This window comes from Centrocercus urophasianus, unplaced genomic scaffold, assembly GCF_019232065.1.
Source record: "Centrocercus urophasianus isolate 14NV4802_14NV808 unplaced genomic scaffold, USGS_Curo_1.0 seq_23, whole genome shotgun sequence".
NCBI lineage: Eukaryota > Metazoa > Chordata > Aves > Galliformes > Phasianidae > Centrocercus > Centrocercus urophasianus.
In genome coordinates this window covers 12,571,999-12,716,177 of record NW_024884789.1, presented here as the reverse complement: position 1 = coordinate 12,716,177, position 144,179 = coordinate 12,571,999, and the positions used below count along the sequence as shown (strand labels likewise).

Genomic DNA, 144,179 nt, shown 5'->3' with positions numbered 1-144,179 from the left:
CAGAGCACGCCTGTCAAGGACATCTGACTTCGTACCTATTGTATTACTTGACACAGTAATAGGGGTCAGTGTTTTCAGTTTTCAGTTTCTGGCAGGATCCCCAAAGTAATTTTCAATTAAAAGATTAAATGCTGGTACCTGTCAAATGTGAAGACATATGATGCTGTAACAATATGAAATAGCTTCCTTACAATTAAATTAATTTCATCAGGTATTTAAGTAGGGGTTACAAATATTATGCCTTTGGGTAACTTGACTAAATACCTAAATGAAGTGTAATCATTTTCTATCTTTCTACTGTGCCTCAAGCGGAATGCCAGCCTGGCTTTCAAGTCCTTTCAATTGAATGATTCAAGTGCACATAGGCCCAACAAAGTTTTGTTTCCATTGCTAACCTGTTTTTGTTGAATTAGTAAAAAAATAAAAATAAAAAAAAATAAAAATCAACAACTTCCTTTTTCTACCAAAATCATGGCTTCCCCAACCCCACCTCCCTTCCCCCCCAAACACGGTTAGTTTTTGCTATAAATGAAGAAATAACAATGATCCCATATCATCACACAAAGAAACAGAGATTGTCTACCTTGTAAAACCCTCCTCTAATCAAAATATTAATTAGCAGAATTATGTTTCTTTTATAGTTCATACACAAATGTCGGGGAAATAGACCAGACCTGAACCAAAAAAAACCACAGCACTGATACTGGGGGACCTGAAGGCTCAAGTGTTACAGCAACTATGAGAACACCACCTTCATACTCCTCTAGACATGACTGGACCTCCAAGTCTTACATCTAATTTGATGTAATGGAAATTATAAAAATATATCAGTACATTTAGCAGTTTTGAAGTGGTCTAAACCTGTGGCTAAGGCTCTGGGCTGGATTCTGAGATGAATTAAAAAGATATTAAGTTTCCCTGGATCTAGTGCTTTTGCTAGCACTTAAACTCTACATTTTTGTTTCCCCAGGTGTAAAAAGGACAATGATGATGCTTACGCTAATTTGAAACGTGCTTAGACATTTCTCAATATAAAGCATTTAACTTTGAATTCATTTTCAAGTCTGTTAAGTAGAATAACATTCTCAAATGCTGCTCCCAATGCTTTAGGAGGTCAACACAAAGATGCTATGCCTGGATCATTATTTGAAGTGCTGCAGGATTTAAAAAAATTGTGTGATTAAAACTTTGACTCAGCAAAGTCTTACAAAAGCACTCAACATAAGCGATGGGATTATCTTGAGTGTAAAATTAAGCATATACATGACTTGTATGTTTAAATGCAGAAGTTCAGCTTCGCTGCAAGAACCACACTGCACACAGAAACAAAGCAAGAGTAAATCTTTATTTTCCCTTGCAGACATAGGTACAAGCACCCTGCACCCTAGCCTCGTAACTTGTCCTCCATTCATCAGACTGTGTTTATTTTTGCTGTAGGTGATGTGATTAGGAGAACTTAGGGAATGAAAACTTTTTAATCAAGTAAAGATCTCTAGAAGGAAAAAAAAAAAAAAAAAAAAGAGGGCCTGTTCCACCTTTCAAAACACAAGGCCAAGAGTTACATATACGCATTTAGAGATTAATTTCATTTAGTTGAGGTTATAATTAAGAAAAGGAAGTATTTCTTCATGTAGCCTGCGAAACCTGCTGCCACAGAGCTGCTGAAATAAATTATGTTTTGGTAGTAACAGAAACAAAACCAAATATACCACCATTAATAATCTATGGATTTAAGCAGATTGTAACTATCAGATCACAGAACCTAATGAGTAAATCAGAGATAAGTTAGTTTAGCTGATGCACTGCACTAATCTCACTCCCAGATAAACCACTGCAGAATTGTGTTGTTCTGTACCCGTCTACCACCAGGATAAGGATAACAAGGTTTTCTACCAGACGATTCAACAGCAATCCTGTCCTACAGTACCAAGCAGAAACACCAATTCAGAAATTAGTCTCTGGCTACGAGGAATCGACACTCCAGCCTCACGCTGTATGATCAGAGTGCAATAAAACCTAACAGTCAAGCAGAACAAGTCACATTCAGAAACCAAAAAGACTAGGATTCATCAGTTGAGAGAGAAAATCAAGGAGAAATACAATCGGTATTCCCAGAAGAAAAAAAAAAGATTTGAAAAAATGAACATACACTAAAGAAACATTATTTGACATATAACTAAAACTTAAAAGAGTCGCACAGAAGTCAGACTACTTGGGTTTCATGAACGCAAAGCAGGACGCTAGAGGAGAGGAGCGTAGATATGCTGGAAAGCATTAACCTGCACTGTGTATAGATTAGGAATACGAAAGTAAAAGAGCAATATTTCTTCATGTAGCTTGGACGACCTGAACATGTTTATCTGGAGTAACGTGTACTGGTATGAATGCAGTGTTTTTTCAAAATTTAGAATTTGTCCCAAGTACAGAAGTCACACAAAATAAAAGCTTCACATGGAAAACAATTACTGTGTCAAAAAACACACAAAGTTTGGAATTGTGGGCTCTACGAGACTTCAGGAGACAGCATTAAGAAAAACACCATCCTTCCTGTGAGTAATTAGCATAGAAGTTCCCTGAACAAAAGCCCTTCATTCAAGAGAAGCTCTCCCAAAACCACAAGGAAATATATCTTAAGTAATGCACCTAATATTTTTCAGGATATATCACAGACACAGCTGCACAAACGTTAGCATATGAAAAAAAGAATTTTAGCCAATTAGCACACAAATCACCATTTACAAACCCCTTTGGTGTCTTTTTTGTTTCAGTCAGAACTCAAATTTCAATTGTAGCTATTCTGGGATATTTATTTTATGGTAATCCACTTTTCAAAAGTTTGAATCTACATTACTTTCACTGAAATAGATGCTTCTAAAATGAAACATCTGGCTGAAAGAAGAAGAGTTTTGGCATTGCTGGGCTTTAAAAATCCTACATATATGAACCTATAGCGACATGTAGATCAAAAGGAGAGAACAAGGAGAAAAGCTGTCACGCACTTAATCCTGCCAGCAGAACAATTGGTTTTCTTCCGAAATGGAAGCATGACAGCAGCTTTTAGAGGATTTCAGAGGTGCAACTCATCTTAACCAGAAAATACAAACCACTGATTGGTGTCCATATAGATTTCCACACAGCATATTTATTTTCATACACTGCTGCAATCCGTTTTATGAATGGGCAATACTTATGACAGACTCCCCTTTGAGGGCTGTTATTCCGATCAGACCACAAGCACATTGACAATTTTATCAACTGGATTTTGGCTGCAGTTAAGAAAATCCTTTTAAAATGAAAACAAGAGTATTCTGATTTCAAGACACCTTCCTTTCCTGGGTGTTCAGAGAGGGAAGTGTGGAGGGAAGGACTTCAGCAAAGGTATTTTTGAGGAAGGTTGAAGTATAAATGAAGTCCATGAAATATTTTTCTTTATTTAGGAAGCTAAAATGCCTGGCTGATCTAAATGCATTAAGTGGAATGGATACATTCTTTGTAATGTTAATTGGTTACAAATGAACATTAAGAACAATAAATGGTAACAAGCACACAGAAACATGGAAAATAATGAAAAATTGACCCTCTGCACACTTCTTTTAGCTAGTCTTTCAGAAGGATGATGACAGATGGAGATTTAATGCCCCTGCTTCCAAAACCATAAGGATCTGTTAAACTCTGTGGCCTTCCAGAAAGTGCACTTGTCCTGCAGCATTACCATTTGATCTACTGCAGTGAAAATATCTTAATACATTGCAAATTTTCAAAATCAACATCTCATGCAGTTCCCACACACTTGTGAAAACACTGCCATTTAAGCACTATACAAAGCTAACAAATTATAATGCTTCTCCATAGGACTTTACCATCAGCTTATCCACAGAAAAATGCACTGTACTGCTTATTGATAAGCTGATCCGGTTCCCCAGTAAATCCAGTTCATCCTTCTTAGTCCATCTTGCTATGCTTCCAGCAGAGCCTGGCTCTTCAGTTATTTAGAAATCTACCATTGCAGATCAAATTTCCTCACAGCTAGTTTGCATCCATTTATTTGCATTAATTGCAGTCTTTTAAACAGCACTGTTTTTCTGATACTTTCTCCCATGGATATATTTATAAGTCATATCATCTCAGATTTCATTTTGCTAGGATAAATAAATCATCGCTGATGTAGTTTCTTGCAGCTAATCTTATCATTCCCATGATCCTGGTAACTCTTCTGTGGATTTATTGCATCTTTTTCAACAAGGACAGCTGGAGTTGTACAGAGTATTCAGATACAGCTTTACTACACCCTGCGAGGTACAAATGTTACTTTTTCAAGTAGGGGTACGTGGTCAATCTCAAATCCCATTTGCCCTTATGTACCTGGGTAGTGCTACCAGGCATGCTGAGATCAGCCAGTATAATCATATTTGTCTCTTCTTCTGTTGGTCTCAAACAATGTTCCCAGTTTGCATCAGAAATTGTCAGTGATCTCGAAGTGCCTGACCTCACATTTCATTGTATTAACTTCCAGCCTGTTTCTATTATTCCAAACCTAGAGGTTACCTACCTCTTACTGCAAGATATCCTTGCATTTTCTGCATTAGGGATGGGTCCCAACTGCATATCATGAAATTTTCTCAAGATTTGCTGACTTTCTGTGCCTAAGTCATTAATAACAGAATAAAACACATCCAGTGCCTGGACTGATCATCCAGGAACTTCACTTCCTTCCTGCCCAGTACATCCCCCCTTTCAGCAGAGTCCACTCTCATCTCTCCTGCTGTGTTGGTACAAATCCCCACCTTCTGTGGTCTAACCAGAAACCCCTTACTACTCTCTCACAAGTGCTTTGCTGCAAAACATCTAGAATGGATTAACTCTTTCTAGACAAACTGCTATTTTTACAATAATACCTGGAAAACTCGCATCATATGTTGTCCCTTTTTTTTTCCTCCAACGCCTTCCACCTTTACTGTTGGTTATCTCACATAGAGAGCACATTTTATTCAGAAAAAGAATAAAGAACACTAGGTAATAATTTTCTGCCATAGGTTATAAGGAAATCAGAAGATAAATATCCCGTGAAAGAGATTTGAACAGCTTGTGAAATATAGATATTTGTACAAGAGTTGCTCTGAACGTAGCACCTCCTACTTTATCATGGTGGCCCAGCACATTAGAAGATACTGGTGGTACAGCAGAAGAGGGTAAACCTTCCCACCACTATTCCTTTACATTTTGTTGCTGTATGACAGATGGCAGCAGAGGGGCAGTCTGACAAAATAGTGTCTGACATGGAAGCATGGATGAAGCAAAGGGGTGGAATTGAATTCTTGTGAAAGGATAATAAAAAAAATGCACCCACTGACATTCATTGATGTTTGCTTAATGTTTACAGAGCCCCACCAGAGGATGTGAGCACAGTGAAGTGGTGCATTTCTACATTGGTAACAGCAGGTCACCTCTGCTGGTGCAGAGTGTTTTGTAGCTGAGAATCACTCTGCCAAAAGGTATTACTGTGCTCTTTGTAACATGACAGAAAGCGCAGCAATGACAGCAGAGCAGCAAAATCCCAGGCTGCAGCAAGTGACTACTTTTTCAAATGCAACAGCTGTGGGCACAGAGACAAAGGAAAGAACCTGCTTGCCTTTGGAAGGCCACACAGATCTCCAGTGAGATACCCTCACCTTCACTGCCAACCCTTAAATGAGGTCTGGGAAGGGGTGGATCCTGGCTCCACTCCTTCTAGTCACTCAGTGCATTACATTGCATGCACCTGAGCTCTCATGGGTTGACCCGACCTTCCCACCAGGTGCTCAATCACTGGTTTAAGCCATGACTTAGCATTTTCACCATAGTATCTTTTTGCAATTTCCATGAAAGTAAATGAGGCGTTATTTTCAGAGTGAGCTGTGTATGTCTATTAAACACAACAATCCAGCACAATATACTCGTTCTCTGCCAATTTCCAAACTTTGAGAGTGCCTATATCCAACCTTGCAAGGAAAGGCCTCTGTTGGTACTTGACTGAAGGGATATTTGGTCTAGGTCTGTAAAACGCGGAGTGAAACACCAAATCCAGTTAATTCGTGTCATGGTCTCCAATTATATCATTCACACTGCTGAACAAAACTCAGGCTCTTTCATCAGTAAATAGGAAATATCCCTTAGAAATTAATGGAATGCATTTCCTTACTTGATTCATCCACCCACACTAAATTCCAGAAGTCCATACAATCCTATTTTACCATGCTTCTCAGTAATTCATTCAGCTCCCTACTGAAATGAACTCAGGCCCACATCCCTCTTACACAGCACAGAAAGCATTTCATCCTCTTAACTTCTACATTACTTGAAGCTGTGCGATAACAAAACATAAATAACTAGAGGTGAATTGACAAAGATGAAGATCAATTTTACAGGGAACCTTAGCACTTAGGTGCACTCAAGTGAAGCGTCTCTTGTCCAACACAAACTCTGTGTCAACAGTAAACTTGCAAGAGCTCTGTAGGGCGTGTTGGATTAAACTCAGCCAAAAATGTTTCCTCCTTAAGCATAAAACAAAGGCATAGCCCCCAGAAGGAGGTTGTGGGTGGAAGAGAGATGAGAGCTGAATTACTTTTCTCCCAAAATGAAGGAACTGTTTTGGCTTTTTCTTTGCTGAGGTCATTTTGTGTCTGCATAGATAATAACAAATACACTGTAATCACTGTGGATGTGTGAGGCAAACCAAGCTATTTGGGCTCTTACAGAAAGCAACACTAGGAAAATAAGCCAGCAACTTTCTGAGTGTGTCATACGCCCAGCTAAAACAATCTTAAGTTCAATTTCCCTTATTCATCTGCTCTTTCAGATTCTTTAAAAAAAAAAAAAAAAAAAAAAAAAAGAAAGAAAAAACACAACCACAGATGACGTTAAACACTTATGGTGTGGGTAGCTATATAATGTACCCACCTTGCAGAACTTCAGGAGCACTCAGACTGGTTACAACACTGACAGAAGAAATCCAACCCTGATTCTCATACACCTGTTAGTTCTCTTCCTGCTCGCCTTTCTGTCATAAATTCATATTCCAAACACAGCACCACTAGCCAGATGCTACTGATTTTGTGCTGTGCTTACAAATGCAATAAAATAATTAGAGGGTTTCCCCACATCAGCCACCACAGAAATGAACCTTGTGTTTTGTTTTGCCTGAAAGAAAAAGCTCCCAGTGTGGCACCCTAATTTGGATATCTATTGACCCATGTTAGCAAGCTGTGTCTACCTTTAAGATCCCAGCTACTTCCTCTGCATTGGTTAAACTTCTAGGAGCTTAGAAGAGCTTCATCAGGAAAAGGCCATGGTTCAGAACGGTAGAAAATAATACCAGGATATTTCTATAACTGGACCTTGAAAATCAATTCACTCAGATACATCACCTTATGAATACTGCGATCTGCTGGAGGATTTTTCTAACTCTCAATAAATTAACTGCTTTACCTTAATCAATGCCCTTCCCACCACAGCAAGAAATTACTGGAAGTTACTCATGGTGTTACTTCAGTATTAAACTCCCACTCGTCTGCAGCTTTATCATACCAGCCTGTTTTGGAGCCCCTACAAGAATTACAAAGACCTCACACCATTTTATAGCCTGCTTTTTACCACTTGGACTGCACATTAATTTCAATCGACTAACATAAATGAAAAAGATACAGAATGTTGCTTTCTGTTTATAAGTTTGTCAGAGGACTCTAGATCTTTTCTAGATCTAAGCCCTGCAGAAATTAGATAAGAAAGACGACCCAAGGAACACCAGCCATTTCAGTTATGAATGCACAGCTTTTCAGTTGTCCATGAATTGAATTTGCTGTGCCCTCATAAACAGGCTCATTGAGAACTGCTGCATCTTTCACATCCAGATAAACTTTTGACTGACTTAGCAGGAAGAACTCAAAGAGTGGAACAGGTTAAAAACTTCTCTAACAATATTGGCAGCCTTAGTGAACTCCATACTCAAAGTTGATATTAAAGATATGCTTAAGAAATTACTGTTCTTATATCTTCTCTGGGGGGTGACACATCTATAAGAATATGTGTAAACAAGGCCCAGAAGTTTACTTGTTGAATGTGGCATAAATTCTTTGTTGCTAATGTTACATAGGTCAGTCCAAAAGCAATGCCTCCTATTTATTTCAATGGAAACTACAATACAAAGAGCACAATAACACTGCTCACTAGAACAAATTCTCAGCTACAAAACATTCTTCTTCAACATAGTTACAACCATCAGCTATGCATTTTTGCCAGTAATGAACAAGGGCCTGCGTGCTGCACTTGTAAATACCTGCACCAGCAGAGGTGACCCACAGCTTCACAGCTGCTATGATGGCATTGCATTGTTGCTAGGAAAGCGTTGCCCACAAAGTTTCTTGGGCCCAAAGGGATGGAAGTCAGAAGGCACCAAATCTAGACTATACTGTGGATTTGGTAGAACAATCCAGCCAAGGTTAGCAATGTGTTCCACGTCTTCAAACTGGTATGGGGCCTGGTGTTATTGTGCCACAGTAGAAAAGCGTAGAAAGGTCTTCTTCGTCCTGACTCTGGAAGTTCAAGCCTTCAGCTTAGTTAGTGTTGTGTTGTAGCAGTCAGAGCTGATGGTTTTGTCCAGGTTCCAGAAAATCACAGCTTTCCTATCCCAAAAGACAGTGCACATTACATGATAAGGGCTGCACCTGAACTTTTCCTTTAATGGGCAATTCATATGTCACTACTGCATGGACCACTGTTTTGACTGCAGCTTGTAACAGTGACATCTCATCACCAGTAATGATGCAATTCAGGAAAATGTCATCTTCAATTTCATATCAGCCTCATATCAGCTTAGTAGGTCATGTCAAACATGTATACAGGTGTTCTTCCTGTTCCTGATTGAGCATTTGTAGGATCCACCTGTTGCAAGTTTTGCAATATTCCAACATCACCACCATCATTTCCAACACACTGAAGCTGACATCCAGCTCCATACACAGTTCCCTGGTCATAATCTGTTGATTCATATGGATGAGCTGATTGAGTTGTTCTTCATTCCACAGGTGACAGCTATGCATATATTTGTAGGAGGGTTCAACGTCTACTGACGTAACACCAACATTCACCTTCATAAGCAAACATAACAAAATAGGAGGCACTGCTTTTAGAGCAGTCCTCATTCAGCCAAAGGTGTCAGCTTACTTAATAGAAAGCACTTTACCTTAGTAGCGTTACTGAAATTAACTATCACAACTGCTGCTTTAGGCCCAAATACTAACAGAAAGAGACTTTAGCGCCTGCAGACCAGACATGACCAGGACCCCTTCCTCTCTATGTTACCAAAGCCTGAGGGCACTGAAGCAGTTTAAGATGACACAGAGACAAAGAGGGAACAGCATGTACAAACATGCAGAACGCACAACATAAGACTATTCACAGCCACGTTAGCTCTACATTTATGTACTCAATTTTCATGCTAAGATAGGATGTCATTATGAGGAGCTTAGCTAGATATAGGATAGCCTTGAATTTCCCATTCTTGCTAAATGGAAGACCCAGAGCACTACAAATGCATATTTGCCTACCTATGAGATTTCACAGTGTTTAACAGTCAAAAACAATATTTTGCACAACATGGATTATGCTGTGAAGTTCCAGTTTCCCCAAAGTAGGTACTCAGCAAAATTCCCATTGACTCAAGCAGAGCCAGGACTTCCTATCAGTTCCCAAGAGGTCAGCTGTGCTGAGACTTGTGAGCTGTGTGCACCACCAACCCTTCAGCTTGTACTCACGCTTCTTGTGATCGTTTTTGCATGTGGTGGTTTTAGCTTTGTGTGCTATACAGATCAAGAAGCCACCACAACATTCTGGTTTGGTTTTTTTTATTTCATGCAATAATGAGGCACACTTTGTTTCTGTTTCCCAAGAAAAAGTGCTGCAGGGATGGAAATCAGATAAAACCTCATAATTCTTCTGGTTTCCCACCACACCACCTAGCTCTCTTTGTCATTACCCATTTGTTACAGCTCCGTTACTAAAACTTTTCCCTGCTTCAAATAAGCCTTATTTCTTCAGCTTCACATTATCAACAGTGATTAAACTGCTCTCACCTTGTTGATGAAGGTTTGGATGTTGAAGACAAGTTTAGGTTAATTAATTGCTGCCTCATAAGGACAGTGATTGACTGTGGAAAGACACCACAGTTCTCCTGCTGTTGTGCTTCTGACAGCTACCATTTCCAGTCACATTAGAAAGGGGAGAAAACTAAGATGGTGTATGTAAATGGACAGAGCCTGAGCTGCAGGAAATTCAGCACATTTGGTTTGCACAGGTTCTTGTGAACTTTTTATTCTTCAACATAAGCATTGTTGCACCCCTTGAATTTCACTCTGAGTTCCAAGTTCGAACAAGAATGCAAAAAGCTCAAATCAAAATGCACTTGAAACCAATGAATTCCTTTCGCAAAACCATGAGTGGGCTTCAAGTCACTTGAAAGATGCAAATGAAAGAATTTATGTGAAACTTACAATGGTTTTATGACTAAGTTTAGAACAAAACCTGAAACTAGGCAAGTTTTGTGCGGCTCTGTAAGAAACATTTTATTCAGCAGTTCTCCTGGGTTTACTTTTGGTGCATGCGGAACAATGTGCTTTTTGCTCTTGCATAAGATGTCACAATATTCTAATATGCCAGATTATTTATTCTTTAAACCTCTGCTTAATATCATTCATCCTTCCTCTCTCTGGAGCAGAACCAGCACCAAGACTTTTGGGCAATTAACTCTTATGACAACCCCCAGAAATCTCCCCTCTTATTTAGGATGTAAAGGGTTCCTTGCTCATGCTTATGCACCATCTGCCATTACCTACAAAGAGTAAAATGCCAAGGGTGGCCTTCAGCTGTCAGCTCTGTCCCTCTGAACAGGGTGTTACAGGATGTCTCATTCAGCATTTCCAGCCACAGGAGAGGGGAGATTCTTTCAGAGCAGGGAATAGCCTTCACAGCTGCAGAACACAGGAGGCCCAGGGAACTAAGGCCAGCAGCTGTGGAAGCAAATTTGGCTGTATTGGTCCATTATTGCTGATGTACATAAGGCCTGAAAACCAGATTCAGGAAATAGTGCACATGCAGAAAGACTCATGATCTTAGTTTTCATATTTAGTTATGCAACTGTATAGTACATTAAACCTTGCTTTGAAGTTATACTCAATTGTTAGTATTAATAAAAACTTATGTCATTCCCTCCAGTGAAATTGTGTTTGAAGGGAAACTCAGACCTGCCACCACCTTCTCTTCTAGCTAAACCAGTCTACTAGCATAGTAATCATAACTTGAAGGTGTTGTCACAAGCACAAAGTTAAACCAAGTCAAACATCTTGAAAAAAGAGACATCATATGTAAAGCTGGAAACACTCACCTTTTCCTCCTACTGCAATTTAAGCGTCAACTACTTACCATCCTAAATTATCCAACATTATGATTGTGTGCCCAATTCCATGCTAAAAGATCATCTTCCAGAAGATATTTATGGGAGAACTAATGAATAAACCCTAACGTTGTATGCTCAGCACCATGCTGTTCAAGTACTTGTGGTTCTGTAATGATGCACAGTTCTGAAGATGGAAGATTTCCTGTCACCCTGCTGCTGAATTGCTCAAGTTTTTTTTTTTTATAATCACATTAATTATTTGCACACAACTTTGCATACAATTCCTGTAACACAGAAGAAACTCTCAACTAATTTCACATATAAACATGTTTAGCTCGTTACCCTCTGATATGCTCAGATATTTAGCAGCAACACACAACCCTGGAAAGAACTTGGCAGACATTTTCCTCAATCCTTTTACACAGACACTAGGTATGATCTTTCAATTTGCTTTCAGTTTGGGGTAAGTGGTAAAGATTAACTCTACAAATGTAACATTCTGTCAAGCATTCAGAATTCCCTCTTTCATATCATGCACAGAAAGCAAAAAAAACAAACAAACAAACAAAAAAAAACCACCAAGAAACAGACTTGCTCAGCAGTTGAAAAGCAGTGGCAAAAAAAAAAAAAAAATCCATTCAGCAAGAAGAGTCAGAGAAGTCAGGGAGGAAGTCAAAGCCACCAGCTTCCTCCTGGCCTCCTCCTTGCTGGCTAAGCAAGTAAGAAGGGAGCACAGAACAATGGTGGATGCTACACAACAGGATTACTTTGTGGTCATTTGATTTAGTTCCCAAGTGCATGTTAACAGATAACTCTCTGTAAAATTTGCTCCATGTTGCTACCACCTTGTCACCTCAAGTCACGTATGCCATGCTCAAACTGCTTCACCTATCCAGACTGAGCCTTAGACATCAGAGGTCCCATCTTGGGGCCCAAAACTCCATTGGCTCCCCCTAAAACTAATTTTTCCTTTGGCAGTGCTTGCCTGCCAGAGAGCATTTCTGAACTCACTCCAATAGAGTTAAGAGAAAAGTGCAGCTGAGAAAAGGATTGATATCAGCTGGGTGAATCAGCAAGAAGGAAAAGATCAGGGACCATTTGATAAGTATAGGAACACAAGATAGCACAGCAGGAGAGGACACCAAAAAGGGCAGATAATGGGAGGAGTGAGAATTCCAGGAAAAAGAACAAAGGAAATATTATGACACAGTGGCTCACAACCTATGGCTTGAAGGCAACACGTTGTAATATTGCTTGTAACACAGGAAATTAAAACGTTCTGAGGGGGACACGAAAATAAAAAAATTTAATGTTGCCAGCAGTGTGATACTTATTCAGTGTTGCTGTTCGCAGGTCAACACAGGTTGAGGAGAAGAGCCCATTATCTCCTTAGCTAAAAGCTGTAATTACTCCACCTGATTCCCCTCCAAAAACTTTGTTGTGGCCTCTGGTCAGACGAATTCAGCCCTGGAGATCATCAGATCTTTCTGGCTGCAGCACGTAGGTACACTGCAACCACGATAAGAGTCACAACCCATTTCCCTACCTACAGACAGCTGAATACCACATGAAGCATCTCTGCTGCTGCCTGTGCCTGAACAATCTCTAATTCCTAGCATTGCTCATGGTGGTGCTCTCACCAATGAAATTATTACAGACACGAGAAGAGATGCTCACTGCTGCTTTTCTGGCTGGCCCTGCTTCTGAGATTATGATCTTCCAGTATAATATAAAAAAAAAAAAAAAGTTGATGATTTCTGCTAGAAATCAGATGAAGGAAAAGACCCTCCTGTGAGACTCAGAAGATAACATTTCTTCATCTCTAACCAAATAAACACAAAGATGTTTATTCTCTGGTCCTCATTTCATGTACAAGATGATTTTGAAACACTTATGCTTATTTTACAACATGAGACAAAACAAATGCCCCTTACACAAAGTAATAAATAATCCTTCTCCCTGCCACACACACGCACATACAACACTATTAACAAACTTCCTTCCACATCCTTCCTTTGTGGTTGCGAACTCCTCTGGGACTGACACAACTCCCAGAAGAGCCAACAGAACATTTGCCATCACTTTCAGCCTGAATACGATTGCGCCCCTTTCTTGTAGCAGGCAGAGCAGTTAATTGAACAGAGTTGAAGATGTATTGTAGGAGACAGGAGTAAATCAAATTATATGAAAACATTCCCACGGTTTTGATTTACTTCACAGAAAGAAGCAAAATATTAGACATCTTATATTACTTCACATTTGCCTGTAGGGCAAACGTGAGGTACATGTCCAGAAAATTCTAAAAATGTAGCAATAAGCCCTTTATACTAAGTTCTACATGAGTTCTGCATCACTGAAAATATAATATTATTCTAAGATTCTGAATAACAGTCTCTAATCCTGTCTCAGAGGCCAATGGATTCCACTGGTTTAGATCAGCTATTCTTTTGTAAAACTGAAGAAGGAAAACTAATTAAAATTGTAAACAGGTCTCTCCAAGCCTTAAACTGGACAAGTTTGTAGTGTTGCTGACATCTACTGAGAGAAAGTGAAATTACACACATTAGCTAGGATAAAGGGAGACTTGGTCCTTAATTGCTTTTGTCATTTGCAGTTTTCAGCTGCATTTTACACATGCTTGCAGATTTATTTTTCTCCTTTTATCGATACTCAGTGGCTTCTTATAAGCCAACTCAATGAAGATGTTACAGGAAATTTTAAAAGGAAACATAAGGGACATTCAGAGGATAGATGTCCCCCTTACATAAATACTGCAGACATACAGTTCCAAAAACCTGACTGACCGCATTGACATACAGCACCAGTTACACCAGGATGCACAGTCTAACTCATGCTCACTGCCCTCAAGCTATGGCAGCTGAAAACAAATCCACATGGAGCAGAATATTGGATATAAGAATCCATGTTGCACAAATAATATTGAATATTTACACATCACTTGTTTCCTATAGGAAATGGGTAATCTAGCTAGGCGGCGGCAGGGATAAAGAAAGAAGTATCAATTAAGACAACGATAAGCAAAAATAATTCTGACAATCTGATCTGTGTATCTGGTCTCATATGACATATAGCAGCTACACTTCTCAGATAGTTCAGGCAAACATTTTGCTAGTATTTGATGCATTCTAAAGCACATTCATTCACCATGCAGAACAAAGATTTCATTGCCATTCTTATAACCACAGAACAATAGCCATTACCATAGAGATTTCATTCCAACAAAGTTAGCAGGAAAGATCTGCACATCTCAGTTTCAGTAACAGCAAAACTAAATTATGAAAGTAATTTAAAAAAAGGAAACAACTTATGAAGTTTAACAGTGTGGGAATGAATTGGGGCTGATAATGATTGAGTGGATTTGTGTTTCTCCACTTCCGGGCAAATTCCTCACTGCTGAAGTTACACTGAATTTACAGTATCATTAATAAAAACTAGTTTGACCAATAAATATTTGTAACAAAATCTTGTCAATAAACCAGCTTAGTTAATTTGCTTTTTGCAGCAATACAAACAACTGCAAAAGTCAAAATTAAATACTCTATAACAAGCTTTGATCTGTGAAGAATTTATTATGTGATGTCCTTACCTTGACGTGGACAGGATTTCAGTATCCGCATGGATTTTTCACTTGTTCCTGCAGATTCTGCAACAGATATAAACACAAAGTAAGATCCTTGGCTCACATAGCTGATACATAAGTCTCAGTAGTCATTCTTGATCACACAAAGCTAAATCCCAACTTTTACATGTGAATAGGTCCAGTGGATAAAGCTGACACACATCCAGCTAACACTGAATTTCTGGTTTGGGGTATTGCTCATACATTAAAAGTTGTAGCACAAAACTGTACTTCTTTAGACTTTCATGGGTACCCACAGCTTGGCATCTCTGCATTCTGATATATCAGTCCTGTGAGGACTAAGCAACTCAGCACTTACCTTTCCTGGGTCCATCAGGATTCACGCAGTCATCACTTCCACCTGATCCAGTATACATTCTCCTTGCTCATACCGACCTCTTCACAAAAAGAGGAAGCATCCACATCATTCTAAAATAGAAAAAGTTAGTTTTTACTGTTTGTCCACCACATAACCCTTCAGTGAGAGACTGAAACCTAGTCTTCCCCTTCCACTCCTCAGACATGCTAGAAACCCAGGCCATATTTGCCCTGTCCCCAGGGCTTGAGAACCTCGAGAATAGTTTCCCTAGGTGAAGTTGAGTTTACACCTGTTCAAAACAGCTTCTCTGCCTATGGTTAACGAACTCTTCAGAGACATACAAGAAACAGATGAGGGGAATAAGACCTCTGCCATGAAGGGATTAAATTCCAGCAGAATTTTACAGTCACCTAACCACCATCTGATGGCACAATTCAAAGAAATGAGTCACTTAACTTTTCTCCTGTCCAGAACCAAACTGCAGACGCAGAGTACCTGGAGGTACTTCTATACTGGCCCCCTTTTTGTTTTCTGGTGTCATTTGGTATTCGCACAGCCCCTCCAGAGGGGACTTCTCACCCATCACGTAAGCAGCCCTGGTGCTCAACTCAAGGCTGTGCATTTCACTCTGTAGTCAGATGTTTAAAAACAGTACAGTGCTCTTCACTGTAACATGTAAGCCTCTGAAAATCTTTTAATGAAATACCCTGCATGCATTCATAACAATCCCCTTTAAATGGGCATTTAGGAGGGTTAAGTTTGCAGTGAAACAAAATCCTCTGGCCTGGCACTTGGACAGAGTTCTAACAGTCTTGTATCTAAAAATACATGGATTAGAAATAGAGAGAAAGGAACAGATATATTTGAATGACTGCTCATGAACAGAAATCACTTGCTTATTCTAATATAAATCTATTTCTGATTGCCTAAAAAGAATGTTGAAACATTTGGCTTCCTAGAAATAACTTGGTTCCAAAGATGAATCTCTGAAAAGGCTCATTCTGGCTTGCACTCATTAAAAACCAAGTCACTCAGATTAATATCAACATTTTGGCAATTCTAATAACAGAGACTGCCAAAAGTACGTTGTCTATCAAATGTACACGGAAGAAAGATGTTAGAATATTAAAAACAGATGTCAGACATATCTATGAAAATACTCATGCTCCCCAAGTACTCCACAAGGCAAGAAGTACAGAAACTCATGAAAGGATGAAATTAATGCATTTCATTCAAATGCTGCCAAATGCCTTACATGTATGTAAACTTGCTTAAGATATGCATACTGAAAGATGTTAAGGAGGATTGAGTCATAATTTGATAATGGCCTTGTACATTAAAATTTGGGGCACAGCAGTTCAAGAAAATGTTAAAGGCTACTTTTTACCATTTCTTATTTAAACTGTCAAATTCTCTTCATATTCTGTTACAGAGAAAGCACGCAAGGTCTTCACATTATTGAGTATTTATTTACATTTTAATTATTATTCTACTGACAAAGTTCACAGAAAAAGCTCCTACTAGAAAAACGTCTACACAACTCACTGAAAGTACTCATCACATAAAAAGAGCTTATTGTCTAAAATACAAAAAAAAAAAAACACTCAAAACCTAAATGTCTTAAGAATTTATTTGAGCAGGCACAGAACACGCTTTCATCTTCTGCTCTAGTTACTTTCAATATTGACAACTCAAAGCAGTAAAAATGAAACAGCTTCCAAACAGAAAATCATAAGGAGCGGCAGATTTTTTTTTCCTCCTTAAGAAGCCTTGGGTTCTTTTTAATTGTCAGAAAAAGAAAAGATTTTACTTCTAGAAGAGATGTTAGAGATTTCAGGCACAGAAAAATCACCTTACAAATAACCAAAAGTGCCACATATCATAGATTCAGGGGGTAGAATATTGAAAATTAAATACAATAAAATTTTAAAAGAACTACAAAAATACAAGTTTCAACTATTGTAAAACTCCTTACATAATAACAGGCAATGACAATACTGTATTTCCTACGAGATGATATTATTGGAAGCCCACAGTCAAGAAACTTGAACAAAGTATTTTGAATTAATGACTGAAGTTTTGATTTCCTACCAAAATCACCACTTCCGTAAGAAGGGGGTGACAGCTCTATAAAATTAATCATCTGACATTCACTTGAGGAAGCAGAGCAAAACAAGACTTGCCTTGATTTTAAGCTAAAGGTTGAATGCACACTAAAATAACAAAGGTTTTCAAAGGCAAAGACCAGCTGTTTGACATTAAAAGGATGAAGGATGACACAACAGTAACATAAAAGCACTATAACGCAATACAATCACAGAATCATTAAGGTTGGAAAGATCACCAAGATCACCTCATCCAACCAGCAAGGCATGCCTGCGACCACTCCAACCACGACCTTCAGTGCCAGCCAGGCACACTGCTGGCTCGTGCTCAGCATGTCAGCTAACACCTCCCGATGCAACGTCCTAACAGGAGTGCCAGTAGCATTGTCTGTTCTTCAAAGATTTCAAAACCCTGCTCGTTTCATCTCATGGTTTAAAGCCTCACAGCTCGGCAGGGCACAGCTGCCCAGCACCAGTCCTGCTGCCACAGCAGCTGCCTCTGTGTCCAACCAGGCCCGCAACCACAACCACCCATTTTACAATCATCCCCTTACAATTAACAGATGTGAAAGCAAAGTTGGCATATATGGATGGCTGACTTTTTTTTTTTCCCTTGGAATAACCTGGTTATATCCAGTTTCCGCAGCAATTCTAAGAGTGTTTACATTGTTTTTTTTTCATTTCCCTTTTCTAATAATACAAAGCAGACGCGGTGTGCCTGATTTTCCTCAGGAGGCGGTGGGAGAGGAAGGGTGCTCCTGGCTCCTGCACGGAATGCGTTGAGGGGAGAGGAAGGGGGGCCGCAGCCGGGTTATTTATTTTGTTAATATCTTTGGACCCCAAGGGCCCCATTCTCGTCCTCCCTGGCCGATCTCCAGACTCAGGCTGTCAGCCAGGGAGAGTGTAACGTCCTCAGGCTACAGCCCATTTTCAGGTTTCTCCTCGGCTCTCCCCAGCATTTCCTTCAGCTCAGGGGAGGCTGTGTTATCACCCACCTGGCACTGTATGGCTGTGAGCTGGCCATCACCTGCCTGGGCACCCCAAGGCTCACATCACCCCGCAGTCACCGACCTAACCTTGTCACCCCAAGTCTTCCCACCCCCTCACCAGCCCTGTGAGAAATCCCTGGGCTGAGACTGGGGGCCTGAATTTCCCCCCTCAGGGGTGACTCACTGGCAATTACTCCCCTTCCGTGTTTTCCTTCTCTTCTGGCTCCTCAGGGAGGCCCAATATTTAATTACAGCTCCATGAAAGAACTAGATATTTAATTACGTGATTATGTCAGAAAGCTTAGCTTAACACAGCATCATAAATCCTCAAAAATGTGTTCATGTTGGCTTTAAGCTGAAGCAGAAATTGCAAACAGGCCAGTTGCATTCTTTAAGCAGTGGAAACAGAAGCAGCATCAGACAAGGATGCATACACTTGTATTTTTCCAGTAAAAATATCAAACCTTAAAAAAAAACTACTCAAAATTAAGCTTAGTTGCTTATCCTACTGACATAAGGGTATGTCTACCTAGAACAGTGTGGTTCATTAAATGGCTAACCTGACAGAACTTGGTGCTAATGAGACAATCTTGCCTCCAGAGCCTTGACAAGCCAGCCTGCCGGGTCCTGCCTGGTGCCACGTTACTGCCTCTAACAGCATTATACCAGGAATACACCAGCTAATCATGTATACATGCAGTTTTTCAAAGCCTAAATCAAGTTCTAAACAAGGCCATATGGGGGGGAGGGGTAAAGGGATAAACAAATAGTTTTCTCTTTACCTTAGGGTTTAGAATTATTATGAGAGCCTTGAACCAACGGCACTATAACAAAAACAGAAAAACATACAAAATGCCTTGCATGGCACAGCTGTGCAATGGGAAATTCCACTGGGACATTCCCACTGGGATAAGAACTCCAGTCAGAAGCACAAACTGGGATGCTACTGAAGTCATGGCCAAATTAGACAGCAAGCCTGGTTTTAAACATCTACTCTGCACCACGAACACACACTGATAGGCAAATGGCTGCAGTAGTTCAAACTAACCCCAGGGAGCTCAGGTTTGTTCTAACTGCTATGGAAAACTACCTCTGTCCTGGTAGGCTGTATGCCACATTGAGTTATTTCTGGTCCTTACACAGTTGGTATAAAGACTCAGAGGCAGCTCAACCAACATACTGTCTGCTCTGGCTAAATAGACAGGAGTAAAATGTGAATGCATGTGATACCCTACTTGAATTAATAATGCTGGCTAATCCAGTATTACTAATAGTGAAACCATAACCTGGGAAAACATTTCTTGCTGCAACGACAGGCTGTAAAATGGGAAGTTTGGCCTTCAGAAAGTATCCTGATTCTCTACTGGCCTCACATGGCCAGGTGGTCCTTGATCAAAGCCCACGTGTAACATATTTAAAATGCCATCTGACCCAGGGCAGCCCTGTGACATATACCACTCCTACAAACATCTTATATTACTACCACAAACATCCATCTCACTGTCCAAGCAACGAAGTATGGATTTCATATCAAATTCCATGATAAAGTGTAATCTGACTCTCACGTCAACTCTAGTCCCAATAGTAAAACTATTTACTTAGACATCAATTTAGCAGTGAACATAGGATTAAGTGTAACCTATGCTTAAGGATGAATGGCACGCTCCCCTTCCTGCCATGGCTAGAAAAGGCATTCTAGGATTTCATCCTGATGCCTCCATTGCTGTATCATAAAGCTCCCAAATACTTTTGGGGTTATCCTTTTTTATACACCGACACTCAAAAGAGAAAGCACACTGCACCTCCTGCCCTGTTCAGATACGCCAGAGAATTAGAGATCACACAGACAGGTTGCAACAGACTGAAACACAAACTGCTGCTCCCTCCAGACCTACGAAACTTTAATTCTCATCTCCGTTTGTAAAAGGTAAGAGATGCACAGTTTGGGTGACAGACTCCTATAGATCTCAGAATACGACTAAAAGCACAGTCTGATCTCTCTCTCTGGGTCAAAATAGAAGGCAGAGCTCCTTCTCTGTGGAAGATGAGTGTGATACCTCATAAGACAGTCATGACGGCTGAAATCTGAAATGTTTTGCCAATTCCCTTTATGCCAAAAGCCAAACGAAATTGATAACCCTGAGCAGCTACTGCTAAGATAGAGAACAGAGCTCCTCTGAACATCTGGCTAATATATCTGACCTGTGTTCTGTTTTGCAGGAGGATTCTGACATCCTAGTAGCAATATATGCTGTTCGTGCTCTAGGTGCATTTTTTATTTTATAAAGTGCTGTCTACAAAGTGGCAAACTGTAGCTTCACCATGCACTGATTGAATTATCTTTAAACTTTCTCAGCCTGTAATGTAGATATACAGCACAACAGTACAAAAGTCAGCTTCTAATGTATATACTTAAAGTTGTGTTATCTTTGGTTCTCTGAAACACTAAAAACCATTTAGGAAATAAAAATACCCAAACAGAGCAATGAAATAACATTTCATATGTATTTAAGTCAAGTGTCAACAGCCACTAAGAGTAAACCCATAAAATCCACTTCCTCTCTATTGTGTGTCAGTTTCAGTCAAAGGAGGGGTCAAGACGAAGTCTGAGCACTTTTGCCTCTACACAAACAAAGCACAAAAAGAATGCATAAACAGAATTTACATCTGCTACAAATAATCAGAAGTAAATTTTATTACTGTTTTCTATCTGCATTTTTCAATCTTGGGAAAAAGTAATTAATGTTTGAACACAGCTCATGACTACAGAAATTACTCAGACCACCCCAGCCCTACAGTAAGATCAGAAACCACAACTGGAGGAGGTTGATGTACTTCAGATTCAAGATCTGATTAACAGAGTTAATTTCCATTAAATTCCATAGCAGTTAAGGCAGCCAAGCCATGCTGTCAGGTTTTAATCATCAACAGAACTGAAAGCAGTGGCTGCCTTCGTAAGAGAGGAATATGCTCCAATCATGGGATTGAGCAGCACAGAAAATAACAGCCCAACCTGATTGCTCCTTTACTCAGACCATGCAGAGCTGTTCTCTGCCATCAGTTCTTAGTCCAGTGCAGTTTTACAGACCTGCAGATGAGAGCCTACCACATCCCACAGGAGATCATTAAACAGATAATTGCTCTTTTACAAGATCCTTAGCTTTATAGTCACAATCCACATTTTCCTCCTAGCTACATTCATTCATCTTTATTCCAAGTCTTCCTGAAATGCATCTTTGAGTAATAAGCTATTAAACAATTTGTCTTCTGTCTCTACACTCTTGCAACAATGAATATATTACATTGTCAGAACTATAACACCACAAATTTCCAGTGCACACTTTCAACAATAAGGTATTAGGTATTCTAATAAATACAAGGTTATAACTAGAGGAAATGAATTACCAAGTTATAGATCAGCGAGCAAAAGGTGAAACTGCTGAAGAGATGCTCTTATTAGATTATCCACCTCAAGGCTTATTTATAGCCTTCACTGTGCTTCCCTATTCATCATTTTTATGGTATGTAGAAAGAGGTACAAAGCACAAATTGCCTTTTTTTAATTAACATGGACATTTTAGATAGGCTCAGAGCAGCATAACCAGGCTAGGTTACTTTTTTTCTTCCAAAACATGAAAGCAGAAAACGTATCATATTGATCTGGTAGAGCTGTTAAAAGCATTGAATAAATTCCCTATCAGTCTATTCAGCACACTTGTCAGCTTGCCACTTCTCAATATGCTTGCCTATGATTTGCCAAGAAATACCAACAGGCTGGGGAGTAGCTCCACTGAAAATGCCCAAGGGTTTTGGCAGAGAGTGAGCTGCAGGAGCCAGCACCAAGCCTGGTCTACCTGGAGCAAAGACAACTTAGAAGGGATCAAAGAACAGCCCTCCAGTACCTACACAGAGAGCCTCAAAAAGAAGACAAAAATAAAAATTAAAAAAAGGCATAAGCTGAAATAAGAGTGGTCTTCAGGGAAAACTTTTTCCCCAAAGGACAGTCACATTCGGTTGAGCACCTTCATCTGGCCTCACAACTGAGCCTGCTTTGCACAGGATGTTGGGTATGAGTACTCAGAGGCTCTAACTAGAACTACCCTAGGAACCCAGGCTGCACTCAGGACTTAATGATTTTAACAGTTAGCATGGAAGGGACTTTTTAAATTGCACTCAAACAACTCTGCCTCTTCCAGCTCTGGAAAGGTTGATGCTGCATAAGGCCAACATCACCAGTCGCTACAGTCTCAACCTGTTGGGACAGCATAACCCAACCAGCAGCTTAACAACACTGGCAGCCATGTTACGCTAAGGCTCCTTCTAATAACATCCAGAGTAGGAAAGAGTGGGAAGGTGTTGATGTTGACAGCTTGGGCTGTGCAGAAGCATAAATTAAGCTGAAACTGGTAATGAAGATTATTCTGAAATCATTTTCTGAGGAACCCCTCAACTTGCCCAGGGTCTCTGGCAACAAAGATACCTCAATATCTCAACATCTCAAAATAAAAAGAGGAAAAAAAATGCATGAACATGGTCACTTTAACATAATGAGTAAAGAACGCCCACCAAAAAAATGTGACTTTGCAATTATAGCCTGCATTAGAAGCTTTGATAAGGAATACAGCACTTGCACAAAAACTGAATGAGCATGCACTTCCCAGCAGCTCCCTCATCACTGCTTTAATATCAGGATCAGATCTGGAGTTGCAAACACTGTTCCACTTGGTCCTATAGCTTTATTACTATCTCTTTTAGATGTTTTAGTACATATATCCATCTCTTCAATGTCTGCAAGGGATACCATATTCTTAGCACTATCATATATAGGGAAAGAATCTTCAGAAATACTTAGCTTTTAAAAAACATGTAGCATTTCTCTTCAGCAATTTAAGTGGTCTCTATAGATGGAATGAATTACAGCACACTGTCAGGATTTCCAGAAAAGGTCCTTCCACTCCAGGAAAGTTCAGTTGCATTCTGTTTAATTGCTCTTGGCAAGCTTGCACCATTGTTTTTGTACAAACAGAAGTAAATTTGCTATAAATAAAAAATGGAACTTTACATGAACGAAGAAAACATCAAATTCCCTAATCTTCAAAAGAAATTCTATCCCTGAATAATTAACTATGATATATTTATAAAACTAGAATAATTGAAAACAGGATTCTAAGTTGATTCATGTAGACTGCGCTGAAATATTTATTATTGCAAGTCCAGAAGATCTGTCTGGGTTTTGTCACTGGAAATGTCTAAACTCAGTGTCCAGATGTTTATTTAAGTTGCTCCCACATAGTTCTAATGTCAATTACCAGGGGTTATCAGAGAGCATCACTGTGTATCTTCCTTGACTAATATTCTCATTTCTTCTGCATCTTTGATGTTTTCTTTCATTAAAATTCCTGGCTCACAGCCACAAAAATCTGCTGTGCAGGCAAAAAAACCTAGTCTGCAGACATGACATATGATGATGCCCTATGTCTGTGCAAGGATAATATTTATCATCAGCTATCATTCAAGCAGTGCTATAATCAGTACAATGCCAATTTAAAGCAGCTCAAACCAATAGATGTGAAATCAATGAAGGAACACTTTTAACTGATACAAATCAATTGTGTCAGTAAATAAAATATTATTACTTGAAATGAAGACTTTATGAATCTGTGCTACCTTCTCCCCAGCCCCCCCCCCAGCCCCTTTCAGGAAAAAGCAGGGAGAAGGCCAATGATAAAGTAATTTCACACATAATTACAACTGGAATTGATGGATCTGTAGCTCTGGAAACCACAATTACACTGAGACTTTTATAGTAACCAGGAGACAATGCAGGACACTCCTAGCTGACGCAAACAGAATGAGTTTATCACACAGCTTATGAAGACTTCCTACATTCAAATATAAACTCCTGGTTTACAGCTCATTTTTATATAAATCTGTTGCCCAAACCCTGTTGGTTCATCTTGATTTGTAGGTGAGTTATCAAAGTGTTACTGTTACTATTTGTAAGAAAACAGAAGAAAAAAAAATCAATGCCAATTCAATAATTGGAAATAGAGACACAAGATGCCTGGGAAAAAAAAAAAAAAACAAAAAAAAACACCACCACCTCATGTTTTCATGCCAGAAGCCATATAAACCAGGTTCCTCCCTTGGGGAAGAATGGTTCTATTTTAATTCTCCCAGATCAGAAAAAGTGGACACCTCACAGCATTAAAGGATAATGGTCTAAATGACTTCCAACCAAAAATCTCATTGATCTTGTAATTCATATCACATCTTCCAGAGTTGGTTTGGAAGAAATGTTTCCACCTATCAGGTAATGTCCTGGCAGCTAAGTCTCCAACACGGTTGAGTCAGTCTGTTCAACTGAGACCCCCAACGAATATTGTCATCACACCTCCACTTTCAGTTGCAATTCCACATGCATAATAAGAAAATCCCATGGCTTCTGCCAAAAGCAAGTTTCTTCACACAACCACACACAGCTGGCACTGCACACAGCCTGTAGGTCACAGCCAGGTTGGGTAAGGCCCTGGGCAGCCTGATCGAGTGCCTGATTTAGTGGCTGGAAACCTTGCTTGCTGCAGATGGGCTGGAACTAAATAATCTTTGAGATCACTTCCAACCCAAGACATTCTGTAATGATTCTATGATAGAGGTGGATGAAGGGGACCATGTTACAACCAGAGCAGGCCACTTCCACTGCCATCTAACTCAGAGTAAATTAAATATACACTATGGGCAACAAATAACAATAGGGAAAACATTTTGAAAAAAAGCGAGGAAAGACACAGACAAAACTCTGCACATGAAGTTCCTATTCAGCAGAAGCATAATAAAAAATACCTCCTACAAAGTGCTCACCTTCAGAGACTCAGTAAAAGCTCAGACTGCCACTACTTGCCATGCTATTTCACTGCCTCAGTCTGATAAGTATCAACATCAATATCAGCTGTGTGGAAGTAATATGAATATGTTCATTAAGCATCACAGCTCCACTCATTTCCCTCACAACTTCAGTGAGGATGTGCCCATTGGTGCGTGATGCAGCTATGCTCCCAGTATCACAGTCAAAAGAAAAGCAGTGAGGCTGTCACAGTACAAGTTCTTCTAAATTTCCCTGTCAGAAAATCATCCTTATGCATAATGCTGGAAGACACATTTGCTCATACCTGGATGATGAAAAGTAAAATCCTTAGTTCAGCATTTCTGGCAAGTTACAAATCAATTTGCTTCCCATACACATTTCCTTGTGGTTGTTTGTGTCATTGCCTCACAGTCAGTAATTGCTTAACAACTGTTATCCACATTTCCCATGAACAGAGAGATTAAACAAAACACAGAGGCAATATCCCAGCTCAACAGAGCACTTGCATATAAATGTTCCTAGAGGAACGATGCCTTCTCTTCAGTATATGCTTTCACACTTCAACAAACCAAAGGCCCACTTAGTAAAACCTTATTAACAAAATGATCAAACAGTTGCTTTAAATAAAAGATAACGTCTCCAAAACTTTGCATACTTACATATGCAATAGCAATTACAGTATTTACAAAGGAGTCAGCGTGCATCCCACGGAAAGCCAATGTGAATAAAAGATATTTGGACTACGGTCAGCCAACATTTGCTGGCCACAATGTCACCAGTAACAAAGCACTGCAGAAATGTGAGAATAAAACACAATTATCACCTTGAGAGGGAAAAAAAGGAAACAGCCACACAGAGCAAAATAAATGTTGTTTTCACACAGCTGTCCTTTCTACTTTCCCTTTCCCTCCAAGAATCTGGGAGTTCACAACCACCCCCCCCCAAAAAAAAAAGTACAAAACCAGGAATTCTCAGAGGTGATCAGATCTCCCCCTACCCCCACCCCACACACAGAGAAAACCCGCCCAAAAAAAGAACAGAAAAGTCAAGAATTCGTTGCAATTCACCTGGCCCAGGGATACTCTACCTACAGCTCAGTCTTGAGAGGGTGCCCTCTGCAAGGCTGCTAAAGGCTGCCAGCTGGTGGTGTGTCCAGCACAGGAGCTGCCTGTGAGTTCCACACAGAAACCCCCAAACTACTGCCCAGAAGCTGCACATGGAACATGACAGCTTTTCCCGTGGCTCCCACACAAGTTTCAATCAATCCAGTCCGTAGGGTCTGGGTGTTCTCCTAGCTGCTGATGCAGTGTCCCTGTGGCACATTCAGGAACCAAAGCGCAGAGCTGTGCTTGTCACATTCTGCGTTTGCAGGCCTTATTCCCTCCATACAGGAGCCCAAACCAGACACTTGTACCTATCTCAAAGTCCACAGAAGCAGCCCACAAGCCATCAGACTAAAAACTGCTGAATTGAGTCTAATTATAAAAAACTGGGTAAGCCTCTAGACCCTTTCTAGCCTTTAACTATTCTTACACTCAAAAAAAGTTAACGCACTTTAGCACAACTGCAGCACAAATGCTGCACAACTAGCAGCATTTAGATCTTCAATTCTCCCAAAAGCTATTTTTCAAGTACTTAACGTTATCTTTTAGGCTGCTAAATCCCCTAGATCACGCTATCCACACAGCTGACAAACCAGATTCCACCTTCTCTCCCTCAGGAAAGCTTCCACCTGTGAGCAGAAATTGGCCAAGCGGTACTTCTGCAGGCAGCTGGCAATCAGGGACTCCTACCACGTCCCAGGCCACGCAAAAACCAAGGGACTGCACATGCTGCCACACAGACACCTCTCATGTGCTGCAGCTATCAGATTTGCAGCACAACATTTAAGCACTCAGTGCTACCTTCCAGACCAACACGATCGTCCAGCTTCAGGTCTTACAGATCTTATCAATTCCTCTTAGTTTTCTTTCCATTCATAACACCTGTTCCTTAACTCCATCTCCAGTGTCTTTCTTGCTAAGCAGCAAAAAAAAAAAAAATTCTCGATTTTCCCCCAGCTTTGCCTACAAACTTCACACGGCCAAAACAACACATTATTCACACGAGGAGCTTCAAAAAACACAATTTTGATTCTTTATTTTCTGCCAGGCTAACAGTTCACTCCCACAAAACAGAACAACCTCCTCAATTCCCAGCATATGTTTTGAACTGTTCCAAACTGGAAAACAGTGAAATACAGAACACCACACCTAAACAGAAACTTACACATGGCTCCATCATTCCACCACTCACCCTCTTGATCAGGGGACTCTCTTTATACCTGACTCTTTAACCACCCACGAAATCTCAGCATAGAGAATACATCCGCATTCAGAATCCAGGATGATCCCCCTACAAAAGTATACACGTTTGGCAGCAATTTATGATTTAGTTCTGCATTCATACAGCTCTCCCTCCACAATACTCCCCAGCACCGTGCTGAGCAGCTGTTAGTTGGGCAATCCACTTCACCTGTTACAGCAGCAATTTTTTTTCTTAAAGGCAAGGTTCACCCATTGGAGGGATTCACTTCAGCAATTTTCAACACGTTAAGCATTACCAAAACACAGATCAAAAGCTGTTTCTGCTTCACAGTTTAGAAAGCAAAAGTAACCCTTAAGAGCCCAAGAAAGAGAATGTAGTTTTTGTTATAATCAAAAAGCGGTCAGCAGAAGCCTACATTGAACCTAAACCAAGTTCTTCACTGTGTAGCTTTAATTCCTTTAGCACTGTGTAGAAATTGGACAGATCAGTACGATGGGAAAGGCATTACAACAAAAATTTGACAACGGAAGGTTCAGCATGACAGAAGGATACTACTAAGGAAGGAAGAAGATTACTTACCCATCTCAGAAGATTCTAAGTTCACAGGGGAAAGCTTCACCAAGAAAAAATCTCCAGAAAGACACCCTTCCCCACTGGGCACCAGCCCTTCAGTGAGACCTAAGAGAAGTGCAGCCAGGCTCCACCCCTCCCAGTCACACAGCTGAATTGCCTTCACCTGTGCTCCCAGCACTGACCGGGTCCTTTCCCAGGTGCTCAATCAGTGGGTCAGGCCTTGACTCAACAGTTACCATAGACACTGGAAAAGCCACACATGGTAGCATAACAGGGTGGAATAATGCAGTCAGGAACAAGAGGGACACAAACAGGCCTGGAAAGGTAACAAACTATGCTTCAAGGTTCACCTATGCTGGTCAGATGCTGTGTATAGAAGCACAGAAAAAGAAAACAAAACAAACCACACAATAGAGAGGTAAGGAGAAAGAGATATAAGGCCTGAAAGTGTCATACACCTGTACAATATGCAGTCTGAGCTTTGCTACAAGGGTAGCTACAGCAAAAAAACACATTCATGTCCTTGCAGACATTAGAGTGAGGTATGTAGGCGTTCAGATGCACGGCTGGTCTTTAAATCAAGTTGCAGAAAGCAAGAGGAGGCTGCAATGGCAGCAGGCTGCAAGGCATGTGGCAAAGTTAATTGCAGGCACTGGAGTATCTGATATGAACATTGGAATACATATGAAAGGGAATGGGTTGCATAGAGATGTTCTTATGAGAGTGGAGAAGGAAAAAACATACAGCTGGTGAGAAGCCAATAAATAATTGAAACAAGAAACCAGAGAGAGGAAAGGGTATGGGGAAGAGGTATCAGAGATGAGGAACAGATTACACAATTTAAAAAAATGCCACATACAAACTTAGCAGCAGTTCTGCCTGCCAAACCACATTCCCAGGGAAAGGACTGTGCCACGCGGATTATCTGAGAGCTCACAGAGCGTTAGGGAAAGAGTATCTGCCTGCTAGAAAAGTGCTATTGGTGGCATTAGCTGCTTTATGCACTCAGTAAGTGGCAGAGACTTTCAGCCCTCTTTCTCAATGTGAGCTTTTTGAATGCCTCACATCTTGGTTTCTGGCGACATGTGCAGTATGTACACACCCAGGGAAAGCCTTGCACACGCAGCTGTCCTGTATGCACTGCTGCTGGAGCATCTCAGAAGGTAGGTTATGCCAGGCTACACAAGGGATCTGAGGTTTGTTTCTTAAAGCTAAAATAAACTCACAGCAGGATTTGAATACGCTAGTCAGTAGTGGAATATCACTGAGAAACACTTCTCATTTGTGTTCTGTATATTTCAAAATTCATAATAAAAGGCAGAAAATGTTACTGTAAGGAAGATTTGTTTTTTATCTTCAAAGAACAGCTAAGTCTGTAAAATACATAGGACTTATTTTCTCCAAGAAAACCAGAGGCAATCTTTTAATTTACAGTACCAGACTATGAAAAAATAGCATTCCAAAGTTTGAAAGCACTGTACAAAAATATGGAAAAACACCAAAACCTTTAATAAAAATACTGAAGTGTTCAGATTAATTTAATCTCTTGAAGTGCTTTGCAGGAGTCTCCAAATATGAAAGAGCAGAATCCCTTAAAGCACAAACAGAATTAAGTTAGGAAAAACTTCATGTTCTTTTCTATTTACAGCACAGTGGCAGAAAGCGTTACTGGAAGCTAAGGGCATAGAAACAAGTTCTCATGATAGGAAGAAAATGATCACAAATTTATTGTAGTCATTTGGATGTGTACTGTCACCATATGGTAAAACACAGATGACCTTCATAGACCATGCCTCAATAGAGGTACCTCACATTTATACAAAGAAGAGATTTCATAAATATCGTTTCCACCCAGCAGCTCATAGGCACCTTAGCTAACTTTACAGACTCGGATTATGCGGCTCTTTACACTTACATTTCCCAGCAAAAGAAACCTTCTCTTGTAGATGATTCATCATAGCTTGGAAAAGGAGCTCACTTCACTGTAGTTGAAACCTGTTGGGCTTTCCGCAAGGATTAAATGCCACAAGTGTTCCAAAACCAGTCTCCAAATAATACTGGGCTTATCACTTAATAAACCTCACAAGTACAAGCATTATTATGAACCCTTCCCATAGCTGTAATGTTAAAATGTTCAGAAACAACTAATTAGATCAATATTCACGTTTGGGTTTTAAGAAGTATTGCATAAGGATCAGTTACGTGGCTCATTCTCTGACACCCCTTCCTGAATTCAGTCGTCTGCTGAAAAATCATCTTCATCTCTCACTTCTCTGTATTGCATTGCAGCCCCCCCCTCTGGTTCAAAGCTGGTCATTTTTATATTCAACCTCTCCGCAAGCTTCTGTGCTGCAAGTTTGGCTTGCATTTCCTATTAAAAAAAGATACAAGTTAGAAAAATTGTTTTCGTCATTTTTATCCAGGTTGCAAAAGACCCAACCAACCAAAGAAGAAACTTGACACAATAAAATATTGGTAACTCCAGACTGGATTTAATTAAAATATCTAGTAACTAACGAAAAAAAGATAAATTTATTTACATTTAATACCTAACTGCTCTGTTAGTATTTGAAGACAGCTTTGTTTTTTGAGTTGAAGACCTGAAATTCCCTCTCTGACAGTTCCCATCTCACTTCTGCCAGAACAAAATCAGTCTACATATCAGCCTTGTACGTAACCAATACCAATAGCAATGCTATTCATTCAGCAACTCAGCAATTCAGCAAAAAAAGTCCTTCATTTTACAAATAAATTAGCTTCCTTCAAGTGTCAAAGACAAAATTAGCAAAGTGCTTGTAAAATAGTAATTAGCAACAAACACTTTTACAGTAGCACCTAGTTTAAGACATTAGCTCTGCATCATTTGGGAAGTCAAAATGGAAATCCATTACAAAAGAATTTAGCAAGCAATTTCCTTAAAGAACTTCACAACTTGGCACAGAATAAACTAAGCCAACGGCAGCTACTTGTGTGTCTTAAGATCACTGGATACCACTGGGCCTTCATTTATGGAAGGGCCAAAAAATGAATTAAATCTAATAGACAAGATCCATACTTTTATTTCTAGTCAGAGATGAAAAGATCGTAACGAAGTTAGCATAACTGCACAGAAGAACAACACTAGATGTTGTTTAGTGCAGGAATAGCCATTTCAGAAGAGTTTCACACATTGTTGAATCACATCATTAAGAGACTCAAATACAGTCTTCTCAAAGTCTGGCAATCTCAATTTTATTATCAAATTCAATTTTATTATCAAATTCAAAAGTATCAAAGGATGTCTTTATGCTTTCTTCTTGTTTTGGTGAGTTTTTTGGTAAGGGTTGTAGTAATTAAATAATTATTCTTCCAGATAAATCAGAAATTCTTACCTCATAAGCTTCTTTTTGCTGTATCTGAATTGCTATGGACTCCTCAATAGACAACAGCTTAGCAGGGGAGTGGTGAAGCGGTGGTAGCCGAGCTGCTGTGATGTCATTCAAATGTTTCTTATCTCTAAGTCTTCTTTCTTCAGCAGTAATTGGAGAGCCAGATCCCCCAGGTGACTGACTGGGTGAGGAACCACGCGATGATCCGCTCTGCTCTCCTGATAACCTGCAAGTGATCAAACACAGAGGTTGTAACCAGCATTTGAAACACACGGCTCAGAACTTCAGTTCTAAAATTTAATTTCAACACGTAAGGGTACAAAAGTAGAAAGAGCATCTGAAGTGTAATGATACCGTTCTCAAATAAACAAGCATAGGATCACAGAGGCTGGGAATGACCTCTAAGATCATCTAGTCCAACTGTCTGCCTATTACCAACATTGCCCACTAAGCCACGTCCCTCAGTACTACACCTACCCTTTACTGTTTCACCTCCAGAGAAAACTAAAAATATCAGCATTCTCCTCACCTAGTAGGATACAGCTTCTCTACATAGAAACAGTGTCACAATTGTTCCTCGCAGCAGACAAAAAATGAACACCAATTAATAGGCAACCACAAAACAGCAACGCTTTGGGAGTCAAGAGAAACAGAAATTGTTATTATTGCCAATATTCACAACAAGAATTGCAGATTCACAAAGATGCAGGAAAAGCAAAGGGCCACTTGCTGTTGAAATTTTACAAGTTCTAGAATTAACCCAGAAGAAAGTTCTACCAAATGTCCAATAGTTTTATAGCTTAAGCTATGAAATTTTATGAAGATTATGACTTTTTTTTTTCAAACTGGTAGATTCAGACCACCACTCAGCACTGAGATTCTGCAGTACTTAACAAAAGAGCCAATATATTAGCACAGCATGTCATGTGACTTTAAATCTCCTAATTCACCAGGAGAAAATAAACCAACCTTGCTTTTTCTGCAACATTTTCAATCTTAAACAAGTTGATTATTCCTGTCTAGAACAGATTCCTGTATTCCATAATACTTACGCATTTGTTTTGAATTTGCTTTTTTTTATGACAGGGTTTTTTGCTCTGGACTCCAGAACTTCAATATAATGTGGTGTCCTGGGGTGCAGGCTTCCAAAAATATTGCCCTTATGTTTAGACACATTCTGCTCTTTTTCCAATACTTTTTCTCTATTATCCCCATCTCCAATGGTGACTTTTTGAAAAGCATCAACCAATGTGTCATCACAGTTGTCTAAAGCACTTTCTGTGCCACCCTCAGTATTGTTCTGAGAGATCTGCTGATCACTGTTCAGGTGACTGCTTGGGGCTGATTGGGAAATAGCTTCACAACAGAGATTCTGATCTTTTATGACAGTCCTTATTTCATCATTTCTGCTCTGAGTCCTCTGATTTTCCAAAGCCATGCTTATGGTATCGTGCCCCAAACATTCTCCCTCCTGTCCTTGGGAAGCAGTCTTAGGAACTTCCTCAGCACGAGAATTGGCACTGAGGACTGGGGGCTCCTTCTGGTGCAGCGCATGTTCGTCCAGTGCAATGTGCTGGTTGCTGGTACGAGCCTTGTCCTGTTCTGCCTGGAACTCCAGCCTGACCGCGGACAACAGCTCTGCAGTCCGTGCCAGCTCTTCCTCTTGTGAGATGGCACGCATCAGCTTCTCTGCAAAATCGGAGATCTTCTTGCCCTTATCTGGGAGCTTATCGATGAACTTCCTAAAGTGGTAAAAAACAATTAAAAAAAAATAACAACACGAGTTGTTTAACCGTGTCTGAGCAATCCTATTTCATTCTGGCACACAAAGCTGTTCTACCAGAGCAGCTATCCCAGGCCTCAGTTCTGCCAGCAAGCATCTTCCCCTACTACGAGACTTCTGAACGCTGCTAATCCAGACGCAGAGCACCGACAGCCTCCGCCGCTCACACCGACGAGGTTCTCACCCCCTTCTTCCCACCCACGCGCTGCTGTCAGGCTCGCACCCGCCATCTCTCAGCTTTCCCATGCGGCTGGCACGCGGACGGCTCCCAGCACCAACTCCGCACCACGACAGCGAACGCCCGCAGCAGCAGAACCGCGCCGGCCCCGCCCCACCAGAGCGGACAGAAGGCGGAGAACAGCCGCCCCGCCGGCACCGCGGGCCGCGACCCCGGGGCCTTCGCTCAGCCCAGCGGACACACGGGAGCGCTTTCGCCGCCGACGCCAGCGCGGAACGCGACGCAGACGGCCCCGAGCGGAGCCGCGCTTACTGGTCCGCCAGCAGCCGCTCCTGCCGCCTCAGCATCTCCCGCAGCTCGGGGAGGCTCCGGCCCCGCAGGGAGCCCGCCGCCGCCATGCCGCTCCGGCCCCAAGCCGCCTCTCCGCGGGGCGGCCGCGCGGGCCCGGCGCCACCGGCACCGCTTCCGCAGCTCAGTGGGAGCCGCCATCTTACCGGAAGTGACGGCGGCCGGCGGGGCCCGGCGGGGGGCGCTGCGGTGGCTCGGCCGGGGCGGTGCGGTGAGCCCTGCGGGTGCGGCGATAAGCTGCTGGGGGGGCTGCGCTGCAGTCGGACTGGGTGATCTCAGCGCTCATGTCCAATCATTCTGTGATTGCCTTGGCTGAGGAGCCTCTAGCAGAGCTCAGATTCCTGTTGAGGTCTCAGCGTTCAGCTTTCCAGAGATTCTGAATGGTGCCGTTGACCTGGGAATCCCAGGCATCCATGCAGACTGGAAGGAGCGGTCTTGAGAGCAGTCCTGCAGAGAAGGACCTGGGGGTCTTGATGGATGAAAAGCTGAACATGTGCGCTCTTGCTGCTCGGAAGACAAATGGTATCCTGGGCTCCATCAGAAGAGTGGTGGCCAGCAGGGGCAAGGAGGTGATTGTCCCCCTCTGCTATTGTGAGGCCCCACGTGCAGCACTGTGTCCAGGTCTGGAGACCCCAGTACAAGAAAGACAGGGAGCTGTTGGAGAGGGTCCAGAGGAGAGCCATGAAGATGACTGGGGACTGGAGCACCTCCGCTACAGACAGGCTGAGTGAGCTGGGCTTGTTCAGCCTGGAGAAAAGAAGGCTGCGGGGTGACCTCATTGCAGCCTTTCAGTAGCTAAAGAGAGCCTGCAAACAGGAGGGGAATCAACTCTTTTAAAGGGTAGATAACTGCAGGACAAGGGGAAATGGTTTTAAGTTCAGAGAGGGAAGATTTAGGTTGGATGTCAGGGGGAAGTTCATTACTAGGTGAGTGGTGAGGTGCTGGAACAGCTGCCCAGAGAGGTTGTGGATGCCCCGTCCCTGGAGGTGTTCAAGGCCAGATTGGATGGGGCCCTGGGCAGCCTGGTCTAGTATTAAATGGGGAGGTTGGTGGCCCTGTGTGTGGCAGAGGGGTTGGAGATTCATGATCCTTGAGGTCCCTTACAACCCTGGCCATTCTGTGATTTGTTACAGTTTCTCTTTTCACACCGCCCTTATATTTACAAGTGCTGAACAGAGGCGGAATGTAGGAATGCAGACCTTAGCACAGTGTGCACACACTGCTTCAGGCCTTCATGGCCACAGAAGTGCTGAGTGTGGTGCTGAGCGCTGCCCAGCAGTACAGCCCGAGCTGTGTGCTCATTGCGGGGAGCTTTAGTGCAGCCCAGTCCCTTGGTGCACATAACGGGGAAGAATTGGATTTCTCAGACTGTTAAGCTGTTGTTGTATGAGCAGGATGGCCGGCCGGCCCGCCCTGCAGGAGGAAACGTGTTGAGATGGCTGCGTGCCCCTCTGTTTGTGCAGCTGGGAGGTGTGCGGAAGGGCTGAGGGCCCAGGGAAGTGAGAGGAGCCAGGTGGGCAGCTGCCATGGAAAAACAGCGTGGAGGGGCGAAAAAAGCCAAGTGCCTGGCTGCAGGGACCACCTCACTGCCTGTTACGTACAACTTGGATCATCTCCCACAGAAAATCCCGCAGGAAACTTTTCTCAAGAGCTCAGGAAAAAGGAAAACACTTTTTGTTGCCAGGAGATCACTTAATGTTGTCAAACACAAGTTTTCTGAATTGTAATGCTGTCTTGTTGTGCTGTCTGGCACTTGCAAGAAGGAATGCTGTAACTCAACGTTTAGCCTCTTTCTCCTGTGCAGATTCAAAAAAAAAAAGGTTGGGCTTGGAAACTGATTCTGCCTCTGTGTAAGTGGCAATAGAATAATCTCACTAGCCTGCTGCTCTGCACTTAGGTGATGATGGCTCATCTCAGTCCAGCTGCTGTAACTACATATGCAGAAAAGTAATTCTGGTGAGTTTCAGCCTATCTCCTCACCTGTGCAAACACAAAAAAAAATGAAACAAAAGATGAAGAGAATAAAGTATTCTAATAACAGGACTGTGGGAGTCATGACTGATAGTTTTGCTATCCTTACTTGGAACACCATTCTGCAGTCCTCTTTTGTCCAAGGTCATTGGGAAGTTACATTGTTCATCTTTACAGTTGATGGGAGTTAAATTTTGGAATACCATAATCTGTTTTTGGATGACACACAGTTCCATAATGATGAACTGATGGCTAACATTTGACAGGTGCTAGAATGAAAGATTTTTCATTTATGAAACAAGGGGCAGCATCTAGATGCAATGCAATCTAGACCATCGATTTAGATTCAAATGCCAGGAAGGAAAAGTAGATGGATGCTTTCTCAGTCAATGAGAAGTAGAACGGAAAAGTTACAAACTGTAGCCTTGTTTGTCCTGAGCAAGAAGAATCCTTACTAGCCACACTCTGAATGTCAGTAATCACCATCCAGCAGTAGCTAGTACAAGATTAGCCTTAGCACTTTGCTCTTTTCCTGTGGGAAACTCATACATCACCACTATTTGCAGTACTCAGCAATATTTTTTTTGTTTTCTCCAGACCATAAGTGGCCTTTTGATTTTAGGCTTTATTTTGTATCATTTGTTCCAACAGTCGATCAACACTCATGTGAGCTATGTATATAAAAAAAAACTATTATTTGGGGTTTTTTTAATTATTTCCTATGTAAGAGTATGCTCTTAGGACATTATTTCAAGAGCTCTCATTAGGCACTGTTTTCAGACGGTCTGTTTTCTGTCACATACTTAGAATTCAATTTATTCTACAATAGCATGCCTGTAATTAGTATGCAATTTAATGCTACGTCTATGAGAAAATTAAATCATTAGAATAGCAATGAAGAAAATCAAGTATATGAACAAAAGAGTAAACTTTGTGAAGAAAGCACAAAATGGGTATTCTAGTCAGACAGCATCTGAAGAGAGGTAGCCATGACTTTTTTTACAGGTGGGAGAACTTTCTGTCAGAAGTACACAGGTCATAACTGGTCTTAAAGCTAACACTACCAAGAGCGTTACTTTATCTGCTAAGGGTATCACTTTCATTGTCCTTTTCTCCTATCTCCCATTTTAATAAATAGATCATTATGCTCTTCACTAAGAAATCCTAAGACTTAAGAAATTAGGCTCTGATGGGAGAAAACCTACTTTCTGTTTCCCTGCTCCTAGATGGAAATACTGGGGGCAAGCAAACTGGAGTCAAGCCACACGCACAAAATAAACCACTCCTGACATAACAGAAAAAAAATTGTATGAACATTTAGGACTAAAATGATTTGTTTTCATTTCGTTAAAAACAATAAATCATTGTCATATGTCATTATAGTAATTTATCTTCCCATAACCTTATTTCTCTAAAACACTGCAAACAAAACCTACACACTTCTGTACTTTTTTCCAATCTCCAGGTCCCTTTTACTTTGGGGAGTTCTCACATACCTCAAGTTGTGGATGACTGCCACAACCTTGTCTTTTTCTGCATTTCTTCCCTGTTCTAGTGCTGAAGCTTTGGGTCAGAAGGGCCTTAGACTCATCAGGACTCTTCTTCTTTTACAAGTAAATATCTCCAAGAGCTGAATAGGAAGGAAATAGGATGCAAGTGGAATGAAACTGTCAGTGTGTGTCTCCGTTCTGTGGAGTAAGTATTTTCTGTACAGAATTACACACTTACTTCACACAATACTTCTTACCTGTTTGTTTATCCACTTCTAAAAGTCTCCAGATGTCAAAATGAGGACTTAAAGCCTCTCCCAAAAACTTGAGAAATCAACTCACAGCATCCTATTTTGTAGTACCACCACTGAGCATGATCTCAGTATGATTTTATGATGTTCTTATGTCAGTCTCTGCTGAAGAGACATACACAGGAATATTAGTGAGATAAAAGCTTCACATTCTACAGTTGAGTATTGCAAACCACTAACATGGTAATTGTAATGTTTGAAAAAACTATTTGTAATTAGTTGACATGGAAGATAAATTGCTGTTATCAGTGAGTGGATATAAACTTTAAAAACAACAACAACAAAACACAGGGCCACATTCATCCCAATTTCATTCTTCTGAAAGCTGGAGGGCAACATCCCAGCTGCAGTCAGATGTTATCTGTGGGAACTGATTTTACTGATTCATTTGTAAGTGAGAATGTTATGTTGCCCATGTCTTGTTTATCCTCTGCAAGTCAATAGTTCTTTATTCTACAAAAGTTTGTCTACTTTTGTTACTTGGCTTTGAGAAGAGTCTTTAGTCTTTAGCTAGGGAGTGTCTTCCTGTCTCAAGAGCACATCTGCCAACAGAAACACTGACAAGGATTCCAGGCTGCAGAGCAACCACTTTTGCATTCATACATGTTTTGAACAAACAAGAATATGTAGAGTAAAACTTGCAAGGTTTTAAGGTAAGTTTATTTCCGAATATTTACACAACAGAATAGAAATTTTAAATACAGTATTTATTACAGTTCATCCTTTTCAAGTCTTACATACAGGATGTTTTAAAAGCATACAGTGTAATTGCACTATTTACACAGCATATATGAAAACTGTATCCCAAAATACTTTCCAGAAGATCTGGAATAAATCACAGAATAACACTTACCGTGGTACAAATAAAGTCATATAATTGACTTATATTTGATGTACTTTCTGGAACCTACCTATATGGCTTTTATTGATGTTTACAGAAATTTTACTAGTTTCTAATGTTATAGTACTAAGCATTCCAATCTCAATTTGACAAAACTTGTACTGAAGTGTTAAAGTCTTTTCAGCCAGATTTATTATCTCTGCTAATTTACATTGCTATTGATTTGACTGGAAAGCTCTATATTTTCATGTAACACAGTTATACAAATACTGTTCCTCTCTTGCTCTTCACAGCTACCAAATTTAGACCAATAGTTCAATCAAACAATGGTCATCCAACGCACTGAATACCAAAATACAATACAGCATAAATAGAGTTTACATGGAAAATTTGTGCGGGAAATATTTCTGCAGTCTGGGTGCAGGTTTGAGCAGATGATCACCATTTTGCAAGTCTCAAAGCTGAAGTATTTTCAGAGATATTCTTAGAAATATGTTAGAAGCAGAATGAAGTTCCTTTTGAAGTCTGAATCAAAACCTTCTGATATTTCACCCTGCTCTCCTCTACTAAAGCCAGAGCATTTAGCTATGAGACTCTGTTTTCTGAACTCTGGCTCAAGCCAGACAGATCAATGAAGTATTTTTACTTAATTGCACTTTACGATTGATGTCTTTCTATCACAACAACTTGCATTTCCTCTTATCTATAAATAAAAACTTCATCAGTTAATCTGTTTTTGAACATAACTCACTAATCACACTTCATAAATACAATCCTGAAACCAGATTGTTTGGGCACATAAAATGGTAACAGGCTGATAATGAACTGAGGCTGCATCCATAACGGATTTAGCATGGCCATTTGGGCATAGTCTTCAGTATTTTTCTCTTCAAACCACATTGTCCAATTAACAGCTAATAATTTTTGCTGCTATGAGCCACTAGAGGGAGATATGATTACACACATACAAACATTGTGCCTGAAATACTGGTTGAGCCATTACCCATCATCTTTTGTGCTCATCAATAAACACTTCCATTTAAAATGTTTTTGTATTTAAAGTTCCACTTCAAGATCTTCATTGTACACAACCTAATTAATTAGGTATTGATCAAATTAACTGTTATTTGGGAACTCAATCTCCCAAACACACTCAATCATGAAAACTTCAATCAAGAACACTCTATGTGGGGTTGAGGCTACAGCTTCTGCACCTGTCAGCTGGTTTCTCATCTTTGATATTCCAGCATTTGGTATTCCTCTGCCTTGTACAATGAGGTGCTTTGCCTGAGGACCTTTTAAAGGGAGTAGAATTCTTAATTCTCAGGGACCTCCCTTTCAAGCCCTTTTCTTCTGCTCTGGGAGAAGCAACTCAAGTAAATGTGTGTTATAATTTCTATTCACTAAGGCAATAGCTATATTTTTTCCCCTTTTGATATCTAGGAGTAATTATTCACTCCATCACATGCATACTAAACATGAGTTCCCATTTAGAGCTATTAAGTTAACTTGGTAAAACTTTGAATTTTTCTTTTTTAAAGTAACACTGAGCAACTGTTAATGTTCGTGACTTTTAGTCCAATAAAGATTACAGGCTTACCTCAACAGTAGATAGATTACGTTTTTGTCGGTGGCTTTGACTGCAGCATTTCTTGAATTCTACACATAAAATAATCCACAATACTGCATTTGACTTTTTAGGAAGAATGACCATTCTAAGTTCTCAGGAGTTGATCAGGTCATAAAGAAAAAAAAATAGCTTACATGCAGATGGATGATGATCCAAGCATAAAAAATGGAGAAGTTAGAGTTTCCCATTTTATTTTGCTTTTGCTTTAATTACACCAAGTAATTCATGTTTCTGTGAGGTACTTGTACTGCATCAAGACATCCTCCACTCCATGCTCCAGTACAGACTTCTTTACTTAGTAGCTAAACAGCACAGTTAAAGAATAAACTAAGATTTCTAGCAAGTTAAGAAAACCATGAAAGAATGCAGAAATAAGATTGGGATTATGAGTTAAATATTATTATTTTAAATACAATTTTGAGTATATTAATTGAACAGAGAGTACTGAATTTAAAAACTTGCATTAGACTGGAGATAAAAGCAATCATTTTATGCAGCCCTGCGGCAAGATGAACACCTCCTGGGGTTCATATTCAATACAGGAATTATACAAAACAACTTGTTTGTTTTCTACAGCAGTTGCTGTAATAGAAAAAAACTTGCCACATTGATGGCAACAGGACTACAAGAAAATACTAAACTAAACTTATTTCAATAAAACTGGGAGATGAAAATAATATGTAAAAACTAAGACTATATAAATAAATTCAGTTGTTAGATGCAGTCATTCTGCTGGTACTCTGAAGTTGGGGATAAGATTTTAAGTGTTTGTAGGGAATGAAAGCATACTCAAAATCAAAATAATCATTCAGGATAGTTATTGATGTGGGAATGGCAGGAACTGCAGAAGGTTACTGAAGGCGAAATGCTGTCCAGTGAGAATTCCTTCCTGTAATGCAAAAGCAATTTTAAAAAAGCAACGGGGATTTTCCTACCCCGTCACTAGTGAGTGTATCACCAATGGTCACTGTGCTCTGTGACTAGGAAGTACAAACCACATATTCAACCAATAAAGCAAAATCCATCATAAAGCTGCTATATCGCTTAATATTTTGAGTGACAAACACAACATTCATCTGCATGAGTAGAGGGAATTTCCTGAGAACATCCCAGTTGCATTTCTCCCTCCCAGCAAGAGAATGCTTGTTCCTAGTCAACTTGTTCTGTGTGAATGGAGCCCTAAGTCACTGCAGGTCTCTATGGTAAGCATGAACAGCTCTCACACTCTGTACACAAAGGAGGAGCTTTGAGATTAATGCCCCCTGCCAAGGTAGTTTTAGATTCTGTTTCTGGTAGTATTGAAAACAAAATAGAGATTCATCGTACAAATGAAATTAGAACACATTTGAAGAAAATCTGTACAGCTATACAACCCCTTCCTTGTAGGTATTTGAAATGACACATTGCACTAGACAGCTTCTAAAGAAGCAATATAGACTGCTGTTTCGTTCATCCCACTTCTTGCCTATCTCCCTCACAGTTAATATCAGTAGTAACTTCAGATAGGAAGCTACTAAAAAGCTGCTTTCAGGATAAATTTAGCAAGACTCCATGCTGCTGTTCTTCTCTATGACTTGATAAAAATTTATCTAATCAAGCTGCAAAGGCGCAAAATACTTGTTTGTATTTAGAAAGAACATTGACTTGGATGCTCAAGAAGTACTGTTCTTTGTGCTATATTCCAACACTCTCTTGAATGGGGTGTATGTCCTCACTGGCCTTGTGCTTTCAGGAGATCTTCCGTTATCATTATTTGTACTGTTGAGGATACAAGAAAAATTGCAGGGTTAACGTCAGAGCATCAGACAACTGGGCTGAAAGTGACACTGCAGTAAACCTGCGCCTTGTTATTGATAGGCTAAAATTACACTATTCAAAGTGTTTGGTATGTTCCATATTTATTTTATATAATGCTGCAAATAATATTTGATAAAAAACATGCCATGCAAGTATCAACTGGAGCTCATATTGGAATATCCAGCAATACAGCTGCTTAACCTAAAGATCCTAAAGACCGTAAAATCAAATGTAAGGACACAATTAACTGTGAAGTATAATACCATAAAATCTAAACAGTATAGAGGTCAAAGATAAATATAAAAACTAGGAAAAGCATCAGATGACTGGGGCTGTGGTTATGTGAAAGAGGGACCCAGAGGGGACAACAAAGATGTTGGTGTCCTGGGTGAAAAACAACAGTCTGTGACATTTCAGAGCCATTACAATATGCTTTAGGCAGAGCACTGACATGAATGTATTTTTAAACTAGAAAGGAAAATTTTAGTGTGCATTGCAGCTTTCTGATTTTATATGCTAATTTACATCAAACAAAATAATTCGATTTGCAGGGCAGTTGAGATGAACTAGTTTACCTGCTGGTAGTTAAAGTAATATACAGTGATCCTCCTTACCTTACAGTTTTGCCCTTCCTTGTGGTGATTTTCTTGGGGAGAGATTCAAGCCAAAGTTGATAGCATTGCTACCAGGTCTCAGTACAACCCTACTGCAGTGTTTGGAATTAAGGAAGGGAAGGTGGAGAAGGGAGGCCTAAACTTCACCCATTGTCAGAGAACAGAGAAAGGCATCCCAGTGTGCAAGTGATAATCTGTGCTGTTTACTTGGCAGTAGTCCACTTAGTGCTAGGACAGTTCCAAAAACTTTGCAGTTCTAGACTGCTACTGTTGGTGTTACCTCCCCTTTAAAGTGGTCACTGATGCATCTTGTGGAATGTAAACAATAAAGCATTCATGAAGCCAGCACTGAACAGGCTCAGGGCAGTGCTGACCGTTGTCTCCTGCTGTGGTGCTGGCAGACACAATTCATCAATATTTTCCACATTTCACAAAGTCAGATATCTTCACTTCTAGCTGTTCACATTACTGCAACTAAGCACCAAGGGTCTGTAATAAATTCGCATCTAAAACTGCTCGAGTCATTGAAGTACATTACATCTTGTATCTACCAGGTGATCTTTGAAAATTAGGAATGTTTTGCAGAACTCAACAATCCACTCTAACAGTGTACTAACATAGTGCTGATAAGGGACATTGCGAAGAAGTTTGCTATAAACAAGAAAATTGAAATACCTATATGGAAGATCACATCCTACACCAGCATCTCTGGTTTCTACATGGGTCTTTGGTTGATTTTCCATTAAATAGTCCAATTTATCTTGTAATTCTTTATTCTGGAAAACATTTTCAACACAAGTTTATTTTAGTTATGTTAATTAGCTATGTCAATTAAATGAGAAAATAAAATTCCAATCTGGCTTTTCTCCATAATAAATAATGTAAAAGTATTCACTGAGAAAATAAACACTCCTTATTTCTGGGGAATACAATAAATTAAATCAACCATCTTTTTTCAGCAGCTTCTGTTTTAAGAACTTATGACACTTATAAAATTGTATGATAACAAAGCTAGCATGAAATTGTACATCTATTCCCACTCATTGGGCAGATAAAGACATCACCTGGAGCATAGGTGTGGAAATACAGTGGCCCTCATAACCACCAAAACCCCAGGCTGCCTAATACCCATTCTTCTTGTTATCTCCTGCTGCTTACTGGAACCTACTTCCCTCTCAGCCCCAGGAAGCTGAGAAACAACACAAACTTTGTCTCTATAATGGAAGTATCCAGACCTTATATTACAAACATTCATCTTGTGACAGGTGTTTAATTTCAGCAAACTTTTGTTTACTGAAGAACAGCAAATATAAGAAGTAAACATGTATTTAAGCAGCATCAGGTGACACCAGATCCAATTTTATTGGATTTCAGAAAACAATCACAATTATATAATGCCTTACCTCACATTCTAAGAAAGAAATCTTTTCTAAAAGCTGTATTATAAATAATTCCTTTTCTTTGACTTTCTTTCTTAGCATTTCAATCTGCGAAGAAAAATAAAGATATTTGGTCTAATGGGGTTGGGAAAAGGAGGAAGAAGACTTGATACTGCAGGAAGAAAAGATATTTGATTTTATTACATATTTATTAATATTGTTTGTTTGTATAAATATCATACATATATACCAACATGAATTTTACCTGCATTTAGCTGGAAACAAAATGTAAACTCAAACACTGTCATGTAACAAAGCAAACTTGGGAAAAATCCATCTCTGATTTAATGGCCTTTGCTCTAAACGATTTTAACTAAACCCAAAATATGGCGCATATCTGGTAGTTTCTTGAAGGTCTTATTCGTTCAGTTCTTTTCTGGCATACTAGACTCATTGGAAAAAAAAAAGTGCATTTGCATTTTACACCTAGGGAAAGGAAAGCAGTTATTTACAAATGCTCATTGAAATTAAAATTAGCTGCACCAAAGCTATTGCATCTTAGTGCAGCTCTTTAGGGAAGAAAAGATGACCAGAGTATATTCTGGGATTTTTGCTAATCAGTGTGTGGCACAATAAGATCTTCCACACTGAATCCGTCCTTGCTACCAGAGCAGGCAGGTAAGGCCAAAGAAATGGGGTATGCCCTGGGTTTCATAACAATCCCAAACCCCGAGCCCAAAGTTGGTCTCCTTGCATGACAAGAATTAAAAGATCCATGCATAATAAAGAATAGGCATTCATTTTTTATAAAACCTCATAATAAAAGCTCATAATAGTTTTTTGGGTTTTTTTCTCACCTGGCAGTTACAATGTTACATTGATACACAACACAGTTTGACCATTTCCAAATGCTAGGCCAGCTTTTCTACATACTCTCACCAATCACTAACTTTTTTTAAATTTTGTGAAAGCACATTAAAAAAGACCTTCCAAAATCCACCAGTGTAAAACTTTTCAGTGCATCTGGAAACAATGATTAGTAGAAATATTCTCATCCTGCTAAAAAAAAAGAATTACAAAACACTCAGAAGTACATGACTTAAAACTCTCAGTACTACTCAGAGTAGCACTTTCACCCTCCCTCCCAAAAATCTATACAGTGCAACAAAAAGCAAAAAAGCAAAACAGATGCATCATTTAATCCAAAGTTATAAAATCACCAAATCAACTTTACTTCTGTCTTTGTAATTCCCAGTAATCCTTGACACAGTTATCAGTTATTACTGGAAAAAGGTAAAATGTAAGTGTGATGAAGTATGTGCGTTCAGCTGAAGTCGCAGAATATCTGAGTGCTGTCATCATCCTTCTTTCTATCTTTCCCAAAATCAGATATTCTATTTCTTTTCTTTGAAGTACATGCAAAAATCATCTATGTCATCTACAGGTATTACTACTTCAGTCTTCTGATCACAGAAATCCAAAGCTTGTAGCATATTCAGAATTTCAGAGTGGCACAATGGTATCTCATTCTGATCTTCGTAATTAATTACAATTTTGTTTAGTACTATGACTAAATTAAGTCACTTGGTGAACAGCTTCAGACTTACCAGTAAATTCCACTTGAAAAAAGACAAACGGTTCTTTTAGAATTTTTAAGTGGATCTTCTCCATTAATATTTTATTCTACTACACAACAAGTAGATAATTTTAACACCAGTAATCAATACAACGCAAAGTTGACTGAAGCCAAGTGCAGCTAAGGGATCAGAGGAGGGTTTTGTCCAGTTCTTCCTTTTGAATGTAATACAGCCCATTCTGCTTTTAGAGGAAGACTGATAAATTGCTTCCTCCTCTTCCCAAACACAAACCCCAACTCCAAAAAGACATGTTGTTGTTTTGCAGGTGTGCTACTGCTTTTACTCTTCTTTTGGTGAAAATCCTCTGAAGAGTGGCAGAATTGGCAACAGAACTCCCTGCCTCCTTTTGATGTATTTATACAACATCAGCCAGAACCCACTACATCAGTGTATTTTGGCGTTCTAAAGAATTTTAAAATATGCCTTCTCTTTCTAACATATTAAGGAGAGCCAACATTGTCCTACATTATCACACGCAAACGTATTCTAGCAGTAAAACAGAATGGAGTGATAAGACTATGTAGATTACAGATACAATAAGGCTCTAAATTAAGTAGTTTATATAAAACCTTTTGGTGGATCTTTACAGCATGGTGAAATCAGTCCAAGACAGCTGTACAAATCAAACATATTTCATGGGAATAAATTCAGCAGTTGTTAAAATTGGAGGGGCTCTTTCAGGGCCAGGAAAACAACAGTATTTCAGCCTCCTCCCCAGATGCAGCAGAGTGACTCTGTGAGACCACTGCAGAAGGAACGCAGGCAAGAACACTGCAGGGCACCCCTTTTACATATAGGCACACTGCAGCCCCCACCACTAGTTGTCTCAGCACTACTGCTGACCAAGGGCTAAAACAACTCCCAACAAATTTTTGATGCACCATTAAGCCCGCCCACAGACTTGACGTGGATGACACATCCCACCAGAGTAGTTTACTATAAAAGTTTATTTACTGAATAAAAATATGAGCACACATTGTGTCCTGTCATTAGCATAGGGATGACCAAGAGTGAATAAGCCAGATTAGATTACACTTCAAGGTGGACATTCACACAACAGAAAAGCAGGAAAAAGTTTTATATTTATAGTTTATATACTTATAAGGTTTATATTATCATATTACTGTATTAAATAAAGTCCATATTCAGTTAATTTAAATTAGACACATTGCATAAAGTAAAAGAGCGATAGTTTCCTTCTAGAGAGGAATGTAAGAGGAGCAGTGGCTCAAAATGATGATATTGGGTAAAAGTTCTTCAAAAATAATATTAATGACTTAATACCTAATGGTATTTTGTTTTGTTTTCCATTAAAAAGATGTTAGCTATAGTAAACTAAACTTAAGATAATAATGCTTACAGCACCATGAATGTATATTGCACAAAACCAAGTCTTAAGAAGGTCTTTGATCCAAGGAGTGAGAGAAAAACTAACAGAGGACAGAGCAATAGATTTTGACTTTTCATTGAACACAGGGTAAGGACAAGGAAAGGAGAAGCAGGATAGTTCAAACATAATATTGAACTAACGGCCCAAGTTGTGGCCAGGGCAGTCTAGCATTAGAAACAAAGTTAGTAAAAGTCAAAGACTGAACTTCCTTGGACTGACTTATTGCTGGACTGACTCCAGTCCAAAAATATCACCAAGATCTTCCTATGTTTTCTATGAGCAATACCCAAAGCCTATAACCCACCTCATCCTTGCTGTGTCTGCAGACTTTAGCATTTCAGCTCCCTGCCAAATCAGCAACTTGATCCCAAATCTGGATTTTACAAAACTACCCTCTCAGATTTCGCCATCATTTTCTACAAGCACTATAGAAGTATATCCTTCAGTGTCTCTCCTTCCAATCTTGTCTACTGCTCAGACTCTTTCCTAGCACTATTCTTCCTTGCCTTGCACTGCAAGATTCACTAGCCATTCTTTTCCCTCCAATTCTCCACCAGTATTTCTTCACATTCACAGTAAGCAATTAAACAAAATTTCCTTAACAACATAATTTGTATTAATGACTCAACCATTCCTTTGGAGACAACTGTCCTAACAGTATAATTACGAATTTAGCAATCCTGGGATACGCCATCAACCTTTGATCTTTCACTTCATTCCCTCTTAGCAAACCTACTCAACTGCATTTATTGCTCTTGCCTTTCCTTTTCATGTTGGGTGACTGCTGACTATTCCAGAAATTGGGAAGGGAACAACAACAAGGCCCAAATGACAGTATTGTAACTTACCTGGTCTTCTATGGACTGAGTGGCTCCATGTGCTTTTCAGCAATACCTTTGACAACCCCATTTCAATTCCCCCAAACTTGGCACAGGAAAGAAGGGCACCTGATCTCTCTCAGTCATGGCCAGATCCATAAAAATCCATGCAGACTGTGTTAGGTATACAGCTCACATTACACATACCCAGTGCAACTTACAGTGATGTGAATCAGCACATTAAGACCCCATGGGCAATGTGAATGTTGCTGAATTTATCTAATAGCTGAGAAATATCACCATAGCACTTTTTCTCCAAGCTCCCCCCGCTCTTTATCATAGTCCTACTGCTGTTACAACCTCTGTATATTCTCCTTCTAAAACCTCAAGGTCACATTGCTCAAACTCCCCCAGATTCCAGACAGTAACCTTTTCTTACAGTACCTCCCAGAAAATTCAATTCTTGTCCACCCTATCAATGAAGATATAATTATTTCTCACTATAGAACAGCTTTGTCACTATATATCTCCTCAAATACCAGATGAATTTGTCATGCTACAGAAAGGGCAGTGTAAATACTTTCTGGAATGAACAGCACATCTGAATTTCTCTTGCTCCATCAATCAACTTCAGTAAAGATGGAAAATTTCATGGGTAGAACAACTAAGAACAGTCAAGAGGAGATTCATGAGACTTAAAAGGAAATTCTGGAGAAGTAAGCAGTGTTATTAGAAAGGAAATCAAGAGAATTACAAAGCAACTTAGAGATAAAGTACTGAAAGAGAGAATTCAAGTGTTCGGTCACAGAACGTTGATAAAGTCTGAAATAGCAAACCTGATTTTATTCTGCATACTCACTCACAGTACTAGAGGCTTGAAATATGCCTTATTGAATTATTGAATTAGAACAGATGCAGCTTTTAGGTAAATTCAACACTTACCACTTTATACTGCCAATCAATTTCTAATATTTCTCAGAACATGACAGTGCTATTACAGTTAAGTGTTAGATATTATTCAAGTATAGTGTAATTTCCTTATAACACTGATACAGAGACATTAACACACTGGTCATAAATATAACTAAGTACAGGACAAACACATATTACATTACATAAAACAAGACAGACAAGACATTGAAACAGCAGCCTGAACTCTCAAAGACAGCTGCTGTACAAGGAAAGCAAGATTTTACTCAAGATTCCAAAATTTTGCTGGAACTTAACTAGTATTTATCAGCCTGGTCTGCAAATTTTGTTCAGGGAATGTGATACAGCAAATAGGAATGAGCACCTTTTTTAAAAAAAAATCCTCCTTAGTTATGCTGTGTGACCCCTCAATACCTCTTGTGATTTTAAAGCTCCTATTTTATATAAAGAAGCAGCGACTTATTGATAGGAATTATTGCATTGTCTAAACTAGTCAGCTGTATGAAAACATCATAGCAGTCTTTGATGTGCATCTACTGCTGAAGTAGGCCCACAGGACCAACATGTTCTAAAGGACTATAAACACCCACATCTTGTCTAACACTTCAACCCAACTATTTAGGAACTACTTCAGTAGTGCATAAGTCTCCTAATTAATGATTTGGCCAAGCAGTTTCTAACTGAAAGCACTGGTAGCATGCAGATATAAACACTCCCACCAAACCACAGTTGTGCTTCTTCTTTTGCCAGTAGACAAGCAATGTAATGCATTGCTCAAGTCCACTGAGATGTGCCAAACTCATGAACAAAGAAGGGCAGGGAGGGCAGTATTATATATGTTCTGCCATATATCTTCTTCTTCCAGGCTCCTAAGGTGGCTTTCTTTCTGCATTTGCTCTTGTGTCTTTTTTCTTTTTTCTTTTTCTCTTTGTTGTTTTGGTTTTGATATATGTACCATATAAAGCAGATTTTGGTTAATAATAATCTGGCATCCGTCTGTGGCTGATAATTCCATCTTCTCATCCTTCTGTGTGTCTTCCTTTACGTGACCTAAAATTAAAACTGTGCTTCCATATTGAAGTTGGCTATTTTTCAATTTGTCTGGAGCTCTTGATAGAGAAGTTTTCAGCTGGTTATTAAGTCTTTAGTGGGAAAATTTCTTCTTTATTCTCCATTTGTGCAACATAAAACATCACTCGCTCACTAGTACTTTGTCCTTTCATGCAAGTACCTTCTGCAACAGAACAGGATACGGCTTCCCTCTGGTGTTTGGTCACCTTTTATTATCCAACGAATCTGAGACTAAAGCTGGAGAACAGCTCATGGGCCATCACCTAGAGACAGTTCAATTCAGTAGTTAGGGAATTCCGTGTGAAATCTGAGTTCCGTAGATAATTTTGTGCCATGGAATCAAATATCCTTCTCTCTTTTCAGTCCCCTTCAGAACAGCTCCCTATATTTGCATCAATCCATTCACATTGCCTACAAATCTAAATATTTATTTTCTCCCCTCTACTCTTCTTAACTTTGTAATAATATTATACATAAAGTAAGTTTTCTGTGGCATGAAACTGCAATCCATTTCAGTTTCATTTGCACAGATATCAAATGAAAAGATCTAATCTCACCAGGTTTGAAATGGAGATAGTGTCAATAAATGCTTTTGTTGCTTATTTAAATTTTGCATTTCATTTGAAGATTTTTAGCTTTATTATCTTAAACTAAACTGCTTCCTACTTCCTACACTGGCACAGATTGGAAAAACTGACCATGTAGAATGGATAACTGAAAAGAGCAAGCTTTCACCTCTCCCTGAACTATTTTTTAAAAAACCTTAAAAAACAATGCCCTTAAAAAAGCATTGTGGTTGCACCTTCCCTTGTTTTCCCATAGTGCCCCTTGTGCCTGTATCTGCCTGTCCAGAATAGTCTCTGCCCTGAAGACTCCTTAGCAGAAGGGTTTGAAGTGTGCATCCTTCCAACTTCTGTACTGAGACTCTCCCTGCAAGTTCTGCCACTGATAGAATTGCCTTTTTCTTGGGTTGTCTTTGAAAGCCTCTCTCTGCTCAGCCATAAATTCAAAAAGGAAGAGATAGGGGCTGGATTTCTGCCCTTTCAGCTGCCAGCATTCCACCTAAAATCTGCACTAAGCTGGGAACAAACATTTATTTAACAAACAAGTTCAACACGGGGAAAAACCCATCAGCCTTAAATCTTCTGCAGTCTGTCCAATAAGCACATCAGGCTTCAAAGCCAATGCTGGATAACTTTCAGATCAACTCTTGCTCTAATGGGCTCTCATCTTGGTTCTCACAGCAGAGGATCTCTATGAGGCTGAAAAACAGTTGTGTGAGTGATCTTAGTTTTGTGTTTTTGTTGCTTTTTTTTTTTTTTTTCTCTCTTTATCTTCTATTTTCTTCTCAAAGTCGTTTTCCATGCTCCTGCTTAATTTATGACTAGTTTGTCTAGGTCAAATTGAAGAGGTTTCTCTTAATGCCTGAGATGGAAGGATTTATTTTCAGAGAGAAAAATCAGAAGCAAATGATTTCTTGGCTGAGGAGCATAAGTACACTGAACCATGACTGTTCTCTGCCTGGGCTCAGTTCCACTAAAGGCAGGTTGCATAACTACTGCATTCACTACTAGCATGACGGCTTCTTTAGAAATGAACACTTGTAGTAGCTACGAAAGAAAAGAGTATTCAACTAATGCTTTTCTGTCAGTGTCTCCTTTCCCGCTCGCTGAGATTAGGACTGACCACAGATTTCTAATACCTTATATAAATGCCATAAGAAGAGCAATGAAGGGGTTAGAGCTGCCTGTTGCATCTAAAAATTCCACTATCAAAGCTTTTTTCCACTCTCTCTCAGACTGCTTGCTCTTCTTTTACAGAAAGCCTCCCTTTTATCAATTGCACTTGGTCCATCATCTCTACCTAAAAAAGGACTGAATAGCAATCTATTTTGTGATTTCTCAGCCATCAGATTTGCCTCAGTACTTCTTCAATTCTGACATTTCTCTGTATGAATTCAAAGCAGCATATTTTGTTTGCTCAGCATCCCTTTGAAATGGTATTCCTTTCTGTAGCTGCACTTTGTCTAAATTTAAGATGCTAACAGCACGAATCTGTTGTGGTTTACACTGAAAGAATAAATCCCCATCTACACTTCAGAGCTAGACCTGAATATACCAAGATGAATACTGTAGAACTGATTACTAAGTGATGTGCTCATCCTGCAGTCAAGCAAGTACTTACACATTTTTCTTGTCTGGTTCATAGTCTCCTTTTTTTCAGCTTCTAAGAAAAGTACTGCTGATAATTTTGACAATTTTCTTTCTTTCCATTTCTACTCTGGGTTAACGAGTTAGCCTGTGCTCACTCTGCTCTTATGCATCAAAAAAAATGAAGTGTTTCAGAAAGTATGTTTTTCCAGCTCTTAGGTTGTTATTTTTCAATTATATTATGTAAATACAAGTTATTGATAGTCATAAACCTTATTTTATAGATACCAGCCACGAAAGTATTTCAATAACAAGATACATGGCAGATCTGTGTGACATTTTTCTGGACCTCAGTAGCCACTGCACTCTGCATTTCATTAAATGTAATGCCAAGAAGATATGTGTTCAAATGTACTCTGATGAACACATTTTCTAGGTTTCACATAGCAGAGACTTTATAACTGTCTCAACATCCTGGCTTTTAAGAAATATATACAAAAGTATAAAAAAATACTTCGTGCATGAAAAGCTCTGTTTTTCAAAGTGCACACGCATCTGCAGTGCTGATCTTCCCAGTGGTGGACAACTACAACTCTCTGCACCCAGATATAGCAGCTATTTTTAAGCCTTTAATTAAAGCAGCATGCCAGTAATATGCTAGATATTTACTGAAACGCAGTACAAACACACACCACAGACACAACCTAATTAAAAACACCAATTTGGCACCATCTGACCTGATCAAATATCTGCTACAAAAATCTTTACTTAGTTCTCTAATCACAATGCAATTGCAAGCACTCATGTAGCTCTCAAGTAAACTATATTAAAAGAAAAATTAAAACATACAAGAAATACAGAGAGTAAAAAGTACGTTCTCTGTGACTACATACAATAAAGGATCATTTAATTGATTTTGAAAAGCAGGTAGTCAGGCATCAGATAAAATAGATATATTTGACAACTAAGTAGTGAGTTAGTTGTCTCACATTCTGCTCTTTAACTAGGATGACAAAAAAGATCTTGAAGAGCTTTCTGTGTAGATGAACATGCCAGTAAATACATGTTACACAATTCAAAATGCTAAACTCACCAATTAAAACTGGCGTTTATGATATAACTACTATTGGCCCACGTTTTATACATGTTTTTGCCAAAACACACAATGGAATTGAAAATATTTGCTATACCAATACAGCCCACTAGAGGCCCGGTTACATGGAGTAGTTTAGAATATACTTAGAAGAAATGTAATGCAGTATTAATAGAATCATCTGGATTGCCACCTATATCCCAAAGTGTCAAGTTCTCTAGTATTTTTAATTGCAAGAAAAACAAACAACTTCATAATATGGTGGTTAGCTTCCTGAGACTTCAGGATAGTAATTGTTCCAGTAATGCTTTGAGTAGATAAATTAGATTATTAGAGATATTTTCCTTCATAGAATATTGTGGTAAAATAACCACTTGCTGTGATGCTTGAGAATAATAAAGTTGGCAAGCTGAACTAGATATGATTTTTCATCCCACTTTCCTACTCACTTGATGTAAAACAGGATCTCTTAGTATCGCACATCAGATCATACATCAGAACTCCATCAGAATCTTGTAACCAACACACAGACCAAGACAAATATAGGCAAATATCATATAGATAGAGGTATACATAATACCACCTTGATAAAAATAGAAAAACTCCATGCCTAATCAGATAACCTCTAACAGTACATTGCGAATGTCTTAGATTAGAATAGTTTCCAAACGTTTGATTTGGTAGACATGTGATATCCAAAGACAAAAAAAAAAAAGATATTTCATGAACGTCTCTACTCTGTGAAGTAGCAAGGCTTAGCATAATACTGCTGTCTGTCTGCCTTCTACTCACATGTAGGAAGAAGACCCTTAACTGATCTGAATGCTTCAAATTAAGTTATATATGGTATGTTTAGTTCATGGACTGACACAAAGTGTTCCAGAAAGTCATCCTAAAGTATATAACCCAAAGGCATGAGGTTAAAATGTTTTTACTGTGCCTTTCTGCTTTACTAGTCCCAGATGTTTTACTCATCTTCCACTGCGTTTGTAAGTAAGGTGGCATAAGGAAACTGCACAGAACACAGCTCTCTGGATAATGTACTAATTGTTTTACTGGTTCTCACCTCCTCAACCATGTGCTTAACTTTCTTCTGTTGGCAGTGGACCATATCATCCAGATGCTTTATTCTCTCCCTTAGGCTAGCTGCTACCTCCTCCAAATGCTGTGACCTAGCAAAAGATGGAAGAGTTAAACGTATAAGTGAGAAGGTATGCAGCAGAAGCAAAACAAGAATAAACTGCCAGAATCTCACCACAAATCAAGAAGATCCGGTACAGAGGTAGGCAAGTCAAATTCCACTGGCAGAAGTGTATTTTATTTGTCTAACCTACGTCTTACTGGTAGTGTAGTAGTCTAAGTAGCTGTCTCCACCCAAGTTCACTCACCTTTCTCTGGCATTCTGGCACACTTACTCATAGCCCAAAGTGCTGACAGTTAAGCATAATAATAAAGCTCATCTTCTTGAGACATCTGTTTTTCCTTGAAGTAAAAGGCATTTAGACAACTAGATCTTTATCACCTGAAAGACACATTTATCCTGGCTTACAATCACCTGCAAACCTTTCGGAAATATAAGCGAAATAGAATCCAAGGAAGCACATCTGCAGCTGTCCTTTTAAATGCTCTCCTACTACGGGGCAGCTGTGAATCGAGTATTTGGCATAGTTGCCAACAGTAGCAGAAAGCTAACTGGAGTAGAAATAAGTCAACAACAGTCAGCAAGAGTTGCTGCGGATGTTTTTAGTTTATACCTATGGCCTTGTATAGAGATTCTGTTTTTCTTAAAAGCCATTTAGCACAGAAATAGAACATTCTTCCAACTCCTACCAAAAACTGAAACAGGAGGAAATATTTAAGAGACTATTGGCATGTTGGCCATGACCTCCTCCTTTTTTATCTGAATATACAGTTTTCAAAATTCATAAATAAGAGCAATTTGTGGCTTGCAAAATAAGCTTCTGTACTGCTAGGTTCAGGACAGATTCGAGAAGTGGAGGAGGGGAATCAAACACAAAAAGAATTTTTTAATCTTGCTCTGTGCACAGCAGAAGAAACTGCTGAAGTCGCAAACAGAACAACCATTTTAAGGAAAAGCAGCAGATGGCAAACTGTATGACATGATTCTATTGAATGTCTGAATTGCATGCTGTTTCCCCTCCATAAAAAGCTTCTGTTAACAGCACTCTATGGAACTGTAACCTCAGCACTTGGACAAGGACTCAAAAAACAAGGCATTACTGCAAGTTTTTTAGTCACACATGTTAAGGTCTCACAAAGCCGCAGTTTTCATTTTGCAACTGTAACACACATCTTACCTCATTAAAAGATTTTAAAGTACTACAAGTAATGGAGAAACAGAAGAGATAACATTCCTCAGGTAGAGAACTTCAGAACAGACCTCATCATGTGAATACAGATTCACTGATTCATTGCATAGATTGCTATCGTATGCTTGCTCACTCTGCACTGCACAAATTCCTGTCTCTCCTTTACCCTTTTTACTGCAGCATAACTTTTCATGCGGAGTGGGCAGAGCAGGATTCACTGAAGTGGGAAGAGTATCAGTTAGACAGTGGTAAAGGAAAGAAGGAAATAGTTTTTCATCTCCATATTCTATGTTGTGTAGAACATCTATACATTTTAAAATGTTGTTTTAACAGACTGACATGAAAAGCCATTATTTCCCTGAAACCAATAAGAAGGTCACAGATCAGTGCAACTAGGCAATAAGGTGCTCTGGGCAGAGACTTCCTCTTGCGTTTGTGCATCATATAGAAGAATAGGATGCCAGAACTTCAAAACTTTAAAACTGAGTTTCTAGGTCCCCAGAAATATCAATAGTAATCAAGTATGATTGTTCAGTCTCTGCTTATAAATCATTTTTACCCACTCTACTAGTGTCATATAAACATTTGAGAGTAATAGACACAATTCTCACTCCAATGGTAGTTACGCTACCTTGGTGCTGGATAGATTTCTCTTGAAACAGTAATTCTGGCTTTGCATTAAACTTTCTTTTGCCTATTTGTGATGCTGCATTGGTCTCAAAGAAGTAGCAGTGGATGCACATGCCATCCTTGGGCAGAAGCAGCACACCCAGGTGCCACCACGCCATTAGCTCTTCCTTTTTTGCCTCATGCTTTCCAGAACAACCATTCACAGAGGTCTCACTGCCAGCAACATCACTCTCACTTCCCTCAAATAACTTCACAACCTATTTCTGCACTGTGATGCTACAGGACAGATTTTTCCACACCTTCATTTTGTTCATGTGCATATGTTCCCTACATTTGTAGACCTGCTCCTCCAAACGTCAAACATATTCACTGTTTTTCTTTTATACAGAAGACAAGTTGGCAGTCAGATGCAAAACTCTTGCTCTCTTCATCAGTTCAAATTATCAAAGATGAACTTTTTTTTTATCCTACAGCTGATTTTATCCTATCGCTTCATATTGATACAGAATATATTTTCTTTTAGAACCATATCAAATGGTCTAGAAGGTGATGACCAAAGTGTTTGTAGTTAGCATTATACTACAATGAATTTGGGAATGCAGATTTAAGAAAAATGCAATCCATTAAATACGTTATGTTGCACATATTCTGCATGTTTGCAAACAACTTTTCAGGACAAACGTATGGAAGCGATTTGTGATTAATCCTCTTCATATTTTTTTTATATTTGAACAAAGAACTTATCAGATGGACAATGTCTCCTAAACTGCAGATTTCAAGTTAGGAAAATAAAATTCAGATGTCCAAAAACCAACCAACCCCTAACATTATCTAGCAATACTGTTCATTGACGAAACATATCTCACCTCTCACTGTCGGAGTTGCTTTCAGATTTTGCTCCAGATAGTTGTATTTCATTTAGTTCCAGTTGTTTTTGCAGCTGGTGACGTTCCTAAACAAGAAATGCAATAGCCTCCCTCAGTTTTCCATATGTCAAAATGTAAAGACTTCACTAAGAATAATATTTCATTGCAATTCAAAACACCATTTGTGAAATGAAAATAGAAAGTAATTAAACAAATTTACAGCTGCTACAGAGGATTCATTCATCGCCTATATCCACAGAATTAAATAGTAGAATCAAATTCCAGCTATCCAGACTTATCAATCATCCATGTGAAGATGTGCAGTGATACTTGAAACTGACATATTTAATGAAGAAATGAATCATCACTATCTTTAACTACATAACTGTCTTATTTTCCATGCTATCCTACCAAAAAGATTTCTCATTTCAAGGCAGAGATACAAGCTACTCCTCTATTTCTTCCCTCCAAAAACATCCTTTTTCAGACATCCACAAAGTGCTTGTGAAAAATCTGTGAGAACTTGGGAACTGAGTGAACACAGATCAATAGAGGAATCTGCTATCCAGTTTGATGGGAATTTAAGAGAGCCATTCAGTTTTACTCTGCAAATATCAAGTAGATGAGAGCAAATCAAATAACTAAAGAAAAGAAACTCATCCGTACTGTAAGAACGGTGTTACAATTCCTTTATTCATTGCATAATACTTATAAGCGATAGGCTGCAGCCCAGATGAAGTTAACAGAGCTGCTGAAGTGGCCTGTTAAGCTGACATGATTCCTCAGAGTAATCTTTAATTCTACTAATGAGACTTGTAAGCGTTAGACAAAAGAGGCTCAATATAAATGCACATCAGACTAACCAGTTAAGCCAACAAGACTGGCCATTAAAAATACATTCCTCAGCAGTAGCAAAAATTTACTATATTGAAGTCCATACTGAAGTAGATGAAAAAACATTTCACTTGTAAAACACAAGATTATATTATCTTTACTTACTAGAATTTCTCAGTACATTCTCTGTTTCTGTATTCTAGATACAAAGACCCAGATCTCTAAAGATAATGACATGTCTGCTATTTAATTAAATGGGAGACACCAAAGTACATCCTAGAGTACTGAAGACTTTTAAAAGTGCTGCTCTTATCCCTTTTAGCATGATACCATACAGTCTAAGGATTAAACAATAACATTCATCCTTAGTTCAGTGAATGATACTAGAAAATGAAGAAGAAATTTCACTGTAACTGCTGGAGACAGAGGATATATAAAGCTTTCAGCTTTCAGTTTCAGATATTTGAGAAGGTCCAACAGATGCGATTGAGAAAAAAAAATACCAGGCAGGAAAAGGTATTCTGATACTCACAGACATAATCATGCATTAGAATAATAATAATAATCTGAATACTACTGTAAATTTTGTCCCAGAACAAAATCCATAGAAGAGAAGGAAGGGTGGGAAATAAAAAGAAACAATACAAAACTGCTGAAACTAGTTTTATGGTAGTGCTGCCAGTGTAGCAAGAGATAAACATCTCAAAGCATTTCTGCTTTCAGAGATTTAAAAGTCAATCATCCAAGAAACAATTCTTAATTACATTTTAGTAGGGATTATTGAGCTAGGGGGAGAAATATTTTTTTAATACTGTCAGAAAAGAAAGAAGGTAGATTTTAGATTGAAAAGCATTGTACTCAATCTTTTCTTCCCTTCCCAAAATATTCTGAGACATCAAAATGAGGTAAAGTCTACATGGAAAAAGGAAGCGGCTGCTACATATCCGCAAAGAACATTCAGAACCTTTTAGTTTGAAGCCTTCAGATTAGCATTGTATTCAAATGAGAAGAAATTTGGAGATGCAATTCCAATCAGAACTATAAATAGTTTAATAACAAGGCCTGTATCTTGCTAAAATACGTTTTAGTAGCCCTACCAACAACATTTCTATGAGCTTTTGGGTCATTTACGATTAATTCATTAGGCTTGGGAAACCATGTACACAGCAGGAAGACAAAATGTTTTTTTAAAATGATGGTTTACTACATAAAGCAGCTCTGACCACCAAAAAAGTAGAAGAATCACTTAGTCACAGTGTCTCCTTGATAATCTAGATGCATTTATTTATATGGATGCAATAACAGAAGTGGTAAATCACTGAGTATGGTACTGAGCAACAGGCAACTAAAAAATAAATAACATTCCCTTCCGGTACTTCTCCCTTGTCTTTGAATATGACAAGCAACTAACTCTCATACCTCTTCCATGCGTTCAATCAACCGATCCAGCTCACCAATTCTCTGGTCTTTCTCCTGTATACTTGTTTCTGTAATCTGCATCTTCTTATTTGACTCCTCAATAGCCTTCAGAAGCCGGTTGGTTTCCTCCTTCATGTAAGAAGATTTACAGTCACAACAACATACAGTACATTAATGAGAAATGAAACCATTCTTAGGCTGTAGCATCAAGACAGCAGTTTGTAAGCAAAGCTCAAAGCTGTTCACTTACCTAGAAATCTGGAAGAGTTGTGATCCCAAATGTGTATAGAGCAAAAGATCTGGGGCATTTTGAAGCACAGAGGTATTGTAAAGTATCATTATGAAAGTGTGAGAAAAACACCATTTCTTACATATTTGTTCTCCCTTCTGAATAGCAGTGAAGAAACAGCATGAGAAACTACGCTATTCCAATTGACAGCTTTTATCCTGTTCAGCTGTGTACTTTCCTCACACGTAAAACAACAGGAATAGAAACAGGCTAGGGAATCTACCTTCAATCTCAATCATCTGTCTTTAGCAGTTAGAAGAACATGACAAACTGTTCAAAAAAGGTTTTACTTGTGGGTGGAATGAAACAAGGAGACACGAAGAATTACTGTCTAACTAATGTCCAGTGAAATTTACCCTTCTTCCTTCCCTCTTCTAAAATATCACTAAAATTGGAGGATCAGAAGCTAAAAAAAAAGAAAAAAGGCCAAAATACTTAATTTTAAATTTTGAAGCCTATGTTATCATTACTGCTGCTGCGTTTGAATATGCTTTTTTCTCAGCCCTAAAACCCCAATAGCTTTGAAAACTGTGTAATGGTGGTTTGACAAGTCACAAAGAAAGAAGCATATGCACACTCCGGACTATTAGGTGATTGAGAAATGACACCCAAACTGAACACCACTTTTACAGACCAAATATACATACTAGGAGAATTTCCTTCTCAGCTTTATGTTTCTGCTCCTCTTCTCTCAGTTTTTCCTCATATTGACTGTACAGTTTTCTCGTCATCTCTCTCATGACTTCAGCATTGGCTTCTTGTGATGATTCCACCTACAATAGGGGAAAGGATGAAAGTTACAGTTGACCCATCAGTCAGTAGAGCACAGATGTCTGCAGGAGAAATGAAACTCGCATGATATGAAACTAACACCTTGAATTTTAGCTCCATCTTGCTATAAGTTTGACATAATTGAAGCAGATTTTCATTCGTGTCAAGATCATTCACAACACGGCCAATGTAGAACTCATTCAAATTTGTGGAAGTTACTATTTCATCAAGTTTGATGGTGCCTGAACTTAACCAACCATTGCTTCTCCAGGAACAGGTCATGACTCTTTACTGAGCCCTTCCATAAGAGTGTCCAAGTCACTGGAAGACTCCTGCCACTTTACAAAAGTGTATTTTAGAGAGAATAGATTTAGCTCCTGTTTCTAGATGGCCATGAACTCTTAAAGTAGTGATTACCTTAAGCTGAATCTAATTTATGTGTTGTTAAGCAGAAGACACAGATGCACTCTTCTCTCTCTTGCTTGTTCACGTACTACTCTTTGTGCAAGCACAAGAAACAGGGTGATCATGGAGAAAAGTTCATCAGAGAAAAAACCAGGCTGAAAATTAATAGACCCAGGGATTGGATATGGTTAATTTTTAACCATAGGATGAGCAACTCTATCACTGCATCAAGGAAGAGGGCAAGAATGGCAATTCAGAGACAGGATTTCCCCTTTAGGGTGGTTCAAAACACTCACTAAAACACACCCTCAGTGATTAAACACTGGATAGGACATTTGCAGCTTAGTCCATTTACTATGTAAACTCCAGTAAAAACAAAGTGGAACAGCTTCTCCAGGACTTAGTTCTCTTACTAGAGATGCTATAAATCAGAGAAGGTTATACTAAAATACTGTGAGAGCTACAGCAGGGAGAAGAATGAAGTGATCCCTGTTGATCACACAACCACAAAGCCCCTGGTTCTGATTTCAAGGTTTTGTTTGTGTGGGGTTCTTGTATTTCGTTATTTACTTCTTTGCTTCAAGGACTGAAGGGTTTATTAAACCCTTGTGTTCATCTTGCGTGGTAGGAACAAGTGTCCTACTGCCCTGTAGGATAATAACATATTTCATTCCTTGCAAAGGGACTAAGCTCTGAAGGATTCCACTTGTACTGCAGTTTCCCCCTGGGCACCTCACCCAAACAGAAACAGGGACAGAGGTAGTAATTTGCACTTTTTGAGAGAGACTACTTATACAGCCTCTAAAGCTTTATTATGAAAGGAAACTAGAAAATGAATCGTAAGTTGAAGTAAACTAATATTATTAACCATTCATCATTAAGCATAAATACAGGTGACTAGAGAGCCAAAAAGAAACATCTTCTATGAACAAATTAGACATGAGTAAACCATAGAGAAAAAGCTTTACAGAAGAGGTGCTTTTTTTTTTTTTCATTTAAAGGAGATTAAAGGAATACTTTTGGCAGACAAGTGAGATGAGGGAAGAAAATGGGCAAGCTTTCTGCAATATGAAACTATATTCTGCATTTATTTCTCTGAAAGAAATAGCTTAGTTGTTTTTCCAAAAAACTTGCTGTTACAGTACATATCGACTGACTTTATGGGTCATAAAACTGAGGAGATTACCTGTCAAAAATTTGACAATACCATGTAAACAAACTCAACATCAAGACATTCTTATGGCACTGTACAAAGTTATAAAGTCTCTTAACTTACATCAGTGGACATTGACTACTACTTAACAGTTTGAACTTCCACCTGCCAACATGCCCTGATAGTAATCCCATGTTATGAGGAGTCTGACTGTTGCCAGCTGAGATTCTTTGTTGTCAAAACAGAATTCATTTAATATACTTCTAATGCTCTTACTGTGCAATGTTTTCAGGGGAGTTTATATACTGCACCTTTAATTTCAGTAATTGATTTTCAATTTGTGCTGTTTCCAGTTGTTTTTGCTTCTCTCTCAGCTTTTCCATAGATTGCTCATGTGTGTGTTTTAAATTCCTTATTTGTTCCCTTATATCAGAGTTCTCCAAAGTAACATCCACCAGAGTTTTCTGAAACAAAGAGGCAAACCACATATTAAGATTCAGAAATAATTCAGTGAGCTGACATAGTCAAGAAAGTGTAGAACAGGAAAAAAAAAAAAAAAAAAAGAAAACCAAAAAACCAACCCACAAATATTTAAGGCAATCCTGATTTGTCAATGTAGTGTGAACAGTGTTGCAAGTTTTAACATTTAAAATTGTTTTTTGTTGTTTTTGGTTTGCTAGAGGGTGTTTCCATGAGGAACATACTCACTGAAATCAAGTCCTGGAACACAACAAAAAGAGGAAGGAATATGGATACATTTAAGTACAAATATTACTCCCAGTAATCTTCCTTTCTTCTCTCCAAGGGCCATATATAAAAATATATATATTTTATATATATATGTACTAAAGTGAAAATAACTATGACATACAAGAAAGCAGGAACTTTTTGAGTTTAGATACATGGGAATTTGGAATCCTTTAAAACAGAAAATACATCCCCACATTCTCCCTCCCCCAAAATTTCACAACTATGTAAAGCCTCACAGGTATTTAGCATCCACACATGCCACTTCCATCTCTATTAAATAGCAAAGGTAGGAGAGCCAGGATGTGCTCTGTTTTGCACAACACAGAACAAATCACATTTTTACCTTAAGATATTTTGTAGAGACATGACTAGTGGCATTAGTCTGCAGCAGATTAGTATCTCTTGACTGTACAGTCTTTTAATGTTGGTTACAAAACAGTCTCTGTATTCTTCTCCTTAGTGTCACGAATTAGCTGCCTCAGATATCCAAGACAATACTTTATGGCTTGTTTAGTGTTAGAAACTATTTTTGTTATTCACGTTTAACATATGCTTTTAAATCCATGTCAGAAAAGGAAGTTGTCAGCTGTGAAACAGCTGTTAAAATGTACCTGCAAGTCTATTGATGCTGATGTCAAGGAGCTGTTCATTTCACTAAAGCTATCTAAGGCTGCAGCCTGCACTCGCACATGATTCTCTAAGGATTCCTGATGAGCATTTGTCACCTGAGCAGGAAAAAAAAAGAAGTTTTATATAGAATAATGATCAAGTTTACCTATTCTCTCAAAGGGACCTATAGAATAGATAGATCCCATGGCTAATTTTCACAGTACTAGGATGCTTAAAATATATAGACCCCAAACCACATGCCTGTACCTCAAAAACAAACAAGTAAAATATATAATTCAAATATTCTAACAGAAGTGAACATAAAGTGAAAGTGGCTGTCTGCTGTTGAACAGTAATCAGCGTAAAACCTTTTCTGAAAGGACAAGAGGACATTTGACAAATGCCTATTCAGAAAGATGATATGCATAGAGTGGGTAGGTTGCTGGTGAAAATCAGAAGAATGCAAGAAATGAAGAAATCTAGAAAGGTTTGGGTGAAAGGTAGAATAGCCTTAATTGAGAAGGAAGTGACAGAGTATGTAAAGAAGCAACATCAAGAGCACCAAAGAATCAAGCAGAACGAAGCAGGCAGGAAAAGTCAGCAGAGAACTATGTTGTGTGAAGATCTGTCTTTTGTTGTGCACACACATACACACACTTGCATGCTTAAAACTTGAGGAAATAAAAGCATAAAATGACACCATTGAAGAGGTGACAGAAACCCAAACTGTAGAAATGATCAGGAACCATTTAGTAATAAAGAAGAAAATTGTTACTAATGGAAGCCAGCCCAACTTGGATTTATGTCATGGACTAGACAGATGTGTTTCTTGTTAAAGCAAAAGAGCACCACTGATCGATATGAAGATCAATTAGTGTTTAGTAACAAAGTTATAAATAGATCAGGTCAGGCCAGGGAGCAGAAGTTATTTAGTTACTGCTAATTCTATACAAATGTGTGCTCAGTTAAAAACAAATGAAAACAGAAATGCTTTGGATAAATTAAAAAAATTACAAGATAAGAACTTTTGTGAAGAAACTTACTGCCCAAGGGAGAGTATTTGAAGTACAAACTTCAAACTAACTTAATGAACAAAAAGTAGTCCTTGAAACTGATGGGGAAAAAAAGCATAGTGATTCGAAGCTGAAGCTAAGAGTGTATAAAGGATTTTAAGTAGGATCCTCAAACAGCATGGCAGGTGGCAGTCATGTAGAAAACAAACAAAACCAAACAAATTTTAAAAAGCATATGTTATTAGATAGAAGAACACCTGTGCTTTTTTTTTTTCAGGCACTCTCAATTATTAAGAAAGTGTGTGTGTGAGGAAGGATGTCACAGTGTGCCACTGACTTCAGAAAGAATCCTTCAATAAACTGTTTATTTGCTTCGGAATTAGAGATTCTGTCAGAAGTGGTCAGAAACTATTAAGAGAGATTTTCGGACTCATGAAGGATTTCTACTGGTCCAGTGGAGGATCTGGAAGCATAGAATATCATCACTGCTGTTCAGTAAGGATCAACCAGAGAGAAGGCAAAGCTGCATCTAAGCCAGCGTTTGCCTACGTGGTACTGGATGGGGGCTGCATATTGTCAGCATCACAAAGGCTATTTAATTCGTTTCACAAAAATTCAGTTCTTCCCTCCCTCCTCTCAAGTTGGTGTGATTTTTAAAAATTTTTAATTTTTATACTACTTGACACAGAATTTTGTTCTGTGCTCTGATCTTATATATAAACTGACAGTCTTCAAATGAGGAGGTAAGAAAGGCACAGAGTCCCACATCCTTGAAGTTAAATATGTTTAATTATCAAAGCTTCCTCTGAACCAAAGCTGTGAATAACAGTACTGAATATAAAATCCACAGCAGGTTGTCAGTGATTGTTGGACCAAAGAACTCAGCAGTTTAAGACAAAAGGTAAATCTACATACTGCAGCAGGTCTTACTGAAAAAGCACAAAGAAAGAGTTCATCAAATGACCACCAAAAGGTTCATTAAGAACCACAAGGTAAGTCATGTTAGGACTGTCATGCATTAAAGAATGCTGCTACTTCTTTTATTATCATATTTAAACATTACAGTCACTAAAACAGAGCAGTCTGATGAAACCACAACTCTAAGTTGCACAGATCACTCCTAATTATATAGTCAATATTTCTTTCATTTCATATGGCAGCTTAGTGCTACAAAGATCTCCAATAATTCCCAGATTGTCTAGAATGAACACGCACCCAGGCAATGCTATCAAGATTATCTTTCATTTCCAATAACCAGGCAACTAATTCCATATACAAAAGCATCCCTGTCTTACTTTACCTTCCTGGAGGGAAAAGGTAAATAGATAGTACAGGGACAAGTTATTGTCATATACTTTCCCTACAATTGAATGCATACTTACTTTCAGTTCATTCGTAAGCTGCTGTATTTTTCGTTTCATTTCATCATACTCCCCATACATTTTCTTTCTTACTTTTTCCAGAGTTGCTCTCACCTGGTGTTAGAAAAATCACATGCCTTTATCAACCAGACTTACTGATGACACTGTTTGTACTGGGACACAGTATTTTGTTTCTGTGTTCTTTATTGTTACTTTTAGAATTGCCCTTTATTTATTAATTAATTAAAACTTTTTGTCAACAATAGTTCACTCTTAAGACTAGAACTTAATTCTTAAGAGCTGTCCACACAGAGATGATATAAACAAAAATGTGAGCAATTCTAAAATTCTCTGTACACTTAAACACTAGTAAATTAATAATTTAAATAACAAATTTCAATTAAACTTTCCAGAAGACTAACTTATTTAGTTTATTAGTTGAATTAAAATTAACTTGAACATACAATGTTTTCTTTCTAAGAAAAGCATCCAATATGGATTATGAAATCCATATTCATACATTAATTCTGTTACAGCATTTAATTAAGTTTTCACCAAGTGTCCTTTGAAAATAAACCCTTTAGTTTCACTGAATTTGGACTTCCAGGCTCATATCTAGTTAAATAATGTATTAATTACCAATGTAATTACAAATCTGAAGAATAGAGTACCCAATCTGACCTTGTTTAATACCTATGGATGCAAACTATACTTTGCCTTTCTAAAAAAAAATAAAAATAAAATAAAATAAATAAATAAATAAATAAATAAAAGGAAAAAGGGAAAGAAAAAAAAAAAAGGTATGTTAAAAGCCAGCTTGGGTTTGCATGCCATTGAGAAACATGCAAAGAACCAAATTTTCTCAAGAGCACACATTGTAAACCCTCATTAAATGTTTGCCTACAGTTTATCTTCCAGCTACGTAGCTCAAATTCTTTTTCTTCCCCTCCCCTCAGCTGAACACATACTGGTTACAGATTATCTAGGGCAGTCAGCTTACCTTGCATCTGCATAGCTGAAGTGGGGCTTGGGAAGGAAGAAGGGGAAAGCATTAAAAGGGGGAAGTTTCTGGGAGTTCTGCAACATATGCAGTCCCAGAAAGAGGACACTGGCCACCAAACCTACACAAGGAGTGGATGCAACCCTATCCCAGACTGCATGTTTCCTTTGTGATGAGAAACACGGAAGGAAGCTGACTCCTGCACTTCTGAAGGAAGCACTCCTCATCCTGTCTCTACTCACACATATGCACCTGCCCACACACACACTTGCAAGGTGCAAGTTTGACACCAGTACAGGAAAAAGAAGCATCAGTAGTTCAGAACATGGCCTTCCATTTCCGGGCTAAGTCAGAATATGTGGCACAAGCTAAGGGCTCTGCTTATAAAGATGAAACTTATCTGGCAGGCCAAAGTTCACAACTAGCATAGTTGGTTCACAGCCTCCACTTCTTCAAAGGTTTTACCCTTTTTATAACCAAGTACCAGCGCAAAACATGCTATCAGTCTGGACTGAAGTTTCCCACTTTGCCACAAGCCAACAGAGAACAGAGAAGTGCAGGGACATGCTCCCAGTTCAAGCAATCTGAATCAGGCACCAGAAGCAGTGCAGCCTGTGATGTGTACCAATTCATCCATTCCCTGACAGCACTTCAGATAAACTGCACAGGCAGGAAAACAGCAGCTCATGTTCCTTGCCTGCGTAACAGTAGCAACAGACCCTAAATGGCGAGTGCAGGTACTGGTATTAAACACTGGGAGCTTGAAATCTGTGAGTAATAAAGGAGAAAAACAAGTGCTGATAACTGGAGACCAGGCAGATGCTAAGAGTACACATAATTACAGTCTCCTAAACTGCTGGCTTGACACAGTGTTCCTCCCTTTTATATCAACACAGTTCTCCTGCACTTGAGTCATTGTAAGATGATAACCATTGACCAACAGCTTCCTGGGTGGCAAAGGAGGATGGAAAGAGGTCAAATTATTCACTCTGGGCTAATTAGAAGGTTATTGCCAAAGCCTGAGAGACAAGGACTGACAGGCAAAGAGATGGTGAGTCTCGAGCACAAAAACCAGCAGCATCAGAAACTCCTTTTATTCTTTCAGTACAGTTTTTGCCAATTATGCTAAATGAGCATGCACAAAGAAAGTAGTACAAAGTCATCTTACTAGGCTGACTATTTTAAGGCTGCCCCAAAACATACCCAAGTGATTTTACTATATCACCTAATTTGGGAGCCTTTTCAAAACTGTGATGGAGGAGGGGGAAGCAGAAGATAAGAGAGAGTTCATCCTTTCATGCTTACGAAGTTTATCCTGCATAACTTTGAAATTATGAAGGCTTCAGAATGGGAACCTTAAAATCAGTTAGGCAGCTTGCTTGTCCAGCCGTAAGCCCCCCCAACAATCACTAAGCATTACAGAGTATCATCTGGCACAGAGGATGTGAGCTTCAACCACGTAGCTTTTAGGTACTTCAGTTTTTTTTCAACTCAAGAAATAACAAGGCAAACCATTAGCTTCAGAATGGGTTCTCTATTCAAATTTGAGGTTATTTGGTGTGACATCAGTCATCCCGCATACACTCAAAGCTCTACAGAAATATATGGAAGGTATATCTCACAAATTCTGAAGGTGAAAGCATAACTCACTTCTTTAATGTAATTCATCTCCTCTTTCAGCTGATCAGCTGACCAGCCATAAACCACCATTTCTCTCTTATGGTTGTTGTCAGTCCGGTGCACAACGCCATACACCATTCCATGAGAGAGCTTCCCCGGAGACATGCCATTTGGTACATGGTAGAGCTCCTTAAAAACAAATCATATTTTATTTCAAACAAGTTCTAGAATGATTTAAAAATTGAAGGCAGGAACATAAGACAAGCAACTATAGTGAAAGAACAGCAGTACCTAAGAACACTAGATCCCAAATGCCTGTGGACCAAATTATCAACCTTCATATTTTGGGATGATCAGTGATTTCTATAATCAGCTTAGATGTCAATTCTCCACTAGCTTTAATGAAAATGGTATGTGTACAGCCAAGAGCAACAGATGGATTATTGTAAGGAGAGAGACATGAGAAAGAATGTTTTTCTGGCTTATATGGTACTTTTCTGCATTCTTCCAGAGGACTATTTGCTCTTACATTTTCCTTTTGAATTCTTGCAAACACAAAAATTCCTCCATCCTGTCCCTTGCAAAGTCTGTGCTGTGCAAAACATCAAAATTCACAAGTTTAATCTAAACGTTTCAACAGCTCTCAGAAGAAAATGAAACTGAAACTTCAAGGCTCTATGTGAGAGTTCAGAAAATACCATTTTATCTTGTAGATAAAGAAGCAATAATCTTAGTTTTCATTTTAGGATTAACACCTCCAAAACAATCAAAAGTCCATCTCAGTCTATAATTATAGAACAAGTACAACTGATGTTATAAGAGCCAAAGCAGTGCTATGAAACAGCATTCATGTGAGTGTTTCAGTGTTATGAACTATTATAGAAGGCCTTGATAGGAAAGTGAAGTGGCAGCTTTAGTGCTTGTGTTTGATATTTTAGCAATCTGCAGAAATTTCTAGAAGCATATTTGTAATAAACTTATGTCTTATTTTAAAGTGCTTTTTGCAACAGACTCCACTTAAACATCACGTCAATATGCCTTGTAAGAAAAACACGTATACAAACAGTGGGAACCATTGCCCTCGAATATAAATATCTGCAAGGTCAGAAGTAGCCACCCACACCGACTACGCACCTGGCCTCCCTTCTGATAAACCCAGAGAAACACACTCCTGCAGCAATTACCTGAAGTGAATCAGACTCCAGAAGTACTAATTTATATTCCTGAATACAAAGAATTTGAGAAACTAGCTCAGATAGACATCCATGCTTTTAAAATGAGAAGAAAAAAAAAAATCACATCATTTAACTTTGAATATCTGCAACCTGAGATCCTAAAATGAGCAATTATTTGTGAGCATGAAGTTAGAAAGACAGTCTTGAAAGAAACAGCTGTTACTGAATAGTTTTGTGCATTGTCTTTCTTTTAAAAGCCAGTGATGGGGACAAATCACTCACAGGTAACTTCACCGAACTTCCTTTTGCACACCAAATTTACTAAGATGTCAATAGATATGAGATTACTTTTGAAAATATTTGAGTTTGTTTTGTTATTCAGTAATGACACAATATTGAAACTCACAGACTTTTGAGGCTCCTTATAACATTAGTAGCCTAAACAGTATCTAAATACTCTCCTCCACATCAGAGGCAGAAAAAAGGGTGAAACTTATTAGTTTACATCCACACGCATCCCAGCAAGTCTTTAGTTCTTACCACGACAGGTGATGGTAGTAACTGTAGTCTAATGCAATAGCTATTTCTGTTCTCAGCAGCCAAACTTACACAACTACAGTGACAACATAATAATAAATATTTCTTTGGGTAGGGTGAAAATGAACAGGATAATTTATTTGTGTTAAAAGTAATGAGTAAAAATACAAATCTGTTGTATATACTATAGAATAAAATAGTGTCCCTCCTGCACTGACATTGCCTAATGACACTAACATGGCTTTACTGTATCATTACTGGCTCAATCATTTTGCTGAAGCTCTGTGTGCACGCAGGGCTGGGAGGGGAACAATCCTGACACCAGATAAAGACAGTTTCAACCATTTAATAGAAAAATACTGGTCAACTAGCCCTATCTATACCAGATATTATTTTGCATGTTGAAAACGCCGTATGCAGAGCTTTGTATCCTGATAACCAAAAGTTACATAGTTATGATTTGCTTGTTTTTCTCTTCTCTTTACATGCATACAGACAAAAATCCTGCACCTGATTACTTGAGAATAAATACAGGAACTAGATGGGGATATGACTCAAAACTTTTGCATCTGTTTACTTCCAGGGTAGTATAGTTGCTTTGGTAGTTTCATTTCAGCTCCTCCCCCGCATCTGGATGAAGGGATTAAATACAAGTTTCCATCTTCCAGATAACAAGATGAATAATTGCTTTGATTGTTTAGAGGTTACTAAGGCCCCAGACATTGAATTCATAAATCCATAACCTTTACCCACTCTAATCTATATTTTATGAAGTGAACAGCAACTACTAAGATCTTTTGTGCCTCGGAAACATTAGCAGGATTGTTTAAAGTTCTGTTTGCAGAATTCTGTACGGAGATCGTGATCAAGTTCCTTATTTTTAGAACATTACAAACACATTTCCAAGGAATGCTTTACAAGACTCACGCCTCTCTAGCAAAGGAAGATAGATTCAGACCATTGGTTTTGCAGCAAGGGAATCAATCATCCATGACACTTCAATATTTCACAGATGAACAGATTTAAATTTACATCATAATAGGCACATAATGAGCACCATAAGTATGCATAAAGCCAGACTGGTCACACTTCTCCAGCAATGATGACACAATTGTCTGTCATCTATATTTGCACAAGCCTCCCAAGATTTCTTTGTCACTTCTCTTTCAAAAGATTAAAGGAATCTCTATCATCTGTTGAGAGTTCCAGTTCTGCCATGTGCTACTTACAATACAGGATACTGCTTTTACTTCTCATTGTTTTGCTCTGTCTTCCATATATATACACTCTGAAAATTCAATTTTCTGACAAGATTCTCACCCCTTTCCTTTCTGAGGCATCTCAGTGATGATAACAGAATAAGTAAGTACTATAAAATTAACCAGAAGAGTAGGTGAAGCTGGAAGGTTTCTTTAGATTAGAGAAGCATTGCTTTTAAGGTCAAATTATCAGCCAAATCTAGAGCATTTTTTTCACTCCCAACTGCCTGTGCACTTCCAGCACTGGAACAATACCTCTTCCAAGTACGGTTTGTTGCTGCAAAATTTTCTTGAAACCCCTTATCTGAAAAGGCTGGCTAACCTTAAGAAACTCATGAATATTTCTTTGTGGCTACAGTCAGTTATATGACAACTCAAGTTAACCACAACACATTATGCTGATGTACACGAAGGCAGCTTCCAGGAACGTGCTTCATCTAAGCTGTAGCAACAGTCATGTTGCAGTTGGTGTGATCACACAACATATCCTAAAGAAAAGCAGACTATGTTACTTAATAAATATTTAATACAGAAGCTGACACCCCAAGGTTGCAAAAGTCTTAATAATTGTCATGCATCCTGTTTATATCTGTCCAAGCACATAGCACAAGCAAGGTCTGAAGCCAGTATAAACTCTGAAACGAGTACAAACTCATATTTAAATGTGATTTGTGAGCTGCTTTTCATACTGCCCATGGTTTATCAGTATTATGTAAAGGTGGAAAATATGCTAAGACATAGAACACAAGTGTTCTTAAACTCATGACACTAAATAAGAAGCATCACTTAACACATTTCCACTTTTAAGCTCTTTGAAATATTGTAGAATTATGTGCCACATCTAATCAAATAAAACTGTTTCTGTAATGCCACTCTTTATACATTAAGAAAGACAAATACACTAGCTACCAGAAGTAGCTACCACTGGAATTATTTCTGAGGCTTTCATTTAATGCTGGTTTTAATAAGGAGCTGCTTAAATAGCACATAAAAAACAGAATTAGTGCTGGAGAGGCTGAGAAACAGTAACATCAGCCACCTGTAGCAGGTGAACCACATTCGTTATGTCACAACTCCTGCTATGCTGGTGGGAGTGGGCTGGCAGCCACAGATCAGCAGAGAAAATAGGCGCTGTCCTAGATTCAAAGTGCACAACAGCCTCATATCCGTTGCACTCATGTTCCTTGATCCAGGTCTGACATGAGTTTCTCTTGATTATCTGCATCACACTGTGGCAAAAATTCCACTCTTGGCTTCTGTATAGCCTACACTTTTGCTGTGGGAAAAATGTTTGCTCTGCTTTTGTATTTCTGCTCAAGAAACAATAAGGATTTCATCTCTAGGATGTGAATTTAAAAATGTAAATTGAAGAGTTAGAGGGTATACAAAGCAAAAGTATTGGTTGAAGGTTAAGACTGAATGCTGTTCAAACTCTATTGAAAGCCTCAAAACCAGTAAAAATAAGACAAATTTATAAAGCATTATCTCATTTTCATTCTCTGTCCACTTGCTCAAAAGAAAAAAAGAAAAAATCTCCATATATATCTCAATATTCTGCCCTCAAATATCTAGCTGCAGCTTCCAATGACACTTCCAAATTTAGCCATGACAGTGAGGAAAGGGCCTGACTGATAAAAATAAGCCCAAGCCCAAACAGACAATACTATTGTTCAGTAGCATTTTATTATGCAGGGCATGGCAGGCTTCAGAACACACAGATATTGCTTATGATCTGACCAGCACAGTAATCCTTTGTACCTCATGGTGAAGTAAACAGCCTCATACTAGTTTCATTTATTGCCTATCAGTAACAGGAGCAATGGAACAAAATTATGGTAGTCGCAGAAACTCTCAGCCTGAAGTGCTAACAATTCAGATATTTAGCTTTTTGCCAATGAAAGAAACCATCCAATCAACTTGTATTTGTGTCTTCAGTTCTCACATGTTTTTTTCATCACAGGCTAAACAGGAATACAGACATGCAGCCTGACACACGCAGCACAAGTTCTCTTCCTTCAGTTTTTGAAATCATCATCTGACCGGGCACCATCTTTTACAGAAGTCAGGCAGAGGCCATCCTCTTGCCCTTAATGCCTGCAGTAATTCTGTTGTAACAAAACTGCCAGCTCTGCCATTTTGTTCTATTTTTTACACTGGCCCATTTTTATTCCATATCAGAATGACAATAAATTAATCAGCCTAGAAACATAATGCACTGACAGAGATTTAATGAAATACGGCATATATTTTCTGCTAAAATTGGACTGCAGTGAAAAAATCTAAGTTACCATCTATTGACATAACCAATAAAGCATCAGTTCTGAACTGTCAGTGAGCTCTAGGGCAAGATGCTAGCAGGTTCAGTGCCAGCAGTGGCTCCTGTACAGCTGATTTTGCAGCTGCTACACTTTACAACAGTATTCAGTTCCAGAGAACACACAAAATAAAGAAATAACCAGCAAGCCACCGCTATGTCACATCAGGACAGCTCAAAATCACCTCCTTCTAATGAAAGATTAGAAAGAGAAGATTACAACTAAATGTCACGCCATGGTGTATTTATAGTTTTCTGGCATTCCCTTTGACACAGCAAGCTCTTATGCTCTCCTCCCTCACTTCTTGTCTGCCCAAAGAGGAGACAGCCATGCAGCCATGCTCAGATCACCCAATCTGCTGCAACTCTTCAGCAAACACTGCACAAACTCTCTGGTTACCCTCGCAGTTTATTTGTGTAAGTCAACAGTTGTACTACTTAGATTTTTTTTTCCCAAATGCTTTTCTTTGCACACAACATTAAAGACAGCACAGAACTCTAACTTTCAAGTCCTGCTGTCGCATTTGATTCTTGGTGAAGCTGTGTGTTTTGACATTAAATTGCAGAGTGTAAGGCAGAAAGGTGAGCGCTTCTCTAATTTCTCTCTATTAGCATTATCTCCAAAAGGGAAATGCAGCTCTTATAAGACCATATGAGAATTATGTAACATTTGTAAAATTTCTTATTCTCAATGTGATGTACGGAATTTCATTAACACTGACTGAGCTGAATATGGGTGGATCAGCAAAGATAACTGATCACTACTCTCAGAATTATTTGGTGTAGGCTTTTTTTGTTGGTTTTGGTTTGGTTTGGTTTGGTTTTTTAAAGCTTACAGTAAGATAAAACTACCAGAGTATGACAAGTCAAGAATCTTGTGTGTACTATAAGTTACTGTGTAACTAAATCAAATATTCAAAGCAATATATTACATAGTCAATATAAATCTACAGGTAATAAATTCCTGTCTTGCTTTAGAGGCATGAGAAAAAAAACAGTTCATGTTCAGTGATTTTTTTTTTTTTTGTAGTTGCTTCACGTTCAGTGTATTTTTTTGAATTACACAAAAAAAAGTAAAACAAGTAAATGACACAATCACTCTGTTGTTCTTCTTTAATTGCCAAGACATTGAATAATTACAGCCCAACCAGTTCTAAAGATACACTTTCTAAAAGTGTACAATATAGCTCTCATTAAATACAAAGTCTGGCAGAGAAAAAGAAGTCACATAAGGAAGTGACCAAGAAGCCCTGCTCACTGGCACTTCTTTCTCATTATTACACTACTCAGCATAGTAAAATGAGTAAGCCATGAGTCAATAACTGTCCTCCTCAAAAACAAACTTATAGTACTCTTAGGGCAATAGGTCCATATGTGTCAGCTGGACTGGGGATTTCTTCAATCAGATACAAACTGACAGAACTCCAAGCAGTGGGTGACAGTACCTTCATTGCTACAACTAAACACCTTCTGTACACATTCAATTATTACAGTGTACTGGCCCCAAAATCAGCTGATGCAGAATACTTCCAAGTCTCAGGCAAACCAATTCACACACACAGCAAAGGCTCATTTCTCACACACTTAAGCCTATATGAAATGTAAAATTCCCCACTTCAGGTGAGGATCGAGACTTTGCTTAATGAAAGACACTGCTGCTTATAGCAATCCAGCATACAGATTTTAAATAATCAAGTTCTAAAAATACTTTAGTCACACATTGCTGTCAATCTCTGTGCTGTTTGTCTACTACTACCCTTCCACTTTGCATGATGTTTTGCTGTTCCCAACACCAGAGCTCAGGCTCAAAGTTTACAGCTGACTTGCTCAGCATCCATATGCTGTTCAGTCTTCCAAGATGATCCATTTACCAAAACAACTAAAATCAGCTTCCACAGATGCCAGTATTTACTCCTTGTTTGTACAGCATTTGATTAGAACTGCTAAAACTTACATGTTTCTTTCTTTCAGGTTCTTTTGCTCCCTGCTCAGGCTGTGAGACTTCATCAGGTGGTACTGTTAAACGTAGTCTGCAAACATTCATCTGAAAGAAAAACAGAAGTTTGCTTTCAGATTCAAGCGCTACAAAAATTATTTTAATAACTTGCTTTGCAAAATGAATTGTGCTAACATTCAAGTTTTCATTCATTATTTTCTACTTACATCCAATCAGCTGACAAAAAAGTAAGCTATTTGTAAAAGGCTAGAGGGTTTTTTAGCTGGCAAGAAATAATTCAAGGGCATCCATAATTACATACCTGAAATAGCAACAAACAAACAAACAAAAAACCACAAACCTTTTCAATTAACAACACGTTCTTACATACTTATAAATGACATTGAAAGCTCAGATATCAGAACGTGAACGTAATTTCCTAGTTTCTCAGCTTTGTTTGCAGATTTGGCATACTTTAGTCTTCAAAAGGGAGTATTTAGAAACACAAAGATTATTCTGGAGTGAATATCCCTTTCTGGTTCAGTATTTGATCCAACAGTACATAAATTCCACTAAATTCTAACAGAAACGTTATTGAAATGTTATACACAAAATTGCTTGCAAAAGAAAAGCCTCAGAATTATTCACAGAAATTTTAAGAAAAAGGCCAGGGGGGCTGATACTTTTTTACCCCCTATCACTCCTGGCCATGCTTTTGGCTGAGATCTTTGCTGCAACAGTACTTTTAAAGCATCATTTCTCATACAAGAAACTTGGTTACAAACATTAGTCTTATCTGTACATGAGACTTCTTTGTAGAAAACAATCCTAAGTCCTAAACTGAGCAAATGATGAAATGAGAATTTCTTGTCTAAATTCAAAGCTTCACAAAATATTCCTGTGAAATCTCAGCTATCTGTTGACAAAAATGACTCTAAGCTGTTCTTCAAACAGCTAACGCACCTCTTTCATGGTTACTGTGGGCCATCACCAGTTGTTGTATAGTCCAGTGTCTTTTCTGATCCAGATGTCTTTAGTTTCTCCTAACTGCCTATATCCAGCCATGCAGAATCATAGAATGGCTTGAGCTGGATGGACCTTAGAAGCTAGTTCCAAACTCTCTTTTTGTGCAGAGCTGCCACCCACCAGATCCTCGGGCTGCTCAAGGTCCCATCCAACCTGGTCTTGAATGCTGCCACGGATGGAGCGCTAACAACTTCTGTTCCACTGCCTCACCACTCTGAGTAAGGAATTTATTCCTAACATCTAACTAAATTTCCCCTTTTATTTTAAAACCATTTCCCTTTTCCTATCACTATATGGCCATGTGAAAATTTGGTCCTCCTCCTGTTTATAAGTTCCCTTCAACTACTGCAAGGTTGCAATAATGTCTCCCCTGAGCCTTCTCTTCTCCAAGTTAAACAAGGCCAAGTCCCTCAAACTTTCTTCACAGGACAGTCGTCCAGCCCTTTGATCACCTTGGTGGCCCTCCTTCTCCAACAGCTCCCCATCTTTCTCATACTGGGTGCCTCAGACCTGGGTGCAGTACTCCAAACGGGGCCTCAGAAGAGCAGAGGAGACAGGAACAATCAACTCCTTCTTCCTGCTTGTTAGTCAGCAGCCTGGGATACAGTCGGCCTTCTAGGCTGCAAGAGCACACTGCTGGCTCATGTCCAGCTTTTCTTCTATCACGACCTCCAAGTCCTTCTCCGCAGAGCTTCTCTCATTAAGTTCTTCTCCCAGTCTATACACATATCTGGGATTGCCCTGACCCAAGTGCAGCACCTTGCACTTAGCTTTCTTGAATCTCACTAAGTTCATATGGACCCATCTTTCAAGCCTGTTCAGGTGTCTCTAGATGGCATCCCTTCCTTCTATTGTGTCAAATGCACCACTCAGCTTGGTGTCACCCACAAACTTGCTGAGGGCACCCTTGATCCCACTATGTCTATGTTGTTGATGAAGATACTGAAGAGCACCAGTCCCAAGACAAACATCTGGGGGCCACCACTCATGTCCAGCCTTCAGCTGGCCATAGAGCAATTGACCACAACTCTGTGTCTGCAACCATCCACCAAGCTCTACTGAATAGTCCAGCTTTCAAATCCATATCTCTCATTTAGAGATAGGGATGTGGTGTGGAATCATGCCAAAAGCAATACACATTCTTGCTCTTCGAAGTACAGCCTTCCATCAGTCTTGCCCAAGAAAGAGCACAGTTCATGTCTTGATAATTATAGCATTTCCTTTTGCTTCAAAAATCAACAATCATGCTCTATTTGCTGGTATTTACAGCATAGCAGCAAAATACTACTCATAGACTCCAAATTTCACCATTTCAACATCAAGTTCTTCAAATAGTCTCTCATCAAATAAGTCTTCACTTACGAGACTCTTCAAAATGGAATCTCTCCATAGCACCACTATTCAGAATTTCTGTAACAGAGATTCTCATTCTCCCTTCTTCCAAACAATTGACCCTTTTCAAGTTTTAAAACTAGAAACATTCATTTTTTCTTCTTCCCAAGCAAAAAGATTAGAAGAACTATCTGCAAATATCTGCATCAACTCCAGACTTTCTTTAAATTCCATCAAGATGACCAATCAACACTGACAGAACACCAACTATATTACAAAATGCCACTTTCTGCTGCCTTCCATCTTCTTTTAAGTCTCTTTGGTCTGCAGTGCCTTCTATCAATAAGAAAAATGTTCTGACATAATGTTTATGTAAAACGTGTGATCCATATTTGTATTATAAAAAGGGGGAAACGTGCACATAACAAATTCAAGCTAAAGTACAACGTACTATTTAGATACATCTTAGAGGGTACCTTCTGTGAAATGAGCTCTTACTGTTATTTCATCATTCAGCCATATGCTATCAGCTCAAGAACAAAAAGCCACAGAGAAAGTGATAGAAGAAAGAAAGTTCAGTACAAAAGTGGGTTATGTTTCAATATTTCCTAGATAATTCTGAAACAATGAAACAGGTTTGAAAAAGATGGGTCCTTGCACATTGGCTTTAGACTCTGATTGACTGCTATCTGTGTTCTTCTGAGAACACCAGACTCTTCCCTTACACTGCAGAAACTGTCAGTCCTTTCTGCTTACAAGTTATCAAGATACATTAACAATAAATTCCTCAGTGCTAGAGCTCACTGATTCATAAAGTAATTAATACTATGCTTTATCACCTATTTAATTTCCATTTCCCCCTGCTCTTTCTTCTCATTGGCTTAGCAAGGCTCTTTCCTCTAAAACAAGTGTGTTTACAACAAAAAGGGAAAGAAATACTGGCATTCATCCATGTAGTCAAACAAAGACCAGACCTGTAAATAGGAAATAGTACTGAGTTTGTGCTGTGCAGGAAGTGACAGATGAGGCCAACTTTTTCTTACAGGGGTTTCAAATGAAAGAAAGTTAAGCTAAATCAAATAAAAAGACTCTTAGGAGAAAACATGACAAACACCTCAAAGAAACAGAAACGCATACTAACGGGCAACTCAATGTCAGGTGAAATGGAGTTGTGTAAGTTTTTCTGAAGCTGGCAAATGGTTTGCTTGTCAGTCAGCAAAGGACTAGTTATAGCCAACACATTTATAGGTTTATGGTGCAGTGACTGTAAGTAAGTAATTATGTGTATACCAGTTAGTGAATCATGGCTGCCTGTCACATTACAGCAGTGCATGTGTTACAAAGTTACTATGAAGAAAAATCAGAGAAACCCAGAAGGAAAGCAGGCAAGTTGTAGCAAGTAGCTTGGAAATACAAATCAATAACAGTAATTTGCTGAGACTAAGAACACTGTATAAAAGGTTGATAGTATTTAAACTATTTTTCTTGTTCTGTTTGTTTGGGTTTTTTTAATTATTTTTTCTTTATACAATGTCTTCTCTATTAGCTCCCTAAACCACACTTTAATTTCTTTTCCACTTCCTTGTTTCCAAGTTAGCTCCAAACTACTGAGATACCTCAAATCACAACCATATTTTCAGCAGTATTTCTGACAAAAAATGAAGACATAATGCTTCACTTTGCTGCCTGCTGCACATAAATACCATTCAGAGGGTGGTATGAGCAGTCATCTGACAATTCCAGCCTTGAAGTCACGCCCAGGGAGGCTTGTATCACAGTGGCAAAGTGCCATCCAGTTTTGAATTCCTTGCTGGGACAACCTCATACAGGCTGTACTCTTACCATTGTTTATAACAATTGCACTTCCGTAACATCTCTGGGGAAACAGCAGAAAATGTATAATGTAGCCACTCACTCCTATTCTTCCTGGACCACAGATGATGCGTGCTACCTAATGACAGAAGTACATGCCAGTATGTTAAAATTCACAAACACTACAGAGATTAGAAGGGAAAAAACAGCAGGCACCACTTTCCCTATAACCTTGAAGCAATTACGGATGCTGTGTCTACACTGTCTTTGCTATGTACTGCTTCCTAAAGGAACAGCTGTCCCAGCCATTTGTCGGCAAGGTTACTTGACCAAATGAATGAGCAGGCTCATACAGAAATCACAGCCAGCCCTCTTCCAACAGCAAAACATGGCTGTAGTGATGCCCTAACATGGAAATGAAATCATAACAGGAAGAGTCTCAACTCTCTGCCAAACAGTGGCAGAATAATATGCAACCAAGGATGAAGCAGTAATTTCCAATTGAGAAACAAATGAGTTTTGTAGGGAGAAACCCAACAGGGGAATGAAAGAGAATTCCACAAGCAGGAAAAAGAATATAATTTAATTTCCTTCAGTTGGCGATTGACAGTAAGAACACGTGATAAAACCTGAGGGACAGATGTGGCTTCCACCATACTTTCATGTCATCAAAATTGTGATTTTATAACTTTTAAAAAGGAATAGGTGTGCAGGTATCAAGTTTCCCAGGCTATGAGATTTTAGTTTGGTTTGCAGTAAGTATAGCTTTGACAAGCCAACAATACACATAACCTTCTTTATGCCAACATTTTATGCTCACTCCCAGATTTTGACACCAACAACCCACAAGCAGTATTTCCAGAGCTCATCTAACATCATTTGCAGAATGATTATGCTGACAGAAAAACAAAGGCTGATAAGTTCAACCTCCACAACACTAAACAGAAAAGTTTGCTGACTGCAATGGAAATTGACAGGTGAAGACAAGCTCTTCTACCAAATTTCTAAGAGGCTAAAGGGACAGCATAACTGAGAGCTACTGCAATACAGTAATTAAGAAAAAAGCCAATCTAGGTTAGTTAAAAATGTTAAGAATTTATGGCCCAGATCCACAATCCACACTCATGTTTACCATCCTACTCAAATCACTAGGGTGCAACTTAAGACAAAAACAGATGACAGATTCAGTTTGAGTAACGTTCTTCAGACTCTTATTCCTCCTTTCTAAAAACAAGAAACATCCAGTAAGGGACTGACTGCAGCTAACTATGTACTGAAATAACTGTAGAGCTAGTACTAAAATAATGAGTAAAGGTCTGATAGAATAACCAAGGTTACTAGCATAGTGGTAGAAAAATACAAGCTGTTCTACCAGCAACCAGCCTCAGTCTTAGACTTTTACAGTCCTTCACAGGGAAGATATGGTTCAGTTTTGATCTAAATTCAAATCTACTTTGGAGTTAACAAAAATCTAATTTTGCTGATCTTTCCAATGCCTCACAATTAAACAGTTTGGGATAATGTGCTTGTTGAGTAACTACCTGCTATCCAAACAGCTCAAGGGCCAAAAATTTCTCCCTTTGCCCAAGACCAGGTGTTACTTTCAGAGTTTCGAAGGTGAGAGCAAAAACGAAGCAGGTTTTAATTTCAGTCTCCCCTAAACATGCAAAGAAGGAAGTACTTTCATTGGTCATTTATCTGGCTAGTTTTCTCCATTTATGAAATCTCTGCTATGAGATTCCCCACACCACCACAATTAAAGGGCACCTTTCCCATGACCACAGGCACACAGGAATGTGACACACATCTTCCATTTATTTTGCAGTTATTCTGTCTTCCTCCTCACTTCTGACAACTCACGGTAAGAGACTTGCATTCCACTACAAAAGGAACTTTTTTGCTGTGGGAGAGCACAAGTTGTGTGTTACCATGTACAACATGTGTTAATTTGTCATTCTTCACTGGTTTTATAAGCACAAAAGTTTGGATCGACCCACCTATCCCAAAATATTTCGAGATTTGTTATGATCACACAAGTGTATTTCTTTGTATGGGTGCTCTTAGCATTTGATTGTTTTGATTTATTCCTTCACGTAAAACATGTCCCCCCAGTGATAACATCGTGGCCACTGCAGCACATAAGGGCTCTTTCAATCAGGGTGGCCACTGAGACATTGCTATCATGCCTGCCAGAGTTCTAACAACTTTTAGGACACATTTTCCAGTGTGTTAATATAGCATGGTTTGCCTATGAAAATTAAAAAGTTTAAGAGGTCAGTAAGTTGTATTTCTACATCCATATTTTAAAAGAAATTATCACTGCCATGCAAGTCATTTTGGTAAGCTTCCCCATGAGGAAAAGAGTCTCAGGGGAAGTTCTCCGTTGTACATATCAGGAAAAAGTCTCCACCACAGCAAAGCTTCCTCAGGGCTGTCCAGAGAGCAGCCAGGAAGTAGCACTAACAAAAGCCCTGCAGGGCACCCCAAAGCTCTGCTTCTCCCAGCACCTACACAGACCTACTACAGAGGTTCAAAGAGATGTTTTCACACACCGCACACTTCGCCTGAAAACACCAAAACTAAGCAAGCCCAAACGCGCTCCGCCGGCAATCTGAGCTAGAGGGGTCACACCGCCCCACGGCGCGGCCCGCGGGACCTCCCCCCCGCCCCCCCCTCCACTGCCCCGCGCACCTTCCGCCGGGCACGGCCGCCGTCGCCGGCCGTCCTCCTGGGGGTGGTGGCGGTGACCGTGAGCCCCGAGCTGTAGCGCAGCATCCCCGCGGGCCGCCGTGCTGGCGCTGACTGCGGCTCCCTCTGGCCGGCGGCGCCGCTCCGCCCCCGCGCACACACCGCGGGCGGCCGCAGGGGCCGGGCTGCGCAGCGGCTGCCCCGGCGGGGCGGGCCGGCGAGGGGAGAGCCCAGCGACCGTGCCGCGAGGGCGACCGAGAGCCTGGAGACGGGTGCGGCCGGGCAAAGTCACTGGGGGCGCGCGGCTCCCGAGCAATTTGCCCTTGGGACGCCGCGGTCCCCGTGCCGCCGGAATTTCGGTGCACGTTGGGAACGGAGCTTGGAGAAGGCGGCCGAGAGGGTACGTGTGGCACCCAGCCACCTTCTGGGCTTGGAAAAAAGGAGCTGGGGCTCAGAAGAGGCCTCTCTGGTACACACTTCTGAGTGCTCTAATGGGATAGAGCTGGCACCGTCCCCCCCCTCCTGCTGCAATTCCTGAGCCACTCTGGCCTGTCAGCTTATTAGTTGTGCTCCGGGAACACACAGCAGGCTGGGCAGAAACGCCCCGACTGCAGGCAGCCTCAGGTGCGAGGCACCAGGCTGGGGCGACTCAGTGTGCAGTTGGTGGCACATGTTGAAGGTCCAGCAAGGAGGTGAGGCTGGCGCTGGAAATAGCTGGCACTGAGCATACATTCTTAGATTGCAGGTTTGGATTTCAACATTTCCTTCAGAAGATACTTGTTTCTTCCAGGACGTGGCTGAAGGGGAACACTGTAACCCTCCAGCACTGTGCAGGCCCAGATGAGCACACACCGCGTTCACCTGCATCCCTGCATCCCTCATAAGCAAGCAGCATGTTCCTGAGTAAACCAGAGAAGCTACAACAAAAAGAAATGCTTAAGCACAAAACAAATTGCAGAAGAAATATGTATCCTTTGTCTCCATGTAAATATCTTTAAATAATTAAGACCACAAGAAAACACAGCTATAGCTACATGATGTCCTTGCCCATTATGATGTTAACGAGCACACTGCTGTGGCTACGAGCTGTTTGCTGGTTTGGAGAATGCTGAAGAGGAAGTAATTTGCTACCTACTGAGGGACTGGTGCCTCACCCTCTGTGTGAAGTGTCTATTCTCTTCCGTTTCTCAGATCCCTATCTCTAGAGCAAGATACTGAGCCATCAGGGCAAGATGCTGAGCTATCAACATGACATGGATCTGAGGAAGAGAGGAAGAAAACATTGCCCAGGCCTGGAGGAGAGAAAAAAGGGTTGGTCTGCATTACTGTTCAGTCTTCCTTGTTGTTTTCCCAGCTTCTGTTCTTTTCTCTCTTGAGGAAGGCATATAGCCCAAGGCAAATGAGACAGAGCAACCACTTGTATTTGGACTTCTCTCAAGACTGACTGCATGTTATACCTGCTGTTCTGCCTGAAGATGCCCCAAGCCCACTATCAAATTTCCAAATGAATCATCCATCATCTTAACTCATGGCAATAATCCTGCTCTCAGAGGGGATTTCCTGGTGCGGAAAAGGTTTATATTTAACAACAGGGATATGGTTCCTTACATGTCACTTAACTGTTGGGCTGTGCCTTAGCTTGTTCCTGGTCCTTCTGGTGAGCGGAGATGTCTCAACTTAGATGCTAGCATACAGCCTTTGTGTGGTTACAGCTGCCAACATCACATACCTGTGAGATTCTCCTGGTCAGTGAGAAGCTGTGCCTTCAGGACTTCTCTCTTCTCTGGAGAAAGGCATGCACAAAAGGCTGTAGTCACTGCAAGGCACAGACAGAAGAACTGTTTTTCCAAGGGCAGGCACAGAAACCAAACTTGTGCCACACTCTGGTAAAGGACCTCCTTTCCGTGGCCTACAGTATGACAAAGTCACAAAGGTGCAATAGTTGGGTCCCTGGGAGAGTTTGCATGACTGACTTTGAGAATTATGATAAATTTGATGGAAATCTTTTTTTGTGTGTGGATGGAGGAAATACCTGTCCATAAGTAATACAACTACTACAAATGCAGTTTTCTATGTTTTGTCTGTATTACAAAGGGCCCTCCTCATTTCTTAGAATATAATGGCAAGACATGTTTATCTGATACAGCAATCTCAACAGAAACATCTACTTCTGGGCACTTTCTCGAATTAAAATTGTCCTAGAAGGAATAACCTGTAAGCATACTTAGTCTGTTTTTTTTTGTTTTTGTTTTCATTTGTCTACTCTATAAACCATCTCCTTTCCTTTCCCCTAGTCAGCAAACTGCAGCATTCAACTTGCTTTCCCCTTTGTTAGTTGTCTGTGAATCCTTTAAAGTTTCTTCAGCTGTTCTGCAGGCTGTGAGGTTCTATGTGCATAGCAAACATCTGAAAATGCCTAATAATCTCTAAGCTCTACCAAGGCTGAAAAGAATGTGTAAAAGAAAGAATCAAAAACAAAACAAAACAAAAAAAATCCACAGAACCCCAGAACCAACCAACCAAACAAACAAACAAAAAAACCCTTCTCTTTGTATGAAAGCAATATTTGGAATAATAACTTTTTCTCCCAACCACAGCTCTGACACGTTACAGAGATTATGGAAGATTATGGACGGAGTGCTGGTACTGAATGAACACTTGGTACCCCCAGCTGTAAAGTGAGACACTCAATAAAAGATGTTGCAGAAAAACGAGTCATATATAGATGGGCTGCAAAAAAGCTCAGAGTTGTAGAATTATTTTTGGATGAAGACAGGATAGACAAAAACAGGGGTAGGAAGAGGGCAGTAGAGGCTTAGAAGTTCATGACTGGTATGTGAGGGGGGAATAGCTACTCACTACTTCCTGCCCTTGGGAACAACAGATTTGAAATGAACAAGGCACCACATCTATGTGTAATTTTGGCAGAGAATTATGGCAGAGAATATTATGATTATGAAAGGTATATGTGCTCTCTAAAAGCAGCTGAATAAACTCTTGAAAGGAGCTACAGAAACTGTAAATCACGAAGGGATGCACAGAATTACTGACTCAGGAGGTCCTTGAACTGTGGGCTTGCTTTCTCTTTCACTCTCACTGGAGGTTTAAGCCAAGAAGTAACAGTCCACTGATGACCCACTTCCTCTTTCATTCCTTGAGAGATTAGGGATAAACGTCTGCTTGGTTTTAGCTTGGACCTATGACCCTACCTGTCTCGCTCTGATACCATCTGAACTAGATCTGTTGGAATTTAAAGCTCTTATTCCCTGAAGGAGCATAGCATCCTTCTATAAACATCTCTTGCTGTCTTTATGTTGGACGTGGTGCTAACTTACAGACACAGAATGGGAGAATAGAAAGTAAATCACACTTGATTAGCTAGACTAAAACAATACTGATCTTTATAGCTGTACAGACTGCACATAATGTATATACAGTCATACAGATTGCTCACAAACTATACAGAATGTGGTGGCAGATAATAATCTGACCAGGATGAGCTTTTAGTTCAAAACTTGCCAGTGTTTTTGTGAATGTAATGGTACAAAGGAACTGCAGGTTAATTATAAGATGACACTATAATATGAATATCTGGGGCAATAGTTGTTGTGAAAGAGCTAATAAAGATTACACAAAATCTGCAGCAAATTTGAAACATTGGAAATGTTTGTACCTTTTTCCCACTCCTCCGAATATCCTTTTTGCCACCACCAGCATCACAGGTCCAGGAAGACCACAGACCACTATGCTGTGGAAGAAATGAAACAATGTCATAGAAATAACAGGCCTTTATATTAAAAGTCTGTGGTCACAAGATGAATAACAGAGCATACAATACACAGAATGAAAAATATGTCCCCTCTCACAAAACAGCAAATCACAAAGGCAGTACTGCAGGAATGGGGAGCCTGGCCTTAACCAATTTCCTCATTACAGCCACGTTAATTCTCTTCTCCATCGTCAGACTAAATGCTGACAGAGTCCAAAGGAAGGGGTAAAGTCCTCGTGACACCTCATCAGCTGCAATATTAGCCCTGTGAGATTTGGGAATAATTGCTGAGTTACAGATTGTGCAAGAACTCACACAAGTGGTCATTAAGGTTATAAAATCCCAGTTGGATTGTTACAAAAATGAAGTGTTATAATTAACTTCTAATAGCCTTCACTTTCCAGTGGGATTACAATCCACTCTGTCTTTATCATCCCCAAGGCGTGAAGCCCATTTATAGCAAGACTGTCAAATGGACAGATGCATGTGAAATACTTCAGAACCAGACTTGGCAAGACCAGTGGGCTAGATCACCTATTTTTCTTCAAAAACATTTATTTTTCCTGCTAGCATTGACATTTGTATTCCACAGACATGTATTTAGCTCAGCACCATGTAAACAAGTCTCAAACAACCTTTTTTGGGCATTACAGCTAGCATGAAAATGTCGTCCTGTTAACTATCATAAAACAGCTTGTTAGGGGACGAGCACCTGAAATCGAGTCTCCAAATTCAGCAGCCATAGGTCACCTCATATGCAGTATACAGACCAACACGTAATATTGTACAATTCTTATCTTGAGCAATATTTTCCTTTTGCACTGGGAAATACACCGTTAGCTACGTTTGGAGTTAGTCTGGTTCACAGCTGGCCTTTTGAAGGAACATGACACGTACAACTATCTGAATATCCAGCTTGGTTTAGCTACAAGCATCAAATCACTTCTCTAACCTATTGACATAACTGTTTTCTGTCACTTAACACTCCCAGTATGCAGCTAATATAGGATAGCTACAGAAACTCAGAGCCTCCCCTGCTGACCTCACGTAGACAATCTATATTTAGGAATGCCCATACCAGGAGTTTAAAATGCAGAATAAATACTTTGTTTTGCAAAGTTCTCAATACTCATTTTATGTTATTATTTCACCTGGTTTAATTAAGTAAAACAAGGAAATTCCTGGAATTACCTGCAATAGCAGTTCGATTCCACCTTTGAGGTGGGTTCTGAGAATAGTTTCAAACTAATTCTAGATAGCTCAGTAAATAAATAATACAAGGCAATTTGTACTATCATTTCCTGTGGAATAGACAGAACGAACAAGTCAGAATGGATTAGTCTCTCAAAGTCACATCCAGACAAGAACAAAGAGTAGTCCACCAAAGTTAATCAGGTAATGATAACAGCAACATTTTGCCATATACCCTTATGCACATGTATGTATCTTAGTGTATTTCATGCTGTTTGTGTGCCTAGTAGCTAGTCAGCTAAGAATTGCAGTCTCGGAGTGCTAAAATGCAACTTAGAGTAGAATAAAAATTATAGTTAAGATTTTAAAGAAAGATGCAAAGCCCTAGAAGGACACATTCTCAGCTTATTGTGGAAGGGGTTTTGACTGAGCATGTCTGTAAGTCATAATGTTTACACAGCTATAGCCATGGACTTCATTCTATCAAAATAAAAGCTTGTTCTTCACTAAAATCAAATGTTACAACAGATATGAAAGGTATAAAGACAAACTGAGGAAAGTTAATCATGAATACATGGCTGCCTATGAATGGAAGAGAACAGTTCTGTCATTTTTCAATCACTACTTCTTAGGGCTCTAGATAGCATCACCTCACATTATGTTGAAGCATATAAGGCATCAGTCCAGTTCTGATTCAAACTGTACCACCCCTTGATTCACCTTCACCATTTCCTCCTTCATGTAAATCTCCTGTTCAGCATATGGTCACAGCCCACAACAATGTGCAATTCTAGGTCTATCATTCTTTCCTTGGCAATAGGCTTTGTTTCAGTCAGTTCGTGCCACACAAGAAGGATGGTTCAACATGAATGTCATTTAAAAATAATGCAGCACAGGAGTAGCAGCATTGCTCATCAAGGGGTGTGACTTGGCCAGGCCATATAATTGAACTGGTTAACTGGTATGCAGGAGAGCAGAGAACAGGCACACCCACCATGAGTAGATATATTGCTAGGTGCTTGCATTTAAATTATATTTCGCTCCTGGGAGATAATACTAAAAGACAGATTTCTTCTAAAAGGCTATTATTTAAGTATTGTTATTCTTGCAGGAAACAAATTTTAGAGGCAGAAATAAACTGCAGTACAAGTTCTTCTGTAGGAAAAAATGAACAAATTTCAAGGAGTGACAGCATTAATTAGACAATTCTAGCTCACAAAGGGGAAGATTTTACCTTAATTTCACCACAGGAATGAAACAGATGAGGAAAAAGGGTAAAAACTACATTCTATTCTATCTTATGATAGAAGACTGGAATAACAACTAGTGGATTTCAGTCCAACTTCAGGGTGGTATTCCATCAGGAGTATGATGGAATATTTTTTACATTAAAAAAAAAAAAAAAACAACAGGCACTTGTCCAGAGCATCTGAACCAAAAGTTCTTGGTCATTCAGTTGTGTCTGGTCTTACACCTGGTTAAGACCTGTTCTTCCATGTTCCATCGCAGAATGTTGCTCATAGAACTTCAGTAGTTTCTAACGACTCTCCCAGCACACTGACTGCACACACCCATAGGCAGCACAGAGAGTTATACATAAAATCTGTGCAGTACTAGTGGAAGATCTCATTTTCTTTTGTTTCTTAATAGTATTAAGAAAAAAGTTAATTAGAAGTCATATAAAAGGAAAGTAGAGTTGGAAATGGAGGTATTTTAAATCATAAAAAAATAGAATCAGATTGTACTGACTCTATCAGGGGACTTTCAACAGGAAAGCTTTGTTCCTTCCATTCCTAAAAAAACATTCTAGTGGACCTATCTGTATTTAAAGTGTAAGGATTTATTATTATTTTTTTGAATCTTATCAACAGTCTCCTCTCTTCTGCACCAAGCCATTAAAATAATCAATAAAGAAGTAAAGTTATAATCAGTGCAGAAGATACTGTTGGGCCTAACTAAGGTAAAGTAATTAGGAGGGAGTATAGGGAGGATTAAATAGGTAAGGGCACTTACTAACAGCTCAATCATAGCGAATAAATATTATTTAGGGGGATGCCCCTCTAACAAGCATCCCAGTCCTAGAAAGGAAATGGATTCACCCACCTAATCAGTTCCACATTTGGTCATAGCCTGTATCCTGGATGGCCACTCCTCAGATTTCTCCCATGTCATCCTTCAGGCCTCTTCAGCCCAGATTTTTTTTCCTCCTGCTGCACATGGTGTCTCATCCGGTTAGCAGTACAGCTGAGAATGAGCATGGTTCGGGTCCTGATCACAGAGAAGGAGATATGTGCTATTCCTGGAAGTCACCTTCAAGAAATATGACAGCCTTTGAAATAGGTGAAATCAGTAACATCTTGAAATTGTACAGCAGGATTTCCTGATATTCTGCCTGCTTGATAATAATGTGAAATTGAAAGAAATGTGTGGCTTTTGGATGATACAAACTTGTCTACAAGAGGAAGCTAACCAGTTTGCAAGACCACTTATAATTTAGAAAGCTTGTATTCTGATATTAAACTCCTCCCACAGAGGAACTATTCCTATCAGGAAGCATAAAGCATAGTGAGGACTCTATCAAAAGACCTTTGCAATGACTTGTTTCATTGACCCACTCATTTCTATTGAATTTTTATTTACTCTGTAAATTTATTCCAATTGGGAGATTTAGAAGGAAGTCTCAAAAAAAAAAGCCTTCTTTTCCTATGTTTAAAAATGGGTCTACAGTTTATCTCTCCTTGTATCCAAGGAAAATGCTGAAAAAAATATGGAGAAAACTGCACAGCAAAGAGCTCCACAGTATGACAAACTCTTCACAGGCTCCAGGGAAGGCCTCTCCTCTTCTACATCACTCAGCTCCACTTACTATTTCTCTTCAGATGCCTGAGCCTTTTCTGTAGTACTTCTACCATGTGTCTGTAAAGAGATTTCAAACTATCTCTGCTGAGAAAGTCTTTAAGTTCTCCACATTAATTTAACTTTAAAAAAAAAAAAAAAAAAAAAAGGAGTTAGCATTAACTGTACTGCCACAAATGTTCAACTGCTATCCTTTCTCATAACTTCACCATGCTCCTTTTGTTGCACTTCTATCCAAATTGCTTTTTGAACAAGTTCATCTATTATATGTTAATAGAGCAAATCCCTGCCTCTGGAATTCTTCCAGAAAACTTCACAAGCTTCCAGACTGGCTGGACTGAATAACACAAAAATTCTATCAGGCCTTCTTGAGTTGGTCTATAGGTTTATTAAGGTAGAATCCCATCATCATCAGTCGCAGGCTTGTTTTCTGCATAAGTATTTCAGCATGGAAAACTATAGTATAGGCCTGCTGTATTTATAATAAGAATGCAGCTTCAGCAAGGAGTGTCCTTTTCCCACTAACTCAGCCTAACGCAGGTTTTTTTTTTTTAAATACAACAACATATTTTAGTTAGTACAATTTAATCTTGTTGACTTTGGAACTGCAACAATGCAATGTTAGCAGAGAGAGCAGAGGTATGAGGGGTATGGAGAAAAATGAATGCTTAAGACAGACCAGCCTGGAACGCCTGGTTCTCCCCTGCGAGAATAGAAAGGTGTGCAAATTATTACTAAGAGACAATTGCCCTACTTTTGGTATTTGCCTGATAATAGCCAAGAAGCAAATGGAGGTGCTCTGGATATTAATGTGGGTTAATAGAATTAAAATAGTACAAAGAAACTATCATATTGTTTTTCATAATTAACCTGAAGATTCACTGCCGCTGCAGGTCACTGAACTGAAGTTGCCACTACTGAAAGAAGAGATGCATAATATTTATGCGTAAAGGACCGGGTTTGGGTGAGCTAGTTATCATGAATTCTACCAGAACTATCAATCAGGTTTACCCACAGTGCTAGCAATGACTGACAGGGACTGACAATAATCTCCTCTGACACAAGACATCATGGCAGGAAGGAGAAGAAGGGGTTTGTCTTCCTGTGGGCCACTGGGAATTGAACTCTGCTGAAAACAGCATGTTAGTCCATCACTCTGCCCTCGGAGATCTCTGTATCCTAACTTACAACAAATGACTAACAGGAACCCAAGGCTCAATCCTCCAGCCTCTAAAATCAGTAGCAAAATTCCCAGTAATTTCTACAGATGTTGGTCAGAGGTTATAATTTATTAATACAGTAATTGCATGCACTACATAGGAAACATCTCGTGTCCATTCACTTTCTAGCTTGGTTTATTTTAGTAAATAATTCAGAGGGGTAGCAAACACTTCAGAAATCTTCATCAACCAGCTATTTTATGACACATGCTGTGCTTTTGTTGATGTATTAGAATACAAAATACATCAAAATATTCTGACTGCAGACAGGCTAAAAAGCTCTTAAGAAAGAATTTTGGTACATTTCCAACTTCCCATATTACTGGAGTTACAGTATCTCTATGAATTTTTGGGTTCTTCTGTGTTACTACGTTTGATATTCTGATGAATATATTTAAATAGAAAGATTTTGTAGAATTAAACACTGGAGATAAAAATGTTTGAAATGTCTTCCAGAACTGTATGCCAACTAAGTACTTCTGCCTCTGTCCTTAAGGAAACAATGCATTTTCCATACCTCCCCTCAACTACTCGGGAAAATTTTCAGTCCATTTAGATTGCTCTTTGTCTGACAGTACCCAGAAATAGCTGCTGTACAGAGGTTAGATTCCTTGGCTACCTTTAAGTTAGCATATTTAGCTACCAGGAACAACTTTGCCACAGCAACACAAAAGTTAAAATGCACTGACTTACTCCATCATGCACATAAAACTTGAAATTCCAGTGTTTCTGTAGCCACATATAGTCCAGATGCTTATAAAAGCTGTGGCTGAATTTTTAGCTGTCTTTTCTGGTCAAAACCATCTGATCATATTAATATAAAATCTTCAAAAAAAGATGAACTTTTATCTTTGTGGCAATTCTGAGGTTTCTCTTGGACAAGAATAGCATGATTTTGTACAGAGCTTGATAATACACAGGGACCTTGACAGGCTTAAGCAGTGGGCCCAGGTGAAACTCATGTGGTTCAACAAATTCAAGTGCAAGGTCTTGCACCTGGGTCGAGGAAATCCCCATTGCCAATACAAACTGAGAGATGAAAGGATTTTTCAGCAGCCCTGCTGAAAAAGACCTGGGGGTACTGTTAAATGGCAAGCTGGACGTGAGCCAGCAATGTGCCCTCACAGCCCAGAAAGCCAACCATATCTTGGGCTGCATCAGAAGTGTGGACAGCAGGGCAAGGGAGGTGATCCTGCCTTTCTACTTTGCGCTGGTGAGGCCTCACCTGGAATACTGCGTTCAAATGTGGTGTCTCCCCAGTACAGGTGAGATGTGGAACTGTTGGAACACTTCCAGAGAAGTGCCACAAAAAATATCCACGGAATGGAACACTTCTCCTGTGAGGACAGGCTGAGAAAGCTAGGGCTGCGCAGCCTGGAGAAGGCTATAAGGTGACCCGATAGCGGTATCTAAAGGGCAGCTACAGGAAAGAAGGGGACATACCATAGAACAAGAGGAAATGGCTTCAAGCTCAGGGAGGGGAGATTTAGGTTAAATATAAGGAAAAAATCTTTTACAGTGAGGGTGGTGAGGCACTGGAAACAGCTTACCTAGTGTTGTTGTTGATGCCCCATCTCTGGAGGCTTTGAAGGCAAGGCTGGACAAGGCCCTGGACAACCTGACCTAGCCGTGGTGTCCCTATTCATTGCAGGGGAGTTGAATTAGATGTGGCCCTCAGAGGTCCCTTCCAACTCTAAGGATTCTATGATTCTATGAATACAAATTGAGGGAATCTGCTCAAGTAGAAATTATGGTCTTGTTAGCCTACAAAACATGACTGATGACATGGCTAATTCCTGATGATATGGCTAATGTGGGCACCCAGTAAATAAAATCACACAGTTCACCACAGTTCATAACTATCCCATGTGAATTTTGGAAAAGAGAAGACATTCTTAGGTAGACTGAAATTGCGACTGCTCAAAATTCATTAGTTTCCATGAAATGGAGAGATGCTAAGATTGAGTCATGTCAGATTAAAAAACAAACAAACAAACAAACAAAAGAAAGGGCGGTTGAACTTCTGAGAAAAACCACAACACAGTGCATACAGTTCAGTCCTCTTAGAAATGTTCAAACACACATTTCTACTTTTCTTACCCTGCTGACACTTTTCTTGGTCAGTGCCTGAAAATAGGTGGAAAGAGATCAGATCTGAAAGGACGTTGGAAATCATTTCTTTGAGAATACCTTTAAGTGTTGAAGCAAAAGACAACTTGGTTGCCTGAGAAATTCTCTCTCATGTTATAGTCCAGCCACAGCTGCTACCTCATTTCGCTTCCCAGACCATCACTTGCTCTTATGCAGGGCATAACAGATGCCAACACTATATCAGAGTTGCTGTCTACCTTGTTTGTCACTGGCCAGGATTTCCTGCTTTGAAGAGAGGTAGAAGAATTCCACCAGAGACAGACATTAATTATCCTCCCACTCCCTCTAAGTATCTCCCTGGATCCCTAATCATTAAAGACTGGCTTACTTCCTGAACAATAGGTTTAGTTAAACTCTGCCGACAGATTTTCATGAATAATGAGTATTCTTAACAGTTATGAAACATCTCTCTCATGCTAAACTGTCATAACCAGTGAGTTACAAACTCTAATCATGTTCTAAAAAAGTACATGTGTTGATCCTCCTCGCTCCATTTTGGTGATCATCTCCTTGTCACAGGATTACAAGACAACGAAAAGAGCAGATGCTGATCAGTGCTCTTTCTGTCCTTTACCACATAACATAAACTTCAAAACAAGTTCAGTATTTTTTCCAGTTCTTCTCCAAAATAATTTCCCCAAACCCAGGATCATCACCAGGTTTCTACTGATCTGTTCTGGTAATGCAATAGAACCTCTGAGTACTTCTTACAGCAGCAGCACTTTTACAAAGTGCATCACAACTCACTATTATACGGAGTAGTGCACATTAGTTACTTGATTCACTTCAATTTCTTAAATACTATTTTGACTGTAGTTTTATACTGAAAAGGATCTTTCTTCAGCAACAGACCACTTTCTGCAGAAAATACTTCTCAGAATAGCAATCTGGCTTTATTCTGTACATTGTTGGACATCTTCATTGTTGGACAATTCATACACCAAGAGGATTAAGTAATTTTGCCCATTTTTCAAGAAGCCTGTGCTGGAGCTCAACCTCAAGTTTACCAAGCTTCAAGATATACTTTAGGTTCTCAAGACCTCTCAGGTTGGCTTATAAATGATCTCCCTTTTTCGATGGAGTATCACAATTGGCTCCAAACCAGTTGCTTGCTGGGAAAGCCAGCAAAAGGCGTACTATTAGACCATAATTAGCACAAGTCAACAAGTCAGCAGAACGGGTGCAATACGTCAGCTGCAATGCCAACCACAGCAGGAATCCTGGCTGCTTAGCACTGTTATGGGATGAATTTTACCACTCTCATCATACTGAAGGATGCCAGCAACAAAAAATGAATTCAGTGCCTGCCACAGGGCAATTTGCAACTGCCACAGGCAGCAGTCCCCAGATCCAATTGTGAGATTCGTTGCAACAAAACCTTGCACTGTGGCAAATAACTACAGTCACAGGTAGGTACAGCCACATCTAGTACAAAAGGCATTATGTGACTAAACACAATTAATGATGTATTAACATGATGTATGATCCTGCAAACCGGGATCCAAACTGCGAGGACCCCTGGGACAAAGGCAGGGCGCAGCCCGTAAGAAGCTGCCTTCTGCTCTCTGCTGCCACCTGCGGGGCGCACTACCGCACTCGCCCCGGCACGGCTTCCTGCGCCCTGAGGTTTATGGCTCCTTCGCTTTACCTTGAGGATGAGAAACACTTACCTGATGTACCTTGCAATCCTGATTGCAGTTTCCACGTTTAAGATTTTCAAAAGTTTCCCTTGGAAATAAAAGTCCTTCTCCACCTAGAAAATTTGCATCAAAGCTTTCCCTACTTTGTGGTGTTTTGTTTCATTTTTCTCAAGAGCAGAAATGCCTATTTTTGCTCAGCACAGGGTTTCAGAGGAAGTAGCAACAAAGTTAATTAGTACCAATTTCTCTTTTCCCCTCCACATTATTTCTAAATTTGTAAAAGTTATAAATGTAATGAGATGAACTGCACTGAGAAGATACAGTGCCAGAGTTAAAACACAATGTTCTTTTATCACTCCCTGTACTGTTGCAGTGTTCTCAAAGGGCCTGACTGCTGCCCTGCAGCAACAGCCAAGCACCAGTTGTATCAGCAGCACATCACTGCCTGTATGCTTTGGGAAAGTGCAACTGCTGTTTGTACAGTAGGTAACACCCATAGGTCCCGTGGCTGGCAGATATCCTTACAATCTTGACAAGCTAAAATTACAAGACTTGTATACAAGTTTGTGGAATCAATCTGATATTCTAAGCTTGGCAGGCTTAGGAGATAGAAGTCTATTTAACTGTTCAGCGTAGAGACCTACTCTTTCCAGGAGTTATTTATCCTGTTTGGTAGGCTTGACACGTTATCCTTTAGACACAACTGCTAATGGCACATTGATGGCACATTGACATCTATAGAAGCTGCAGTTCATATACAAGCTCCCGAGGCTTGTTCACAAGCATCTGCCATCCTGACAACGGCACTGTAAAGCCTTGCAGTAAAACCCCTCCAGGTGAATACAGACATATTGCAACAACAGGCTTTGTAAGTGGCAGTTCCATTAGTAGAAAAAGCTCATTATCATCCTCAAATACATTGAATGATGGGTTCTTAAAGTCACTCCCACTATGCATCAGAACACAGCCTTAACTACCAGCATGCAGACATGGCCTGTGTCTTCACTTTACCTGCAGGCAAAAGCTAAGCCAGGCATGTCCAACCACAGCCTGCTATAGCCTGGCCCTACCTGGCCTCTCAGCACCAGCCCCATTTGGGCTGAAACCAGGGCACAGGGCAGAGCCAGCTCAAGTTATAGCAAATAAGTTTATGGATTTTGACACATTGGCTAACCACAGCCCTGTGAAGAGCAAAAAATGCAGCCTTGCTTTCTGTTTTGAGGAATTTGAGGATAGGTTTTAAGTTTGCAGAGAAAATCATCAATTTTTTGGTCTGTTTGCAATTCATTTTCAGTTAACATAAATACATTACTTGAATTTTCAAATGGAATGTATGGAGTTGCAATTAAAATTTTGATCATGTCTTTTTACCTGACTTTCATAAGACCTCTCTTACCAGAGAGAAGTATCCCTTCAGTTCAGTCACTCCTCACTCATATCATCATTTTTTGGCTCTGACTGCCCATGTACATCCTGACAAATACTTATCCTTAAACACTGACAACAGCACTCACTACACAGACTATGGTCTTCCATGTGACTCTTTGCAATGCTTAAGAAGTTCACAGTTGGGAGAGACAGTTTGATCCGAATTGTGGATCTGATCTTATCTTTAAAATAGCTGGATAGCACACAATGTGTACTGAAATGACAAGCCAGAGTGAGCTGTATTTGAAGTAAACATAGCTTGATTCAGGAAGTTTCCTTGCTTTGTTGGCTGATGTTACAGTAGTTTTTTACATAGTTCTATTGGATTTATTTTTTCGTTCCCACTTTTCATAACTATTTTGCCTGTAACACAGTAAACCACTTTATTATTGTTTAAAGAAAAACAAACTTTGAACTGCCCTTAAAGCAAGGAAATCAAGATTTATGACTGTACCTCTGCAGCAAAGGCACTCCAAAGAGTCTTGCACAGCCAGCACAAAAAGACCTTCAATCTCAGGTGTGTGACAGATAAGACAGCTCCACCACGCTTGCAAGACATTCCAGTATAGGAGTCTGCAGAGCAAAGGGTGAAACACAGCACAGCAAGCAGATATGCTGAAAAAAATCAATTTCTGTGAAAAATAAGATTCTTGGCTTTATTTCCTAATATTTTTCTCTGGAAAGCTTCAACCCAGACACACTGAGAAGTTCTCAGTGAAGTCTAGTGTTGTGCTTCATTTTCTAGGCATGTTGACAGAGACACGAGGTCAAACGGTGAACCAGCAGCTCAAAGGATTAGAAGTCAGAATGCTTCTGGCTTTTAGAGCTTCACTTTCAACTGCTGGGCACTCTGTATTTTCTAGATGGTTCTGCATTTCTTTTGATAAACGTTTAAAAGATGAATTAAGATAACTGTTGCGTCTTTGCATCAAAAAGCGCTTTTACACACACAGTATCCAAGAAAATGCCTGAACTCTGGTGAAGGTGCTCTTTACTAGGAAGGACTTACAGTAACCAGTATGACAATAGCCACTTGATTTCTTTTATCCATTTTAAGTAGACAGGATTATAGTTTCAAACAGGGGCCCAATGAACTGATAATGCACTTGCAGAGATGTATGCCAAACCCTCTGCCTTCAGTGCACATGTATGCTTTTGCTCTTGCACTCCAGTCCCAAATGTGTACATTCAGAGAGTCCTTTTTCCTTAAAAGTTCTTACCTCTCCCCATCCCAGCCCACCCCACCCCCCAAAAAAAAGGCTGCTGAGAATAGTTAGCTCTAGAAAAGTGACCTTTCACTCAACAGCTCAACTCTCACATGGATGGAATGGAACTGCTTTTTAGAAAAAAGTAACATTCATTTCTGATATAAACAGTTTTGCAGGGCTCAGTCCCAACAGTTTCCTCTCTGTTGCTGCTCTTGGAAGTGGAAACATCATCTTTATCTTTCCCAGAAGAACACAGCAGTAATCACAAGTTAAGAGAAAGCAAAGAATTACGCTACTTCTTTCTGGAAGAAGGATAGGAGACAAAGAGAGGCATACAAATTGAGTAATACTGGCAGGCATTTTGAGTATTTCAACGTTTGAAGGAGCTGAAGATTTTTCTGCAAAACAAAATTACCTGCACTGCACAGCCATATGCATTTAGGTATCCGTGTGCTTAAGATGGCTTAGGTGATTTTCAGTATTGGGCTTTAAGAGGGATGGCTGAACAGTAAAATCCAACAGACCAGAACTGGATCCTGCAATGATCTTCCTTCTACATTTTATCCCTTGCTTTACATTATACTGTTGGTAGGTTTTATCCTAACCAGAATGCATGTTAACACATAAAATAACTTCTTAATAGTAATGAGCATAGTTTTCAAATGTTTAAATCATTGCTCAAAAAGCTTATTCTGTTGAAGAAACAGCAATAGACAGAAAGTATGGAAAAAAACTCGTTACCTGTACTGAGACCCTTCTCTGTGCTCACATAGAAATGTTCTTACAGTTTCCCACTGGCAACCTGGAGAGCTTAAATTTTCATCATCCACCTGTGCTTGGAATTTAACTCTTTTTTTTTTTCTTGTCTGTTTTTCTGCTAATGGCATGAACCTTCAGAATCTGAATGAAACAGCAAATTGTTGTTGTAAGTAGAGAAAAGATTGGATGTTTCCTTTTACACAAAGCATACGATCTCTGCTGACCTCACAGGAGGTTCACTGGTAATCACTTGCTAACTTGAAAACAGCTGTCACACTTCTATGGAGGTAGGAAAGTCCAATTTACTACTACTCCTGAACTTTTCTGTAGAATTTTACTCCCTCTATTCTCCTAAGTGCTTCCTTTCTTAAAATTTTAAGAAAAAAACCCACATACTACTAAAAACGTGTATTTATCTCTGTATCATCTTCTTGATAACAGGAATAAGTTGAAATGATCAGATTTCCCCCAGTATAACACAGTAGGGTCACTAGGTTAAGAATACACCTAATCAGCCCCTTATGCAAACAAGAACAAATTGTGTTATAAACCCTGATAATTTTTATGGAATGTTGCTCTTTCAGCAAAGCTTTTGAATGTTTTGCAGTGTTACTTGATAACTGCAGTTGGTAGAAATTAAGCAGCTGAAACACATAGATTCACTCACAGGATCGGAAGCTCCAATAAGCATCAAAATTAAATTTCTGAAATATGCTGTGTGATGCAGAAAAGACCAAAAAGCTGGAGCTATTGCACTGTGTAGCTCACTCAGCAAAGTATACAGTTGGGCTGTAAAAATGAAGAATGCACAAGAAATAGTTTAGAAAATCAATTATAAATAAGAACAGATTATTTAACTCATTAACTAGGCAAAAGGAAATTGAAACCGACAAGTATAAATCAGAGAAATTGGCAGGTTAATCACAAAGTAATATTCTCATCACCAGGAAAATAAACTGAGGGGGACAAAATTCTGCCTGGTGACTGAACAATAAAAAGTAACCAACAGCGTTGATGCAAGAAGGCATTTGTATAGCTTTTTGTACAGCATTTCCTCAAGTGAGGCATAGGGAAGCAGTACGGGAGACAAGAAGACAACATCCTTTTCTTCTTCTTTGCAAGTAGAAGGGAAAGAATCTCTGAAAAAACTTAATGGTTTTATGAAAACAATACCTTCCAAAGTCAAGGGCATTAAAATCATGAAGAATATCCTTGATTTATTATTTGGACAGTGTGTGAAGAGTTTGTGTAGGACAGAAGGATTTTGCTCATTTGTTTGCTTTCATATTTATGTTCCACATTGTATGGTAATTGCCATTGAAGAATCCTGCAGCATTTGTTAAATGTTATTGATTTAAAACATCGAAACACTCTTGTACAAGTTAACTTGTATTCTCCTGTCTACAGAAGCAGGTCTAGAAAAGCAAGAGGCTCTGGCAGAGTACAACACAAATATTTAGATAGAGGAGAATTTCAATGGGAGGAAACATTTTTACACAAGTTTTCTATCACAATATACAAATGATCAAAATCTCAGTAGGGTTTTAAAGGCCATTAATTCCAGAGAGGACAAAATGTTCAAAGATACTTATACTCAAACAGAAGAATCCACTGTACCAGGAATCAGGTAATTACTTGTATCAAAAGTGATGGGGCTTAGGTCTGTGTGTTTCTAAGATTTTATGGTATCAAAGAAAATGGAAGGTCTCTACAGGTGTTTTTCCAATACACCAAAAACTCTGATGTTTGTAAAAATATTGAAACTGATTGTAATCCACACTTCTTCACATATTTTCCTATGGCTTTTACAGTCCAAGAGCCTCGCTTCCTGCAAAATTCAGAGGTACATTTAAAAACTATATGCAAATGCTAGTCAAAGTTTTCTAAACTTAACTCTGATTTAAGATGAGTTTTGATTAAAAACAGCCATGAGATGAACTAAACTTCTTTAAACTAAGACTTCCTTAAACTACTACCAGTGCTTTTTGTAGCAAACAAGATCTAGACCCTATCATCATGGCTAAAATACTTACCATTCACAAAATGTGTGTCACTGAATGGATATCAGTAGTTGCATTTTACTAATAATGTGACAAGAAAAAGTTATTTTAAGAACTAAGGTGTCAAAGTTTAACTTCTAAAATATTATACAGTGACTTTCTTGAAAAAGAAATGTAAACAAACTTGCCAAAATTACCAATGTGACCCAATTCTGAGAGCATAATCATGACAGATTGTTTTGTGAATGACTTGAAATGCCTTTTTTCAGTATCTAGTTATATTATCTGAGAATTTCCAAGAGAATATGTATTTCCAAGTCTAAAGAAGAAAAAAAACACTTAAGGACAGTTATGATGATATGGCAGGGAGGGACAAGGGCCTAACAGCCAGGATCTCTCTTACTAGCAGTCCCTTAGCAATGCATCATTCTCGCAATTTATTTGAAGTTAAAAAAAAAAAAAAAAAAAAAAAAAAAAGTCTTCTAGATATTCCATCTGCCTACCAAGTTACAAAGAAAGTATCTCTCCAAAGAGAAGAAAATATAGAAACCCTTCTACAGCATGATTATTTCCCAGTTAATTATTTTCTGGTTCTATTCTAAACATACGCATATTCCATACAAAGTTCAATTCTCACATCAATCTAAATGCAAAGTAGAACTGTAAGATTAAAATGTTTATTTTTAACATTTACAGTTTAGTGTAACTGGAGGTAGCTGCAATATTAAGTGATTTTCTCCCAGTGGTTTGAAATAATAATTATTTACATACATCATGACAGAGTGCAGGTGCAGAACTGAAAATTGGAATCAGTTGTTTAAAATTAAGCCTATACAAACACGCAAATGAAACAAAAAATAAGTCAGAACAGGTAAGATGATAGTACAGCATAGTGCAGATCTTCCTAGAGCATGGGCTGTTTCTGTGTTGACAAAACAGTGAAACCGGTACTGCAGAAAGAAATTATACGATGAAAATCTGAAACTATCTGAAAAGATGCAGAAGATTCATGCATAGAATGTTACAACTATGCAGTTCACACTATTTCCCATGTACCTGAAACCATCAACGTCAAGTTGAAGACAACAGAGTGCTATGTATTATAATGTATAATGATGTGCTGTGTGTGAATATATTTGTGATCTGCAAGGCAGGAGTTTCATGTCATATAATCTTGAAAATGGATACTCCATTGTCAGGACTTTTGCCTTAACCAAGCCTATCAGCTTCTGGTGTCATGTGAGTAATGGAAGCTCCCCAGTAGCTCCAGGTTAAAGTATTTTTACAGTACGTGGTACTTGGTCCATTCAAAGAAGATGTACTCAGCTATATATAATGGGGACAACTACTAATAATCACAGAGGAGTTAGCTATAGTTTATTAACAAAATTATACAGTAGCGCCTTTCCTTAAAATTCTAGATTTGCAAAAGTGATAAACTGCTCTGTGTAATCTAAACAACAAAAATATTTTTAGTAATAAAATGGAAAATGCTTTTAAAAATAGAATTTGCATGTTTGTTTGTTTTTTTAATTTCCCACAAAGTTTGTCTAACAGATGAATTTCTCAAAATGCAGATACTTCTCTAATCTGAAATGCTAACATATGCATACACGACCATACATTGCAGCATATCCCAAATAGATACTCAAGAACAGGTTAGAACAATTAGATCACATGCTTTTGTTTCAAGGGCACAATGTCCTGCCAGATGCAAAACTTTCTGGGATCAAACAATATACAGATTTAAGCATGTACTTAATCCATAAACTAATTTTACTGGAACAAGCAGGACTCCTCAAAGACTTTAAGAAGAGCTTGTCCAAGTGCCCTCAAACGAGCAGGCCTACAGTGCTGTGCCTGGCAGTTTGGAGTCCTCTTCAGGAAATGAAGATGCTAAGTAATCTCTGATTTAATTTTCATCCTTACCTCCTACAAAGACAAAGCTTCCCAACCAAAATTTGCAAGAAAGTTGTGGGCAAGCCTCACTCATCATGCAGATGTGATGGTCCCTTTAAAGTCAACAGGCAGGATTTACATTTCATCTTAAACAACATATAATAAAACTTGGAACTGTTTTCAAAATCGGAATGTACTTTCTGGCTCAGGAAGTGTGAATCTGCTCTGTAATGCAAAAAAAGTATTTTATTTTAGTTAAAACCCAAGTATAATATTTAGTATAAATTTAGATAATCTACATATGAAACTGATTTTTATAATACTTAAAACTTTACAAAATAGTACTAAAGTAGTCAATAAAAGATCAGATTTTTAAAATATTTACAATCTATATATCATTCATCTGTACTTACAATTATTAAATAATCATCTGTGTCTTCCTTAATTTTAGTGAAAAAGCTTTATTAACTACAAACTGAACTTGAATTACTTTCAAATGGCTCTTTACTTAAACAGAATTTTAACAAAATCACAATTCCAAGGCGAAATGTTATCCCTGTGTTTTCAGTAGCAGTTATATGTAACCATGTTTTATAGCTGTTTTACAACACAGTTCTCTTTTCTATAATAAACAGAAGATATCAAAATACGAAAATGGCACAGTATGGATGGAAACATCAAATTCCCAGATCTTACATCCCTTTATGGTATTTGGCTTCTAAAATATCCAGGTTTTTGATAGTTTAAGTTACTCTTCCAGTACTTTCAAGGAAACACAGAGCCAATACTTATTTTACATTATTGTGTCACTATCTTTTGAAAAGTTATTTCCTGAAGGTGCTTCACAGAGACTATCGCCATCCGTGCTGAACTCGTCATCGTCATCATCATCATCAAAATCAGTCAGCACTTTACTTGGTGACTTCTTTCGTCTACTGAAACAAAAACACACACACTTGTATGATTAACACTGCACATTAGTATACAGAATATTTTTGCAAAGCTTGTAATATAAATAGCATTTGCACTTTTTAAGAATGTCAGATATCCATGCTCTTATAGTAGAAGTTTATCATAGACTACAGCTTACATAAAAGAAACATGCAAGAGAATGAGGACTTTGACACTGAAATATTCAGTGATGTTGGAGGAAAACTAAACACAGGATAGCTGTTTCAGTCATAAGAAAATTTAGAAAAATAGAAAATTTAATCACTACAAATTACATGTGTGCCAAGCTCTACTACTCCTTTTCATTTTTCATCCCCTGCTTGAGTGATTATTCACTAGATAGAAAATAGACTTGGGCACCTAGAGCACTAAAGAAAATGATGAAGAAAATCTAAAGAGGAAGAAAACGATGAAGAGTTTCACAGCTCTGCCTCTCAAATGCTTATCACAAAACTTCAGGTTTGTTACAGGAAGCCTCCAACTGAGGGACTAACGGAGCAAGTAATCAACACTGAGTGGCAAGTGACACATAACTGTAAGGTCTGACACATTATCCTACCTCAATTCCTTTTTTGCAGCATTAAGCTGTCCTTGCAATTGTTCATTCATATCTAGTTGCTCTTCTAGGTCTCTCTGAAGTTTCTTTTTAGCACTTTCCAGTCTGTCTATTTCTTCCTCTGCTTCTTCAACTTGACGCTTCATTGCTTTCAAACGCAAACTCAACTGAAATATTTACATGTCAGCTGATTAGAGGACTATTTTAATAAAGGAACTTTATTCTTCCAACATCTATGAGAGGGAGAATAAAGACACAACTTTGCCAGCGTAATGACACTGTAATACTATGCTTCACAAATATTCAAAAGCTAGCATTAAACTTTGACAAAAGAGAAGATAATTTTTTTAAGGAAAACAAACAAACAACATACCTTTGATAGAGTAAGACAGCATGATGCTAAGCAACTTTACCTGACAGATACTATAAAACACATTTGTTTTTTTTTTTGTTTAACCCAAAAGAATTTGTTCCTATGATAGACGTCTGAATTTTTAAAGTCACTGTTTACTCTTTAGGCACTAATTGACCCACGTACTGAAATAAAACATGTTTTAAGCAAGGAATCAATGCAGACCACAAAAATGGCACTGAATACATTGCTATAAGAATATCAATATGTGCTTAACACTTGACTTAACAATAAGTAGCTTCTTCAAATAAAATTTTACAAGATAGAATATGCTATTCTTGGTGTATTATATCATATATAGATCATATTCTGACTACTATTTGCTTTATTTTGTAATCACAGCATTGCTGCTACAAGTGTTTCATTTTCTTAAGTTTAGAAACTGATACTAATTTACTATCAAAGAAAGGAACATGATGACAATGGGAACAGCAAATCTCATTAAATGGGACTTCATGAAGAACCAAGTAATTAGTACCTACTTACATTCCTTAGAAATGTTTCATACATGTGATGATTCATGTAAATATTTGATAATAATACTACTAGTACATTAGTTTTTTCCTCTACCTGATCCTTCTGGTCAGTCAATGAGAGATGTTCATCATCTACTTGCAACATTAACTCCTTCACTTTTCTCTCAAGTCTGCGGTTACTTAGTTGGAAATTAGCCCTATCCCTGGAAAAACAAACATAGGACAAGCCTGTAAGAAAGGGAATTCCATAGCAATATTTTAGAGTTAAATAAATACTTGTAACTGCTTTTTTTATATTTATATAAAGTTTCCTTCAAGCTTAAACAGTGAAGAGAACATGAAAACTGCAATGTTCAACTACAGCTAGTATTTCTAAGCCTGTTACTGATATTAGACATTGCTAAAATAATGACATATGTAACTATGTTAGCATTGTGCTCAGTTTTAAACACATAAGGCAATTTCCTATATGATTTTGTTCAAAATCAAACCTGCAACACTTACATACAACAGCAAGTACTTTAATCAGTGCTTGTGAAAGAAAATAATAAAAAACCAAGTTGTTACATTAGATATTCAATATAAGCAAGAGGACATATATAAACACTTCTGTTTTAATCTTAGCATAACTATCTTTACCTCTCTTCATTTTCAAGTCGTTCTTCTAGCTCCGTGATCCTTGCTTCCATTTGAGCAACAAGTCCTTCTTTACTTGATCGATAAGAACCTTCCAGGTGAAGGATTCGACTCCTTAAGTCCTTGTTCTATATTTGGACACACATGATTTACATGCCCATATTAACAAAAACAACCTTAAGATAATATAAATTGGATACATGAAGTATACCACTAGGTGGCATTCTTTCTTCTCATACAATTAATCAAAAAAGCATTAACTTTCACAGAACTAAAACCACCAGGTTTGGCATCTCATATAAACATATTCTCGAAATCCCCATTACAGTCTGTATTCTGTTCTTGAGACTGTAAGAATATGAAGATATCTTTCCTCTCTATTTCAGCAGGGGCTATGAGTATCTTCCTTCTGAAGACTGGTGAGCTGCAGACTAAACACACTGCTAAAAGCTAGAAAATAATGTTAATATACTTTCTGTTACAGCCATTGAAACAGATGAACTGTATTCCCTCCCAGACAAAGAGCAGAAGTTTCTTGTCAAATCTGTATCTTTTCTTGAAGATGTTACTTTTTCACTTGTTAGCTCTTGTCTTTAAGAGTACCTTTAAAATGAGTATCTTTAAAAGTACTCACAGTTGTAATTGCTTAAAACAATGATCAAGATCAACAGTGTTCCTTTAGTACAGTCGAAGACTTTGAAGGAAAGCTCCTCCAAAAGCAGTCAAAGGATTTACTTGATTATACTATAAGAATTACAGTATATTATAATATCATAGTATTTTCTTCTGAGTATCAATATTAAGATGCTCATAGTTCATAATCTGTTTTTAGTAACACAAACTTCCAGCAGTGCATTCTGGTGGGATAGAGCTAGCTACTAGCTACTGAATTCCTTAAAGACTTACTAGAATTTCCTAATAAAGAGTCACCTGGACTATTATCTCATTAATACAATTGTATGATAGCTGCATTTACCTGTCTTTCCAGAGAAATCTTGTCACATTCCAAATCTTGCTTTGTAGCTCTTTCCTGAAGTAGTTCTGTTCTCATTTGTTCAATCTATTGAAGAAAGACAGAAATTTTAATTAAAAATTTGATTTATATGTCTGTATGATATTGTGTGCATAGATATATATACATGTGTATATACATATATACATGTGCATAAATAAAGTACGTACTTCTACAAAATGAGAAAAAATGTGCTCTCTTAGAACTCAAGACATATGCCTAATTTCAAATGAAGTTTACAATTACAATCTCGTACAAAATGTTCTCTTTCGAGATAGATACATATATTTATTCTGTAGCAGGGCATTAAACTCTTAAAATATCACACTAGAGATATGTCATGTGATAAATAGCTGAATTCCAGAGTGTCACATCAGTCTTCAAACACCTTCTATCGTTTTCCTCATACCTAAATCTGACAAGCACCCTACCTTTAAGCAGCTGGATAGTTTACTTTCAAGTTTGACCTTACTAAAGCACATAAAAATGGCATCTACAGAGAAACCCTAAAGACTGCTACAGTTTTTTATACTTGTGAAAAAAATAAAAGATCTTTTTCAACAAGTCTTGATGTATACTGCATGTGAACATCTTTCCCTCCACGAAAATGGTCAATTTTATGTCTTACACACAGCAGGAGGGCAGTGACTTCTGGATCTGGAGGCTAACTTTTGTTTGTTTTAAAAAGCACTTCTGTAAAAATTTCTTTTAAAATTTCAGTTGCACATTCAATAATCACAAGGAAACTGTATTCTCCATATGTAAAATGCTGAAAAACTAACTGCTCCATATAGAAGCAACATAAGAATACACTTGTTTGCTTTATCTTACTACTTGACTGAAAAAAATATTCTGAGGATCAGAGAGAAACTCTGAATTCTCTGACAGCTGTTATTGAAGCTTCTAGTTTTCTATCCTGCTTTACAACAGTTATGTATTAACTTGCAGAAACACACTATCAGCTGTACAGCTCTAAGTTTCAGATTTATTCCACTAAATGTCTGTCAAAGCTATTTCAAATTCTTGCGCTAAAAAAAAAAAGAAAAAAAAGCACAGCAACACTGAAAATGTGAAGTTAAACAAACAGAGTACACAAAACACTACCTAGGCTTTTTTTTTTTTTTTTTTTTTTAAACCACACTACAATATTAAAAGCTGTATTTTCAGTTAATCATGTTTAAAAAAAGTCGTTTGTTTCTACAGCTTTCAAAGCAATAGATGAATACGAACAGTGATGGTACTGCAGTTGCATATGTTATGTCACAGAATCTTTCCAGAACAGTAGGATGTATTCCTGAAAACTAAGGTCATACCAGTTACTGGACTACAAATGTTAGCAAATGGCTATGCTCTGCTGATTAATTTCCTTAAAGCTTTGCTTGTTGCACAGAAGCTTTCAAACACTGGCTTCTTTTTTTCTTTAAATACACTAATTAAAAATTACCAAAGTTATTTAATGAGAGATTACTTAAATCTTTTCTCTCCTGTGCTGTATGGAAATATCTTTAAGGTGGCAACTACTGGACCAAGTAACCTTCAGATGACATAAGCCCCTTTAGTTTGAAGGATTTCAAATGAGCCTCAGCCTCTATGAGTTATGTCAATACAATCCAGCTTTTCTCTTCTGGGAGAGAGCACAAACGTGTTCTCAAAGTTTTAATGAATATGTGCAGTTGTCTTTTACATTAGTGGTTCTATTTTTTGTATATGCATATACACACACACTTCAAAGTAATCACTCACATTAGATCTTTTTTCCATATAAACATTACTGATTTTTCCATGTGTAAGTATACACATGTATACATATGTGAGGTACATTCACATACATACATGTGTATACAGGCATGTGTATATATGTATTTTAGCACATACACGTGCATACATACACATACATATTCTACACTTTTCAAATGTAATGAATAAACTTAAAAGAATTCTGATTTTTGGGAAACTGTGACTGAGAGTCCTAACCTATGCCAGTGACAGCTAAGGAGTAATTGGTATTTCAGCTTTACAGTGATTTAGCAGTTTCAGCACAAGCTCTGGATATGGGCTAGTTTTTATTTGTTTGTTGGTTTTGTCTGTCCACTTTCCCATGGGTTCTTTGGTAATTAGAGTGGTATGTATGCAAAGAAACAAACAAAAACATGAAAACCTCTGAGATAAAAAAAATTCTCATAGGAGTTAATTGAGCATAGCAGTAGGGCTGGACTAGATGATCCATAAGGGTCCCTTCCAACGTGAACTGTTTTAAGATTCTATGATTCGAGGAAAACACACACGAAACTAAAATAAAAAGCAATTCTAAGAACCTATTACAAAATTTAGGTATTAAATCATCCTCCATTCTTATATCAACAAAAAATCAACCAGAAACAAGTCTGAGCATACAATATAGAAATAAATACTAATGCATACTTTATCCAAGGCAATACCACTGCTCAGAGAACAAGAACAAGATGAAGCAACATATGTACAGAGTAGCAACCCCATTTGTACAAGATAGTTGAGAATTAAGGAATTTGGAACAAAGATTACTTTATGGATCAAATTAAGAAAGGCATTCATGTGTTCATCATTAAAGAAGAAAATTATATGATAATGAGGTGATAATAAGCTCTAGGTTGTGTAGAAGAAACAACACAGATCAGCAGCAAAGAAAGAATCATAGAATGGTTTGGGTTGGACCTTTAAGATCACCTAGTTTCAACCCTCCTGCTGTAGGCAGGGGACACCTCCCTCTAGACCAGGTAGCTCAGAGCCCCATTCAACCTGGATCCAATGCTTTCATTAGTAATGAAAAGGTCCAATGATCAAGTCAACACCAACTTCTACAAAGATTATGAAAATGCAACAGAGGATCAAGATTCTGTTTCTGCTGTTATGATCTTTTCAAAACATAATGGCTATATTAAAGATTAAAATAGTTGTGCAATTAAGGATAAGAACTTTACTGCCTCTTTTTGTCTCTGCCTCTTGCTGTCTTTTTATATTCTAGTGAGAGAAAGGGGGCTTGCAAACCAGGTGTTCAACATCCTTACAGATTTTGTAAAGGCTTGCAAATTCTTCTCCACTTGAATAACTGCACTCTCACCAAATAAGGCTTATCGGAAAGAGAAACCAATTGAAACTCTCACTAAATAAGATTTATCAGAAAGAACAACCAGTTGAGACCCAAAGAAGCTACAAAGGTAGACTGACAACATGAACTGACGAACTTCAGACTTGCTGAGCAGGCTTAATAGAGTAATTAATATTAACTTCTCTCCCCCGGGCAGCATAAAGTTGGGGTTAACTGTACATGCTACATATGATAGAAGTCGCACACAAAGGAGAACATGTATTAGGTAGACAAGGAAGTCTGCAATCTCTGAGTTCTTCAGCCAGTGAAGAAAGGAGGAAGGACAGTGTGCTGCTGAAGTTAAGATAAAAGGGTGCTCTGCCCCTGATACTGTGAGAGCCACTACAGGGGAGCTGCCTCCATGGACTCTCCCTTTATTGAAAAATAAACAAAGCTAAGGACTTCTCTGTCTCTTTTGGGGATAATTGAGCAAGTCTATTGGAGCAGGAAATAGGAATTAGTGAATCACAAGTATCACTCTAGAGGAATAAAGTTATTCCAAAGTTCACCTTCAAGCTAAATCTGTGCAGAAGTGTGCAAAATGACTGTCATTCACTGCAGAGAATTTTTAGTAAAACTCATTTTCAGAGGTGGAAACCACTTCTTTCTCACAAGCACTTTCCTACCCATGTACATTAAAACAGAGCAGAAATGAACAATGAGATTCTTTGTGTTTCAGGTTAGGTGGCAAAGCAGAAAGGCAGTATGATGAACGCAGAGTAGATGAATTTTACTAAGTGAAGCACAGAATTTTTTTAGATAGAAAGCCAGCAAAAATTGAAGATTTCCATATTGCCACAGTATTTCTTGAGAACAAGTTAGGGCAGATGAGAATGTCTCATGCTACCATTAACAGATTGAAAAGGATATTTAAAAGGGAATAGCATTTCACAGTAAATGAAATGTGAACCATGAGTCTTGCCAGTGATTATCAAATATAAAATGCGTTTAATTCATGTAAAATACAAGTAGTAATTTCAATATGGTTTCACTAGTAATTTGAATATTATACTTCTATATCAATATATTAAAATAACACATCTAAAAAAATAACAAAAAATTACAGAAACACAGATATTACCAAAACAAATCCATTATCATTTCTCATGTCCTTATAAACGCTTAGCGGACCCTGAAACTCCCTTTAGTAATTTGGCCATTTAGTCATTCTAGCATAAAAACAAAACGAAGCAAATTCTGTAACTCATGCATGAAATGAGAAACTTCAGACCTCAAAATAAACTGTGTTGCTGTTGTTTATGTAACTTTTTTTTTTTTTCTTTTCTTGTCACCCATCTATATTTTAGGTTTCTATTTAGCTAGCATATTAAGTTACTACAGTACTCACTTGTGCAGCTACCAGTAAATTTGTTTTTAATCCAGGCTTATAACACAGGCATAGACTCCAGCACTAAAGGCTTCCTACTTTAACAATAGCATGATCTCAGATTATTATGGGTCCTTCAAATTCTGTTTCACTCCCTCACTCATTGAGAGTCTGTGGAACATCAATAAAGTTAACAGCAAAAGACTATACCACAATCAAACAGAATCCCAGTAACTTGAGTCCCAAGTAGTAGCACTGGAGCCTTGATGTTTTGAGGATGCATGGATTGGAAGCCAAACTCTAGCACATTTATTTAAAATTATGCTGTGGTTTCACCTAGCACGTCGCTAAGCACCACACAGCCACTCACTCCTCCCACCTTCCGAGTGGGATGGGGAAGAGAATAAAAAAAATAAAAATAAAATCAGTAGAAGTCGTAGGTTGAGATAAAACAATTTACTAAGATAAAGGAAAAAGATAATAATTATGACAAAGACATATATATAAATGTATATGACAAGTGACACACAAGCAATTGCTCACCGCCCCTCCCAACCAATGTTCAGCTGGCCCCCTAAGCAGTGGAAGAGGGAAAGACAAACACCCATCCCCTTCAAAACTTCTTCTGCATGATGTCATGTAGCATGGCACATCCTTTTGGCCAGTTTAAGACAGTCCTAATTCTGTTCCCTCCCATCTCCTTGGGCCCTTCACAGAGAATGGCCTCAGTTCTGTACCAAACTGCTTAGCAGCAACTATAAACATTCATGTGTTATCAATATTGTTTTTCTCCTAGAACCAAAACATTGTATCATACCAGACACTCTGAAGAAAACAATTTAATCCCAATTGAAACTAAGACAAATGATTTTATTTTCTATTTTCCCTCTGAAATTAAAGCTATTCTAAAGAACATTAGTAAATCTGTTTCATAGAGAAAGAAATTAGAGCAGAAAATCATGAGTTGTATATCTCAGAGTAAACTGTTTCCCAAACTTCTAGGAAATTGCTAATGAGATTTGATGCTTAACATAAAACTATAGTAGTAGACAAGCTGTAATGAATCATGAATCAGTTCCATATTTTTCAGAACGTAAAACTAAGGCAGAGAACATTTTTCTATACCTTGACACTCTAAGACAACCACAAGAACAAATTCCTTTCTGTGAACTACACAAAAACTTGCATAGTACTGACTACTGGACTTGCGGATGCTCTAGTTACTTTTTCAGTCCTCAGGAATTACTCTCTGTTTTTCTCATTTATTACAGATCTTTGTTACAGGACCTATAATTTCATGTTATATCATTCAAAAATCTCGAATGTTATTATTAAGGTCTTTCTTTCAGAATAATGAACTTCTAAATCTTCTTAGACTTGGTGATATCCTGCTCAATGGCCGCATTTCTGTCAGCTCATTCCACCTCCCCCCACCCACTGACCTTAATAAACACACGGGCAAAATACTCATTAATCTCAGGGAGCATATCTGGATTACTTTTTATATTGATTTATAGTTAAACATACAATTGTCACAACTTCTTTTTAGACAGTCAAGAACCTCTTTGTCATTTGTTTGAAGTTACCTTGGCAAATCTTACAGTATCTTTAAGTTTTCTGCCCCATGAGATGTAACTGTTAATAAATCCTTTCTCCTCTCTTTTTGAGTACTTTATTTATTGACCTAACATTTCTCAAACTAACGACTGATGTTTTTATGTGGAAAAACTTTTTGTTACCCATCTTTTCTTCAGCATACCTTAATCAGTTTTAACACTTGGGATTAAAATAAAGCTGCTTCTCTGCTGAAACTGGCCAGCATCTTCAGTTCAGCTAACTTCACTAATTGACTTCCAAAGCTCTGCCTTCTTTGCAATCAGGATTCTCTTATGATGGCCTACTTCATTACTGCAGTTACTCTTTTGAAACTAGCGTATGAGATTAACAGAACATACAATCATCTGTGTGTGTTGCCAGGGTATAGATCAGAATTCCACATATTAGTCACATTTTATACCTACATTCACTAGAAATCCAAATTTTTTTTCAAGCTCTAAACTTTCAAACTTCAAGAATTGTGAGGATCAATTTACATTTTTCCTTCTATTTTACAATGCTCTAAATGATATCTTTAACTGACCTCTATTCCAAAAATTTTGTGGGCAAAAGGCTACCTTCTCTAGGAACGTACAGAAAATGAATATTTACAAGAACAGAAATGAGGAAAGTTTGAGTTCTGTCTGCGATATGAAGTAACTTTTGCAGATAATCCTGGGCAATTAGTAACTCAATTATGTTTCTTTTTTACCAGTAATAAAAACAGGAAAAAAATAGTCTGTGGTGATTCGGAGGCATATGTTCAATCATGGTTATAAACCTTCAACAAAATAAAGTTCTCTGAATACCTGTTCTCTGCATCTACTGATCCTCTCAGACAACAAATCCGAATTATTCTTTTCTTCATCAAGCTCAAGTTCCAGGTGAGATAATTTGTCCTAAATGGAACAAAAGAAAAAAAAGCAAAAAAAAACCTATTTTCAGCACACTGTTTTCCCATCCTTTCATCCTTTTTGGGATTGCTACCCAGCCATTCCTCCTTAAACTTCAAAGACTCAAACTGTTTGAAAGAATGGGCTTGAAAAGGTAAAGTTTTTTTCCAGAGACATTAACACATATACTTGATGAATAACATTTTACAAATTTTCAACAACAAAGTTATTTTGTTCCCTCATACATTCATATGAAATAAAAGTATTATTTTAATAAACTCTAATAAACTTTTACCTCCATTAATTTGATTTGTCTTGCTCGGTCATCTTTCAGGTGGTTTTTGGCCTCCAGTTCATACTCCAAACCCTTCACAGTCTGTTCTAACAACTGAGTTTTTGTTATTGCTTCATCTTGAGCTCTCTGGTGGTCCCTTAAGTTTTCTTCCAGGAGACGCATCTGAAACAAAAAGATTACAATAATACACTTTATTTTACATTTCCTACACAGGACATATGATTTAAAAAGCAGGACTAAAATCACAACAGTTTTGGAAGCATAAATGTAATTGCATCAAGTTACATGCTTTTCACAGTAATTTTTGATTTATCCACAAGATGGCACAAAGAAAATAAACATGGATTAAAGTATCACATCTGAAGATATGCTTAAAACTAAAGGTTGTACAATTATAATTACACATAGCTGTATTTGTATTTATTTTTATCCAACTGTAGCAAGCCAAAGTTTCTACCATTTTGTAAATGCTTATATCTTTGGCTTTTTTGCAGTACTGATCCTTTCCTTTTCAGACTGCCAGTATCTCAGCTTTTAAATAATTATGTACTTCATTCTTTATGAAGCACCACAATGACAGCATAATACTGACGGCACAATTGCTAACACATCCACATGTTACTTGCTCTACAGTTAGGAGATGAGGAGAAAAGTTTTCTGCTTTAAAAAGAGCATGTACTCAAGGAAATTGTCTAAAACCTTTATGATACGTGAAAGTAGCAAGAGGCTGTTTAGGTGAAACTATTATAATTCCTTTTGCTTACAACTCATCAATCAGAAGTATTTTGTTCTCTTAGAGTTTTGATTATCTTTTTGCCAAACAACGAAGGATTAATTTTGTTCTGACTTTTTTCCTTTGTACTTGTGTCCTGTAGTTGTAACAAGAAACACCGGAAGTATTTTTCATAATTGCATTTCAAACAAGTTTGTTAAGGGGAGAGTGCAATATAAGAGAAGTTTTTAAGCAAAAAAAATAATCTATTAAAATCCTCTTTACGTGCGGGGAAAAAAAACAACTGAAATTTGAAACCAGTTTACTCTCATAGCTTTTCCAATTACGGTACAAGTATAAGCAGATCTTTAAAAGACTAGATTGATTTTGTAGCAAAATCTACATGCTTAAAGCTAAAAACTTCAAGACTGTGGCTGGTTCCCCATACACCTATGTCATTTAAATCTGCAATTTGGCTCATACAAAAGAAGAAAAGAATGTCAGACTTGGGTTGTGGTTTTTTGTTTTGTTTTGTTTTTTTATAAATAGCTGTGTGCTTTTTTTTTTTTCCTGAATCAAAAATATTTCTACATTCTGAATTTACTCAGCAGCAGACACTAAAAGAGCAGCAGGTCATGAATGGAATCCTTGTCATATCACTGAGATACATCCATTTCTGAAACACTGCAGTTATCTATCTGTCCAAGAAATCATTTCCCTCGCAGTATTACATTGATTATCCTAATGAAAAATGAAACACTGAAGTACACTGATGGAGATCCGTCTCTCCTGATGAATTAAGAAAACCAAACAGTGGTAGCCAACATACATTGATTGGTAAACTATCTGAACATAATTCTAGGTCAAAGGTTAAAATTAATCACTGAAGTTATGAGACATTACCTCATCCTGCATTCTAATGGTTGTCAGGCGTGATTTTTCTACCTCAAGGTTTTTTTCTTTCAATTGTCTCTGCACATCTGCAAGTTCTCTGCGATTTTTCTCCTTGTATTCATCAAGCTGGTTCTGAAGCTCCACAGTTGATGTTCTTGAGGCCTCCACTATTTCAGCCATCTGGGAAAAATGGACAGATTTTTTCTCCCTAACACAGTGCTATGAAAGGTTCTGTCATGATTAATCCACTAAAAGATGTTTGTCTCAAGCTTCAGTGTTCAAGCCAGAGTTCCCAAACAAATATTTATCAAACATTTACAGTGAAATGTAGTAACGCTTCAGTATATGAATATTAAATTGCATTGTTTACACACAGATGGCAAACTAAGGCTCTAATGCAAAAGCAATTTGAAAATCAGTTGTCAGTCTTTGAAACAGAGCTGATCCAGGATGAGCTTTGGTCTGCAGTAAATTGGAACTAAAATCTAGGATTTTATTTTAACAAAGCTATTTTACAAAAGCGTTCTGAGATAGCAGTGTTCCAACTACATTTCCAGCCCTGAGAGCTTGTATTAATAGTCTTTAAGAGGAAGAAACTACAAGTTTGCATTTCATTTATTTTTACGTTTTTTTTTTTTTTAATGTTTGCAATTTGGCAGCTCATTTGCTTCTGCCTATTAAATTTTTAGACCCCTGCAGCCTCTTTTGAGTGAACTCATACCTCCTCCTGTAAGTTTTCAACCGTCTTGTTCAGTTGCCATCGTTCATTTTCCATTTCATTCTTTATCTTCTCCAGCTGTTCCTTCTGGTGAGTTTCATCTTTTAACTGTTGGGTTAACTGCTGCCGTTCCTGAGAAATACAGCGGATGTTCTCCTGCAGTAGATTAAAATACATATATAATTAAATGTTGAGCCTCTTTTCTAGCAGCTTAAAGATATTTTATATAGTACACCTGTGCAGCAATAATGCCACCAGTTTTTTCAAAATTAACACAAATTAAATAGCTTAAAAAAAAGTTAACAGAGTTACAATTTGCTAGGCAGTGTAGGATAAACAATATTTTAGTGATGCTTTATCACTGTTGTATATTCTGGATCACTACTGCAACATTCATAGGAAAAAAACATGGTCCCTTTTCATGGTTCCATTATATGCAAACGCACATTCTTCTGCAATTGCACGCATGTTGGCAAGTCCAACCTCCTACACAAGTTTTAATACTCATTTCTGGTTTCAAATTTTCCAATACATTCCACTTCATGTGTCCCTTACAAGTATTTTCAACAACAAAATTCACTTTCCTACAAAATGAAATAATAAAATAATGAAATAAAATGCAACATTTCTACTGTGAGTGAAAAATAATAATTGTGGGTTTTTTTTTCCCATTGCTGTGCTTCGAAAAAAAAGAGCGTGTCCAGCAGGTCGAGGGAGGTGATCCTCCCCCTCTACTCTGCCCTGATAAGACCTCATCTGGAGTACTGTGTCCAGTTCTGGGCTCCCCAGTACAAAAAAGACAAGGATCTCTTGGAAAGAGTCCAGCGGAGGGCCACGAAGATGGTGAGGGCCTGGAGCATCTCTCCTATGAGGAAAGGCTGAGTGAACTGGGTCTGTTCAGCCTTGAGAAAAGGAGACTGAGAGGGGACCTGATCCAGGTCTATAAATATCTAAGGTGTGGGGGGCAGAATGGCGAGGCCAGATTGTTTTCAGTGGTGAGTGGAGACAGGACAAGGGGAAACGGCTGGAAACTGCAGCATAGGAAGTTCTGCACCAATGTGCGCAAGAACTTCTTTACAGTGAGGTGACGGAGCACTGGAACAGGCTGCCCAGGGAGGTGGTGGAGTCTCCTTCTCTGGAGATGTTCAAGACCTGCCTGGATGCCGACCTGTGCGACCTGCTGTAGGGAACCTGCTTTGGCAGGGGGTTGGACTCGATGATCTCTGGAGGTCCCTTCCAACCCCTACAATTCTGTGATTCTGTGATAGCACTTACACACTCTCATCATAAGGCTGTCTTGTTTTGACAGACACACGAATAGAACTTTGCTGCATCTGGCACAGAAATTCCCTTCCTAAAGATTTGGCATTGATCTTCAAAACATACCTTCATATCTAGACTACATTTTGAATGATCTGCAGAGGCACATTGCATGCTCACGTACCAGGAGCATATGCAAACAGACTATATATTTCTGTTACCATATTCAGGATGTGTGTTTAAGAATTTACCACCCTCCAGTTTCTAAATACTGTTCATCAGTAGAATGAGCATCACTAGTTCACTCTAATAAAAGAAAAGCAGGTTATCTTACATCTCTGTGTTGGAATCCTTACTTCTTCCTTCTTCCTTCATAGTAAAATATCTTAATGGCCCTATTGTAAACAGAAACTACAAGATTAAGGAAGAGTTTGTTTTTATGAAGTCTGAGAAGCACCATTAAGCTGACTACCACCAGGTTATGGACAGTTAAAGCTGCTTCAACAGAAAAATGTAAATAATTAAGATCAAAACAAAATCTAAAAAGCATTGCAAAATATAGTTTTAAATTTCAATTTCATTATTACAAATTTAAAGATTTGTTGAACATCTAATACAGATTATTGCACATCAAAATGCTGTAAGTGTGCAAACATTTGTGTTTCTTCAGGCAAGGTAATTTAGAAACACGCAAAAAAATTCCTACTCTTATAACATGAAGATATATTGATAAAATTCATATTCTTATAAGAGAAAAAAATATTGTTAAAAACAATCCATTGTTAAAAACAAGAGTTTCTTTAGATCCCTTAAATCCCTATATAACCTACTAATAAAGACATCTCTAATACAAACAGGAGTTAATGGCAGGTGCTTAAGGAGTGTACACATAAACCAAAAACATGCTGGGGGCTAATAGATGTTATTTTGCAAAGCCTACTTCTGTGACAATTGCACCAAAGGATTTTTAGAACCTTGAAAAGATTGAACTTCAGCATTTCAGTTCTGAAAGCTGCTGAATTCCTGGGACCCTGCTAACACGCCATATTTGAGCAGGCTATAAAAACCTCATGTGCCCTTCCCCAACAGCTTTTCACAGATCATCTACCTTTACTGTTTGTTTACACATCCTTGAGAAACAAACTGCATAGACACAGACGAGTGGAACATACTATGGCAGAATAATGTCGCCAGCAGGAAGTTTTTGCATTTGTAGCACACTGAAAAGGCAATTGAACATCGGAGATAATAAGCTGGTTGAACTCTCTAGTTCAGAGTTATCAACAAAAAATTAATTACCACCATGAGAAGAAATTTATTCTACTAAATAGGGCAATTACCAACTTGATAATAGACGTGAATAAATACAAATATTTAAATAATAAATATAGTAGGCTTAATGCAAGCAAGGTGTCACCTTAATTTCCCTCAGGTCTCGCTAACTTTTGCTTGAATTTCAGATATGTAGTAGATAGAGGCCCTTGAGAATGAAATCTAGCTTTTTCTCCTTTGAGTCATAGTCCTGAGAAGGAACCTGCATTTTTCACATATTGTATCTTCCCATTTTCATCCTCTTTTTTATTTTCACTGAAGGATGCGAAAACAAATCCTAAGAACATTACCAAAAATTAGAGAGCTTTGTGACATTTTACTCATAATTATTCTAACAGAAAATGTAACCCTAGATACGTTCCGAGGAAAAATTTCAGTTTCAGTGAGTTTGCTTTTAATTAGATTAAGAATAAACTGACAGCAGTAATGTTGCTTCAGAGTATCATGGATATTGAAATTCAGGTGATTTGTACTCTGATCTTCCAAAATCTGTTGAAAACTCTCATGCCCACATCTTCCTTGTAGAGCATCACTGTATGCTGAGCCAGTTGGTGTATTTTAAGAATCACAGGACGAAGCGTTTCCTGGACCTAGTAAAGATCTTGTCACTTTCCAGCCACCCATTCTGGTAAATTACATTTTTCAGTTGAAATCTGAGATATCCTATAGGATGTATCATGTTGGTACGGCTGACATTTTTTAATATACTGCAGTACCATATGTGCTGTGGTTAAGGTTCATAAGTCACATGATTTTCTTTATCAAGAGAATTCTCATTAACTTCCAAAAATACTTTCAACAATTCAGAGATTTTAAGATGTATTTTACTTCCTGAAACAGCAGACTAGATAGCAGAGACTAACCTAAACTGATGTTCTAGTACAGAAAATACAATAGAGTACCCAGAGCTGAATGATCATTCAAACTATTAAAAAAGATTTGTAAGAATTTGATAGTTTGTGATTTTTCTCCCTGAAATTTTGACAGAAAAAACTAATAATAAAAAAGATCTAGCAAGAGAATAAATGTGCTTAGATGAGACTGTGGGATTGATGAAGTATTTTAACATTGCAATGATTCTGGCACTTAGAAACAAAGTGTACTTCAAGAAGAATGAGATGCTACTCTGTAGAAAGCAAGGTGACTTAGATAAATGGTAAATTTAAAATTTAAATATTTCTAATTGATCTTTTTCTTACCTGCATATTTTCTAGTTGGCTTTCTAAAGATGTTTTTAATTCCATCAATTCTTTTGCCTCTTTTTCGGCATATTTCAATGCTTCTTCTAATTGTTGATTTTCATCCTGCAAATAAGAGATCCGATATATTTAGAAATAGAGGCACAGCCTCCAGTTTGATACCCACAAAGAACCAGAATTCCTTAAGAAGTCATTCAAAACTGCAAATATTTAGCAACATTCACTGACTGTCTTACACCTCTAATTCCCATTTCTCTATGTAGTAATGCTCACAGATAAACTGAGTTATAATGCATGTTCACCCTTATTTGTAAATTTTTGTTCTTAAAAAAACATATTTCACAAATAAAAAAAGAGACCACTTTAGTGGCTTGTTTTGCTACCTTACCTTATATCTTTTTAATTTTTCCTTCATTGAACTTTCTTCTCCTTTCATATTATCAAATTGTTTGTGCAACTCTTCATTTTTTGTTTCTAGTTCATCAACTGTTCTCTTCAACTGTGTGTTTTCCTCAGTCAGCTTTTTGACTTGATTTTCTATACTACTTCGTACCTCTTCCACAGCATCTCTTTCACTGGCAAGAACAGCAGCATTCTAGTAAAAACAAAAAAAAACAAAAACAAACAAACAAACAAACAAACAATGTTTTTAAAAAAAGCAGAAATAATCACAACTGCTTTCCAACATTTTCACAGACATTTCACACGGCACCACAGAAAACGTAGTTAAGATGCAACATTAAAACACCAACACAGAAATTAAACTCTGTATTAAAGTCTGTATGTATTACAAACGTATTTTTATTTTTCAAAATTACCATCTGAGAACACACAAGGAAGACTTTGTTTCTCCTCTGCCAGCTACATGCTAAAGTAACATTACTTCATTGTCTCATTCCTGCCATCACATATTTTTACTTTAACATCATCTTCCTTGTTGCCCTAAATGATTTTCAATATCACATCCCATTGCTCAATACTTACAAGTAATTAAAAAAAAAAAAAACAATCCTAACAGATATCAAGAGCCTTACGGGCATTTAAGAAATAATATATTCATGAGAAGTGTCTTTCACAACAACAAAATTTAGGCAACCTTGTCCCATTGCCCTTTTCAGGCTATAATGTTCAGCACTCTACATCCATGTAACTATTTGTGGAGCTGCAAAGAACTACAGCTTAGGCAACAAAAATAAGAATTTATGTTACATGTATATGCATTATGCATAAAATGTCATATATTATATATCATATATACATGATCTTGACTAAAACAGAAGGGGCACACTGGCAGTTAGAAGTGTTCCAGGAAAAAAAGTCCCAATCTATTTAAAAACATGGTTCCACAACAGTCAACACCAGCATAGTGGGGCACACAGCAAGCAGGCAGGAGCAAACAGCAAACTACAAGTGCCTTACAGCGTTGTTGGTGCAGCTTTATCTGCATATCATAAAATCCACACTTGGGGCTGTGTTTATTTAACACAAGTTCTGCTTGATTTTCAGTGACTGTCTCAGGACAGAAGGCGTTCAGCTACTCAGTCCAGCTTGTATTCAAAAAGATACAATTTGTGGAATTTTTTTTTTTGAGAAATAAATCAATAAACAGCACAAAGACAAAATTACAACGAACCATTCATCATAGTTTATCACATGTGGTTACAGAATTTTTGGCAAGGCAACTGGCTGCAGCATGCAACTTCTCAGAGATAATTATCACCTTAGTTTCACCACTTACCTGCCCCTAAAACACACACTATCATTTAAAAGGTCATGCATTTTGTTTGTTGCTACTGAGGAAACCACGAGAGGAAGTATGTGTCTATACTGTTACAGTACTACACAGAGCAGGTATGTTCTTGTAAGCATCTAATTCTGTGATGTGAAGGGCTTGAAGTGTTTAATTTCTGGTCTTCATTGACTTGTCAGTCACAGTCCCCTCAAAAAAGACAAACAACCAACCAACCAAACAAAAAGAAAAATCATGATACAATTTGTGGTTCTTGTCCCTGAGTGTTCAAGGTCTCATATAAAGCAATACTCTGTACAAAGATCCAGTTCTCATGTACAGGTCCACTGTCTACTACATTAAGACCTTACATTAGAGCATCAGAACAGCCATATGACTCAGCCTAGACAATTGTTCTCTCCAGCAGCAGCCAAAACAGATATTTGGGGGCGGGGGGGAGAAGAAAAGAAAAAAGAAAACAAGAGAAGAACTATAAAGCAAGCTTTTCTCCATCATATTTGCTACCTCCTAGATCTTACTGTTCTTCTCCCCATGCATCATCCAGTAATTTCCCTAATCTTTTCCAAATCCATCTGTATCTTTGGTTTCTACATTATCTGGTGGCAACAGGTAACTGCACACTAATTACTGAGGCACAGTATTTTTGCATGTAAAATCATGTTTATCTGAATGAAAACATATCCTCCAGAGCAGTTTGGCAAGAAGCTATTTTCCTCTGTTTCATGGAAAAAAATATATATATACATATATATATATATATATATATATATATATCTCCAGTTATTTTTTATTCTATTTTCTCATTCCTCATTACTTCCCCCGCCCCAAATGGAAAAGTGAAGTTATGTAAAAGAGTGTTTACAAAGTGTGCCCTCACTAGATTGTTTTCTAGTGAGCAAAAGCTTTAAAAAACATGCAAATTACTTTGATAAAGCAGTAACTCAGAAAACACTCAGACTGTCTACAGGGTCAATGAACTTAGTATAAAAAGGCTGACAAGTCCTGGTCTTTCAAAAATACTGAAAAAAAAAAAAAAAAACAAACCTTGTTCTAATTACACAAGTTTAAAAGCTTGAAATAAATCTCTGTTGGTGCTTTAACTTCTCACATACTTTTTAATAGCATTTATATATTCCTTTAATTTTTGCTGTTTGCATACAACAAAGTTTTACTAATTAACAAGCATTCTACCAGTGGCTCCTTTTTGTCTGATTTCTCCTTTCTGGAGCTGAGTGAAAGCAGCTGAGGCATGCTGGGGAGTTCAGGGAAAGGAATGTTGATTTGTCTGTTCTTTTTCATCCAAACGCCTACACAGCGCTGTGCAGTAGGAGAGGACTACAGCAAACCCATGCTGTACCTACAGATTCCATACCTCACCAATCATTCTTTGATCCACAAACAACCAAACAACCTCCTTAAGTATACATACTTTTATTCATTTATTTTGAAAAGAATAGGTTTAAAATTAGGTTCAGCCTCAATGAAGCTGTAATATCCAGATAGAGATCTGTTCCCACCTGTCTTTTGCTGTATGCATCTTAAGATACCCACTAAAACTTAACTGAACTGGTATTATTTCTCCTTTCTCACAATTTATTTCACTAAATTAGCAAGACACAGGATGAATATATATAAAAGATTAAGTAATATTAAGAATAAGTTGCAAACAAAATCTATTGGCCTCGTTTAAGATCCTGGAAACCAAAAAACCCCAGCCTTACAAGTATCTTCAATTTGATAATGAAATTTAACAAAGTCAAAATACATATTTAGAATTTATATGTTCTTTGAGTGGACAATGAGCATGCAGTATATCACTTCTCTGAAGAACTAAAATCACATGGCTTGGTTTAGATAGGGAAAAAAATGCCTGTCTTAATTTTTTTCCAATATAATGAGAATTGCATGCAGAGCTCTTCCAAAGCACAAGTACAAATTAAGCTTCTGAATTACAAATAGTTTTTGGCAATACACGCCAAGTCCTGCAGCACATTATAACAGAAAGTTCAGTTACCAAAAAACTCTGCATCTCTTCCCTTTTCTCCTTTTCTTCACAGTTAGTCTTACCTTACACACTCCACCTTCTATGTCATCTCATGCCTTCTTTTGGAATGACCGATAAAAACATCAGAAAAGCATCAGAGTATCACAAGAACAGCTATGCAAAGGAAATGAGCACTGCAGTGCAGTTTTGACAGACTACCTCAGGACACCATCACAGGAGAAGGCGACAGGGGCAATTCTTTGCCCATACAATAAACAACTACAAAATGTTAAGGCTAGCAACTATTAAGACATACATGAACACCGCTGTATCAGAGATCACTGTACCCTATGACACAGGTCACTGACCCACACATTCAAAAAAAGGATTTGAAAACTGCTTGCAAATGTATTGAGTTAGAATGAGTTATGGCAAAGGAGATGAAAGCAAAAGAATTAACAGAACACTGAATTTAGCAAGTACAGATCAGAAATCAAAGAGACAGAGAGCCACACATACAGATTAAGCTGTAGATGCATACTCTTTAGCCCATACACAATTTACTTTTAATCGTCCTTAATATAGGATCCATAAAAATTAATTACACTACATCAATTAATGAGTGTTCTTGGTACCCATGCATAAAGACTTTACATAGTTACATTCAATATGTGGGGATGCCAGTAAAGCTCTAGCAATTATTTTAACTAAGCTTATAGAAGTTAAGCTCATGGTAACAGAACTGGGTAAAGTTCATGAAGTACTCATTTAAGTTGAATATGAAACATTAACAAACATGCTGCTAATATAACGTGATCTTTAATTCACTGAACTGTGGATAACCCTCTTCTGAGAGCTAAAATGAGATTATGTAAACAGGTACAGAGCACAAAACAGATAAAACTGGTTAAACAAGATTCCCAGTGACAAAAGCTGGAATGAAATACAGTATATTCAGGCATATTTGCCATAGAAAAAAAAAAGGGGGGGATGGACAGACGGACAATTAAAGTACTGAAGGGGATTCTGTGGATATTAAAATTGTCATTTTTCAATTCCAAGAATACAGTTTATTGCCTACGATATATAAAATATGCTTATTTCTTCTTATTTCCAATTCCTAAGTTTTGCATTATGTTTTAATAAAATAACTTCTTACTGTAATTCACATCAAAGTAAGGTAAAAACTACAACAATTTCCTTCTGTTTGACTGTACATTCTTCGTCTTTCCTTCCAATCTGTGTATTCCTGCTCTGTTTTTCAGGGCATGCAGTACCTTCTACAGTTTGTCTGTTTTGTATCCAGATTCTCATATGTTCTATCTCTGAAAGAGTAACACTTTCATCTTGGTACCCCTTTCAGGCAAGTCTTACACTCATACCATCTTGGTCTTTATTTTTAATATATTTTATTGTACTTTTTTGTTATATTATGCTTTATCAAACTGTAGCTTTATCATATTTAAATTCATGACTTAAGAATGAACAAGCTTAATCATCAGACTTCAGCTACTGATGTTAGGTAAAATAATTTGGAAATGGGTGCAAATTTGTGAGAAAAATAAAATAATAACAAATAATAATAATAAAAAAAAAAACCTGTCTGGAAAAAAGTAGACATAGTTGTAATGATGTACTTGAATGCAAAGATCTCCACGACTGCTTGAAGATACACTACGTTTGCGTTACCACAGATATAGGTGCTCAGCTCCTTAAGAGAGATAAAAGTGCTTGTTATTTGTTTCTTTTATCAATTATGACACGACAGTGAATGCAAGCCACAAGCTACACCTAGAAAGGGGAATATCATATGAGTATCAGTAGAATACAGTACTAAGTACTAAACTGCTACTGAAAAAAAAATCCTCATATAGTAGACTCATTTATTTCCTTTCTTCATAGCGAAGTACTTCTATAGCACTGGTCTTACACAGTCGCATCAATTTAATTGAAAGTGTCTGTAATCAAATTCACTGAAGAAATTGTTACTTTTTGTGTAGACACACTAACTAAATTAAAAAGAAGCAAAGGCATTTGGCAGAGCTTAAATAGATAACCTACATCACAAGTGTAGCACAAGTTCAATAAAAACAGATTAATAAAAACAGACAGGAACTCGTGCCTTACTGTATGACAGCATCTGCATGCAATCTGCTGAATCTGACCATTCCATGCAAATTTTTTTGCAATGGTGTTTAAGATGCTTTTGTTCAATTCCCCCACAAATAAAACAGCTTCTGCTTTGTGAGCCATATCACACATGCAGTAACTTGATTTACTAGCCCAGCAGTGGTCCTCTTACACAGTACATATACACACAGAACACACATATACACACATGAAAACTGTTATCATAAATCTCTAAAAAGTTCAATCCCAGTATCAGTCACTGAGCATTCCTGTAGGACTTAAGGTAGCCAATAAGATTTTAAGATTTTAAAGTCGTAAGGCAAAGTACTGTTTAAAAGAAACCAGATACCGTTACTGAAAGGCCATAGTTACAGTGTCTATACATTATAGCTTATTAAATATGGAGCAATTAAGTTTACCATTCTGAGTAACTGCACACAGCTTTCAGAAAACAGTGCCATAGACTCAAAGCACCATACATAAAACAAGTTATCAAATTCTAGAAGAAAAAAAAAACAGTTTCTGACAAGAAAAAAAATATCATACATAAAGAAAAATAATCTACAGTGGTCCTTATAAACAACTAAAAAATGTATAACCTTCTACATTTTAATATTGAAACACAGAGGATTAGTCAATCAGTTTAGGAGGCAAGCGCAGATTTTGAGCAGCCACTTCAGAATTAGAAACGAAAAGAAGATAAACTTCTCTGCCAAAACAAAGACATAGGTGGATGAGAGATACGTTTCTTCTTAAATATACATTATGAAGGCAAAACCTAGCACATTTCCAAACTGATAAACTATTGTGGCAATGGAAGGATCTACAATCACCGCCGAGTTATTTTGATATGGCATGTGTCTTAAAACCACGTGCGCAACTGAGATAAAACTTTTTTCTTAGTAGAAAAAACTACATTTGTGAGCACGCTATTAAGCTTCATAATTAATTCAGTGCCAGCACTTTCCATTTTGCCCTGCAGAATTTGCCTCACTGAACAGACATTACGTATATAATAAAAACAGAAGTTTATAGAACTACCTCACACACAAAGTTAAGGATTCTGAAAACTAGAAATGCAAGTTACACACTTTTGTTCTGTTTCCTTGGGATGCACAACTCACATGTTTTGTACAGACAAACCATTATAGAACCTTTTGTGGTTAAAACTGACTTGACTTCACCTCCTAGTAAATGACGTAGGATATACTGGTAAATTTTGTACGCTACTTCTAACACAGATATCCTGATGAGTGCAATGAGTGTATTGTACTGAGCACCTATATCCATGGTAACACAAATTAATGAGCGTAACCTCTTCATGCTGCTGCTACTATGGCCTAAGTCCTAATTTGCTTAACCCAGTTTCTAAAATTTTCTGAAACTACACTGAATTAAGCCACAATTTCCTTTCAGTTACACAGCAGATTTAAAGGTAGCTATTCTACATATTAGAAGCTCCACTAAACAGGTCAGAGTTTAATTTTAACCCGAATAAATGAATAAAACAAATCTGACATCTAAATGTCAAATAGATATAAATCTGTATAAATTTGACAAATAAATTTGAATAAGTCCATGGATGCCACAGCAAAATGATTCGCACCAAAATCTTAATGGGAATGAAAAAAAGAACCAGAAAGCCACAAGAGTAGAAGGAAGTTGCACTGAAAGCAGAAGAATAGAAATAATAAATACATATTTACTAAAGCTCTATTTTCTCTAACACCTAAAACTAAACCCAAACTTCCAGCTGTTCATCTCTACCCTGTTAGCAACAAGTATCTGTAAAATTCTTGGGGAAGATCTCCTCTTCAGTCTTCATTGATCCAGAGAACTACAAAGCACTATTCACCTCTGGGAGCTTAAGCAGCAGAGGACTCCGTGTCATCAATTACATCACCTTGGAGTTTTACACTTGTTTGCATATAATATTATAGCACATTTAAGCACATCATGCCATTCAGTAGCATCCTCCACAGGATCACTGGCTTGCTTACTGTAAAATCAGGCAATATCTATTAAAAAAGTCAAGGTTTACAATGAAACTAGATGTTGCTGCTGAAGTAAAGCTGTGCTGCAGAAATTAATGAGGCAGTTAAGAGAAAGGTCTCACAGTTAAGGTGCTTGAATGGAGGAGTAGCCCTAGAAAAATCTGCTATTCTCATCTCTGCCAAAGAGTTCATGAGGCAAGTTACCTTATCCAGGCTTTCCAGACGGCCTCAATAACTGCATACCCCTTCATTTTCTTAGTGCTTGATTTGAGTCACTACTGTTTCATTTCTAAAGACATAAGCACACAGTCCCAACTGAAGTAAACAAAAATTGTACCTTGAACATGTCAAGAAATATGTAACGTTTAAAATTATTTTAATCTAGGCTTCTCAAATGGAACAAGGACACTCATGATTCTTCTGGCAGTAACCTCTCTTCTTTCTACTTTCCTACAGTTAATTTGGTGAATAAAATTTCACACTCAACTTGCAGCTACATGGAGAAGAAGGTTTGTTTTTTTTTTTTTTTTTTTTAAGAAACAAGTTATGTAACTGTCTTCTAAACAAGTATTTAATGGTGTGCTCTAAGTTGAGGAACAAACCAAAGTCTGAAAAATACTGATAAAATACAATGTTTGAATATTATTAAGTACAAAGCTACTTTTAATTTATAGCAGACTAGAAGAAAATGAGAGAATGCACGTGCATATACAAGTGTACTGTACGATTTGGTTTGCACACCTGATCTGTAAAGCTCAGGCTTACATCTACTCTGCTGAGCCCACATAGTCACAGTTGCTGGAGTACACATGCAGGCCACATTCAGTCTTCAGCTTTGGACCTAAGGAATTTACTCTGCATAAGAAAACTCCAGCAAGAATTCAGTTCCCTCACTTTTCATCCAGCTCCTTCCAAGTGTTTTGCCTGATAAGAAGTTTATTACATTAAGTCTTTTGTCTTCATGCATATAGTTATATACATGTCTAGAAATATATTAAAATGTATTAACATTACTCAAAACAAAGTTAAAATAAATATTTACGCAACAAAGGAGTTGGAACAATCTTAAAAATTAAAAATGCATTTATATACTCTCCAACCTTAACTTTGGTGAAAGCTGTGAAGAGATTTTAAAAAAAATGCGAGGTAGATCTCAGTATTGAAGATATCAAAATCCTTTCCACTACCCATTATTATGTCAAGAAACATTCTGGAAGCTCTGGAGATTCACATAAAATATTCTTCTGCAATCTGAGTAGAGCAAAAAACTTCTTTGATAGTAATGCAGAAAAAGCTCTGTGGCTCCGCACCTTCTTTTGTACCACACCCTCATCACTGGCAAAAACATGAGAGTGATTGTATAACTGATCATTAAAAAATGGTTTTGGCTGACTTTGGTGTTTTGGCTGGTGGAATTCCCCTTCAGCAGTGGCTATCCAGAGTCTAACCTTTAGAAACTTTTACACAACACAGGAGGAACTAAAGTGAGGGGAAGCTAAGTGTCTCCTTCACAACTTATTCAAATTTTGTCTCAATTTATTAAGCATAATTCAGTCATAATTTCTAACAACATTTATATTTTCATTCAGAACAATGTTTAGCCAAGTAAAATTTTTCATTCTTTAACTGCCTCACTTGAAGTACAAATCTAAAGAATAAATCTCCATTCAAAATGAGCCAGAGCACAAATTAACGTTTTCTAGTGGGAATCAGCAGACTTTGAAGCATCCTTTCCATATTCATCCTTGTGAAATCAAAGGGAATGACATTAAAATCTTTCAAAAATTGTGGTAAAAGAAAATCGTGCCTCACTTTTCTTTGTTCCTGGCAGTAAATGCTTAAGGTATCAAGGAGACGCTGCTAAAAATAAAATCTCAGGGGCCATTTTTTCACTTTGCTGTTGGATGAGTTATTCAGCTTCTTGAACTACACATTTTTATGCTTATATTCATGTGACTTCAGGAATTCAGATCTACCTCAGCTGATCCTGAAAGAGTTGCAGTGACAGAAACATTAAATCCCTTTCTTTTGTCCTTTCCTGTCAGCCATAACCAAGAACTTATACCCAAGGAAAACAGATGAACATTTTGAAAAAGGATCTAAGCGCAGGTAAGAATCAACACAGAGACAGCCCTTAAATTGTAATTCTTACTACTTCTTCAGAGCTTCTGAAATTAGCATTATTCAGGTATGGCCATCTACTTTTTAAAGCTCATGAATACAAATAACAGGTCTTTAATTCTGTTTGTAGTTCCAGAATTTTCACAGTAAGGCAATTATTTTTTACTTCACATATTATTACTTCAAGTAGTCCTGGGATAAGTGATATACTATCACTGGATAATACAATCTTCTGCCTCTAAAAAAGAAGTATGAAACCTGTTTAAAAGCAAAATGAAGTTTTATGGCTACAAAAAAAAAAAAAAAAATTCTGTAAGAAATAAATTATTTACTTTGCTTACTGCTTTTCTACCTTGCACTGATTATATATTTATTCATTCACTTTACAGGAAGGCTTAGCCTACTTTAACACATGGCTCGGGCTCTGGAATTTAGCTATCATTAGTTACATATTAAAAGGGTCAGCGTGTTTCAGTACATCTCTCGCATTGAGGTACAGTGCAAATAACTTGAATCCTCAACTGTACTTCAGAAGGTTATTCAGTAAGCGAATGTATAAACTTATAAGCGGGTCAGACTTCTTCTGCTTACTTTTCAGTCAGACCCATTCCATTAACTGGTTAAAAATTCACTTGTGACAGTTTAAAGACAAGTCTTTTCTTCTTGCCTGACCATTTTCACTAATTTAAACAGAACCATATCTCTAATACTATTTCCAAAACTATTTAAGTTTTGATTGATAAGATGTAATGAAAGATTTAAAGGCCTACAATGTAAAACTGAGAATGAAACCCCTTTTTACAGAGAGTACATTAAACAAGACTACCTGATATAAGCACAACCTAACATTTATGCAGTGAGAATATCCAAACCCAGGAAAGCAACTCAACAACTAGCCATACCCATGTCATATTATCCTCTTAGCTATGAATCAGAACAAACTCACACTGGCTCACATTAGCATTTTATTTTTCAAGGTCAGAAGTTGTTGCAAAAACTAGAGTAAAATATTAACTAGTTAAGTGTTTATATTGTACCCTACTGAATAGATTTGTACAGTCCAATAATTCACACACACACACGTCAACATATACTTTCACAGGGCAAACCCACCTGAATATACATACTCTGTCTTCTGCTGATAAGGATTAAAAATTCTCTTGATATTTAAAAAAAAAAAAAAAAAATACAAAACAAACAAAAAAACCTACCTGACCCCACAGGCTCCCATCAGCTTTCAAGAAGAAAAGAAAAGAAAAAAATTAACCCCATTAAAATAAATAAAGAAAGAATCCAACTTTGTCCCTTTCCCTCCTCAACTCAGACTGAAATAGTTCAAACTGAGTTCACAATGGTATGAAAAGACTACTATACATAAATCTGGTTTTACCTTTACGTTTAGATATGATGCAATCCAACACAAAGAACACCTTACATACAGAAGAGTCTCTGCAATGCCTTGCAAACAGCAGATGTCTTTATCCTCAGTAACATGGGCAACCACAGTTCGATGTTCACAAAGCACAGCAGTTACTTTTATTTTAGATTGAAGCTATATACTCCAGCCATTTCTACAAGAATGGCACACAGAGTATATGTCAACACTGTTCACAACACTTAATCGATTTTCTGTTAAGCTTCTGGTCTACATAGGAGAATTTACTAGCTTTAAAGAAGAAATATATTATCAGGTCAGGCAGAAAAGATATACTACTCACTTTCATCTCAAAATTCTTTACCTTGTAATTTCTCCTACTGAGCTAGATTCACCTAAATTCACAACTAACTCATACAGATTGAGAAGAAAAAAAAAAAAAAAAAACCAAAGCCTTTTCTCATATTTGATATTTTAAATTATAAAATGCTGAGTATTTATTTATTTTTAAGTAGTACATATTTAGTTTGTAACATGGAAAGAAGGTAAAAACAGATTCTTACTGTTCCTATCACTTGCTCTGCTAAAATTCCTTCTGTTTAATCACACCAAATACGTGCCAGTCATAGCTCACACGACCACGAGCTTCATTGCATTCTTCAAATGCGTTGATAAACAAATCAACTTCTAGTGCTCTTTGAGCATCTGTTCTACTACTCTGTGGATGAAGTCAGAAATATTACAAACCCGAATAAATCAGTCAAGGTCAGGCTTAGGTAAGTCCTTTTGTAATGAAACAGCTACAGCTTTCCACAGCATTTAATGCATCATTTGTGCAGCCTGCTTTTCAAATTCAGCACTGCTGTGTAGTTTGCAACTGTGCTTCCCTGAGATGGTACAGTTTCAGGTGGCTGCAGTTTGCTGCAACTTTCTACCTGTTGTATTATCGTCCAAAATTTATTTCCAAATTTTACTGAAACAGTGGCCCTTCATCTAGGGACAGAGCACTTGTGGTTACAGAGTACAATTCTGGCCCATTGTGTTGAAGGTTATGATTAAATAGCATAAACTTTCATATTACTTTAAAATCAGAAGGGGATTTATACTCATTTCTTCTCTAGCACTTGCAGTGATAAAGTCATCTCTCATTAACTAAAAAGGCTTTTTTTTTTTTTTTTTTAATGGAAGTGGTCTGATCTCAAACTTAATAAACAAGCAACAATGTTAAGAACAGTCACAGTTATTCCAATGCCACAACTGAAAGATATAACACAGAAATGATTTACCTAAGCAAGTTCTGTGGTTTCATATAACAATTTTTATGAAAAAGCAAACAAAACTACCACCATAGCAGTGTGTATGAGACAGTACAGCACATGACAAATATCCTCCCTTTTTATTCTCCCAATCTGTTTATATAATATGATTTATAACAGATCCATGTAGGGCTTTAACAACACAGACTAACTGTGCTGCACATCTACCTGTAGTAGCTGGAAATTTCTGTTGGCACAAAAATGACTTCCTTTCTTCCAGCAAATACTTCCTTTGGGGCCTAACACAAAACAACTTTATTCAGCATACTGATCTGAGTAATAAAGATTTAACAGCCTGATACATATAGATTTCAATTTACTCCCATCTGTGAAATATCAGTGTAATTATTTTCTGTATGAGAAACATTGTTATACCATTTACATACTACTTTTCCTCATTAAGCTTCCCTTTCCACTTATCTTTGATGTGGATTTCTTGCATCTCACCAAGCAGTATACATCTTTCCATCTTGTAATGATGCAAAAAGTACTTAAAAAGTCAGACAGCTTCAATTATATAAAGCATGATTTTCACACACACACAATCTGGGGTATCCCAGATTGATTATAAAATGAAAGACACCTCACATAGGATCAAAGCAGATCACTGATCCAACTCCTTGTAGAGACCAGTTTTATTTTCCTGATAGATAATTTATCAAACACAAACAAATAATCTCAAACAGTGGGCACAGACGTAGCTCTGGATTTCAAAAATCATTCAGGATATTAAAATCTTCCAGTTAAGCATTACAAAAGCTTCTCTAAAATACAGAGAAACAGCACTTGAAGTAGAATAAGAGCAAAACTTGCTCTTAGAGCAACATGAATGAGTTAAACTTTTGCGTACCTTAGATAGACTATGATGTGCAAATTAAAGAAAAGAAAAAAGAAAAAAAAAGCTATTTATAACTACCTAAGTCACAGCAAACCAGCCACAGAGCCATTTCCCAGACTATCTTATTGTTACGCGAAACAGACTACTCTTTCATTTCTTGTCAGTCATAATTACAGTTCCATAATTGAAATACAGTAAATTACCATGCAGTAACTTTGAGAGATGGTTCACTGAGGTTAAGCTGTCACTACAATTACTGTATAAGAAAAAATGTTAATTTAAATGTTCTAGTTTTCTTTCAAAGGAAAGGAATGAATTTGGTTCAAGCAGCTTAGATTAGTCAAATATCTTCATAATTAAATAAACAAAGGGAAACAAGATATTTAAACAGTCGATCAATCTCAAGCAGAAGTTCTGGGCTGTAAATAGACCAGTGCAAATAAATTTCTGTAACTGTTGAAGAAAACTGCATATCTAAAAACAACCCTTTTAAAGAATACTCTGTACGAATTCAACTGAATGCAATATGTACCCAGTATCTTCCACCTGAGATCCTATTTTGCTCATAAAGCACACAAAGCTTTCTTTCAAGCTTAATTCTAGTTCAGTTCTACATCATGTTTACAGTCATGACTAGGAGGATTAATTGCAACTCAACGCCACTGAAGTGTGGGGGAAAATGTACTAATATTAGCATAAGCATTTCTAAGCATAAAATTGGGCATACAATTTTGATTTATACATTTTTGTCACGTGACATTTTCTTTTAGAAATTTTCTAAATTATTTAACATAAAATTAAAAGGAATACAGAAAAGTTAAATAATTGTCACTACAAAAATAATACTGTAAATTTCACAAGAACTGCTCCCTATCAGAAAACAGTTCAGTAAATTCCCAGCTACTGTCTCTGTCATGATAACCTCACAAAGCACATATTTTGATAAGCAGTACAAAATAAGCACCTGGAAGCTGCTCCCTTTTTACTCCTCAGGAAGACTGCCCGGCTGATGTTGGAAGAGAAATCCTCCATTCTTATTTCCCACTCTTTGCTGCATTCCTTGTGCTCAAATAAGATTAGCTCAACAAACATAAAAAAAAAAAAAAAAAAAAAAAAAAAAAAAAAAAAAAAAAAAAAAAGCAAAAAGCACTAACAAGTTGTACAACAGGTAAGGAGGGACAATGTAACTTGGGAATAGAATGCAACACAAGGAAGATACTACAAGCTGATAGAAGGAACAGGGGATGGCGACAAACTGTGGAGATCTGCTAGAAAAACCAAACGATAATCTGAGCAAGGCACACTGAGGCACTGTTCAGAGTATGCTATTGGTTTTAGTAATGCCTTTCTACTCCAGACAAGCAAGTGCTCCATCTGCCTCATCTGTTCTCTCTCAAAGTTCGCAACAAAGGAAAAATAAGCATGTACTCAAAAACTGTTTGAGGAAAGGGTTCACAATTTTAGCTGCAAAGCTGCAAAGAATCAAAACACTGCTGAAGTATGAAATGAAGCTCAGTATCAGAAACTACAATTCTCTTAGCCCAAATCCTTATCCACTTTGCTAAAAAAAAATTAGGATCTGAAAGCTTCTAATGATTCATTTTTCTCTGTAAAGCTTAATTATATCTCACCTCCGTTGCTCTCTCCAAGCTCTGTTGTAGATTTAGCATTTCTTTATCGTGTTGCTCTTTGAGCTTATCCATCTCCATGTCATGGCTAGACACTTCTTCTTTTAGTGCTCCTTTTAAAGCTGTAAGCTCCCGCTCTCTCTTTCTCAAAATTTCTTCCTGTTGATCTTTTGCAATTAATATTTCTTGCAGATCCTGCTTCATTTGCATTAGCTCCTAAAGAACATCAAAATCAAAACTAAACACAATTGTGTCACAGATGGCTCCAATGCCTGTTCTGTTTGTGTTTCAGAGGACAATTAAGAATAAGATCCCCAAGGCCAATTTTGTTTCTCACAACCAACATACTATTTGCAACTTTTACAGAGTGCTACAAATCTACTGAAAACCAATATTATTAGAACTGATTAGAATGATAAGAACTGTAACTGATGTCTTATATGAGTGAATATATCTGATGCTACAGAACTACCAAAAGATTTTCACAGCATTCCATGTTACAAAAGATGCAAATAAAGTAGGAGTCAAAATAAGGCTGCATTTTAACAACTCCCTCGGTCCTACCTTCAAAGAGGTAGATAAAAACAAAGATCTCTGTTTCCTACACTGCAAAATACGTGAAAGTAATAAGTCCTTGCTGACTTTTCTGCTGTAAAGAATAAAGAAAGTTCTTCCACAAGTTAAAACAGTTTAAACTTCCAGAGGTGCTGCTTTCCTACCAAAGCTATGCTTCTACACCCTTTTACCCGCCTCCCCCAGTGTTCTCCCTAGAAGTAAGTTCCCCCTTGCCAAATTGCTGGGAAAGAAGCATGTGGTCAGTGAATCTTCTGTGGACAGTTTTCAACTCTGCTCTGCTAGATTCTGCTCAAACTTCCAGCTGACTATCAGGTAAGGCACTAGCTTAAAACTTCAGTTTCTTAATGGGCAACAGAACTGAATCTTACACAATAAGCTAAGGCATGTTTTTCTTCTCCTGTTTCTTAATTTCAATTTTTTATGCAATTATTTCAACTTCTTTATCCCCTTTCTATTACTTTACAACTAACCTCAATCAGAACCTCTTTTTCCCGTTCATCAGTATGTTTTGCATTATCCAGTTCATCATGCATCTCCGAGAGCTGGTCTTGAAGGTCTCTGATTTCAGTCTGGTGTTTTTCCTGCTCCATCTTCACTTGAAAAAGCCTCATCAGAAAAAAAGAGGGGATTTTTTTCTGTTAATTATAGAAATACTAATTTGTTCGTTCAAGTAGTTAAAAAAAAAAAAAATTAAAAAATACACTTATTTACTCCCGTGTTCCACACAGGGGAACAAAACATGAAGCAGAAAAATGAAACATCAGAGAGGAAAAAATGAAAGCTCTTTTAAATAAATAATTAAGTGGAAAGTTAAATTGCATTTTAAACTTGGCACAGTATTCTTAAATTATTCTTGAATCTTGAATTAAAGTACTCAAGTATCTCTGTATTTTAAAGATTTGAATCATGTATTATGACAACAAAATAATAAAAACAATTTGTAGTAAGAAAAGGATTATAAATCAACAATCTTCCTTCTCCTTCAAGACATTCTAAAAACACGCAATTTTTAAACAGTAGAAGCATTTTGTACAATTAAGACATGTCACTGTCTGATTCCGTTAATAAACTCAGAAGGCACAGGTACTTTTAACCTAAGAAATTTGAGCTATATATTCCAATTAATATGTTTTCTAGAATGAACTCACTCCTCAAGGTTTTGCCTAAGCTCCTTCTCGTTTTCTTCCAAGTTCTTTTTTAAGGCATCTTTTTCACTTATACTTTCATCAAGTCGGAGCTGAAGCTCTTGCAGGCTTGCTCGTGTAGCATCTCTCTCCTCTTTGCAATTTTGCTGATTCTAAATTTTGTAGATCAAAAGTTAAGCAAGATAACAGACTAAGCATAAATATTCCTTTTTTACTGTATGAAGGAGTCATTTCAAAGCATTGACATTTGTCATTTGTAGAAGTATTTACTAAGTTATGAATATTAAAATATTGGATTTTTTATTAAACACAGCTTTTCAATTTTTGTGAGATATGTGAAAGTGAAGTTTCCCCCTCCATCAGTTTTCAAGTATATTGATTCCTCTTACCAACTCAAAATGCAAACTGAAAGAAGCCAGTCTGCCCTTTCCATGTATTCAGTGCATGACTGTACTTAAGTACTTTGGATTCAGCACTGAAATGATGCACTTAATAAATAGCACCTGAGTAATACAGTTTGTCTCCCATTCCATGAACGTCTCACAGCAGCCTGCAGATTAAAATCTGCCTCCACAGATATTTATAGCAGATTTTAATGTATACATCTGCCTAATATTCACAGCTAAAATTCACTCTCGAGTACTGATAAGGAAGAGATTTCTTGAAGAGAATAGCTGTTACAAGGAACTATATTTTGAAAAAGTCTTCTGAAATGCACAGGTACATTTAGATGGAAAAGAATATGAAGCAAAATAGTTCCAATTATCTGATGTATCTACACACATTTCAGCCACTCACACAGGAGTGTTAATGTTCTTTTATCATAAACATACTGGCATCCATACATAAAAGTTTAGACCACATGAAATGCAATGAACCCTATGAAACTATAATGATTATGTAAGCACCAACAGCTTACAGAACATTCCTAATATTTAAGTCTGAAACAGAAAACGCACTGGAAAACTGAACAAAAGATGCCTTTCCTTCTGCACAACATTCAGCTGATCAGTTGCCACTTTCTTAGAAAGGTATATCTGAAATATCCAAAAGCTGTAAAATGAAACAGTACAGTACCGTGATTTCTAGATCCAGTTTTTTCTGCAATTCTTCCACTTTCCTTTCAAGTTCGTTTTTTTGCTCCACCAATGCTTTCACTTCAGCTGAAGTATCAGAAACCTACAATTACATAGAGATGCTTATTGTTGTTTGACAATTTCATTTTCAGATCTGAAGTGAAACTACAAGCAATATGAATAAAGTGTAGCACCAACTGCCTGAGATCAGCTGGGATTTTTCATACAAGCTAATATTTTCAAAGGAACCGCGATTCCATTTTCATAAAGCCTCTTAGTAATTGCTGAAGGCGTGTTGCCAATAGTACAGAAAACATTACAAACCTAAAAAGAAATTCAAATTAGGCAACAACTGAATTAAATCACTAATACTTTGGGACAAATCTTACTGAGACACCTCCAATTACACAGACATCAAAGCGATTCACACATATATGTCAAGACAGATTTTTAAGTTCATAATTTCCAGGAACGTCTAAAAATATTTTATATTTTCATTTTGACTAATTATAGACCAGAATAAAAAATTCACCAGAAGCAGACATTTAGTTCTTCTAGTGCTATCTTTGCAACAACCGGACATTTCTTCACTCTGCTTTAAAACTGAGAAAACAGCACTCCTCAGAAACAAAAACTATAAGCAGACTCTCAGTGACATTTAAAACAATATCCTCGATTATTGTTTTCTCTAAATTGCATATTAAAACACTATCTCCACTTAGGTACCAGTTTACATCATTTTAATCAGAAGGTGTTCCAACATTATTTTTAAAAAGTATGCCAGCATTCTCTTCAGTACAACAATCTTTTGATGTCCAAGAGATTTACTGTTTGCATTCTTTCTTCTAATAAGTGAACATTGACACAGTCCTCATGGCAGACCTTTATGGTCTTTTTTAACTGCTAACAAAAATCCCACAAGGCACTTCAGCACGTGTTTAACACTAAGCTGTATCACTGGAAAATGACAAGCAAGAATGCTCTCACTAAGTCAGTGACGGGATTCAAACTTTTAAAGCACTGGCTGAACACTGAAATTAAAAAAAAAAAAAGTTTAAAAAAAATAAAATAAAAATTCACCTGCGTTTTTCCAGCAGCTCTGGACTTTAAAGTCTGAATTTTCTCAAAAACCAAGTTGACTTTCCTCTTGGTTGCATCATCATTATCAGTGCTTCTAAAATACAGAGAAGAAAACAAAAATATGATCAAAGGCACTATTTTGTTAGCATCAAAACAAATTAAAAGTGTCCAAACTTTTTAAAAAATCACCACTATAAAAAAAAATAATCTACTCTGAAAAAGTCAGAAATGATCTCGATGATTTCATTAAATCATCTGAAGGAAGGTTGTTAAAAATTTCAATTTCAAATGTTTTCTGAAAAATCATCACTGAACTCTTTAACTGCAGCTCTATTCTACAAGACAACTACTGTGGAAAGAAAAGTATCCAGAATTACTCAACAAATACTGAAGTAATTACTAGCAGGTTTCTCTAGTCCTGACTACTGCACCATTAAATCTCTCTTAAACAGTTGCCAGAGCTACATTAGCTACACTGAATCCAAGAAGCCTCAGAAATGCAAAGAAAGAATGCATAATGCACATCTTAATTTATTCATCCTTCCTTCCTGCCTTTTAAATAAGTTGTCATTAGAAAATGCAGTGTAAAAAGAAGTTCCAGTTGGAGAATTTATTCCATGAAGTTTAACTTCAAAATTATTTAAAAGAAGGAAACATAATTCTGATTCACAAACTTCAAATACTTTTAATCAAATCCTGAACAATACCCTTACAAAGTCCTGATTAGTTGGGTATTTCGACATCCTCTTGTGCCTTACTGGACACAGCAAAGATACAAAACTACAGAATAGTCATTTAATCTAATAACAGCTTTGATTTTGCAGCTTCATATTTTAAATGTAATTGAAAATAAACATTGAGAAAACACAACCTCCCCTCTAGAAGTTAATTATGTTTACTAACCCTTCTTTAAGGTAATTGTAAAGTATTTGTTTAGCAGTCTCTTCATTTGTTTGATGTGCAACGTCTTGCTGGCCTTTTAAGAGATCGGGTGTTGCCTGAAAGGATAAAATGTCAAAAAGTACAATCCTAAGAATGTTGTACATACAACCCCTGCAATTCAAATTATCCATTATGTTCTGAAGAAATTTATGTTCTGGGGACCTCAGTTTCACTAAGATTCGCTCGAGTTTGGGCTTACAGAAAAAAGGAAGCTTACACTGCACCAAAAGAGCGAGCATCATTTTGTTTAGAGCTGCACAATTTCAGCATCCTGTTTTCATGCATTTATGCTTATGAATCATCACAACATCTTTTACAGTAATCCAACCTCTCTCTACTATCTTCTTTCAGCCAGATAAGAACGCAATTGTTTTCAAAATATGCTTTCTATACGCTCAACTACAGGACTAATTTTTGTATTTAAAATTTTTATGAAGAATTCTGCTATCTTATTTGGAAGTATTAAATCATTTGAGTTCGTTCTAATGAAACAGAAAAGCACGCATTAACAGTATAAAAATTGTAGCATGCTACAGGGAAAAACATACAGAGTAAATTCAAAATTACCTGTATATTAGGGACAGATGAAAACGTTTTTAAAGAAATCTTTTTGGCTCCTGAATCAGGTGGAATTGTGATTCTGTTTGGCAGCAGCAGAGTAGAAGTTACTGTTCCAGCTTGCTCTCTCTTTTTCTGTCCTGGAAGTGTAGATGACCTAAATACGAAACTCTCAGTATTATCTCCATTTTGTTTAAGATGCTGCAAAGAAGTGAAATGACTGTTCTGAGAGTCTTTGCCAGGCACCTGCAGCTTTCCAATACTTCGAGCAGAAATTTTCATCTCTTTAGAAGGTGGTTTCTGATCTCTGGATAACTGCTTCTGGAAGCAAACTTCAGACGGTTTTAGCAACTGCTCAGTTGACTTACCTAAGCTCTTACTCACTTCACCCAAATAATCTGAATTCATATCAAGCTCTAACGACAAGGCACTGTCAACACTTCTTGACCTTTTACGATCGTCTGGATGAATTCTATTCCTTTTTCCTGGCCTACCTCTTTTATGAGAGTCAACTTTTTTATCAAACTTCTCAATTAGCTGATCTACTCCTGGAAGTGAACCAGTATCAATATCACGACCAGTCCCAGGCAAAAATGGGATGTATCTCCTGTTTTCATGTCGATTAACATTGTCTGCATAGATTGCATACTCTTGATCATCAAGTAAAAACCTGTATAACGAATTTGCAGAAGTAGGAGTAGCTGATGAAGACGATGATCTTCGTGAGTCCGGCACTGGCCCAGATGAGTCTTGTCTGCGAAAAGGAAGTACATCTGGTCTAGGCTTCCTTGTTTCTGGATAGGCAGCAGGACTAAGAGATGGGGATCTTCCCGTAGATGAAAACGATTCTGAAACACCCACCTCACTGGGGCTGATTATGCTACCAGGACAATCCAACACCTCCTTGTTTTGGCCTTCTATGTCTACTGTCCTGTTCAAATGTATTTTTTTTGAATTTGCTTTGGTGGACTCTGCAAGATACGTATTTGTTTTCTGTAAGGATATGATTTTAGAAGAAGAAATCCAAGGTTTTACTTCAGTTTTCTCTTCATTTGCAAAAGATGAAGGTTTATTATACACAGAAGACTGGCAATTCTCCAAGTTCAAGTTATTTTTCTCAGGATCATAAGGCTGTAAAAGCTCAGGATGTCTTTGAAAGTTTAACAAGTTGGAGGATTTCAATGCTCCATCTTTAAAATCTGATATTCCACTTTCATTTTCATCTGAATTGCTTATCTTTAGGCTTTTAAACGTACAGGGTTGTATGTGCTGTGTTCCAGGAAAATCTGTGTGTTCGCTGTTTTTGTCCTCTAATTTAAAAGCAGTATTGGAGTCCGTGACTGACTGGCTTATAGTCTGAGAAATGACCTGATGTTCTTTCCCAGAAAGAGGAGGATTTTCTGACAAACACCCTTCTGTATTGTTTAGTACTATGTAAGGATGTCCATCAATTCCTTGCACTCTAATACTGACACCATAAGATCCTGACTTAGAATTTTGCCCATTTCTATTTTTTTGAATCTCCTCACTTGCAAGTTCAAGAGTAACTTCGTAGTCCTGCTGCTTAAAACCAGCAAAATATGGCTCCATGATATCAGAAGATTACAGCTGAATTAAAAAAGGAAAAAAAAAAAAGGTAAACATTAAAAAAAATTAATTATTTCATTATTATTTTAATTAGCCAGTCAGTACAGCTCTGAAGACTAACATGCAGTATACGAGCTGTACAAAGCCCAAAGCACACACATGAAACACACGACTGACCAATTCTGGGTCAAATGCAATGTTATTTTATGAATGCAACTGTTATGAAATAACAATTTGGGCTGCCTACACAGTTGCTGGTGCTGTCTGCTTTGGAATCAGGTGATTTCACATATAACCAACCCTAGCACAGCTTTTTGAGTCAAAGCAATTCTTATTTTGAGCATCTCCACTATATTCACTGAGACTATTGCCTTTGCAAAGCACGGATAATTTTATAGCCAACAGTCAGAATCAGCCATACAAACATTTAAACATAAGCCCAGGAGAGCAAAACAGAGCCAGGCATTTTTAGATTGTGACTATTACGTAACTACAGCACTGCCAGAGGTCAATATCCTCATGCCTTTGAGTTGCACTTATATGTACTTTGCTTTCAACATTTGCTTTCAGAAGTGGAAATGTCACTGCTTTCTCTAGTTTCATCACTCTATGGTGATTTTTATTTCATTCAGTCTGCAGAAAAAAATGTAAGTTGCTTCAAAAAAATATCTGAAAATAAACTTTCGAACTATGCTGGAGAGTAGAGCAATCAGTGAACCTTGACACACCCAAGATCAATAAATGATGATGAATAATAATTAAGGGGAAACAAAAAACTTCTGTAACCATTTCACTCATGTAGCATCTCAGTGTGAACCATTTCCCCCAGGTACTCAAATAAACAGCAGAATTGTATTCTTTTTTTTCCTGAGAGCAAATTTAAAAGTTTGGTTGAATATTAATAGTATTATTCTAGTTTCCAACCCATTCTTCTTTCTCCCCTCAAAAACCTCTTCTTCTCCCTAAAAAGAAAACCTCCAGCTCTTCCTCAACAGTAGGCTTGCTTCATCCAAAGAAAGCAGCATAGGTACATTTGTCTCTAAAAGCTATAAAGAAATAAACGTGTGCCTTAACACATTTTTAACAGTAAAGACAAAAAAAAAAAACAAAAAAAAACCAAACCCTTACAGAAATCAAAGTTTTAAAGCCTTTTTTTTATTTTAATAAAACATTTTTTCTTAATGGTGAAAAGCATACATGAAAACACAGCTGGCTCTATCATTCAAATACCTGAAGGATTTACTTAAGAGCTCCTGTCTGTTGATTGTCAATGACTGACATTAAAAAAAGCCTTGCTGCTTACAGTCATTTTTACATGTTTAAAATCCTGATAGCATCTCAGGCTTAGGCAGGCTTACAGCAATAAATTGAGAAGAGTCAAGCAGGGACTTTTCCCTACACCTGCCCCACTCCACAATGAACTTCATCGTCATAAAAGCTGGAACATTCATGAGTGTACAACTCAGTCACAGAAGTTCTCATACTACAAATTACTGAAATTCTGACATCAGACAGAGGTAGCAGATGACAGCTGGGGGCACTGACAGCTACAACTGTCCAGTTTTAATCCCCTTTAAGTCTACCAAAGCTATCAAATGTTATGACAGAACAGTCTGTTTACTCTCAAGCTTATGAAAAGAGGTTAGATATTTTAACAGGACTTAAGAAGTCATTTTTCCTATTGGTGTAGCTGCTTCTTGTCTTCTTGTAGTTTTTTAAATAACAAGAAAGTAGTTTTTGATGAGATGGATTTCTGTTGGTGGTGTTTGTTTTGTTGTTTTGGTTTTCTTTTAATAGTGAGACATAAATTCTAAGGTCAGGTTTTCTGGCACAGTAACACTTGAACTGTAATATAGTCCTGTTAGTAGTTTTGTGTGTAGTCTCAAATGAGATTACAGATTGTTATTTTATAAGATTAGTTCTTATCTCCTGTTTGTGAAGACAATATCACAACAGCATGTACAAATTAAATAGGACATAACAAATAGCAACTTCAACAAATTATTTAATTTTGAAAATATTTAACTAAAATGACAAAATAGTCAAGGACACGTAATAACCACTGTTTTTCAGAAACAAAAAATTCAGCTGCAATTTAGAACAATAAAAGCATATTTCTATGTTCTGAATAGTAATTATCTGCTGTTCATAACAAGTCAAATTTTACTGAGCAAAGTTTACCTGAAAACTCGCAAACATTCAAAGGAAAAAAAAAAAAAAAAATCACAGTTATCTACAGTTGCAACATTAACTTAAACAGCTGGATTTACTGATCAACAAGCTCAGTAAAGACATCAGCTGAAGCAAGTTCAGAACATAGAATTAAAGAACAAGGAAACATTGCTTCAGACACAGTGATTACTCCATGCAAGGTTTACACATACAACAAGAAAGTTTTCATTATATTTCCCAGA

At 37.9% G+C, this 144,179-nt stretch overlaps 2 protein-coding genes and 1 long non-coding RNA gene across 8 annotated transcripts in view; 1 reads left to right on the top strand and 2 right to left on the bottom strand.

Moving 5' to 3' along the window:
- Positions 1–29,550: 29,550 nt before the first annotated feature.
- LOC122163263 (myocardial zonula adherens protein) lies at positions 29,551–89,620 on the bottom strand. 2 transcript variants are annotated; one of them, XM_042824418.1, is made up of 17 exons: positions 89,215–89,421; positions 85,825–85,899; positions 83,881–83,967; positions 75,312–75,401; positions 68,103–68,261; positions 65,474–65,566; positions 63,081–63,194; positions 62,031–62,183; positions 60,038–60,163; positions 59,102–59,230; positions 56,849–56,934; positions 54,089–54,194; positions 43,958–44,041; positions 43,230–43,330; positions 32,644–33,333; positions 31,595–31,817; positions 29,551–30,594 (listed from the first exon to the last, which is right to left on the bottom strand). In XM_042824418.1, exons 4-17 carry the CDS (start codon positions 75,399–75,401, stop codon positions 30,457–30,459), a joined length of 2,292 nt encoding a protein of 763 aa, XP_042680352.1. In that variant the 5' UTR covers positions 83,881–83,967; positions 85,825–85,899; positions 89,215–89,421; the 3' UTR covers positions 29,551–30,456. The 2 variants fall into 2 exon arrangements, with proteins under 2 accessions (XP_042680352.1, XP_042680351.1); XM_042824417.1 differs by lacking the exons at positions 29,551–30,594; positions 31,595–31,817; positions 32,644–33,333 and adding an exon at positions 38,311–41,901 and having other exon boundaries at positions 89,215–89,620.
- On the top strand, positions 82,429–84,369 carry LOC122163264. The gene is made up of 2 exons (XR_006169871.1): positions 82,429–82,551; positions 82,942–84,369. It is a non-coding gene; the product is annotated as an uncharacterized LOC122163264 (long non-coding RNA).
- An 11,408-nt stretch (positions 89,621–101,028) lies between the features above and the next one.
- CGNL1 (cingulin like 1) overlaps positions 101,029–144,179 on the bottom strand; it is a 53,318-nt gene continuing 10,167 nt past the window's right edge. For 4 of the 5 annotated variants that reach the window (XM_042824403.1, XM_042824404.1, XM_042824406.1 and 1 more), the window contains 18 exons: positions 140,188–141,786; positions 139,582–139,676; positions 138,679–138,772; positions 137,600–137,701; positions 136,526–136,674; positions 135,848–135,983; positions 134,805–135,017; positions 120,054–120,260; positions 119,666–119,770; positions 115,878–116,030; positions 115,166–115,336; positions 113,551–113,712; positions 113,172–113,261; positions 106,280–106,363; positions 105,307–105,431; positions 104,762–104,870; positions 103,783–103,946; positions 101,029–103,207 (listed from right to left, as the gene is read on the bottom strand). In XM_042824403.1, coding sequence (XP_042680337.1) covers positions 103,066–103,207; positions 103,783–103,946; positions 104,762–104,870; positions 105,307–105,431; positions 106,280–106,363; positions 113,172–113,261; positions 113,551–113,712; positions 115,166–115,336; positions 115,878–116,030; positions 119,666–119,770; positions 120,054–120,260; positions 134,805–135,017; positions 135,848–135,983; positions 136,526–136,674; positions 137,600–137,701; positions 138,679–138,772; positions 139,582–139,676; positions 140,188–141,768 — 3,882 coding nt within the window. In that variant the 5' untranslated portion in view covers positions 141,769–141,786 and the 3' untranslated portion in view covers positions 101,029–103,065. The remainder of the gene's footprint in view (positions 103,208–103,782; positions 103,947–104,761; positions 104,871–105,306; positions 105,432–106,279; positions 106,364–113,171; positions 113,262–113,550; positions 113,713–115,165; positions 115,337–115,877; positions 116,031–119,665; positions 119,771–120,053; positions 120,261–134,804; positions 135,018–135,847; positions 135,984–136,525; positions 136,675–137,599; positions 137,702–138,678; positions 138,773–139,581; positions 139,677–140,187; positions 141,787–144,179) is intronic. The other variant, XM_042824407.1, reaches the window with a different exon arrangement.

What these genes read in the sequence shown, in the direction of transcription:
- LOC122163263 (XM_042824418.1), bottom strand. Translation starts at nt 75,401, where the DNA reads ATGAATGTTTGCAGACTACGTTTAACAGTACCACCTGATGAAGTCTCA. An exon ending in AACCTGAAAGAAAGAAACAT is followed by an intron (nt 68,262 to 75,311) that starts GTAAGTTTTAGC and finishes TTTGTTTTTAAG; the next exon opens with GAGCTCTACCATGTACCAAA. An exon ending in GGATGTGATCTTCCATATAG is followed by an intron (nt 33,334 to 43,229) that starts GTATTTCAATTT and finishes TTACCACTTTAG; the next exon opens with GAAGTTCATCGATAAGCTCC.